Here is a 139968-nt window from a genome sequence, read left to right as displayed (position 1 = left end):
AGCTCTGGGTGCACTCACGGATGTCCCGATTCTCTATTGAGAATCGGGGCGTCCGGGGGTGCGCACGGGTGCCTAAACTTGTGAGAATTGTCCAGGAGTGTGTATCAAACGAGTGTGCAAGGTAAATTTATTTTATTTTATATATATATAGAGAGAGAGAGAGGACATTGATATGGTGCTCGATTGGCTGTTTGCGTCGTATTTCTGCGACTGAGAAGACTCATGACGTCTGGAATCACTCGGGGATTCTAGGCGCCTCTAATCATCTCAGTCATGGAAATACAGTGCGGATGATCAATCGGACATCATATCAGATCCGTACATATATATATAATGTTAAGGCATTCCTTCAGTCTCTTCCTCATTGAGATAAGTTGTATGACAGATTAGAGGGTGAACGGGAGGAAAGTGGTAAAACACTACATCCTTTCTTTGAGAAGGATTGTCGACCCTTGTTAGCTGTTGGCTAAGAGGTCATGGCACCTTTATTACGACAAAGATGCCTCTATGGTGTAGCCGTGTTTATATTCAGATGGTAGAATTATTTTATGTCACCATCATGCTTAAAGACTTAGAGTCTAGAGATCGCCAAGGAAATACAAATTCAACTTCTACTTCAAAGTGTGGAGGCTGTTAAATAAGAAATGACTCGGGTCATAAGTGAAAGGAACGATACTACATATCAACAAGTATAAATTGCAAAAACTATGAGTTTGTTAATTAAAAAGGATTTATTAATTGCTTAGAATGATACTCAGCTAAGACAGAGATCTAAATATTGCTAGCCATGAGAATACATTATCTCACGTTCAACAGAGATACAAATTGCAAGGGGTTGCTAATCAGTCCAGGAATGCGTCTACTCAGCCGGAAGAGAAGGGTGTTAAGGAGCATTCGGATCAGCGAGGTGTAGCTGATTTGCATGGTCTTGTCAAAGTCAAGGACATTGAAATATGTCATCCCTGAACCTCGCTGATGAATTTGATTAGATGAAGAATAAGATTATCAAAGTAATCTATGGAAAATACATGGATATTATTGTATTTATCACATACAGTATTAGAATACACTTACAAATGCAGAATTGTCATATAACATTATGGATGGTTTAAATGTAGCAAGTTTATGAATATTTTGGGCAAGACTTGTATTTTGAGATCGCTCAAACTATGCAAATGTTTGTAAAATCAAGGTGAGATCACTGTGCTTACATTGTGTTAATTATGTAGATACCTAAATATTAGTTTTTATATCTTGTACGCCTACCATGCAATTCAGAGGGTTATGATTTCTATTTATTGGTTAAGTCACACAAAACGCCCAGTTTAGTCAAACGATTCAATCCACCTTAACTTGTTTGCATTCTTCACAAATTTTTGATCGGAATGTATTCAATGATGGGGAATGCTTGATCATATATTTTATTATTTTGGGTGATAAATGGAAGCAGACTGGTCGGTAAGTCTATTCATCCATATTCTGTCCGAGTTTGATATGACATAATTATTTTTGTAGTTTGCTCTGGCGGTCTTATTTACATAGAAAATTTTTAGACTAATGCATGCATAGGCTTTTAATCAAACAATTAAATCTCATAGAAGAGAAGAGGAAATAAGATACATGTTTTGTCCAATAAATGGGAAGGAACGTCATTGACACCTATTTGTATTTGATTTGCAGATACGCGAGATGGTACACTATAATTCCCTTAAGAGGAGTAAAGTTTACCCCGACCAATTTTAAAAAAAAAATTGTAAGTGGGTTTGACTTGTAGCGTATAATATAGTTGTAACAACATTTATTTGTTAACATGATTTCTTATATTGGTTATAATGTTAATTCTTTAAGGAAATGGGCAAGTCATATTATGAAAATTTACACCCTGGACTAGGGGATATGGCAACAAAGCAAAAATTGAAGACTCATCTAGAACTACATAGTTATATAAGCATCTTCTGGTCGTCGTTGCACCTGATAAGTCTTACAGAAACTTGTACCTCATTTCTCGATGACCTATGAAGTCATCGCAACCTTTCCACCTCTTCAAAAGCTGTCTTTTGTCTTTAAAGAGCTTCCTCCAATCGACGGTGTAGACATTCCACCTTTTCAAATGTTGAGATGTCTCCTAGGATAGCTGCCTTCAAATCATCCACCATTTTCCATCGTTTCTCATTCAACACGTCGACCTAGGCTATGGCTACACAAAGCTAAAAATCGACCCCAGGTAACTTATTGATGTGTGAACAATGACCATGCTACTTGATGAATCAAGAAAAGTTAAATATTAAACTTCATATCTGGAACTTGATGGCATTATGTAACTTGATGAGATAGTTAAGAAATGTACTCTATATTTTGGATATAACTTCCGCATCTTGATCATATGCATTTCTTTACTTGGGCAAAATAGTGGTCACAGTTATTATGTTCTGAAGAGAAACTACGCGGAACATTAAATACTAGCGTTAGATAACAATCGCTCACTGCAGAAGGAAGTATGACCGGGTTCTCGTTGACGGAAGGAGGTAAAGGCCTCAATTGATTCGTCTGATATGACTATGTCGAAATTGTCTAATATAACTATTGCTGAATTAGGGGTCCTCGAAGGTACTCGGGCCCTAAATGACCTTGCTTATTGTTTTACTCGTTTACCTTTCGTTGTATACAAGGGATGACTCGAAACAGTAAGGGTTGAGGGTTTAGCCAATAGACTGTTATATTTGAGAGATATCTTAAGGCAGTCGTCTTAAATATTATATTATTTATTATATAAATAAATTCACTATTTGAGTGTACATTCTTTATGCATATATATTGATCTTAAACTCAATTAATGAAATTCACAATACAATGTATAACATAAAGAAAAATTATGATTGGATCACAATTAGTGGTTATCTTTTCATGTGTAATTATGTACATATTGAAATATGCTTTAGCCGATGAATTGATGAGATTGAACATCATTAATTCTATAAGATTGACATATGTTATGCTCCTTGATTTATCCAAGCAGTTGGTCCTTACTGGCTAAAAACATTGGTATGTTGAAAATTAACATATGTATGTTGATTAAGGGTAATTAGTTCATTGGATGTAACATGCCATGAGATTTTATGTAATTCTATACATGTCTATGAAGACTCATTATATCTCGAGTGTAAGTTTCCTTCGACCTGAGCTATTCAAATCATCTTGGTTATAGAGATTTATACTTTGACATCTTTAGCAAGCATTTTCTTGGAAGTGTGACCCGGGATGATTGGGTATAAGTCAAAGTGTCTAAAGGTGATTGGACAATACATAGAAGATTCACCACTCCTTTGATAAGGAGACATATACCCTATGATCCCTTGTTAGGATTATTACTCATAAATTTTTTGCCAAAGCATTACACGTCAAAAGATTGGTCTTCTTGCACATGATTAATTTGAATCTATAGGACAAGGAACTACTACTTGGATTAAGTGTGATGTAGTCAGTCTAGTGGGGACTGACACATAGATCACGTCCTGAATCAAGAGGGCATAAAATAAGTGAAAGAAACAGACGCATATGTAATCGTAGCTATTGAAGGATAATTGTTCTGAAATCAACTGTGATTTTTTGATTAATTGAGGATCATGATGTACTACTAGATACAACTCATGATCGATCCATAATTAATGATTAATCATAGAACGTCAACATAAATTGGAAACCTATTAGTCATATGTACTAAGAGTATATCCTAAAGACTTAAAATAAATTTAAGAATTAGATTCTCATATTGAGAAAGACTAAGCCTGGTAGGACAAGATAAGAAGTAAATATGAAAGATATTTGTTGGACAGAAGCGATGGTGGATTATGCATCTTGTAGGCCTGGTAGGACAAGATAAGAAGTAAATATGAAAGATATTTGTTGGACAGAAGCGATGGTGGACTATGCATCTTGTAGGCAAGGTTAGATTCATTATGGTTTAATAATAAACTAAATTAGTTTAGTTTAATTATGAATTAAAATTGGTTTGGTTATAAACCAAGATAGTTTGGTTTTGAACCTAACTTAATATTAATAGATCGGGTTGCTCTTGGATTTTGGATTTGAGAGATGATTTACTCCCCAAGTTATTGAGGAAAGGTATATATATGCCCCTCTATGAGGAGAAGAAAAATTATTATTGAATTGGATGAAAAGCCTAATTTGATTAGGCTTCTCTCCCTCTCTCTTGCGTCATCGACTAAAGGAGGCAGCCCCTCCTTGTATCACCACCACCAAGCCCAGCCGGAGTCACCTTGCTACCATCGGCTATCCAGGCACTTGTTGTCGGACCTCCTGCTGGCCAACCATGCACCAAACAGCAACACAGTTATTGTTGTGCCGCAAGACAATAAGAAGAACTTGATGCCTTCTTGCTTGTTGTTGCCTCAACTCCACCTCCAACAGCCCTTGTTGCTGCTGGACCTTCCGATAATCCACTAGTCATCATCCGTTGGTCTCCCAACCGGCAGATAGCGAACAAGGGGTTGCTGCTTCTTCATTGTGTGCAGCCGACCAAATTATTTGGTCGGACCTTGCTTGGTCGGATCACTTGTTGTGTGGAGTTGGTCCCTTACGTCACTTTATGTCGTCAAGTTGCCCTTATCGCTGGATACAAAGTCAAACTGAGGTTTTTCTCTCATGGATGGCTTCATCTCCATGCTTGGTTAATACCGACCAGAGACGAAAGACTTATAGCTTAGCGAAATTGTCTTGAAGGTATCTCAGGGTGCATACCGATAAAGGCTAGCCTTGTGAGGCTAAATGCTCTCTACAAAGTTTGATTACGAACTCAAAGATATAATTTCATTATAAAATTTAATTCTACGATTATGCCTACACATGTATTGTATCTTGTATGTGTGTGATGCACATATTGTAATAATTTAGGAAATTATTATGATTCCGTTACTTGTTTATGAAATAAATTTTTAAAACTCACATAGAGACATCCACAGTGGTATTAGAGTCACCGCGTGTTTCGACATAGATCATAGATATGTGTTTTCATGTGTAGATTGTCATAAATGTTATTTATGAAAATTTAGGAAATTTTGGATACATAAATGTTATTTATGTAAAATTTTTAATTTTAGAAATTATTTCTTAGTTTGTTAGGAAATTTAATTTTGGAGATTAATTTCCTAATTTATTAGAAAATCTAATCTTAAAATTTATTTCCTAATTTGTTAGAAAATATAATCTTGGAATTAATTTTCTAATTTGTTAGAAAATGTAATTTTAGAAATTATTTCATAATTTAATTAGGAACTTCAATTTTGGAAATTGCTTCCTAATAGAATATTGAATTAGAATTGAAATGATTTCCTAATCTAATTAAGGGATCTTGGTTTATGGAAACCAAATCCTTTATAATATTTAATTTTATAATTAATTTATGACAATTATATCATAATTGGTTTATGTCATAATTTACGCTATGATTATGCTAAGTAATTTTATATAGATAGTTTGCCAACTTTAAATGAAATAAATGAGACTTTTATAAATAAAAATAAAGCCCTTATAAAAATTTTAAATTTTAAAGCTTCAATTAATATGGTAAAAACTAGAGTTTAATTTCATGTTTAGGCTGTTGGACTCTTTTCAAGCCCAATTTGAAATTAGACATGTTCATACTATTAAGATATAATCTCACGATTAATGGGTTCAGTTTTAACTTGAAGTATTGATTTGTTTGACTCTCTCCAAGATTAATGTGGATAGGGGTGATGTTGGGTGATATGTATATGATGTATATATATTAATGAGATCACAACCCGATATTTATGCAAATATCAATCAGTTGATATCACAGTGTGATAGTTATATATATGCGATATATAATTGATATAGTTGATATCTATCACTAGAACTAAGAATGGTTTGTTGGACTCTCTTTAAGGTTGTTCTTATCTATATTGGATATCAACCCATTTGAAGAAAATCTATCATCCCCTAAATTCAAAGTAAGGGCTCTTGAATTCAATAAGCAAGTGAGACTTTCTTTCGTGTATGTAAATTGTTTGCATTACTCATTTAATTTAGCTCTCTTATATGCTCAATTTGTATCTCTAATATATTAGAATCAGAATGTTTTCTTTGAATTTACATTCAATTTTAGAAACAAACAAACTGACTGGCCAAATTTCTTGGATTGGCTTCGAAACCTAAGACTGTTCTTAGGGCTAAGAAAGAAGAATCTACTTCAAATGACCCATGTTACCATTATGATAAAATGGGTCATTGGAGAAGAAACTACAAGATTTATCTTGAATATATGAAGAAGAGAAAGACATCTGATGTACCATCTCCTTCAAGTAACTTCGTTATTGAATGTCATACTATTTCTTTAAACACTTGGGTATTGGATACCGAGTGTGTCTAACATATATGTAATGACATAAGTGAGGTAAAGAATAGTAGATGACTAGTCAAGGAAGATTCAAATTTATGAGTTGGCAATGGATCAAAAGTTACAGCCATAATCATAGGGACTGATCCGGCAGTAAGAATGAGGGACCCACTTCCTGAAGGGTCCCAGCCTGAGGACAGATGGAGGGCTGACTAAGCGGGTAAGGGCCGCGTCGGGCAGTTGAGCGGGTCCAAGCGAAGCCAGATATAACCCAGCCATCGGCTTGGGTTTTCGACGCCAAGGTGGGTGTCTGCCCGGCTGGAACCGAAGGGCCGAGCGGGTGTCTGCCCGGCTGGAACCGAAGGGCCGAACGGATAAACCTCCGAGCAGAAGACCGACAAGCCCCGTCGTTAAAAATCGAGAGCCGCGCCGACCGGCTATAAATATCCGCGCCGTCGAGCTCCGACGTTAAAGATCGAGAGACGAGCCGGCGTTTATAAATCTCCGAGCAGAAGACCGACGAGCCCCGTCGTTAAAAATCGAGAGCCGCGCCGACCGGCTATAAATATCCGCGCCGTCGAGCACCGACGTTAAAGATCGAGAGACGAGCCGGCGTCTATAAACCTCCGAGCAGAAGACCGACGAGCCCCGTCGTTAAAAATCGAGAGCCGCGCCGACCGGCTATAAATATCCGCGCCGTCGAGCTCCGACGTTAAAGATCGAGAGACGAGCCGGCGTCTATAAACCTCCGAGCAGAAGACCGACGAGCCCCGTCGTTAAAAATCGAGAGCCACGCCGACCGGCTATAAATATCCGCGCCGTCGAGCACCGACGTTAAAGATCGAGAGACGAGCCGGCGTCTATAAACCTCCGAGCAGAAGACCGACGAGCCCCGTCGTTAAAAATCGAGAGCCGCGCCGACCGGCTATAAATATCCGCGCCGTCGAGCACCGACGTTAAAGATCGAGAGACGAGCCGGCGTCTATAAACTTCCGAGCAGAAGACCGACGAGCCCCGTCGTTAAAAATCGAGAGCCGCGCCGACCGGCTATAAATATCCGCGCCGTCGAGCACCGACGTTAAAGATCGAGAGACGAGCCGGCGTCTATAAACCTCCGAGCAGAAGACCGACGAGCCTCGTCGTTAAAAATCGAGAGCCGCGCCGACCGGCTATAAATATCCGCGCCGTCGAGCTCCGACGTTAAAGATCGAGAGACGGTCCGACGTCTATAAACCCTCCGGCCGGGAAACCAGGAGACGAGCCGGTGTCTATAAACGTCCGAGCGGAAAGCCGTCGAGCACCGACGTTAAAGATCGAGAGACGAGCCGACGTCTATAAACCTCCGAGCAGAAGACCGACGAGCCCCGTTGTTAAAAATCGAGAGTCGCGCCTGTTGGAACCCCAAGGTTGTTTTGGTGTGATCAACAAGTTAAGTTAGGTCCTGTGTATTTAACCTTGTGTCTAAGTGTGCAGGAGCTTAGAAACACAGGTACTCGAGTGGAAGACGCAGCTAGCGAGAAGGACGGCACGCTGTACGTCCGAGGGACGAGGCGCTGCGGAAGAGTGCACCGGCGGACGAGAAGGAAGCGCGCGGTGGTTCCGAGGGACGAAAGCCGGAGCGGAAGATTGCTCGGGGAGCAAGAGACGCAGCTAGCGAGAAGGTCGACGACCGAGGGACGAAGACTGCGGATGAGTACGCTGGCGGACGAGAAGGAAACACGCGGCAATTCCGAGGGACGAGAAGCCGGAGGCAAGCCCGAGAAGACCGGAAGTTGGGTTCGGGTGAGCCCTTCCGGAAGGCGAGATCACCCAAACGAGCGGATCCGGAGCGGAAGAACCGGACCGAAGCGGACTGAACCGGAGCGGTCCCGGATGAAAAAGTCAACTATGTTGACTTTTCGGTCCGGGCGCCGGAATCGACCGGGCGCCCGGACCCATCCGCGCCGGAACCTTCCGGCGCCGGAACGATAATGTTGACCAGATCGAGAATTATCTCGATCTGAGCGTTGGGGATAAAATTTATCCCCAGGTGCCGAACCTTCAGGGCGCCACCAAGGCTATAAATACAGCCTTGGTCCAGAAGTTTTACATCAGTTCAGAAATTGTAAACAACACTTGTGTGCTTCCATTTCTTTGATTAGCTTCTTTCTTTTTGTGCCTACACTGCTGTAAACGAGGCTTCTCCGCCTGAAGGAGTTTTTAGTGCAACAATCTTCCTTGGATTAACAACCTCCCCGGTTGTAACCAAGTCAAAACCGGTGCCTCGTTTTTATGCTTTATTTTCTGCTTAATCTATTCTTTTTCAAGTGTTAGCTTAATTGTCCGAGAAAGGGTTGTGTTTTACTCAGGGCTATTCAACCCCCCCTTCTAGCCGGCCGCATCGGTCCTACAGCGCCGACCGGCTATAAATATCCGCGCCGTCGAGCTCCGACATTAAAGATCGAGAGACGGTCCGGCGTCTATAAACCCTCCGGCCGGGAAACCAGGAGACGAGCCGGCGTCTATAAACGTCCGAGCGGAAAGCCGTCGAGATCCGACGTTAAAGATCGAGAGTCAAACCCGCGACTGTGAGCTTACTGGACGAAACTAAGGACGCCAAATAACGAGCGTTCGTAAGTACTAAATTGATTAAGTCCGATCGGCCATCAGTTTGCCAATACTTCGCATTCACTGAATGCAAACAGCATAGCCAAGCGCTAAACGATTTCGAGGAAAACAAATCAACTGATTAACCCGATCGGTCGTCTAGTGGGGAACACGTCGAGCTTAACTGACTCTACGAATAAGCACCAAACAGACAAAAGACGGCAATGAAGGGCAAGCAAAAATAGAGGCAAAAGAAGACAATTACGCCGATCGGCTCATGCAAAAATTTTACATCAGCAGATGAAATACAGAAAGTACTGGGAAGAACTCGCTTCACTCCGGGTCCTCAAAATTAAAAAAGGCGTCCGGGATATCGTCAATCATAGCCGCCAGATCTGAAGAGGGAATGCTCAGGTCAGCAGGAAGGTGCCCCCCCTTCTTCAAGTACGCCATGGTGACCTTGACCGCCTCGGCGAAAGTGGAGGAGACGTTGCCACCGAACTTTTCGCCGAACCGCTCCGAGCGGAGGTATTCTTGGCGCGCTGCTGCTAGGCGACTCGGCTCCCCTTCCTTGTACTTTCTGAAAGCCGCTCAGGAGGCAATTAGCGAGTCCTGGAGAACTTTCTGATCCACCTCCGCTTTAGTGCGTTCAGCGGAGCGCCCATCCCGTTCGGCAGCTAGTTGGGCTTCCAGATTCTTAGATTGCTGATCTAGGGCTCGGACTTCAACTTTCATCTTGTCCAGATCAGGAATCGCCCGCTTCTTCCGGCTACTGGCGCGCTTCACGTCTGCGTCGCGTTTCTTCACCAGGCCTTCAAGTCGAGCCACCTCTGTAGCCAGGTCGGCGGCCTTCTTCTGTTCGACCTCACGGGCTTGTTTCTCCCGCTCGGCTGATGGACCCCCCGAGACTTGGAGTTTTTCCATGAGATCCTCCAGCTCGGCCAGCCGATGGCTAGTGGCGATTTGCTCGGCTCAATGCTGTAAGGGAAATAATAAAATCAGAAACCAAACAGTAGTAGGGCACGAGAAGAAAAATGAACCTACCTGAGTGGCCTGCTGCATGTGGTTATCACCAAGCTGCTTGGGCGTCATGAGGGCCACCCTAATCTGAGCGTCCTCAAAAAGCTTGGCGAGCGGACCCCTCAAGGTTATCTCATGAACGGGGCTTGAAGGCCGATCGGCAGACAATAAATATTCCTCCGATGGGAATCGAAGGGTAGTCTTGACGGTCGGGTGGCCGGCCGGCACTTCCTCAGCCTCAGTCGCCTGGCCCGAGGACTCCCCAATGGTTGAAGTTTCGCCCAACCGTCGTAAGCGACGACGAGTCAGTGGAGGAGAGCCAGAGGGCTGTGCGGTGGGCGAGGCCACTGAGGTCCCGATCTGCGAAGGCGTGCGATCTGGCGAGGCGACCTCGATCGGCGCCTGTGGTTCGCCTTCTTGGGTCGGCGGAAGGCTGGGGTCTCTTCGACGTTTCCGCCGAACTTCCCGTGGTGAATCCCCGGCCTGGGGGACTCCCAGCTCGGCTGGGGCAGAGGAAACAGGATCCGCCTCAACCTCTGTTGAAGCGGATGGAGTAACTTCTGTTTCAGGGGCGGACTGCGTCCCCCCCTCTCCTGTAGCTGCCGGGCGGCTGGGGATTAGACCCCGCTCGGCGAGTTCTTTTTTGGTAGCCGCCTCAATCTCCACGGCTTTCAATTTCAGATGATCAGTAGCCTTGGAGCGCCACATGACTTCAGCTGCAAGGGAAGAAATTAAAATCAGTTAGACAAAAAAGGCGAAGAGAGTAAAAGGTCCTTACCCATACGGTAGGGGAGATTGGCCCGAACGGGAGATAATCCAAAAATGTACAACACCCCCTTGAGAAGCAACTGGTCGATTTTGTACCGCTGACCGGACAACCAGTTTGCCGCATGAAGGTAGGCTAGCGGTCTGCCATTTAGTTTGGAATGCTGGCCGCTCAGGAAGTCGTATATAGAAGAAAAACTCCTTCCAGTGCTTGTTGGAGGTCGGCATATTATCAAAAAATTTGAAGCCTATTCTACTTTGGAAAATAAAGGTGCCCAATTCGGATTGTTTGGGGTAGAAGTAGAAGTGGAATATTTTGGGGTCAAGTGGAATTCTATGCAGCCTAAAGAGGACGACCACCCCACTCAACAGCCTAAAGGAATTCGGCACAAGTTGGCCGAGCGGGATGCGGAAATAATTACAAACTTCCAAAATAAATGGATGGGTAGGAAATCTAAGGCCGCCCTGGAATTTGTCTAGAAAGAAGCAAATGGTACCGATCGGCGGGTTATGGGGCCGATCGGTCGGGTCGGCTATAACTATTTCATGGTCGTCCGGGATCCCGTATGTCCGAACAAGACGCCGAGCGCCCTCCTCGTCAAATTTACTTTCCATACTCATATACCATGGACCGTGAACATGGGTAGCGGGTTTGGAAGAGCTCGCCATCTCGAAGAGACAAAAGGATAGCAGCGAAAGAGAGGTGAAATGATTAGGAAAGACCTAGTAAGCGAGGAAAGAAGGCTCACTAAGAAGGAGATGGGCGGAGAAGATCGCCGGTGAGATGGTAGCCGCCGAAAAACGGGAACTGGATCGCCGGAGGCCGCCGCAGCAGAGGAGTCAGGAGGACAAAGCACGAGCAAAGATGCGGCGGAGGAGGAGGACTAAGGCTTTATACGACCGAAGTCGATTGGCCTCCACCGTCCGATCCAGGTCACGGGAAACAAGGACGCCATCGGGCCGTCCATTTCAAAACAATCGGCGTCCCATCGTACGGATCATCACCGCCACGCGAGAAGAGCCACGTGGCGCTCTGTCACCAGGCGCAATTAATGCGCCCATGCCGCGCATGCTTCGACTTAATGAAAAGGATTTGCGTGATTTTCGAGAAGATTTAGATAAGCAAACATCTACGTTGAGCGCCAAGACATTTAAAACGAAGAGCCGAGCGGCTGAATTTGGCATAAGGGTCGAACGACTCAAGGGATATTATAAGCGACGGTAAGGCGACGACCGCCCGCTCGGACACATAGTCCAGTCAGTCGGACTCACTGCCTCCTTCGACTAGACTTGAAGGGGAGGCAAGTGATCCGGCAGTAAGAATGGGGGACCCACTTCCTGAAGGGTCCCAGCCTGAGGACAGATGGAGGGCTGACTAAGCGGGTAAGGGTCGCGTCGGGCAGTTGAGCGGGTCCAAGCGGAGCCAGATATAACCCAGCCATCGGCTTGGGTTTTCGACGCCAAGGTGGGTGTCTGCCCAGCTGGAACCGAAGGGCCGAGCGGGTGGTCCGTTCGGCCAGGATAAGGGCGAGGATACAAAGGTTAGCCGAACGGCCTATTCGTTCGTCTCGGGATATGGGATGTCAGCAAAGGCATATCTAATGATTATGCCGTACACAAGATTTCACGATAGAGGATCTTGCCGTCACATCATGGAGAGGTTGATACAGTAGTGGTATGGCCTTATGGATGCCCTTCTAACAGACTCATACCTGGGCATGGTCGAAAGCAAGTGATTGCTTTGATTGCCATGCCCAGGCTCCTTCGAGAGGTCTATATAAGGTCTCCATTTCTTCAGGGGAGGTACACGAGTCTTCTGTTTCTAAGCCACCTCTTTGTTATTCCTCGCCTGACTTGAGCGTCGGAGGGCCGTCGCCGGGACACCCCTCCCGGCTCGGTTTTGTTGCAGGTTCGCCGGAGCACTCGAGGATCTAGCAGGGAGCGCCACATCCCCAGCGTTCGTTGACCCCTGGTTCGGACAGGATTAGGAACTTATTTGTTGAAACTCTCTAGTGGACTAGTTTTAGAATTGGATAATTGTTATTATATTTCTTCATTAATAAAGAATATTGTTTCTTTCTATTCCTTGTTTAAATAGAAAATGTTCTCATCTAACTTTTAGTAACAATTATTATTACATAACTTTAAATGATGTTCTTTACATGACTGGAACGTTATATAATGGTATCTGTTAGTGTAAAGCACATCCGAATCAAATCTGAGTTTTGATGTTGTCAAAGGTTCAAGTTAAGTCATGTTGTTATCTAATGAGGTGACTAAGTGTACAAGTTGTTTACTCAACCGGGAAAGCCTTAGTCGTGGCTAGGCAGTAAAGTCCAAATAGGTCTGGAGGACCCAATGTTTGGTAGGTAAGTTAAAGTAAGCAACTGGAGTGTAGTGATGGGGAGGGCGTGTTCTAAAAGGGACAAACTTTAGGTCGCTAATCCAACTAAAGAAATTAACGGAGGTTTCTAAGTTGAGATCAAGACAGTCTTAACTATCATACTCATGCATATTTAATATATATTATCAACTATGTTTTACAGTATCAATATCTATTATCTAACTCTATATTGCAGGATCATATGATCCTTTGAACTTAAAAGGGGCATAACTTTTGACTCAGAACTTAGAATTAGGCTCTATCAGCGGCCACATGCCCATAACTTAGATATATTCATTTCATACGGGTTTGGTCGATTGAACAAGAGGTTCAATCGACCTATAAGTGCATTTTATCAGTCGATCAAATGGAGGTTCGGTCGACCGAACATGCAAAATTGGCAAAATAGATTAAGCTCGCAAACATGGTATCACAACGTGATTGGTCAACCAAAACTAAGGATCGATCGATCGAACAATAAAAGCATTAATGACAAAGAAGATTCGGATCAAAGCAAAGAAGGTAATTCGAGGGATCGATCGATCGAACAATTAATGCACTTAATGCAGTAAAGATTGGATCTTTACGTAGAAGGAAATCCAGGTGTTCAGTCGACTGATAGGGAGATCGGTCGATCAAAAAGATCAGTCAACCGAACATCTTTTCGATCGACCGAATGTGGCTTATAAAAGAATAGCTCGAGGTTTGAGCCATGTCAACTTTTCTAATCTACTCTTTGATCGTCATCTGTGCTACTGCTGCTCTACTACATTTCAACCTTGTGTGCAAGCTAAACACCAAAAAGCCCCCGATGATCTACACCTTCTATTCTTTGTCGTTATATTTTATTTTAGCTTGCATCATTATTATTATAAGAATATAATAGTGTGTTACTATCGTTCTTCCTCATTGTATGAATTACCTCTTTTCTAAAGGTTTAGGAAAGAGGAGTTTTAGTGGATTACCGAACGGTGCAATCAAGGATCGTGGGTCTTGGAGTAGGAGTCAACATAGGCTCCAAACCAAGTAAATAGCCGTGTCTCTTTTGTATTGCTTTTGTTTTATTATTTCTGCTGCTTACTATGATTCAATTTTACGATAAAGAAAAGATTTTTTAACTAACGAGATTCAATCCCCCCCTCTCTCATCTATTTTGATCCTTCAATTGGTATCAAAGCTGGGTTGCTATGAATTACCTTAACCATTTTTCGAGCACTTTAAAAATCTTTTATTTTCTTTTTGTTAAATTTTTTTTATTCTCTTTTCTTCTTTATCTCGCACTGCTAATCCCAAGACAAGAGCCTTAGATTTTTTTTTCTCAATTTTTGGTGCAAGAACAAATGACATAATATGAGGGATACTCTACCTTCTGTTCTCCTATATTCAATGAAAACAATTTTTCATACTGGAAAAAGAGGATGGAAGTTTTTCTCAAAATGGACATTGACCAATGGCTCATTATCCAATGCGGCTATACATCACCAGTCAACAACTCAGAGGAATGGACAGAAGAAATAAAGAAGAAAGTACAAATCAATTCAAAGGCACTCAACACTTTACAATGTGGATTATCAAAAGAAGAATTAAACCGAGTCGGTCTCTTTGACAATACAAAAGATTTGTGGGATAAGTTAGTCAGATTACATGAAGGGACAAATGACACAAAGGTAATAAAGTGTGATCTTTTATTAAATTCATTACTAAATATTAAAATACTAGATGGTGAGTCGGACAAGCCAACTACACATGAGGATTAAGGACATCCTCAATGGACTACATACCATCGGTCATCAACTTGAGAATCGTGATATCATCAGGTATACACTTAACTCATTCTCTCAAAACTTTTTATATTGTAGATGCCTATAAAGTTATGAAAGATCTTTCCATTATTAACTCAGATGAACTATTTTGCAAATTAACATTACATGAGCAAACTAACTTGAGTCAAACAAAGAAATGTTTAGCTTTGCATGCAGGACCAAACAAGGAAGCTAAGCCCCGATCAAAACCAGAACCAAGGCACTTGAGTCATATAGTATTTATGGCAAAGACTGAAGAGTCTGAAGATGAGTATGAGTCAGAGTCTGAGAGAAGCCTTGAATCTGCATCTATTTCTGAATGACCCAATAAGGTAACTTTCAATTCGAAGTCTGAAATATTGAAAGTAATTAAATATTTGTTTAAAAAGTTAACCAAATCCGAGGAATAAAATAACTTACTACTTAAGGAAATGGATCACTTTAAGAAACAAGTTAGCTTGAGTCATTAAACTGACCAAGTTCAGGTTGGAACTTCAACTCAAGTTGTAAAACTTAAGGAAGAAATTCCAACTTGAAATGTCAAGTGGAGTGATTTAAGACAATGTTGGAAATGTTCAAATTGGGATTCAAGTGTCTAAACATGGTACTTGGATTGCAACGAGCCGTGTATAATAGATCCAGACTCGGGTACAAACTAACAAATCATATCTATCTTTACTTAGTCAAAATGTTATAAAACAAGTCCAAGCATGGGTACCTAATGTTGGATCATGGCGGTTGGCTAGAAGGGGGGTTGAATAGCCTGAAAATAATAACAAGAAACCCTTCTCGACTTTTCTTAAACTAACACTTGCAAAATATAAAAATAGTAAATTAAAATAGAAAAGAAAAGGCACACAGGGATTTACTTGGTTACAACCGGGGAGGTTGTTAATCCAAGGAAGATGTCGCACTAGTATTTCCTTCAGGCGGAGAAGCCTCTTACAACGATGAAAGCGCAAAAAAAAAGAAGCTAAACTATAAAAGAAGCACACAAGTGTTGGAATTACAATTCTTGAGTTGTTGAAAAGCTTCTGGACCAAGGCTGTATTTATAGCCTTGGTCGGGTGCCCCGAAGTGTTCTGGGCACCCTGGGGGATAAAACTTTATCCCCAACGCATAGATCTCGGTTTGGTCGAGATCTGGATATATTTTCGATCCGGACGCCCGGAAGGGTTCCGGGCGCCTCGGACAGTTCTGGGCGCCCTGGGTGGGAAAGTCAACCTCATTGACTTTTTCAGCCCGGGTCTTCTGCTCCGGCTTTGTTCGCCTCAGTCCGAGTCTTCCGCTCGCTTGGGTGATATCTGCCATCCGGAATAGGGCTCACCCAAACCCAACTTTCGGTCTTCTCGAGCAGGCTTCCGCTCCGGCTTCTCATCCGTCGAAATCATCGCGTGCTTCCTTCTCGTCTACCAGCATACTCATCCGCAGTCTTCATCCCTCGGTCGCACACCGTGCCGACCTTCTCGCTAGCTGCGTCTCTTGCTCCCCGAGCAGTCTTCCGCTCCAGCTTCTCGTCCCTCGGAACCACCGCACGCTTCCTTTTTGTCCTGTACCCTTCCGCAGCGCCTCATCCCTCGGATGCACCGCGTGTTGTCCTTCTCGCTAGCTGTGTCTTCCCCTCGACTACCTGTGTTCCTAAGCTCCTGCACACTTAGACACAAGGTTAAAAATACACAGGACCTAACTTAACTTGTTGATCACACCAAAACAACCTTGGGGTTCCAACACCTAAGTCATGTTTAACTAAATTGATTGAATTGAATCAATATTTGGTTCCTAAGAGTCAGATCCATCTCTTAAATAGACCATATCTAAGTCATGACTTAGTGGCAGTAAATAGAAAAACTGTTTACCCTACTTGATTGATTATGCATGCTTGCTTAAACTTAGATTTGTTTTTATACTTAGATTAGGATGGTTAGAAATAAAAAGGTTTACCAAACCCTAACAACATAGCATCGGAATGGATTGGAATGATAGTACATCAAGGAACCTTTGTCGAAGGCATCTCTAGGTTGAATCATGTGTATTCTACCTGGTGCACTAGAACTAGTGGATCTGGCCGAAGCTACCCTAGTCAAACATGAACTAGTTAGACAAAAATCTAGTATTAAGTTCTTTGGACAGAACTATTTTGCAAAGTACTTAGAAAGTGGTGTGTTGTTGTTACACAAGAAGGTCATATGACTCGTCACTAACTGAAAACTTATCTTTAGGAAGCTTGCCTGATTAACCCAAAGCTAAGTTTAAATCTAACATGAGTTGAACAACTTTTTTCAAAATTCTTAATAAAATTTAAACCCAATTAAAATAATAATTAATTATAACTTAATTTAAAATTAATTAAAACTTAAATTAAAACTAATCATAATTAATATTCTTATCAAAACAAATTAATTTAACTATAAATTAATGAAAACTAAAATTATCAACTTAATCAAATGAAATTATTTTAATCAATTAAAAGTTAATTCAATCCAAGTTTAATATAATATTTAACTAAATCAATTATTAAATCAATAATCAAATTCTTAATTAAATTAAATTAAAAATATAAATCAATCCTTAACTCTAAGTAATCTTAATTAATTCAAAACTTAATTGATCAATTAATTACTTTAATTAAAATTGAATTTCCTAAATTTAAAGCCAAAATAACTCTAATCGTAAAATGATAATCACATTTTTATTGAATAAGCAATAACTAATCTAACAATTATAATAATATAAATCAAATCAATTTAATCCGAAACTAATTCAATTAATTAACTCTTAATTAATCAAATTATTTAAATATGAAATTAATAATTAAAGTTAAATTAAGTTAAGCAACTTAATAAATTAATCTAATTTAATCAATAAATAAATCAATTATTCTTAATTAATAAATTCTTAATTAATTACTAACCCTAAATTTATTAAGTTTAAGTTAATCCAAACTAATAAAATTGTTTTAGTTAATAATCAACTTTAAATTAATCCTTAATTAATTAATTCTAAATTAATTAATCTTAAATTATGCAATAAATTAGAAACTAAATAAATCAATAAACAATTTTAATCTCAAACCTAATTTATTTAATTAAATTATTCAACCAATAATTAAATCATTAATCCTTATTAAATTTAAAATTCATTAATTTAACTTTACAAATCTAATTACCCCAAAATTTAAACTAATCCAAGTTAATTATCAAATTAATCAACTTAATTAATTCAGAAATTATCTAATTAATTAAAGTTAACTCAATCCAAATACAAATGATCTTAATAATTTCATCTAATCTAATTTAATTCAAAATTAACATTAATCAACTGTTTATTACATTACTTTAATTAATCTGAAATTGTTCAGCAATTTAAACTAATCATCTTATTTTATTTTCAAATTAATCAATCAATTATTTTAATAAATTATTAATCTTAAATTAATTTATAAATCCAAATAATAATTATCTTAATCAATTTGAAACTAACCTTAATTAAGTTTAACTTAAATAATTTAATAATCAAATTTAACTTAATTTAGCAAATAATAATTAATTAACTAAATTAAACTTAATATTAAATTAATCCTTAATTAAATTAACTTTAAATTTTAACCATAAATTAAACTTTAATGATTAATCAAGTATTAATTTAACCTAATTACTAAAATACTTTGAATCATCTCACACAACTATATGTTTATTTGGTTTGATAATTTAGAAATGGTGAGATGAATTAAGTAAATTAAAAATTATTCCAAAACCTTGGTCTAACCTATATATTTCATATCCCACTTAGACTTTAGGTTATTATTTAATTAAGGGAGCATCAACAGCATTTTCTTAAATCTATTCTCAAAATCTATGCACATCATGCATGGACTTTAGGACAATATTAATTTCAGGAGGAGTAAATAATCCTGTTGCTATTCAAAACTTATTATCTAAACCTATCTTCCAAATAATTTTTTCTAAAATTTTCAATACTTAATTATTTCCAAATTTTAATTTCCTAAAACATATTTTAAAGCTAAAACTTAAAAATTAATTTGATTTCTAAACAATTTCTAACTCTTAATTATTTTTAAATTAATTCAAAACTTATGTTTCAAAACTTTTGTTTTCAAATTATTCTCAAAATCTAACCTATTTCTCTCTGAAATAATTGCTCTTCAAAATCAAACTTAAAATTGCTCTTCAAAAATTCATTTCTCAAAATATTTTCAAACTTTAACTCCTCAAGTTTACAAAACTACTTTTCCAAATGTTTTAAAAAAAAACTTATCGAATTTTCAACCTTTTCAAAATCAGTTGACCCCGACTTTATAACTTATTCAAAATTTATTACTTTTTTCAAACTTTTCTAAACATAATTTTCAAAATAAGTATCTAAGTTTTACTTAGAAAATTTTGAAGATGACACTCAACCTTATATTTTCCCCAAATTTATTAGGCTTTGTAATGCCCCTTATTTTTGTTTGTGTGTCAATGGGGGAGAGATATATTATTTAAAGGGAGAGTCATCGAACTCAAGGAAAGAGTTCAGGGATTATTTACTTAACTCTATAATATTTTAACTTAACTATGAACATTGGTTGTCAAACATCAAAATGGAAAAAATTGTTGGTACAAAGCGCACCAGAATCAAACCTGAGTTTTGATATTGTCAAAGGTTCAAGTCATGTTGTTATCTGATGAGATGACTAAGTGTACAAGCTGTTTACTCAATCGAGAACGTCTTAGTCGTGGCTTGGCAATAAAGTCCAAATAGGTCTGGAAGATCCAATGTTTGGTAGGTAAGTTGAGGTAAGCAATTGGAGTCTAACGACTGTGAGGTCGTGTTCTAAAAGGGGCAAACCTTAAGTCGCTGATCCAACTAAAGAAATTAACGGAGGTTTCTAAGTTGAGATCAATACAGTCCTAACTGTCATACTCATGCATATTTAATATATATTATCTAACTCTATTTTGCAGGATCAATATCTATTATCTAACTCTATGTTGCAGGATCATATGACCCTTTGAACTTAAAAGGGTCATAACTTTTGACTCAGAACTCAAATTAGGCTCTGTCAGTAGCCACACGTCCATAACTCAGAGATCTTTATTTTCACAAGTGTTTGGTCGACTGAACAGGAGGTTCAATTGGCCCATAAGAGCATTTTATTAGTCGATTGAACAAAGGTTCTGTTGACCAAACAGAGGCTTGGTCGATCGAACAGGTAAAATTGGAAAAATAGATTAGGCTTTCAAACATGGTATCACAGCATAATCGGTCGACCGAAAATGAAGATTGATCGACCAAACAATAAAAATATTAATGACAAAGAAGATTCGGATTGAAGCAAAGAAGACAATCAGTCGACCGAACATCTTTTTGGTCGACTAAACGTGGCTTATAAAAGAACAGCTCGAGGTCCGAGCCATGTCAACTTTTCTGATCTACTCTCTGCTCATCATTTGTGCTAATGTTGCTCTACTATACTTCAACCTTGTGTGCAAGCTAGACACCGAAAAGCCCCCGACGATCTACATCTTCTATTCTTTGTCGGTATATTTTATTTTAGTTTGCATCATTATTATTATAAGAAGATAGTAGTGTGTTACTATCGTTCTTCCTTATTGTATGAATTACCTCTTTTTTGAAGCGGTTCAGAAAGAAGAGTTTTAGTAAATAATCCAACGGCATGATCAAGGATCGTGGGTCTTGGAGTAGAAGTCGACATAGACTTCGAACCAAGTAAATAACTATGTCTCTTTTGTATTACTTTTGTTTTATTATTTTCGCTTCTTACTCTTATTCGATTTTATGATAAAGAAAAGATTTTTTAACGAACAAGATTCATCCCCCCCTCCCCCTCTCATCTATTTCGATCCTTCAGCATCTACGCTCTAGATATATCCAACGATATATTCATTATCAAAACAAGTAGCAAACATTCTAAACAAGATGATCAGTTAACTTCCTACACGTGACATTGTTGCTTTGGTTATATAAATACGAAACGTATGTCTAAATTATACAAGAATGGAATTCTAGAGTCATTTAAATTGGATTCATTTGATACATGTGTTTCATGCTTATAAGGCAAGATGACTAAGTTGCCTTTAAGGGAAAAGGTGAATGATAGTATGATGTATTGACTCTCATACATACCAATGCATGTAGACCTATGTCAATTCATGCATGAGGAGATTATAACTACTTCATTAACTTCATTGATGATCACTCATGATTTAGGTATGTGTATTTCTTAAGATACAAGTCTAAAACTTTTCAAAAGTTCAAAGAATATAAGCATGAAGTAGAGGAACAACTAGGTAAGAGTATTAAAATAGCTTGATCAGATAGAGGTGGCAAATACTTAAGCTAAGAGTTTCAAGATTATCTTAGAGACAATGGCATATTGTCTCAATGGACTCCATCATACACACCACAATACAATGGTGTGTCTAGAGGCAAAACTGAACCTTGTTGGACATGATTAGGTTGATGATGAATCATGCAAGTCTTCTCAAATCCTTTTGGGGTTACACACTCAAGACTGTTGTTTATATATTTGTTAAATAGAGTCCCGACTAAAGAAGTCTCTACTACTCCATATCAGATATGGAATGGTAAAAAATCTCATTTATTTTATTTAAAAATATGGGGTTGTCCTACTTATGTGAAGAAGACTATATCAGATAAGCTAGATGTTAAGTTTGATAAGTGTCTATTTATTGGTTACCTTAAGAAAATTAGGGGTTACCAATTCTATCATCCATTGGAACAAAAAATATTTTTTAATGTATGTTGTATTTCTAGAGAAAGAGTTTTTCTTACAGGAAAATAGTAGGAATAAGGTTAAACTAAGAGTAGTTCAAGAGACTCCAATAGACATAGAAGAGATGTCTAATCAAGAACCACAACTCATTGCTCATAGGGATGAGGTAATAGCTAAACCTGTTGATACACCACTTCTTCATAGACCTAGTAGGACACGTTTAATTTCCAAGAGATATAAGTGAATCGAGAGATGTCTTACTTATTTAGGATGAGGAGCCTACTAGTTATGAAGAAGTCTTGAATAGTTCAAAAAGAGATTCATGGTTAGGAGTTACGAAATTATAAATAGATTTCATGTATAAAAACTAAGTTTGGAATTTAGTAGACCCACTCGAAGGTATTACACATATCAGGTGCAAGTTGGTTTTTAAGAAGAAAACCTATAAAGTGAGATTGGTAGCAAAAGACTTTCATCAAAATATGATATTGATTATGATGAAACCTTCTCACCAGTCACCATGATTAAACTCATTTGGATACTCTAGTCATAGTTGTTCATCATTACTATTAGATATGACAAATGGATATAAAATAACTTTTCTTAATGAAAATCTATTCGAGAATGTGTATATGATATAATATGAAGGTTTCATATTTATTGACAAAAATAAAATATGCAAGCTTCAATGGTTCATTTATGTACTGAAGCAAACATCCAAGAATTGGAACATCTATTTTGATGAGGTAATCAAAGAGTTTGAATTCTTATAAAATGCAGAGGAACCTTACGTGTACATGAATGTTAATGGGAGTGTAGTCATTTTCCTTATGTTATATGCATAGGATTATAAGCATGTAAGAGGAGAGAGTAAATCATGTGATTTTAAAAATATTTCTTTTTCTTTTTTAAAAACTAAGTGTGCGGAAGAATAAAACTAAGTATGAAAGCGAAAAATAGAGCATGGTCGATTTACTTAGTTTAGAGTCTTTAACGACCCCTACTCTAAGACTTAGACTCTTTGGACCTTTTTAATTGATAATTCACTGTTAAATCACTTCTTACAAAAGATAGGTTGGTAACAAGACTACTAACCTTAGAATATAATATGCAGAAAGCAAGCAAGAGTAATATAAAATAATAATTACACGTTACCCAAGTCTAGACTCGTTTGAGTATGTAGCGACATCATATCATTCTTGCATCATTGAGGCTTGCATGCGGCAGAGTATCGTCATTTCATAAGCATAACGAAGCTTGAAGGGTAAAAGGAATGATTGTAAGAGCTTGTATATCAGTTATGTGTGAAGAGCTAGTAGAAGACCCTTTTATACACCATTAGAGGCGGCTTCAATGGTTCAAGGTGCCTCTAATGGTACTTATCAGATCTAAAGTCTTCGGCTCTTATCTGCTCTGAGCCACCTTCCATAAGCTCTGAGGTGCCTCCAATGCGCTCTAAGGCGCCTTTAGTCCGCTTTGAGGCGTCCCCTGCAACGAAACTCTATCTTCGAACTCTATCCACACGAGGGCGCCTCTGCCCTATCCAAGGCACCTTCATTTAGCTCTGAGGCACCTCTAGTCATCTCCAAGGTGCCTAGAGCACTATTTATCCGATGCTAACTTTTGCATTTTACCTCCTGCAAAATATTTTAGTCCAAATAACAGAGATACCTTGCGAAACAGAGTTAGCACATGAATAAAATAAATTTATGATTTAGATCCTATCTTCCCAAGACTAGGATCTAGTCATGGCCTCAATTTAGACTTCAAAAATAGATCTAAGTTGGATCATCACTTACAACCCCAATATGGTTCGTCCTCACTGGATCACTTTCCTTAGTTGTTTACCTAACCTTACCTGCCAAACATCTGGACTTTCTCTGGTCCTACTTAGTATCTGATCAACTAAAACTTTCCTATAATACCAAGTTAACACAATATATATGAAATAGGAAAGTAAGGTAGTGTTAATAGTTTCTAAGATTTACTGGTCCAGTTGACTACGCGTGGTCAACCGAAAACTATTCCACCACACATGCTTGGAGTTTACTCCTTCAGGACTTCCCATTAACTAGGGTTACCTCCCCTTAGGGTTTTTTCGATCCACTATCTAGCTATTAGGACTGGTTAAGGTAGAGGGGGGCTAAATAACTCGCTTTGATTTTCTTGATCTTCTTGATTGTGTAGCAAAAAATTAGAAGCAAAGAACTCTTCAATGCTAATACGAGGATTTACTTGGTATCCACCTCCTTTAGGTGAGTAATCCAAGGATCTGATCCTCTCTCATACATACACTATGAAAGAGCTCCTTCTCAGAAATAATCCAGATGCGGAGAAGCCTCGTACAAGCTCAAGAATAAGAATACAACTCAAAATAATGAAACAAATGTAAATACAAATCGAAACATGACTTAGCACTTTGAACCTTGATTTGCTTGAGTTTTTATTGTTTTGGAATGCCTCTTGAAGGTGAGAAATGTAGCAGCACTTGTCTCTCTCAAATCTCAAGAATCGACGTCGAAAGCTATCTCGAGAGCAATCACGAAAAACTCTTTTCTAGGATTACCCTGGGTGTCTTAATCGCTTAAGAATCTCCTAAGCAATTACCATGTTAGCAACCTACTCAGAACCTACATAACGACTATTTTTTTAACTTTAATTGGTTACTCTAATTTCTTAAGTCATACTGAATCGATTCAACATCATTCTGTGCTTTCATGAAGAACAGCTCTTAAGCGATCAACCTGATCACTTACCATGCCTAAGCAATTACCTTAATCGCTTAAGATTTACCGAATCGCTTAACCTAAGCGATTTGACACCTCACTATTCAGACTCTAGGCTCTTAAGCGATTAAGCATAATTCTTAATCACTTAAGCTTTGCCAAATCGATTGTCCTAATCAATTTGGCAACCTTAGCTCCTAAACTCAAGTCCTAGAGTTCCTTGTTTAATATCCGGTCAGCTGTGACCTGTTGGGACTTACATTACTTAGCATCCGATAACCCTTGACCTACTGGAACTTCTCCACCAAGTGTTCAGTCAATCTTTTGACTCACTTAGATTTTTCTCCTTGTGCCAAGTGTTGGATCGAGACGCATGTGAGAGAGAGAGTGAACCACGTGGGTTTTGAAAACTTTTCTTTACTTTTTAAAACTAAAAGCGAAGTACATAGCGGAGAAAGGAAGTCAGAAAGTGAAGTAAAGAACAAGCGAACAACAATGATCCGGATGTACGGACAGGGGACCCCCTTTGAGGGGAATCAACGCCACGTGGAGGGCAAAAGTCAAGGTCAGCATGAAGTTCGGCCGATCGGAGAAGGGTAGGTCAACCGGTCGGACGGGTCCAAGCGGAATCAAAGACAACCCGACGGGGAGTCGGGTTTCCAACGCTCATGGTGAACAGGGGTAGCCGGGTCGAGCGGGTGGCCCACTCGGTCAAGGCGTAAAGCATCAATGCTGTGAAGGAACAGTCTCAGCCGAGCACCCGGTCGGACCGATTCTTACATCCGGTCGGATCGATGTCTACCGAGCGGACAGATGCTCGGCTCAGGGAAAAAGGAGACAAGGACAAGAGGACATTGGGGAACATCATCTTCTGACAGCAGGCATATTCGACGATCAGGCCATACGCAGAATCGTACGACAGAAGATTCTGCTGTCCCATCAGAGAGGTGCTCGGACTGTAGCAGTATGGTGTCAGGCATGCTTCTCTAGCAAGACCATGCTGAGATATAGTATAGGACACGTGTATGCCTCGGTAGGTGTGCCCAAGCCTCTCCGCAGCTCTATATAAGAGCTCTCATACTTCATCGGAGGCACACACGCGCACTACACGCACTCTACGAAATCTACTCGCTCTCACATCTTCTGAGCCACTTCCTCATTTTCCTCTTGCCTGACTTGAGCGTCGGAGGGTCGTCGCCGGAAACCCCTTCCCGGCCCAACTTCTTTGCAGGTTCGCCGGAGATCCGTACGGCCGGTTAGAGATCCACGTCATCAGTTCGGAGAACACCACGTGCCCAGCGTCCATCGATTCAGCGTTCGAACAGGATCAAACAACACAAACACAGTCGATTTACTTGGTTCGGAGCCTACGACGACTCCTACTCCAAGGCTCAGGTCCCGTGAACCTATCAATGAGTAATCCATTAAAATACCTTTTCTAGTACCTCCGAAAAAGGGGATCGAGTACATAGAAAGACGGAACAAGTGCAACACCCTGCACTTGTCCTTTTGTAATTAGTAAAGTGCACAAATTACAAATTCATTATCTAACACCTTCGAAAATTGTCAACTTAGGCTCAGTGTCAGTCGGCTCCTTGGCAGTAGTCAAGCACAGCAGCATCGTAGCAGAGTCACAACAGAAAGCTGGAGCAGTCAGATCCTCAAATGGATGCGTAGAAGTTTGTATGGATGTTGTTATTGAAGCTTAGGTTGAAAATCCTTTATAAAGGTCGTGGAAGGCGCCTCCAACCCAACAAATTCGATCTTAAACAAGTTTGCCCTTATCCGTGACGAGGTCTAATTCTTATCTTGCGGAAGACACCTTCCATGAACTAAAGGCGCCTTCTATGAACAATGCCAAGGCATCTTCCACTACTTGAAGGCGCCTTCCATCCCCTGGAAGGCGCTCGGGTACTATTCACCTAAGGATTTTGTCAATTTTCTTGCTTTGCAAAGCATATTAGTCTAATAAACCAAATAATAACCTGTAAGACAAGTGTGCATAATAATATTGAGTAATAATTAAACTCTGTCTCTCCGAGACCAGGATTTAGTTAAGGTCTCAGTTTAATGATCCAAAATGGACTTAAACTGGACCAACGCCTACTATCCCTCAACCGGGATGCACCCTCACCGAGTCACTCTCCTCTAGTGACTTATTTTTACTTACCTGCCAAACATCTGATCTTTTAGACCTGTTTGGACTTTCTTTGGCCTTGCTTAGTATCTGATCAAGCTGATCTACTAAGACTTGCCTGCAACACTGAGTTAGCACCATAGATATAAAATGGTAAAGATAAAATAGTGTTAGTATTAGTAATAATTTGCTAGTCCGATTGACCACGTGCAGTTGACTGGAAACAAGTCGATCACATATTACCTAGGATTACCTTTTTCCCTAGGTGTGCCCATCTTCACTCACTAGAAGTTATATTGTCTGACTTCACTTACCAGGACTTCCACCACCTAGCTTCACTCACTAGGGTCCGGCTTCACTTACCAAGACTTCCATTACCTAACTTCACTCACCAGGACTTCCACTACCTAGCTTCACTCACTAGGGCTCGACTTCACTCACCAGGACTTCCACTATCTAACTTCACTCACTAGAGTCTAGCTTCACTCGTCAGGATTTTCCCTTGCCTAGCCTCCAGTTAGGACTTATCCTTGCTAGTCATTTAGTCTTAACTAAACTTTTCTCTTCCAAACATCAAGTTCTGTTTGGATCAATCCTTGGTCAAACTGATCATACTAAGATATATTATCAAATATTGATACCCCAGAGGTCGATTACACTAACACTAAGTGTTCGGTCCTCCATGTGTTAGGACTTTCGGGCCGTAAAAATCACTTTTTTCGTTGTGAAAATCCCAAAGTTCTTAGCCACTGGATCCGTGCGAAGATAAAAAATTTTCATGTACTTAGTTTTCTACTCTAGATCTACTTTAGATCTACATGTTAAGGAGTATACCTTTGAAGCGAAGCCCTTCACAAATCCCGCTCGTCCAAGGTTCTTTGGATCTCTTGTGTGTTCAAGTGGGCACACCTCTAGAAGTATCCACACGAACAAGAGATGGAGAGAACAACTAAGAGTGTGCTAGCACCCTTAGAGGTCATGACAAGGATGAGAGGGAGAGAAGAGAAAGAAGAGAGGAGGAAGAAGATGATGCCTTGAATGAAAATCAATTCATTCCATCACTAAAAGTTGTCGGCCACTTCAATGAGGTTTGTAACCTCCATGGAATCTCAAGAGTCAAGACTCTTGGTTTCCCTCATGAGGTGGCATACCATGAAGTTGCCTTGATGATATGGCACATCATCATTGGTCGGCCCTATGTCAAGTCACAATGATATGGCATTTGGTCAAGTCAAGGTCAAGTCAAACTTGACTCTTCATCTTCCTTCTCAAGTCAAGTCAAACTTAACTTAAATTCTCCTATGGTTCATCAAATCTAACCAGTGATTCAAGTCAATTTGATTAATGAATCTCTATTCATTAAACTAAATCGATTTAATGAGTCATAATCTAAATTAGACTCATTGAACACATGAATCAAATTGAGTCTAACTCAATTAGTTTAATTTGGATTACTCTTGATCCAATTTGGTTCATCACATGAACCTAATCCTCTTAGTTCATCATATGAACCTAATTTCCATCTAATTGACCTTTGTGTGTGACCCTATAGGTTCTTGTAACGTTGGCAATGCTCCTAAACCCATTTAGAAGCATAAGTAATGAGCGGTATCTAGCAACACATCATTATTACCCAAGTTACAAGAATGTTGAGATCCAACATCACCTTATGACTACTAATTGTGACCCTCACAATATATGATAATGTCCTTCTATCCTTGACATCTAGATTGATCAATTGAGGCATAGACCGTGTCATCCTCTAATTAATCTATATCTTGAACTCCAAGTAGACTCACTCTAATCAAATGAGCTCAATATCTCATATTAACTCATTTGGGCATGGTCATGCACTTAGTGGTCTCACTCTATCAAGAATGATGATATCACTCCCGTCATATAGGAGGGATAGATCTCATCTACATCACTCACATCCCTCCGCATAATTTGTTACATACCCAGTAATCGTCTTTATAGTCCACCCAGTTACGGGTGACATTTGACGAAACTAAAGTATGTAACTCCTTATGTAGGGAACCATGGTGACTTCAGGTCCAAGGACTGATAGTCATACTAATAGTCACATGAGAAAGTATATGACACTCATATAACGATCCATGATACTTTCTCATGGCAGGTCATTCAGTATACATTCTCCAATGCATACCCATGTGTCAACTTGATATCTCTATATCCATGACTTGTGACATCAAGTCATCGAGTTGACCTACATGCTAGTCTCGTCGTATTAACATTGTCCATGAATGTTAATACTTGACTAGGAATGATTAAGATTAGTGTTCTCTATATCATCTCACTATCGATTCAACCAATCGATTGATATAGATAAGAACCTTCTACTCAAGGATGTTATTATACTTAGTTATTTGACACCAATATAAGTAAGTATAATAACCATAAAGAAATATATTTATAAGTATATAGGAATATGATACATCGAGTCCATACAACAATAATCATATGATTGACTCTAGGGCTCTAACTAACACCATGACCTACTTGGACTTCTAAACACCAAGTGTCCGGTCAACCTTTGACCCATTTAGATTTTTCAATATCTGGCTTTACTCACTAGGACTTTTTACCACATAACTTCACTCATTAGGATTTTTCCACTATCCAACTTCACTCACTTGAGCTTTTCACCACCTAGTTTTACTTACTAGGATTTTTCCACTGTTCGATTTCACTCATCAGGACTTTCTAACTTCTTGGCTTCACTCACCAGAGCTTTCTCACTGCTCGACTTCACTCATTGGGACTTCTCATCACCTAGCTTCACTCACTACATCCAGTCCTATATCCGGCGGGGGTTTTTTTCGATTCAATTTAGGTTGGTATGAGCGGGTTGGTCAATTTGATGGGTTGACTGCTCACCCTTATTTCCATCTATTTGGCTTCACTCACTAAGACTTTTCTTACTGTCCGACTTTATTCACCAGGACTTTTTACACCAAGTGCTCGGTTAACATTGACCCAATTGGTTTTTCTTCTTTTGCCAACTATCTTGTTGGTTTTGCCCCTGTCTAACCTCCAGTTATGAGTTTCCTAGTCAAGTATTCGATCAACCTTAACCTACTTTACTATTCTTTCACTTTAAATTGGTCAACCTTTGACCAGAGGAGACTTACACCAATATTCTCCCTAATGGATAATTGTGTTGGGGTTGCAAGGTTGCAAACATAGTCTCATATTGAAAACACATGGAAAAGATCATGGGTTTATAAGAAAAAGATATCTCCATTGGCATGAGGCCTTTTGGGTAGAGCCCAAGAGCAAAACCATGAGGGCTTAGACCCAAAGTGGACAATATCATGTCATTGTGGAGATATCTAAATTCTTTTCGATCCTACAATTGGTATCAGAGCCCGGACTGCCAGAAGGTTTAACCACCGACTGTGCACAAGAGCTATGATCTGATTGAACCATGTGAGTACAATATTGACCTCGAACAAAGAAAGTAGGGGTTCCTATGTTCGGATCAAGAGGACCAGACACCAGGCAGGAAGTCCTAGTAGGTCGGGTGGACCGAGGGGCAGGAAGTCCTAGTTGCGGCTAGGCAAGGAAGTCCTAGTAGGTCGGGTAGACCGAGGGGCAGGAAGTCCTAGTAGGTCGGGTAGACCGAGGGGCAGGAAGTCCTAGTAGGTCGAGTAGACCGAGGGGCAGGAAGACCTGGTGGGTCGAGGATCGGACGTGGGAAGCCCATGGTTCTTTGTTTGAGGGGGGGATTGTTGGGGTTGCAAGGTTGCAAACATAGTCCCATATTGAAAACACATGGAAAAGATCATGGGTTTATAAGAAAAAGATATCTCCATTGGCATGAGGCCTTTTGGGTAGAGCCCAAGAGCAAAACCATGAGGGCTTAGGCCCAAAGTGGACAATATCATGTCATTGTGGAGATATCTAAATTCTTTTCGATCCTACAAATTGTCCCTCCAATCTCTATATATTATTAAATATCAAAACTCAAGCTTGAGCTAAATTGGTCAACTTTGACCCAAGGATAATTGCACCAACAATATCTCCCTTTTTTATGTTTGACAATACATTTAAGTTTGGCTCATCCAATAGCCCTAACTTCTTATTCATACCAAAGCATGAATGGGGATTTTCTACATTCTTCCCTTAATATGAGGGTTTCACATTCTCTCCCTTTAAATATAAAGAATTTCCTAACTTAAACCCTACATTCTCCCCTTTTAGCACACATTAAAAATCTTCTCCTAAGATTTATCTCATGTGTGGTTCACAACCTCGCTTATTCACAATATTACAATGAAGGTTTCATACCCTTCATTGTCCTTCAATACTTATCCTTGAGCATTTATCCATCATCCAGTGCTCATCTTAGAGCATTCGCTCTCAATTTTCTATTTATGTGTTTAAGAAGATCCTCCTCCTCAAAACATGCTCCAAACTTCTATTATTGTGTCAACAATAATTTAGAGTTTCTAAACCTTTAAAAAAATCTAAAATTCGGTGGTGTGAGATTAAAATTATAATTTTGAAAACTAAACCTCACCCTAAACGCCAACTTAGTCTCTGTTAACCATTTGTTACTTATTTTTAATAAGAAAAATATCCTTAAATGCTTCTCTAATCACTTTAGGAATGATTAATTTGACTAAATGTTGCTTAATTAACTGAAATAAACTTATTTCAATTTAAAATAAAACCATAATCGCTTAAGAAATGTTAGTTACTAGCTTCACTCATTATGACTTTCACCACCTAACTTCACTTATTAGGGTATGACTTCATTTAATAGGACTTCTACCACTTAGCTTCACTCACTAGGGTCTGGCTTAACTCACCAGGACTCTACTATCTAGCTTCACTCACTAGGTCCTGATTTCACTCACTAGGACTTTCCCTTGCCTAACCTCCAGTTAGGACTAGTCACTCAGTAGACTTCTCACCTGCCTAATCTCCAGTTAGGACTTACCCTTGCCTAACCTCTAGTTAGGACTAGTCACTTAGTAGACTTCTCACCTTCCTAACCTTTAGCTAAGACTTATCCTTGCTAGTCATCTAGTCCTGATTAGACTTCTCTCTTCTAAACATCAAGTCCTATTTAGATTGACCCTTAGTGAATTGGTATATTGTCAGATATTTAAACCTTAGAGGTTGATTGTACTAATAATATGTTGATGATATATTGCTCATAGGAAATGATGTGTCTTTTCTATAGTCAGTTAAATTTTGATTGTCCAAAATATTCTCCATGAAATATATAAGAGAAGCAACCTATATCCTTGGATAAAGATCTATAGAGATAGGTCAAGACGGTTGCTTGGTCTTTCGCAGTCTATATACATAGATAAAGTACTAAAATGGTTTAACATGAAAGAATCCAAGAAAAGTTTTCTTCCCATAAGACATGAGATTCACTTTTCAAAGTCTATGTGTTTGAAGACGCAAAACGAGAGGATACACATGAGTCAGATCTCATATGTGTCAGTTATAGGATCGATCATGTATATTATGTTATGTATTAGACATGATATATCATAAGTGTCACCAACAGATATCAGTCGGATCCAGGAATAGATCACTAGATGGTTGTCAAGGTAATTCGTAAGTACTTGAGAAGAACTAAGGATGTGTTCTTGTTATATAGAGATGGTGATATAGTTATACACGGGTATACTGATGTCAACTTTTAGATGGACAAGGATGACTCCAAGTCACAGACTGAATACATATTCACTTTAAATAGAGACACAATAAGTAGGAAAGGTTCTAAGCAAAAAATCATTGCTAATTCTACCACCAAGACGAAAAATTTTACAGCTTCTGAAGAGCAAAGGGAGTGATTTAGATCAAGAAATTTGAACTGAACTTAGTATGGTTCCAAGTATTGTTGAAGCATTATCAGTTTACTACGACAATAATAGGATCATTGCTCTAGCCAAGGAAGCTAGGTTTCATCAATGATCTAAACATGTGTTTCGTGCTATCACTTGATCAGGAAGATTATAAGTAGGAATGAAATGCAAATTGAGAAAATTCTCACCAAAAGGAACTTAGCAGATCCTTTAACAAAGGTTCTATCACAAAATAAGTTTAAGAGTCACGTCGAGTCCTCTTGTATATAATATTAAGACAATTGGTATTAGGTCAAGTGAGAGTATATTATAGTTGAGAGAAATCTTAAGGTATCATCTTAGGTATTGTATTATTTATTGGATAAATAAATTCACTATTTGAGTGTATATTCTCTATGTATATGACATTGATTTAAAACTTAATTAATGAAGTTCATAATACAATGTATAACATGAGAGAAAAATTATCATTGGATCACAATTAGTGAGTGTTTCTCCATGTGTAATTATGTATATATTGAAATATTCCCTAGTCGATAATTGATGAGATTGAACATCATCAATTCTGTAAGACTAGAAAATGTTATATTTCTTGATTTATCCAAGCAATTGGTTCTCACTTGCTAGAAACATTAGGATGTTGAGAATTAATATATAGATACTAGCTAAAGGTAACTAGTTCATTGGATGTAACCTGCCATGAGACTTCATGTGATTTTATACATCTCTATGAAGATCTCATTGTAGCTCGAGTGTAAGTATCTTTCGGCTTGAGGTATTCAAGTCATCTTGGTCATGAAAAATTATACTTTGACATCTTAAGCAAACATCTCCTTGGAAGTGTGACATCGGGATAATTGAGCATAAATCAAAGTGTCCAAAAGGTGATTAGATAACCCATAGAGGATTCACCACTCCTTTGATTAGAAGACGTATATCTTATAACTATTTGTCAGAATTATTACTTATAAGTTTTTAGCCAAAACATTATACGTCAAGAGGATAGTCTTTTTTGGATATGTCTTTGAGTAATTTGACCTCACACGATAAGGAACTATTACTTGGGTTATGTGTGACATAGTCAGCCTAGTGAGGACTGACACATAGAACATGTCCGAAATCAAACAGATATAAGATAAGTAAAAGAAATAAACACACATATAACTATAGTTACTCAAACGCATATACCATTGTAGCTATCACAATGCTAGATTATGATGCTAGACTTTAAAGAACATTACTGTAATATTATTTTCAAAGAACAATATCAGTAAGACAATGATGTTACACTTACAAAATCAGTACTATTTCGATGCTACATGAACCATAAAATCAGTATATTTGTAGTGCTGTTTCTTAAAAATTAATACTATAATTATGCTTGTTTTTGAAATGCAATACTAAAATAGTATTGTTTTGTTAAATTAAGTATGAGTATTGTTCTTTAAAATTAAATATTAATGATGTTGATTTTTTTTTTATATAATACACTAAGTAATAGGTAGGATTAAAAAAAAGTACATTCTTTTTGTAAATTCGAAAGTTAAATGCGTCTTTTTAAAATTTCGTAACTGCCTCTTAAACCACAAATCTAATTCAATTTTAAATTTTTGATAAAAAAAAGGTTTCTTTTTCCCATCACCAACTACATTTAAGTGTCGCCACAATAATTGCTTAGGGAAAAATAATTAATGCCCATTTGGCAATGCTCTGTCAGCAACGCAATAATTATTTAACAAAGACTTAAAACTCTGATCTGAATTTGTTTTTAGTTTCAATGTTTGTATTTGTATTTATTAAATAGTAAATGTTGTGCTAAATTTAATATTGATTTCATATATGTATAGAGCAGGAGGTAAAATTTAAAACGAGCTTTTTCTTATTAAATGTGATATATTTGCTTATATTACTCCGATTAATTTAAAAAAAAAAATAATGTGAAAACAAACTGAGACCTGAGCCAATCAAGAGATAATTTAAAATAAAACAATCACATCATAATAGTAAAGAGGTAAAGAGGACGCCGAGGGTAATGACGAGTACACCCTTTAATAGGTAATTAAATCTAAAAAATTTAAGATTTAAATTTTAATTATGATATATTATAAAAAAAATTTCTTTCTATTGAGATACAGATATAAAAATGTTGGTCAATATGATGAGTTTTTATGAACATTTTTAATTTATTTTGATAGTCAAAATTTTTATAGGATGGAATTAATTATCTTTAATATTAATACTTGGATTATTTAAAAAATAAAAACTTTACCTGGACAGTGAGGCAATGCACTTCTCAATTCTTTAGGCATTTAAGAATCGAATTTCACCATCCACAAATTAATACATAAATTTTATGGATGATGAACATAAAAACGTTGGATTACGAGTCACTCGTTTTATCCAAGTAATTGGTGAAAAATTTTCATAGAGCGATCAATCATCTTATAATTAATCGGTATAAATTTGATACCTAATATCAACTTTAAAAAAAGATTTTAAAAAATCAAATAAAAGGTAAAGACTTATTATTTTAAACTATAATACTAAATAAGAATTGAAATTAATAATAGCCACAAAATAATTATCATTACAATAGCACAATTAATAGATATAAATTATAAAATAAAATTTTATTTTATTTTTTTATTTAATTTATAATAAATAAAGCCCATTAGAGTTCTATTTTAGACACGGAATTTCAGATTTTTCCAAAAAAAAAAAATCTAAAATAAATAAATAAACATTTATTGAAAAGTTACTCTTAACTTTATATACAATAATGATATGATAGGACAAATGGAGTTGGCTCAAATTAGTCATTTAATTTAAAAGAAAAAAATATATGGCAAAGTGCAAATATTAAACGGCGTTTACATAATTGTCAAAAAGATATTTAAAAAAAAATAAAAATAAAACAGCATTTCATCGTATTTTTTATTATAAAGGATATTTTTATTTCAGCGCAATTATAATAATTATTCTATAGTTAGTCAAAATCACTATAACCACTTTTATATTTTAAAAATTATTAATTTTATTTAATTTTTTTAGAATTGATTAGAATCATTATAAAATAATTAAAATTACTTTGGAACTATTGTAACGATTATTAAATAGTGATAACAATAACAACTATTAAATAATTTTAATTAGCTTGATAAAAAAATTTATATAAAAGTAATTTCTATATATTATTTTGATTAACTTAAACTAAAAAAAATACTTTTAGCTGTAATAGCATTACAATGTGAAAAAAAAATTATATGAAAAATATAACAGCTGTAATTATTTTTCTGTAAAGAAAAACCTTTTGATAAAAATTTATAGTACCTTTTTTTATTTTTGCACATATACATTCTTTCGTTTAAAAACATAAAAATCTGAAAGGAAAAATAATATCTTACATTCAACCAGATTAGTTTGTTTAGAAAAATTAAAACTAAAAATCAAACTTATAAAATTGCACGTCTTTGAAACTGTTTTGTATATTTTATATTTTATATTTTATATGTAATAAGGACATCCACTTTGCTCCATGAGGTGTTATACATCCCCTTAGAGCATTAATAACACTAACCCATTATAATATTCATCACCTCATCAAAAAATATAATATCTATTGTCATATATTTACTATAACAACATATCTTTTTCACCAACATTTCTTTTAATACTAATACTTATTATTTATAAATCACACAATCAACTCAATCATCTTTAAATTAATATATATTTAATAAATATAATTTAAATAGATTTTAAAATATTAAAATTATTATTATTATTTTTAATAATAATCTTACTTTTTAACCCCACCCTACTCTTGAGCATGTTCAAGCGAAGGGTGTTATAATATCCCTTTAATATCCTTTTAACATCAAAGGGGTATTATAATACCCTTTTAATAAAGCATTGTGGTTGCTCTTAGAGCATCCATAGTCATTGGATCTTTCGGAGAGCTTCTTCGTTGTCATATCTGTGCCAAATTAAAAGTAAAAAAATCTCATATATCTCTTTACTATCAACAAATCTCTCAATAACTTTTTTATAGGTCCCATATTTTTTAAATTATACCGCTCTCCTAATTAAAAAAAACACCTTTAGTATTATATTTAAATTAAAAAACTTATATTAATTAAAAAAAATAAAAAGGTGAAGAAGTCATTGTTTTGTTTTTTAATAAGTTTTAAAAGAATATTTTAATATAACAAATAAAAAGGGTAGAAGTGGCTTTGTACACATAAAATGAAAAACCTCTCTCTATTATGAGAGGGAGGTTTTTTAAAATTACTAGCCCACAGTAGGAGTTCCGTGTAGATACTCTTAAAATCATTATCTCTTGAACATGTTTAAGATGACGTGGGGTGGGCTAGCCCTGGCTCACGTGTGAGTGTATTTTTTTAATTTAAATTATTTTAAAAAATTATAAAATTTAAAAATTAAAAATTAAATAAAATGGTTAAATAATAAAACATGAGTGTATTTTAATAAATGATATAATTTTAAGATAATTGAGTGGATTGTAGGACCTATAAATAATAAGTTTTAATGTTAAAAGGAATGTGAGTAAAAAAGATATATTGTTATTGATCCTGTCTGGAAGCTGAGAAAACGAACCTGCCGGTGTGACGTGTCTGGAATGTGGACCGCATCCTCACGACCCGGGGGTGAGCTGTCCGCTGCGTTGACCAGATCGTCAGAAGTCCTCCTCCGGTCAACTGTACCTGTATCCAGCGACCGGGTTCCCCCCGGTCTCTGGTACCTCGGTGCTCGAGGCGAATCCCACAGACGTATGATTATCCAGATAATAACAGAATAGTAGTAAAATAAACAGATATCGAGTACGAGAACGTACCCTGGCCCAGGGGGGCGCCCTCGGATGGATGAGTGAGCTGGTCGTGAAACTGACCGAGTCGTCGTGACCCGGAAGGGTGGATGCCTCTGAACCGACCGAAGAGGAGCTGGGTCCGGAGGTGACAACGCGGAGCCGAATGTGGCATGGGTCTGAAAGGTGACACACAATCGGAATACAACGGCGACACGGCCGACATTGACATCGGCATGTGACAATGGCGCGTGGGAACACTAGGCAAAGTCGGCACCAGAAGGTCGCCGGGAGGGGAGGGCGGCCGGGTCGGCGCCCGAGGTGCGAGGCCGCCGGCGACAGGTCGGCGAGGCCGCGATGGCGCGGCGAGGCCGCCGGCGAGGCCGGACGGGCGCACCGCATCGGTCCGGCCCGCCCGCAGCGCGATCGCCTCCGCGACGACGGCGAGGGGCTGCTGTGCAGGCGCGAGGCCGGCCTTGGCTGCTGGGCGCTGTCTTGTGAGGCTGCCGGCGAGGGGGGAGAGGAGGAGAAGAAGGGAGCGCCAGCGGCTTCGTCGGCGCCGGCGGAGAGCTGGAGAAGGAGAAAAAATCTCCTTGATGGTTGGCGGCGGCCCAAAATCACGAACCCCTCCTCCTCTTCTCTCTCTGTGAACAGTGCTTAAAAGCACTCCAAACCCTTAATGAGCCCAAAAGACCAAAACGCCCTTTGACCTCCCATTAATTCCTCCCATGCCATTCTCATATCCGGAACAATTATATTGAGTATGTGGTAGTAGACTCTATACTTTTTGATAAAATGATGGATGTTATAATGAGAGTATGTTGTAGATGCTCTAATAAATTTATTATTATGTGACTTTAAAAAAAATATTTTATATAAAAAAATATCATCTTAAAATTATTTTATATAATTGTTATTTTAGAATAATTTTTGTATAAAGTTAGCTTCAAGTAAAAGTTAGTCAAAATTCTTGAAAGATTTAAGATGAAATTGTCTAAGGGTAGTTTTAAAATTGGATCATAAATTATAATTAAACATATGAATATGAATAATTTAAAATTTGTTAGAGTAATGGTATCGTGAGATGATGTCTTTTAATTTTTCAGATATTTAAAAATTAAATTATAATTTCAATAAATTAATTAATAAATTTTACTTAATTAATAGTTGATCTAAAAATATTAAATTATAAATATTTCTTAATTTATCCAGTGGTGAATAAAAGTTTTCAAGAAAAAATACGAAGTCAACTAAGAAGTCAACCGCTTCAAAGGCATCCATCCTTTTGACATTTCCAATAAGAGGAGGGCATTTATCAAATTATGCCCCTTCGTCTCTTTGGTCTACTTCCTTCCTCTCGCTCTTTCCCTTTTCCCCTTTACTTGTTACCGCCACCGCTTTAGCAGCAGAAGGCGTGAAGGGCCTGAGGTTGATTTCTTCGTCTTTTCCTCCCAATTCTTCTCGTTCCCTCCACAATCTCGATTGAGTTTTTTTCCCACTTCGATGGATTTGATGTAGTTGTTCTCAGAATTTTAAGCTGCTGTTCTTTTTTTTTTTCCTACCAGATTGTAGTAGTGAAAAAAAGCATTCTTTGGCGACCACGGCATCGAGGAGGAGAATGTCTTCTTCCTTTTTTTGCTTTGGCTATTTGTTTATTGAGTTGGTTGTGCTCCTGGGGGTGCTGGTGCAGAGCCCTTTGGCCGGGGGTAACGGGGTCTTTAGGGTGCGTCACAAGTTCCTGGGTCGCAGCCATACCGTCGGCGATCTTCGAGCTCACGACCGGCGTCGTCACAGCCGGATCCTCGCCGCTGCCGATCTCCCCATTGGAGGCGTTGGTATCCCCACCGACACCGGGTTGCTCTCTCTCTGTATTTGATTTCTAGCTGCTCTTTCTAGAACCGAATTTGATCCTTGTTTTTTATTTTCTTCAAAAAATTATTTCCCCCCCTATTTTTGTGCGTTTTGGTGGGGTTTATAGACTCTATTTTGCTGAAATTGGAATCGGGAACCCGTCGAAAAATTACTACGTACAAGTCGACACAGGGAGCGATATCTTGTGGGTGAACTGCATCTCTTGCACCAGGTGTCCTCTTAAGAGCGACCTCGGGGTATGAAAAAAGAAGTGTTTTTGAGTTGTTGCTAACTTCCTTTGGCCTCTAATAAAAGTGAGTCTTGGACTTGGTTGCTGCAGCTTCAATTGACGTTGTATGATCCAAGGGCCTCGGCAAGTGGGGATTTGGTCTCATGCGATGAGAAGTTTTGTGTATCCACTTATGGAGACATTCCAGGCTGCGTAGCAAACTTGCCGTGCCAGTACAGTGTGCTGTATGGTGATGGGAGTTCCACTACTGGCTATTTTGTGACAGACACCATCCAGTATGACCAAGTCTCTGGCAACCACCAAACAAAACCGGTCAATGCAAGTGTTACATTTGGGTGCGTCTCTCCTATTATCTGCCAATTTGATATTTGATGCTTTTTACCAATATTTCTGCACTCAAGGATTGGGAATTACAGGCTTAAACCGGTCATCACATACATTTTCTTCTTGGCATGTTATGACAGGTGCTTAAACTTGGTGTTGCTCTTGCCTGAAGTAGTTTTAACCCTTTTCGTTCTACCTGGCAGTTCCCTCCTAACATTTTTGAATATAAGTAATATGATAGAAACATAAGGATTGAATGGGTTGGCCCCCTTGTGTCTGATAGTTTCCCATCAGTAAATGGTGTATTAGGTCCATCACTAGGAAAACCAATGGACACAATTGCAATTATTGGGCTTTTTCACACAGACTAGTATGGGCATTTCTGTTGATATACTGAAAACTTTGATTTCTGCTTGTCTGTCCTAGGACATCTAGCATTTGATGTTGCTAGGAAATTGGTAATTCTTAGATGCCAGTGGCTAAGAAAATGATGCTTTTTTTTTAAAGTTGTTGAAAACACAAAACTAACTACCTGAAAAGTGAGAAATACAAAAATGTATAGAAGAAAAAGATACAAAACAATGCAAAAAATAGATCAACAAGAGAACATCTCTTGTGGATTGACAAGACTTTGCATCATATTTTTGCTACATATTGTCGGATCAAGATAAGCGCCAAAGGGAGTTGGGTGAATAACGCTTATAAAAAATTTAAGCAGAAATGTAAGGAAAATAAATATTGATTTTTCGAAATCAAGATTAATTTTGAAATCAATTTATAGTTTAAGTTAGAAAATAAACAAAAAATAAGAGTGACATAGATAGATATTTAATGTGGTTCGGTAATCCCTAGGTTCCTATTCCATGGCCTAGTGATTCGTTATGTGAATTATTCCTCGTCAAAATCCCACTATATTTTCTCCTTTCTGAAAACCTTTTGACGGATAGATCTTTACAAGACTTGGTTAAATAATTAAATATAAAAAGCCAAAATATTGAACAATAACAAGTAATAATAATGATATCTTAAAGAAAAATATACCAAAAGTCAATATCAAATTGTTTGAATTGTGAGATCTTCGCTACCTATGGAGAGCTTCTAAATGCAAGAGAAGAGAGCTTGTATATGCCTTTTGGAGAGCTTTTGCTTCTTAGTTGATGCTCTTGATGAGTAGGAGAGTCCTCTATTTATAGTTGTAAAATGGTATGATCTGGTTGACCAACTTAACACTTTAGTTGATCAGGGTGACCCTAGTCGACCACTTTGCCATTCTGGTCGACTTAGCCCATCTGTTCAGTTGTCACATATATCACATCATTTGGATCAGCTACAAACTATGTCACCTAGTCGACTAAACATTTCATGTAGTCAACCAAAAAAAGGCAACTCGATGTACAATGGTCTTGCCAATGCAGGATCTCGAGGATGGTTTATTGTACGCAATCTTACTCTATATTGCAAGAGATTATTTCTACGACTCGAATATGTGATCACTGGTGACACGACAACTTTATTGTTGCGCCAATGCTCCCCTTCCAACCAACCCAAATAAATTTTATTTGATCCGAGTTCCTCCATTATCCTAATGCTGATTGCTAACACACCATGTGGTTCACCATTTCTATTCATCCAGTCAACCAACCCGAATAACTTTCGAGGCTGAATCTTATTAGTGATTGTTTTCCTTGGCTACGTCAATGGTTGACTAACTTATCATATATGTGTTTTGTTCATAAATGGTGCATAGGGTTTTTAGTTTAGTTGATTGTGCCAACGTTATCACATAATACTTTATGTTTATGTAACTTAGCCCAAAATCTTCTAAAGTATTCATCATTATAATAGTTGAGCTATAAACTTACCCATTGTAATGTACTCAGCTTTAGCAATCATTATAATTGATCCGGTGGTAAGGACGGGGGACCCTCGTTGGCGGGAGGTCAATGACACGTGGAGGTCAATGGTCAAGAGGGTCAACCCCAAGGTCGTGCCAAGCGGAAAGAGGTAAACACCGAGTGGAGTAGCGGGCTGACCGGACATCCGGCCGATCGAACATCCAACCAGGGGTCTCCACGGCCGGACGAAAGACAGCTCGACCAGGGGTCGGGTTTCCGATGCTCAAGGTAAAAGAGTCTCTGGGCCGAGCGGACAGGCCGCTCGGTCGAGCCACATGACAATAGGGCGCAATCCCATCCGAGCACATGAGCAGGGCTTCCCCGCCCGGTCCGAGGTACCGGAGCATTCCCGGAGACCATGAGCGCCGAGCGGCAGGTCCGATCGGCTCGGGAACAAGTAAGAACGCTAGGAGACAAAAAGGATAGCTGGTAACTTCATCCTCGAGACACCTGCCGTCGACAAACAGCATGGTCGGCGGCAGGAGCAGACAGAGTATCGTACGGTGGAAGTCTCCACCGTCACATCCGGGATATGCTCGGACGATTACGGAATGACGTCAGGCATGCTTTTCTGACACAACCCTACTGAGGTATGTTTGGGGAAGCGTGCACGCATCGAGAAGCGTGCCCGCGCCTCCCCGGGGTCCTATATAAGGACCCCCAGATTTCGACGGAGGGAGGCGATTCTCATCACTGTAGCCACAGTAACGTTACTCTGCTTCTTCGTTGCCTGACTTGAGCGTCGGAGGGTCGTCGCCGGGGAAACTCCTCCCGGCTCGGCTTCTTTGCAGGTTCGCCGGAGGTCCACCTCGACACCAAAGAACAACGGAGAGCGCCACGTCCCCAGCGTCCGTCGACTCAGAGCTCGGATAAGATCAATAATAGTTGAGCTATTCTCTCCATTTTTTTTTGTCCAACTTGTAGCCCGCATAGTAGAAGTCAAAGTACCCAAGTCAAAATTTTCTATCATAAGGTACTATGATCCAACATTAAGAATACCCTTGAAATATCTAAAGATTCTTTTAATGGTAGATAGGTGGGACACTTTGGCACACATATTGCAAACAATCAATATATCAGGTTGGCTAGCACTTACAATGGACTACCAATTGCTCTCCTGTAATACTTAAGGTCCACTAGTTTTTGTTCGGGTTCATGGTCTAGTTAGTTTAAAGCCATAAGCATGGCTATTTTCGTAGCATTTTCCATCCGAAATCTTTTAATTAGTTTTTTGCATACTTAGTTTGGTGGATCTATCTTTTTTAGTTTGTTTAATTTGGAGTCCAAAGTAAAAAAGTTAGATCACCTATCCAACTCATCTTAAATTCACTTTCCATTTTAAATTCGTTTAAGAACATAGCATTTGTTGAACTAAAGATTATGTCATCTATATATACTTGTGCAATAAAAATATTATTGTTGTAGGTTTTAATAAATAAGGTTGGGTCAATTTGTCCACACTTAAATCTTTAGAAACTAAGTATGTTGACAACCTTTCTCACTAAACCCTAGGTTTTTATTTTAGTTTATCTAAGGTCCTTTTTAAGTTTGAATACATGATTAAGGCAATCTAGATTTTCGAAACCTTGTGGTTATTTAACATAAATTTTTTCTTTTATGAACCCATTTAAGAATGCGGGTTTACCATCCATTTGATATAACTTAAATTCCTTATGGGTTGCATAAGCTAATAATATCCTAATAGACTCAAGGCTATAGGGGCATAAGTTTCATCATAGTTTAATTCCTCTACTTAACTAAAGCCAGAGACTACTAATCATGCCTTGTTTCCGATTACATTTTTGTTATTGTCTAACTTATTTCTAAAAACCTACTTAGCATCAACGATAGTTTTATTTTCAAGTTTTGGTAGTAAGTCCCAATTTTGATTTCTATCAAATTGTGCTAATTCTTCTGGAATGATTATCACCCAATCATGATCAGGCAATGTTTCATCTATAATCTTAGGTATACTTTAAAAAACTTTAGGCTACTTGACTTAAATTTCTATAGAATAACCTAGTTGTTACTCCTTGGTTTGTGTCATCTAAAATTTGTTCAGGTGGATGACTAGAACAAGAACATACTCTATGCACCCTACTGGATTGAGGTTCAACTTGATTTGTTTCTTCATTTTGTTGACTTTTAGGTTCAATTTTATTTTCATGTCTAATTTTGTTAGTCATCTTTTGCTCCTCTAGATTAGTGTTTCCTAGGATTAGTTTTTTAAAATCTAGTTCAACTTATTTACCTAAGTCTTGGTTTATTTGAGATTTTCTTGGGTAAGTTTTGGTGTGTTCATAAAAAATGACATTGGCGGCTGCTTTAACTTTTAAAGACTAAAGACTTCTTGATATAGATTCTCTGCTAGCGGTTGAGTATCCAATGCAAATTCGCTCATCAGACTTAGTAGAACATTTTCCTAAGTTGTCTTTAGTGTTTAAAATATAAACTTCGTATTCAAACACTCTCAAATGTTCCCGATCTTGTACATAATATGCAACATTAACTATCTTGGTCCAAAAGTAACCAAGAAAGGTGTATTCATTTAGCATGGTATTGGCTGCTTCTTGTAGGACTCAATTTTTCCATTCTACAATCCCATTTTGTTATGGAGTTCCAAGATAGGAAAATTCATGCTGATACCAGTTTTCTAGACAAAACTTGTTAAACTTATGGTTTTTGAATTCTCCTTCACGATCTCTTCTTATCTTCTTAATTTTAGTGTTTTTCTTATTTTTAACTATTTTAAAAAATTGGGTAAATCTATCTAAGGCTTCATCCTAATGTTTTAAAAATTGAACCCAAGTGAAATGTGAAAAGTCATCAATTATCATTAAGCAATATTTGCCTTGACTCCATGACTGTCAAATAAATCTATGTGTAGTAATTCTAGAGTGCAAGTGGTTTTGGTTTGATTAGTCAATTTATGTATTGATATGGTTTGCTTACCTTCTTGGCAAGCATTAGAGACCTTGTCATTAGTGTAAGTCAACTTATGTAAACCTCTTATTAAGCCATGTTTACCTACTTTTGAAAAATGTCTTAAGTAGATGTGAGTCAGTCTCCTATGTCCCAATCATGGTTCCTCTTGTTGTGTTATAAGACACTTGAGTGAGGAACTAGATAAGTTGATTGAGTACATGTTTTCTATTCTAACTCCTATCAAAGTAGCATCAATGTACCTAGTGTGCTTTACCACACACTTGGTGGAGTGGAACTCCACTTTATATCTAATATCACACAATTGATTAATACTCAGTAAATTAAACTTTAGAGTTCCAATAAACAAAACTTTTCAATATTAAATTCTGAGCATAGTTCGATGTTACTTGACTTGAGCACTTTTAACTCACCATTATTGCCAAAGGACACTGCTCCTATGCTCTTGAGCTTGAGGCTGGTAAACTTTCCTTTGTCTTCGGTCACGTGTCTACAACGCCCATTGTCTAGCAACCATTCCTCTATTTCTTGCTGATCCTGCATTCAAATAATCTATGTTATTTTGATATCCAATAGTTGTTAGTCTGCTTTTATTAACAATAACTTGCTTGGGGATCTAAGCTTTAACAATTCTAGAAATATAAATAGGCTTCCTGCTAGCAAGAGATATGTATGACTTTTATTGTGCATTTGACTGAAATCAAAGTCCAACATTATTATACACATGTTAAGACCCAAGTATGATGTTTATGTACTCGGAGTCTAATATGATGAACTTGTCTAAAGTTTTCTTCAAATATTCAACTTAAAGTTTTAAGGAAGAATTCTCTTCTTCAGTCTTTCTGAGTTGACATTCCTTCTTGAATCTTACCACTCTGTTTACTTGAAAGTACGGATTCAATCCTAGAAAATTTTCCTTCGTTTATTTCATGAAGAGGATGGGTTTTATATCCTTTCTGTTTACTAGTTATAAAATAATGGATGGATGAATTTATAAATCCATCCGCTGATCCATTTGTGAATATAATTTCATCCACCCAAAATCAGGCGGAACACATTTCCTTCCTTCCTCGATGCATCACAGCTCTCAAACACTGGCATTGTGCGGGCGCCGACCTCGCTCGACCGCTCGCACTATCGACCTCGCATGACAACCTCACTCGGGCGCTCCTGCCTTCGGTCCATAAAAGCTTCCGAGCTGTTGCTCCCCTTGATCAGTATAGAGGAGGAGAGGAAGTGGAAGCCAGATGGAAGTAAGAAGTAGAGGAGCAAGGTAGATTTGGATCGAAGAAAGAAGAGAAGAAGCTTCCCTAAAATACATAGAGCATTAAATCCACACTACTCCCGTCCGAAGGCATGGGACATGGTCGACGACGAAGGAACTCCTGCTATTGGTCTTTGTCTCGCTGGCGAAGGTCAACTATCTAGTAGGGGCAGCCTCACCCTCGCCATGAACAGCGAGGGCGGCCTTGCACGACTGTCTTGCACTCGCACCGAGCAGTAGGCAGCCTGCACAACCTCCTCGTGTGGTTATGAGCCACGGACAGCAGTACAATGGAACCCCCGCTGCTTGCGACGGGCGCAAGGCGGTGACCTTCCTTCATGTGACCTTCCTTATGTTTCTTTTGTTCCGTCTTCCATCTCTAGGGATTCTTTTCCTATCCTTTCTTTTCTGTCCTTTCTTTTCCCTTCTTGTAGTGATTTATTTACTTCCTTTCTTTCCTTCCACAATCCACACCTTTGAGTAAATAAAGCATACAAGTGGAAGAAGTTAAGGTGGTCTCCCCCTTAAGGTCTTTGACCTACTTAAGGAGTGACTTGATTCTATCCTTGAATTTAGTTGATGTATTTGTAAAGCATGCTATAGTTTGGTATAACTTTTCTGCTTCTGGATCACATACCTCATCAGCAAACTCTTTTGAGTCGCTAAGTAGCTCATCGTCTTCAAATGATCTTCTAGTAGAGACTCAAACTCATACTTTTGAGCTTCAACTTGAGCCATGAATTAATGCCATGTGTATGGTGGGATGATTTGGCTCATCCTCTTTTGACTCTTCAGAAGATCACTCGTCTCAAAGTGCCTTAGTGGCTTTAAGGGTCTTCTTTCTATATCTTTGAGTTGAGGACATTCAGATTTGTAATGTCCCTTTTTGTTACACCAAAAACATATAACACTTGACTTTGACTTAATGCTTTTGGTTTGAGTAAATTGTCTGGCATTATTCTTTATAATATTTACTTTTAATAAAATATATCAATTAAAAATTTAATCTAAATATTTAAAAATAAATAATAATAAATACAATTTTTTTAATATATATTAAATTAATAGGATAATTTTATTAGGCTTTAATTAAGTCTATTTAAATTATCCTAATCATAGCGGAGTTGTTTAAAATTATTAAACGAAAGTTATTTAATTAAACTCTAACTTGCTCGCATACCTTGTTTCGGCAGGGCAACGAGTCCGACGTGTCACTAGGACTATGAGGCGAGTTTAGACACGTTGTCGGGACTGCGCGATGTGCAACGCACGTCGCCGGGCCCTAGTGATTCCTCAGGGCCTAGATGACGCATCCGGGCTTGTTGCCAGGCGATGCATCCGGGCTTGCGTGACACGTCCGGACACATTGTCGGGCTTGGATGCGTTTCTGTGGCTAAATGGCGGCAGTGGCGATAGCTATTCTAGGCACAACAATGGCGGAAGGAGGTGAGTTCCCGCCTAAAGCACCGCCTCAAGCAAAGGCGGTAAGGCGGTGCGGTTGATGCCTGCTTCTTGCGTAGGTGGTCGCCATTTAGAACATTGGTATAAAAAATCATAAATAATAACCTTAAGGGTGCACCAGGATATACAAACATGAATATGTAATAATTTGTCCCCTCGGGGCGGTGTGGTGGTTAAGACATGGGGTGTTGTCACATGAAGTCTTGGAGTCGAAACTCGGCGTGTCCGAGCATGTCCTGCCCCAAGCCTTGGCCACTTGCACTAATGGTTAGTAGTCACCCGTGATTTACCTCCTCCGTGTTAGCCTAGGGACGGGTTGGCGGGGGCATTGGGGGCGAGCGAATTGCCTTTTTGCCACATGCATATGTAATAATTTATTAAATAATGTAAAAAATGTTAACATAATGTTCGTGTCGAAACAATGACTGCTATACCGATGATTCGATTAACAAACTAATCTCATGCTAATGAAATGAAAATACCAAATTACCAAAACGCATAACGTAACCCAAGAAAGAAAATAAATTGAATAGATTCTACGAAAGTGTCTCTAATACTATTATTAGGGCTATAAATAAGTCAAGCTTTGTGGTGTTCAAACTTGTTTGACAAGGTAACCGAACCAAGCCGAACCTAAAATAAACCAAGCCGCTAAAATGATTGTTCAAGCTTAGCTCGGTTTCTTTTTTATGAGCTTGAGCTTGATTCGTTTAGTTGTTATCGAACTCTCAATTTAAGTTTGTTTGATTGTTTGAAACTTTTAAATTTTAAGCTTGTTTGATTAGTTATTAAGCTTGATAATACAAATTTATTTGTTTATTTTGAATTTTTTTTAATTTATTTAGCAAGTTGATAAGAATTTTATTGATGAATATGGTTCACGAACGTTGTTCACGAACATTGTTCACGAATGTTAACTAGCTGAACATATATGTGTTCAAGCTTATTCATTTAGTTAAACGAGTTGTTCAAGCTTGTTCATTTAATTGATCTTATTCATGAATGTTATTCATGAACATTATTCGCGAACGTTAATGAGCTGAACAAATATTTGTTCAAGCTTGCTTGTGTAATTAAACGGGTTGTTCAAGCTTGTTTATTTTACTGATCTTGTGCTTATTGAACGAACATAAATAAGGTCTTACTAAGCCGAACACCAAATTTGTTCACGAACATTCGGTTCATTTACAGCCCTAATTATTATTGAGCATCTTTGAGCAACTATCCATATATTGACCAAACCTCAAAGATCACTTAAGTCTACGAATCTAGAGGTTAAAGGAAAAGGAGAGTGAGCACATAGTGTGAGGTGGGGATAGAAGAGAAGTGCATGAAAATAAAATCAAAGAGGGCAACAACAAAATTGATAGTCTATATTTTCATGTTGTTGAGCATCATTTGATTATTACTCCTTTCTTGTTATTTGTCTTTCATTCACCTTTTAATTAATTTCATTTCTTTTTAATTTCTCTTTTTCAACATTACACATATTATAGTCTTACTTTATCCCAAAACTCAACATAATTTATTAACTTAATAAATGACCTATAATCCATCCATTAAGGATAGGGGTTTTCGGTACAATATACCGAACCACAAACTAATATATTGTATCAAAAAATTCGGTATAAAAAAATCACCGATACTTTGCCAAAAATTTAGTATATTGAATTTTTGATATGGTATAAATTTCATACTGTTTATATTAAAATTTCATTTTCAGTACGGTATATGCGGTACACCAATACTTCATATTGATACCTAAAAATTTGGTACGATAAAAATATTGTGTCTAAATTTTCAATATACCGATAATATCAATATATTTTGATACGGTATGTGCAGTATATTGAATTTTCAGTATTTTTTTTCCACTCCTAATTATGGATGTGTCAAATGATTAAAGGTGAATGAATCGTAATCCACCAGATATGAAAGAACATCACATTTATTATTAGAAGATAAGGGTGAGCGACCCATAACTCACCTGAGAATGGTGCATCGTATATAAGAGTAAACAATCTGCAATCCTCTTGTAACGAAATGGATGAAGTGTATCCACATATACATACATATATGGGTGAACAACCTGCAATTCACTTCACAATAGAATGGGTGAACGATCCGCAATCTACTAAGTGAAGAAAATCATCTCATATAATTTGGCCAAAGCTAATGAATGTACAACAAGACCAAAGTGTCTTTTTAGTACGCAGAATTGCTTTATAATTTTCAAGATTTATTATATTCTTAATTTAGCATAAATAATCTCATAATTTTTCATAAATTATATAATCAAAATTCTATGGCATGACACAAAGGTTGCACTTGTTCCTTGTTAATTTAGTTGAGTAATTACATAACTTTTTACGAGCGCTAAGCTAAAACTCTCTTGTATTATTCAGTTGTATGTGACTATTTATTTACGCTATTTTTTCACTTAAAATTCTCATGTGAGTTTTAGTTTTCTTTAAGAGGATTACCCTAAGTTTTCCCATGTTACTTCTAAATTTCAAGTTGTCTAGTGTAAATCTCTTTAATAAATTATAATAGGGCAACAACAATTTAATAAACAATTAGAGTATAAAAGAACAAACAAACATAAAAGATATTTTGAAGCAATAGAGATAAATATGAGTTCGCAATTATTTTTCTTCTAACCAGGGTATAATCTACATTTTAAAGAATTTATCCCTAATGTTCTCCTAATACTAGGCTTAATTTAATTCTCAATGAAAATTCTTATTTATTCGCTATCATTGTGAACTAAATTAATTTATAAAGATTAACAAGAACATATATTAAAAATTTTAATTTACTTCCTATGGATCAAATAGTGTGTGTAAATGATTTCTCCCTTTTTCTTATAATATCTAATACCATTTATGTTGTATGTTCAATCATGCACAAGATAGTTCAAAAGAAATAAGTAGGAAATCCACTAAATTGTGGTTCAACCCACACCAATTTGGCTTAGGAAACTCTACCCTCCTCACCGGTGGATCAACATGTGTATTGGAATCGACTACCGAAGCCAATTTGCAATTGTCAAAACCAACAATTCAAGGTTTAGGACAACTGGTAATAGTAAGAGGGGAAACTTCTCAATGGTGGTGGAAGAAAAAAGTGGAAGGGAAGGGTAGGACAATTGCTACCTTATTGATGGAGGAAATTATGAACATGAAGCAAAATGGTTGCTGACAACAAAAGGGGCTTGCTTTTGTGGAGCATTGGTGATGACGATAGCAACGTCAAGGATGGCGGTGGTGTTGGCAACAATGACATGCGGCCTGCGGTTGGCGACGGAGAGAAGATTAGAGGTTTTTTTAGGAAGAAGATTAGGTTTTTAGGGAATAAAAAGGAATAAGACAAGGAAAAAGTCATAGGAAGGAGAAGTTGGGTTTGCTTTTTAATCACACTTTTGCAAAAAATCCAAGAAATTTTAAAAATTACAACTAAACCTTTCTCTTATATATATAACATCTGACACCCTTAAAAGAAATTTGGTTCTCCAAATTTAGTTGTTTACCTAAAGGAAAGAGGTGAGAAAATCATTCTCGCATGTCTTCCTCACACCCACTTCTTTCCAAGTTGGTGTTCTTTATGTTCTAAGATGCAGATGGGATGCTCTTCATAAGTAGCATCTGAATTAAGAGGTACTGTCAAACTCTCTAGCACATGGGACAGATCGGGAACATATTTCTGCAACATCAATTTATGAAACATATTATGAATTCTTGCCTGTGAAGATGATAGAGCAAGCATATAAGCCATTGCTAAGATGTACATATATATTAAAGGGTGTAGTTGTAATTTTTAAAACTTCGTGGATCTTTTTTCAAAGTGATACTAAAAAGCAAATCCCTGACTTCTCCTTCCCATGACTTCTTCATCCCCATCCACTTTATTCGTTTTTATTCTCTAAAGTCTAATTTCTTCCTTAAAAAGAAAAAAAAACATACTAATCTTCTGCTCTCCACTGTCGATCTCAAGCTACACGTTGTCGCTGCCAACGCAGTCGTCGGCGCCGCTGATGCTCCACAGCAGCAAGCTCCTCCCATTGTCACCAACCATTTTGCTTGTTTTTCATAATTTCCTCTAACAATAAGGTAATAATAGCCCTACCCTTCAACTTCTTTATTCCACCACTGTTGGGAAGTTTTCTATTGTTACCAGTTGCCTTGAATCCTGAATTGGTTTCAACAGTCACTAGTTGGCTTCAGTAGCCGACAACACACATGTTGATCCACTAGTTTACTAAGCCAAATTGGTGTGGGTTGAGCCACGATAAGGTGGATTTTTCTTGCTTGGTTCTTTTGAGTTGCCTCTGTGCGTGATTAAACATACAACATAAATGGTATAAGATATTAAAAAAAATGGGGAGAGATCATTCACACACTATAGATGTAACATAGGGAAACTTAGGGTAGTCCTCTTAAAGAAAACTCGAGCCCTCACAATTTTAAGTGAACAAATAACGTAAATAATTTTGTCGGAATAGTCACATACAACTAAATAATATGAGAGAGTTTTGGCTCAATGCCTACGAACTATTACATAAAACTCCCTTGTGCTATAAAATTTTAATTATATAATTTATGAAAAGTTGTGAGATTATTTATGCTAAATTAAGAATATAATGAATCTTGAAAATTATAGAGCAGTAGCTTCGCGTGTAAAAAGGACTCTTGAGTCTTTTTGCGTGCTCATAGGCTTCAACCAAATAATTATATGAGATGATTTTTCTCACTAGGTGGATTGTAGATCATTCACCATATTTTATCACGAGGTGCATTTCAGATGGATTGTGGGTCATTCACCTATATATGTATGTATATGTGCATATAGTTTATGCATTTCATTACGAGTGCATTACGGATTGTGCACTCTTATATATGATGCATCATTCTCGGATGGGTTGTAGGTTGTTCACCCTTGTCTTAGAATAATAAATGTGATGTATTTTTGTATCGGTGGATTGCATGTCATTTACTTTTACTTATATGACACATGATGGGTGGATTACGGGTTATTCATCCACTTAATATATTATGTTGAGTTTTTAGATAAGTAAGACTACAATGTGTGTAATATTGAAAAAGAGAAATTAAGAAGAATGGTTGAAATTATTTAAGTGAAGAAAAAATGAATAACGAGAAAAGAGGAATAATCAAATGGTGCTCAAAAAATAAAACATAAACTATCAATTTTGTTGGTGCACCCTTTGATTTTGTTTTATACACCCCGCTTTGTTATGTGCTCACTTTCTTTTTCCTTTGACCTCTAGATTCGTAAACTTGAAGCAATCTTTGAGGTTTGGTCAATATTACGGATGGTTGCTCAGAGATGCTCAACAATAGTATTGGAGGCATTCTGTAGAGTCCATTTAGTTTATTTTCTTTATTCCATAGATTGTTACTTTATGTATTTTGGTAATTTGGTATTTTTATTTCATTGTCTGCATGAGATTAGTTTGTCAATCGTGTCATGGGTATAGCAGTCATTATTTTGAGACAAATATCATGTTAACATTTTCTATATCATTTAATAAATTGTTGCATATTCATGTTTATATAGCGTGGTGCATCCTTAGGGTATTATTTATGGTTTTTGATGCAGTGATGAATATTGTCCGAGTAGGAAAGTTATCACTTATATAGGGATGGAGCCTTCAGGTGGGTGATTCGCATCATCTTCTTCTGATTCAAACTTAGGCTCAGGCTTGGACCTTGACTCATTTTTAGTTTTTATCTGTAATTTAAGCAATACCTTTCTCTTTTGTCTCAAGGTTAGCCTATCTGTGCAATTCAAATTTACAAAATAGTTCATCTAGTTAACTAAAGACAAGTCCCGAGAAACTTTATAAGCATTCACCATTCACCATAGATGCTTATAAAGTCGATCAGGGGAATGCTTTTAGAGTGCACCTCACTAGATGCAGTTTTCAACTCGCTTGTCCGATTGAGTGCAGGCCTTTCAAGATTTCCTTTAACCGTTGTGTAGCTGGCTTAATGTTATTGACTAGTAGATACTGCTTGCCTATTCTTGAACCATGGGTTCCTTCATGAATTTCAATCAACTTCTCCTAGACATTCTTTGCGTCGTTCTCTAAGCTCATCTTCAAGCATCTCAAAACCTTCATGAAGGACAAACCACATCTCAATATCGGTCATGAGATAATATTCCATCTTCCCTTTCTAGTATGCAAAATTGTTGCCATCAAAGAAGGGAGGACCAGATAGTGTTGTATCTTTCCTGTAGTGTCATCTTAGCTATAAGATTAAAAAAATATATTTCCAAGACTTTAAATTGAAGACTTTCAAGGTTCTTGGGTAAGAGTAGTACACAAAAAGAAAATTTAATGCAAAAAATTAGTGGTTAGGTTTTGGAAGATTCAAAACTATTTTAAACAGATCAATTAAAACTAATGATAAAAAAAACCAAGCACTTGACTCTAGTGTTTGGATAAGGATGGTTAGATCCTTACTGGTTCAAATTGGGAATTGATTCTTCCAATGTTGCATAATAAATGCACTAAATAAATTCCTAGGTGAGTGGTGAGTCACAACGGACTACTTAGGCAATCACTCTTGTATACAGAATTTTCCTAAACATGCAATATCACAAAACTTCCTTATCTGAACCAACCAAAACCTAGCTATCATAGCAAGACGAGTATTAGAAGGGGGTTGAGTAGTGCTTTTAAAAATTTTAAGTAATTTTAAAAGTTATTGGAAATGCAATGGAAATAAATATTGGTTTTTTGAAATCAAGATTAATTTTGAAATTAATTATAATTTAAGTTAGAAAAATAGAAATAAAAGTGACACAGATCTTTAACTTGGTTTGGTAACTTAGGTTCCTACTCCATGGCCTAGTGATTTGTTAGATTAATCACTCCTCGTCAAGATCCCACTCCTTCAGAGGCAAAGAAACCTTTATAAAACTTGGTTAAATAATTAAATACAAAAAGTCAAAATACTAAACAATAAAGCAGACAAGTAATAATAATGATAGCTTAAAGAAAAATATGCCAAAAGTGAATATCAAGTTGTCTGAATTGTGAGCTCTTCGCTACTTGTAGAGAGCTTTTGAATGTAAGGAAAGAGAGATTTTGTTAGACTTCCGGAGAGTTTTTGATTGTTAGTTGATGTTGTGGATGAGCAACAATCCTCTATTTATAGTTAAAAATGGTATGATCTGGTTGACCAACTTAACACTTTGGTCAACTAGACCAAGATAATTGATCGTTATCCGTTGCAATAGTTATCCGTATATTAGTCGACCACTTTGCCATTTTGATCAATCAATCCATATAATCGGCTGTCACATCTATTATGTCATGTGGATCAGACATTGATGTCATGATGTGGTCGATCAATTCAGATAAATTTTATTGATATGACTTTATCCTCTAACTTTTATATGGTCAACCATTATTATTCATCTGATTGACCAACCCGAATAACTTCTGAGGTTGGATCTTTTTGGCGACCATTTCCCTTGGTCACGTCAATTGTTGACTGTGCTATCCTATTCATGTGGCGTAACTTTAGCGGTTGTTGACTTGATTTTTGGTCGATCCGCCTATCATCATCCTATAATTTCTTCAACAAATATTATATATTTCAAAATAAAACAATTATGAAGATATATTTGAGGAATAATGAGGATCTATATGTATTTATTGTTGTTCAACCATGATTATGGCTTAAGAATTCAAATTTTGTTGAGCAACTCTTTACATTTCAGTTGATTCTAGTCAAGTGACAGTATGACTTTGACTTTAAAGCTTCTATTAGTTTCTCGATCAAGTCAATCGCCTAGGTTATAAGAGACTAGTATTTGTCAGAAGGTCTACCTCTTGGACTTCTTACCTTTGCCTAGTATTTGGTTTTCCTTTGCCAAGACTTCTTATATTTGCCAAATGTTCGATCTACCTTGACCCATTTGAACTTCTTGTCTTGTACATGTTTGGTCACCCATTTAGACTTCTCCTCACTTGTCAAATGTTCGATCCTCCTGATCTATTTGGACATTTCCTTGCCTGCCAAAGCCAAATGTTCAGTTCTCCTAATCCACTTAGACTTCTTCCGTTGCTCCTACAATGTCCCTGTCAAGTTTTCTGCACTAGCACATTTGACACATGTTAGATTACACAAAGACTAACTTTAAACTCTTTATCATACATCAAAACCTTGGTTTCATTTAGTGGTGTGCCTGCCGCAACACATACTAGACAAACAAACAACTAAATGGTTTTGCCTCCCATTTTATGGACCAACAACTTAGGTTTTACATGTACATTAGAATTGGATTCTGTAATTATTGAGCCACATGTCAAATGAGGACCATGCTGCAACTTCTAGAAGTGAGGTTGAGAGCACTAGCCCAGTTCGCCAATGCTTCAGAGTTAGCATTAGATTGGATTGGCTGAACACTTCTCATATTCAAATAACATTAAATTAGGTTAATTATACACATGATCATGTTGATTGAATGGCTAATAAAGTTGACTAATACAATACCAGGTTAATTGAACACCTGATGGGTCTGCACCTACTAGGTCGGCCAGTTCCAGATCAATAGGGATGACAAACCCCCTTGTACCTTCGTGTAATCTATCAGTTGGGTTCCATACCTTAAATAGGTTTAAGGTATAGACTTTATGTTGAACTTACTTTCTATTGTTGCTTATCTTTATAGTTGTATTATCTTCATTTTCCCTTCTGTAATCAACATTTATGCTGATTCTTTTTTGTAATAATTTTAATGCTACAGTTGTGGTGCTCAACAATCTGGTGATTTGGGTTCATCGAATGAAGCGCTTGATGGGATTCTTGGTTTTGGCCAGTCAAATTCGTCCATGCTTTCACAATTAGCTTCTGCAGGAAAAGTGAGCAAGATATTTGCTCATTGTTTAGATACTACAATTGGAGGAGGTATTTTCACCATAGGACATGTAGTGCAGCCGAAAGTGAAAACAACTCCCTTGGTACCTGGCCAGTAAGTAATTATTGACTCATGAACATTAGTGGTTAAGTTCCCTTTTTCTTCTGTTTTGTTATAAGCTGTTGAGGGATTGAGCTTGTTCATAATGGGATAATATAATGTCCAATTATTTCCAACAATTGATTCTGTTAAAAAGAGAAACCCGTGTCTTAAGACATCACAGAGTTATTGTCTTATATAGAGAAGAATATACAGCATAATTATAATAATACCTCTAGTTATGTTACAATATTCCAACACTTCTTCTCAAGCTGGAGAATATAGATCATATGCACCAAACTTATTACATATGTAGTCAATTCGGGACCTCTCAGTGACAGTGAATATATCTGCTAGTTGATCATGTGAGTTGACAAAACTAGTAGATATGACCTTCTTTCTAACAAAGTAATAATCAACTTCAATATGCTTTGTCCTCTCATGAAAAACTGGGTTCGAGGCAATATGCATGGCAGCCTGGTTGTCACATATAAGTGACATTGTGTAACCTCTCCAAACCTGAGTTCCTGAAACAACCGTTTTAGCCATATAAGCTCTTAACGAGTTATGGCCATAGCTCGATACTCTGCCTCTGCATTGGATCTTGCCACAACATTCTACTTTTTTACTTTTCCAAGAAACAAGGTTACCTCCAACAAATATACAAAACCTAGAAGTGGACCTTCTATCAGTGGGAGATCCTGCCCAATCTGCATCAGAGTATCCTACGACTTGAGTATGTCCTTTGTCTGCATACAAGAGACCCTTTCCTGGTGCGCCTCTGATATATCGAATAATGCGAGTCATAGCATCCCAATGTTCTTCGCATGGAGAGTTGAGAAACTGACTTACTACACTTACTGTAAATGAGATATCCAGACGAGTACCATTCAGGATCTGGAAGAGGCTTCCCTTGATTTGACATGAGCTTGACATTAGGATGCATAGGGTTGTCGACTATCTTTTGAGTTTAACATTTCTATTTCTTCCAAAATATTCATTGCATACTTCCTTTGGGATATGACAGTCCCGCTGTTTAAACTGTGCTACTTCTATCCTCAAGAAGTATTTGAGTTTGTCGAGATCCTTTGTCTGGAAATGTTTGAAAATATATTGTTTTACCTGTGAAATCCCAAGATGATCACTACCTGTGATGACAATATCATCAACATAAACCACTACGTAGATGCAACCAGTAGATGAGTGGCGATAAAAGACAGAATGGTCATCCTCGCTCCGAGTGATGCCAAACTATTGAATTACAGTTCTAAATCTACTGAACCATGCTATGGGTGATTGCTTGAGGCCATATAAAGATTTCCGCAGGCGACATACAAGACCAGAAGACTCTCCTTGAGCAACAAAACACGGAGGTTGCTCCATGTAGACTTCCTCGAGCAGATCACCATGTAAGAATGCATTTTTGATGTCTAACTGATAAAGAGACCAATGGAGAATCACAACAATTGACAGGAATAGGCGTACAGAAGACATCTTGGCAATAGGAGAAAAAGTATCCCCATAATCCAATTCGAAGATCTGAGTATAGTATTTAACGACGAGACGAGCCTTAAGTCTGCCAACCACATCGTCTAGACCAACTTTCACCGTATACACCCATTAACAACCAACAATCGACTTCCCAGGCGATAGAGAAACAAGGTCCCAAGTCCCACTACTCTGTAAAGCACAAATTTCATTAAGCATAGCTTGTTTCCATCCTGGATGGGCAAAGACATCACCTGAAGTCTTTGGAAGAGAAGCAGACAACAAGGATGAAAGACAAGAATAATAGGAAGGAGAAAGACGATGATAACTCAAAGAAACATAGTAAGGAGAAGGATTACGAGTGGAACGCATATCCTTTCGAAGTGCAATGGGAATATCAGAGTCAGGAGATGGGACCGGAGGAAACGGCGAAGGACTTGGCTCCAAAGATGTGCCCACGACAGTGTCAGTGCTGGGCGGCGGCAAAGAAAGACAAGGACGACGTTGATAAACCTGCAAAGGAGGAGACGAGGTTGGGGATGATAGAGGTGCCACCGGAGGACAGAAGATAGTCACTGGTGCCCAAAAAATGAAATAGAATCAAAGAATGTGACATCAGCAGAGCTAAAGTACCGACGAAGAGTAGGGGAATAACACTTGTACCCTTTCTGAGACCGTAGGTACTAAGGAAAACACACTTATGAGACCAGGGAGAGAGTTTATCAATGCCAGGATTAAGATCATGAGCAAAACATATAGAACCAAAGACCCGAGGTGGTAAAGGATGAAGAAGATGATGAGGTATTTTACCCTGGAGAGTGGAGGAAGACATGCGATTGATGCGATAACACGCAGTGAGTACGACATCACCCCAAAACTGATGAGGAACATGAGAATGGAGAAGAAGAGTCCGAGTGGTCTCAAGGAGATGATGATTTTTGCGTTCTGCAACCCCATTCTGTTGAGGAGTATGAGGGCAAGACGTGCGATGCAACACACCATGAGATGCCAAGAAGGAACGAAACTGAGTAGAAAGATACTTGCGTGCATTATCACTTTGCAAAGTTCGAAGAGAAATACCAAACTGAGTTTTGATTTCATGAAAAAAATATTGGAAAATAGAAAACAATTCCGAACGTTCCTTCATCAAATATAACCATGTTCAATGTGAAAAATCGTCTATAAAAGTAACAAAATATCGTGATCCCAATGTAGAAGAAACATGACTCGGACCCCAAACATCAGAATGAACCAAAGCAAAGGGGGTCGTAGCCCGACTCACAGTGCGAGGAAAAAAAGAACTATGAACATGCTTACCTAACTGACACGACTCACAAGACAGACTCTAAGTGAGAAAGACTAGGATGTAATTGTTTCAATTTATCAAGACCTGGATGTCTCAACTGAGCATGAATAAGAAGTGGAGATGCCACCGCTGAACCAACAAGAGAGAGTTGTTGAAGCCGATAAAGGCCATGAGACTCACATCTGAAGCCAATCATCCTCCCCGTACTCCAGTCCTATAAGGAAATAGACGTTTTAGTAAAAGAAATGACACAATCAAGAGACCGAGTAAGTTGACTTATTGACAATAAATTAAAAGGAGCTCAGGGAACATAAAGAACATTATAAATGGAAAGAGACGGAGAAGGATGAACAATACCAATACCCTTGGACTGAGTTTGGGAACCGTTGATCATGGTGACAATTGGTAAATAACCAAAAGTAGTGAGAGGAGAAAATAGGGATTTATTACCAGTAATATGATTGGTGGCCTTGGAACCCAAGGACCTGAAGAGTGAGATATGCCAACAAAGGAATTACCAGCGTGTGCAACAGTAGCAGTGGAATCAGAAGCCTGACGATCCTCAAACCATTTCAGAAAGTCATTATAGGAAGGTGGTGGAGTCGGATCCGGTGTTAACTGTGAAGTGGAAGCTGAAGAAGCAACAGAGCTTTGAACGATCTGAGCAGCGCGAGGAGGTCGACCATGCAGATCCAGCACTTATCAATCGTGTGGTTCGGGCGGTGGTAATGATCACTAGAGTCGTCATTTGGGTTGGGCCCGTCGGGTTGGGCCGCCCCGCCAAACAATTTAAGCGGGTTGGATTAGAATTTTATTAACCCAAGCCCGTCTTGGGCCGACCCGCCTAGGCCCGTGACCCGCGCGGGTCGGCTCGCGACAGGCTTGGGTTGGCCAGCGGGTTGAGAAACACATATAAACTAAGTTTTATGCCAATTTATTATCTTTCTTTGTTATAATTTTAAAATAAAAATAATACTTTTCATCCCACATAAGTACTTGTTTGTGTCCATTTATATTTAAAATACATGTTTATGGATACATTTGATTAATGAAATATTTCCGAAGTAAAATGTTGAAGATATGAAATATTTTTTAAAAAAAATTGATGGGCCCGCGGGTTAGCCTGCCAAACTCGCAACCCGCCTTGGATTGGAAATTTGCCAACCCGCCAAATTAACGGGTTGGCTTGCCCTGCCCTGCCAAATGGTTGGCCCGCCACGGGCCAACCCGCCCAGTCACGGGTTGGCCCGTCTGATAGCTCTAATGATCACACCAAGGGCGACCTTTGTCACCCTTGCGAGGCGGAGGTCTGTTGTTGTGTCCAGAGATCAAAGCTGACGAGTCAACAGGACAGAAGGAGGCATCGTCAAGATCTTGGCCGGGACACGGAGGAGAGTCGCTCAGGTTGTCCATGGTAGCTTTTGTGGGGCTGCCCAGGATCTGATCATGAACATGAGAATAATCTGTGGGCAGACCATATAAAGCTCGGGACATGAAAAATTTCTTCCGATTTTCAAGCTCTTCAACAGGACTGGCCGTAGGTGGTAGCAACTTATTGAAGTCACAAAGAAGGCTAGAGACCGAACCCAGGTAAGTTGACATTGAATCCTTAATCTGATGGGCACTGAGGATGGTCATGAGATCTTCACAAACTTGATAGAGTCGCGAGAGGTGTTTGTAAAGAGTTGTTGAGCCTGTGTCCAAACAGTTTTGTAGGTTTTGTGAGTACGGAAGACATTCCTAAGAGATGGATGGATGGTGGCTCGGATAATACAATACAACTGAGTGTCAACCTTCTTCTATAGAGGATGATCGACGACTTGAACATCTTCTTCAGTTTGAGTGAGATGTGTCTCATAACCTTGTCCAACAAGCTAAAGCTCAATGTGAGATGTCCAAGAGATGTAATTTTTACCATCCAACTGCTCGGAAGAGAGGGGTTAGTGATGTGGTTAGTAAAGATTGAGGTATCTGGCTTTGGAACTCCGGATGTAGCCATTGATTAGTTTGGAAAGTATTGTGAAGTAAAGCTCCTGACTACGGGAGAAAACATAGCTGAAGAAGACGAGGGTCGTAGTTGCACCCGAGTCTCCGGTGAACAGGGTAGCTGAAAAGCAGGAGAAGTTAATGGTGTACTCCTGATTTGGTAGTTGGAACAACCTAGCGAGCAACTATGGAAGGTGGCGTGAGGTTGGTGTCGCCGATCCTTGGTGACGGCGTGTCACGCCCCGGGGAAGTCCTTGTCCGAAGAAATTTCGGCAGCACCACCCTTGTACGGGTGACAATCTGAAACATTTTTACAGACACAATATACATCAGCCATAGGCGGCTGGAATATATACACAACCACGCAGTTTATATGCAGCCTACTCGGCTGATACAATAAAAACACCACCACGCAGTTATATGTAAAACTAAAAGCCCACTCGGTTGTACCAGAATCAAACACAACGGAAATACAACGGACACACATACAAACTAAAATAAAAGACTGCTAGCCGGTTAGGCTTACACCACACAACAAAACAATACTCCAGAAACATAACTGGAACACAAAGCGAAATACAGAAATTTCATATACCAAAATGCAAACAAATAAAAGCGGAGACAGGTCTTCTGATGTGATGTGGGGACCGACAGATAGGATACTCCAAGCGACTCCATAAATAACCTGGTACCTGAAAAAGATAGTGTCCACGGGGTGAGTTCAACAACTCAGCGGGTAACAACTGATATGCATAATAAAGAAAATAACAACCAGCACTAATCATGCGTACAGTCTCCTGATACAAGAAGGACAAATGCAACTGAATAAAGTAGGAGAAAACTGTACTAACCAGACTGTAGATAAGTACAACAGATCGATCGAGAGTGTCATAAACTCAGATGATGTCAATCATTGCATCTATATAAACGCAGCAAGTAAACGCAGAACACAGCAATAAATGCATCACGTATGATGCAAATGTCATGGTCACCCTCGCCAACCATCTCACACACAATGGTGAGACCGAGTGGGTAGGGCTGTGACAACCGTGCACACTGCCATCACTGAGTGGACGGGATGATGTCGGAGTACACCTATCCTCCTACACCAAATCATAAATGGGGAGCTCAATGCCTCATCTCCCAGACACGACGACGGGAGGAATCTCACGGCCACGTCACACACACTACTCACGGGCGGACCAACGGAGCAAACAAAGTCCAATCGTCACGGCTACCACGCTACTACACTAAACCTACGGAGCCAAACAGAGCAGAACCGTCAGCCGACAACCACGCTGAGTCACCATACCAACGGAGCCAAACAGCAGAACTGCCACACACCTGTCCGATATACCACTAACCCATGAGTGGTGGTGTGTACAGATACATGTAACCGGCGATGTGCTCGACAATAATGGAGCAGACTATCGCACAGCATGCAATCATGCGAGATGATGCATGACACTAAACATGACAATATCCTGAACAACATAGCAATATCCATATATAAATATAAAGTGTGTACCATAGGGCAATGAATCAAATCAAAGGTACACAGATCAGATAAGGTATCAAAAACCCTAGGTCCTGAACATAACATATAGCATGATTGTGTCACTACCCCTATAAGTATATATTATCAGATAAGTACTAACATGATGTGCATAACAAATAAACAAACAAGCATGTAACAGATCGGGTAGTGATCAACAGAAGCAGATAAGAAAACACAATTGTTGCTATTTGTTAAAGACATTACTATGCATATCAAATGATATAAAGTCAAAGTACCCGCCTCCAAAAAGGAAGAATCGTATCCGGTCCAAATCCGACGTCGAGATGCTCGTCTCGCGTCAAGATCCTGTGTCAAACGATATACTTTTATTTAGCTAAAAATCCAATTGTATAGCTAAATAAAATCCTTAAAAATAATTTAGGACAAAACCCTAAACTATAAACCTCAACCTACCTAAACAAAATCTAACAATAAATTAGGGTTAGTTACCTAATTCCCAATCCACTATTAGATCAATAATCCAAACTTAATTCCATTGCACATAAACAATTATAGGATCCAAACCCAAATAACCAAATAAATCTACACAACCTAATGATCAAATAATTACCAATTAATTATGTGTCAATTTATACCTCACTCACACATATATTCAATCACCTAATCCTTACCTTGTTACTGCTGGATTAAGATTTGTGGCCGAAATTGCTGTCGGCTGCTAGAAACAAAAGTGCTAACAGAATGAAAAGGCTGCCGACGATTTGAACCAAAGTAAGTGGCTGCGGAACACTCCTTCACTGCCTGGATTAAACAAGATCAGGAAGAAAAGATCAATCCACAACCAAGAACCTTCCTGCTGGAACTCACTGTGTCGTTCACCTATGAAGCAACCAGAAACAAATCCTTATACCGTGACTAGATCCGAAGCAAGGAAGAACATGAACTGGGATCAATAACCGAAATCATGCCACAACCCTAATTCCACACCACACATCGACTAGGGCTTAGGGCGATGGCTGACGCTAGAGTTCCTGTGGCCGGCGGCGGTGTTGGGTCGGTGTCGGCACGCAGAGGAAAAGAGAAGAAGGGCGGCGACAACGCGGAGAGGAGGGGGCGGCGTTGGTGGCCTCGGCATCGCAGGAGAGGAAGAAGGAGAAAGAGGTGCAAACCCTCGGCCACGGCTTAAATCGCAAGGAGACAGCAACCGCCGCATGAGAGGAGAAGAAGGAAGGCCGCGAGGAGGTTAGGGCACGACGTCGGGTTTGGCAGGGGGAGAAAGAGGGAAGCACGCGGGAGAAAAACAAGGGAAAAGAAAAATAAAAGAAAAAGGAAATAAACTTTTCCTCGTTAAAACAGGGTAGCCTAAACAGGCTTTCCCGGGGCCCAGTTTTATCCCCGTAAACTCGTCCATACGGTCTCCGAAAAATTCCCGAAAAATTTCTAAAAATTCCGGAAAATTTCCTTAAGGTGTTACGCCCATTTTCGGTATTTTACACGGCGGCTGTAGAATAGCGACGGTGTGTTTGCGCGCGAAGAATGTCGGAGGAGAAGGCGTAACCCTTCTTGGAGGAGAAAGGAAGAAGAAGTGGTGCAGGAGGCGTTCTTCTGTGCCCTAGCAGAAAATTGCGAGGAAGCCGCAATGCTGCGTTTTCCTGGTTGTAAGAGACACCCTGGTTGTACTTCTCGGTGAGTTGGGCAGCGGTGGGAAGGACGACGTTGGCCACCTGCGGGACAAGGGACTCACTAGAGAAGACGCGGATGATACGCTCCGTTGGTACAAGGGGAAGAAAATTAGGGCTTTGGCGAATGACACTGTGCGTGCGCGAGAGAGGAACGACGGTGCAGAAAATTAGGGTTTTGGCTGATACCATGTTAAAAAGAGAAACCTGTGTCTGAGTTATTGTTTTATATAGAGGAGAATATACAACATAATTACAATAATACCCCTAGTTATATTACAATATTCCAACATATTCTTTAGATTTATAGTAAAATCTGATATTTTACATAGAGCTGTAACACAAATTTATTTCTAGTTAGATATTTTTCTTTTGAAAAAAGTATTATGCATTGTCCTTGTGAGATTCAAAAATATCTGGTTCCTCATCCTTTATTTACTCTACCCTTTGGATTATATTCAAAGATAAAATGCTAAATCAACTGTTGGAAGCCAAATTGTCTAACTATAATTTCAAAAAAAGAAAAATCAAGTTGTAGAAAAGCATGAGCACCCATAGAATTTAGAATTAATCACTTTTAGATTTTAATTTATGTATATCCATGAGTAACAGATGCATGTAAATTGGCGTCCCCTTGGTAAGGATAGGTAGACAGAGTAAAAGCCTCTGATAATAACTCCAGTTGCTCCTCGACTGTAAATGCTTTAGCCTGGCTAGTGCAGGTATTCCACTTTTTGTACTTAAAGTTTCTTTCAGAGTTACAAACCCTGTTTTTTAGTTTAAGAATTACTATTTAAATCCTTTTTTTCTTCTTAGATTTACTGTTAAATCTTATATTTTTTCTTCTAAGATTTACTGTTAAACATTTATAATTAAAATAATATAATAGCGATTCTTCCTTTTAATACTGAGTTAATAACTAGTTATTACACCCTGAAGTTAAACTATAAGATGTGCTTATCTTGTCTTTCTTTCTTTTTTTTTGCACAATAATTCTTTTTTTTTTTTAATTTCTGTTAATAAGCCCTTTGTTTCAGGATGCATTACAATGTGAATTTGAAAGCAATTGAAGTTGGCGGATCATTTCTCCAGCTTCCTACTGATATATTTGACACTGGAGACAAGAAAGGCACAGTAATTGATAGTGGTACCACACTAGCTTATCTACCAGAAGTTGCCTACAATGCACTGATGAGTGCGGTTAGAAAATTTTTCTGACAATCATGCGAATTTGAATTCTTCTTGTATATTAGTTGTTGATTTTTCCCATTTGTAGATACTTTCTAATCATCAAGGATTGAGAATCTTCACCATTCAGGACTTTATGTGTTTCCAATATTCTGCAAAGTGAGTTAATTATGTTTCAGAATCTTCCAATTGCAACTATGTTATTTATGTTTCAGAATTTCGAAAGGTTAGTATGTAGTCAAATTCTTGTATGAATCTCTAGGAACACCATCCATTGTCACTGCTAGATTGTGTGAGCAACATTTTTTTTCCTGAAACATCTCTATCTGTGTGTTAAATGCTGCCTAATTGCAGTTGCTCACATTTAATTTTTTTTGTGGGTTTTGATTGATATCTAGGTTCTGAGCAATACTTTTAGGATCATATTTATAATCCATGTTCTCAATAGTTTAATGGATAAATCCAGCCTATTTTGTTGATAATGCTGATTATCATAGTGTGCTCCATGGTTTCAACTTCAATTTTTGAATGTAGATCAGTTCTGATCGACATGATTAAAATGTATCATTCAGATTCACAAATGATATGAAACCTTATTGGCACAGGGAAATGTCACTATCCTGCCCATGCAATTTAATTTCATTTGTATCAACCAAGACAAGACTTGTTGCGGCTGGTACCATTTTAAACTGGCTGTGAAAGGAAGATTCTCTTTGTATAACCTATCCTATAATTCTATTTATCAGATATAAAAGAGTGAGGAAGGGCGAGAAGAATCAACTAAAGTATAAGAGCAGCAAAGAGTAGTGATGTTGGAGTCGAACAAACCAAAAATATGCTTGTTCTCATGTCAATTGTGTCAATCCAAGTCTAAGTCTCAAGTCTCAATGGTTAACTGAGATATATTTATGAACATGTCGAAAAACCAAAGGATATCCTATGAGTATTATTTAACCCGAATCTTGAAGAATTATATGATTGATCTCACCAAGATGCTACAAGAGCCAATTCTCTCACACAGTGCATGATACTCATTTTGGTATCAGTAAAATCATTTATATATCTTTGTAAATTGTTTCTCTAACTTTTTAAATGCTATAAGCTTATATTTGAAGGTAAACAAGCTAAATGAAAGTGAATTCTCGGAGAAAACTATTCGAGTTGATCTCAGTATGCTTTGAAGCATAAAACATGACAAGTGCTAGCACAACAAATGGTACCAAAACTAGCCCAACAAATATACTCTGGCATAGAATGATCTTTAGACTTCAGTGTGTACATATTACATTCAGTTCTCTGTTCTCATGAGAATGACCCACTTTGACCTTGAAAAAAAAATATTTTCAAGATGCCTTGATATTTTAACATGCAACATTATTTCCATTTCTCTTCTGTTACTTGAGACACCATCTCTTTAATTAATTAATTTTTTTATTTTTGGCATAAGTTCTTTAAAAGTTAATGCTTTATTTCATATTTTCATCATATAGCATCTATGCTTTCATCATATAGTTCTTGTTTATTTAGTTTAATGAAATCAGAATTAATGAATAAGATCGAGTAGCCTAGTTCTGGACCATCATAGAGATTGTTTTACATGGTTAACCCAAGTGTGTGGTTGCCTGTCAAAATGATAATCCTTTTCCTTCTAGTCTGAGAACAAAACTTTTTCAGGAAGAATACTTACAAACCAATCAGAGTTGGTTTACCTATCATGACCATGATTCTATTATCTTGATACAAGTGATCTTCTAATTGTATTTAGGATATAAAACTGTATGTGGGAATTTGGATTCTAAGGTCTAAGCACTTTCTGAAAATTAGTGATCACTGTGCTTATATTCCTTGTTTCTTAGGCTACCTAATTATAGTTAGATGAACTATACCTTCATGATATTTTTGGTGCTTCACATCTTTTCATCATTCTTAGCTAATTTATATAGTTCAGTTGTATCTATTCAAAATTAACAAAGTTATTACCCATTTGTTCTAATCTAGATATCTATTTTCAATATAATTGTGAAGTTAGTTGGCTTACTTGTATGTGTCATATAATAATTGCAGTGTGGATGATGGATTTCCAGAAGTAGTTTTTCATTTTGAGAATTCCCTCTTGCTAAATGTATATCCTCATGATTACCTTTTCCAAAATACGGTAAGCTCATGTAGCTCTTATATTTAGTTAGTTATTTTCAAACTTGGCTGGAATTCTTGATTTCGTTCATATCTGCACTTTTATGCAATTGGGTTGCTTCTTGACATGATGCTATTAGTCTCCTTTTTATTCTTTGAGTTGCATTTGCAACCAAGTGTAGATACGGTTGGTTCTAACGCTGCTGTTATCATAGAGACATATTGTTGACCATCTTACAGTTGTATTTTCCAAAAGAATTTCCTTCTCTTTATTTGATCTAGTTTTTGAGCAATATTATGTCAGTTCAAGTGATCAACAATAGGTGAACAATCGATTGAGTCTGCATCAAGGTTGGGCATAGGCCCCCACAGGCATAGTTGAGTTGGTACTCGAGTGGTAGATTTGCATCACAGGAACAAGGTTTGAATCCTCTAGGTTCATTGCCTGAGGGAATTATATTTGCATCACAGGAGCAAATATGTACTGTCTATCAGGAATAAGTTTTCCCAAATTATAGGGAATTAAAGTCAAGTGGGAGTTAAAAAATTAGAATGGCATTGTCATCAAAATTGGGATGAAGGGGAGCCTTAGTACAACGGTAAAATTGTTGTCGTGTGACCTTGTGGTAACGGGTTCAAGTCACGGAAACAACCTCTTGTAGCGCAAGGTAAGGTCGCATATAATAGACTCAATATGGTCGAATTCTTCTCCAAGAGCCCGTATTGGCAGAAACTTCGTGCATTAGGTTGTACTTTTTTATTGTCATCGGAATTGGGATCGCTTGGAGGTGAATCATGGATTCACAATTTGCATCTTAACAAGAAGATACTGTTTAAAGTAAAACCTAGAATCTCGTGTCATTGGAACCCCCACGAGTTAGGCCTTTATATAGGAAAGTAGATATACACCAAAAGACACAAATACCCTTTTACTTATTCTAACACTCCCCCTCAAGCTTGAGAATATAGATCATATATACCAAGTTTGTTACATATGAAGTCAATCCGGGGACCTCTAAGTGATTTAGTAAATATATCTGCTAGCTGATCATTTGAGTTGACAAAACTAGTAGATATTTCTCCGGATATGACTTTCTCTCTGACAAAGTGACAGTCAACTTCAATATGCTTTGTTCTCTCATGGAAGACTGGATTTGAGGCAATATGCATAGCAGCTTGGTTGTCACATATGAGTGACATTTGTGTAACCTCTCCAAACCTTAGTTCCTGAAGCAACTGTTTTAACCATATAAGTTCTTGACTAGCAATAGTCATAGCTCGATATTCTGCCTCTGCACTGGATCTTGCCACAACATTTTGTTTTTTGCTTTTCCAAGAAATAAGGTTACCTCCGACAAATATACAAAATCCAGAAGTGGACCTTCTATCAGAGGGAGATCCTGCCCAATCTGCATCAGAATATCCTACGACTTTAGTATGTCCTTTGTCTTCATATAAAAGACCCTTTCCTGGTGCTCCCCTGATATATCGAACAATGCGAGTCACTGCATCCCAATGTTCTTTGCATGGAGAGCTAAGAAACTGACTTACTACACTCACTGCAAATGAGATATCCGGATGAGTAACAGTAAGGTAGCTTAGTTTCCCTACCAATCGCCTGTACCGTTCAGGATCTGAAAGAGGCTCCCCCTGATTTGGTAGGAGCTTGACATTTGGATCCATGGGATTGTCGACTGTCTTTGAGATTAATATTCCTGTTTCTTCCAGAATATCCATTGCATACTTCCTTTGGGATATAATGATCCCATCTTTAGACTGTGCCACTTCTATCCCTAGAAAGTATTTGAGTTTGCCAAGATCTTTTGTCTGGAAATGTTTAAAAAGATGTTGTTTTACTTGTGAAATTCCAAGATGATCATTACCTGTGATGACAATATCATCAACATAAACCACTACATAGATGCAACCAGTAGATGAGTGACGATAAAAAACAGAATGATCAGCCTCGCTTCGAGTCATGCCAAACTGTTGAATTATGGTACTAAATCTACTGAACCATGCTCTGGGTGACTGCTTGAGACCATATAAAGATTTCCGCAAGCGACATACAAGACCAGAAGACTCCCCCTGAGCAACAAAACACGGAGGTTGCTCCATGTAGACTTCCTCGAGCAGGTCACCATGTAAGAATGCATTTTTGATGTCCAACTGATGAAGGGGCCAATGGCGAATTGCAGCAATAGACAGAAAAAGACGCACAGAAGACATCTTGGCAACAGGAGAAAAGGTGTCGCCATAATCCAATCCAAATACCTGAGTATAGCCTTTAGCGACAAGACGAGCCTTAAGCCGATCAACCGTGCCGTCTACACCAACTTTCACCGTAAACACCCATCGACAACCAACCACTGACTTCCCAGGAGGTAGAGGAACGAGGTCCCAAGTCCCACTGCTCTGTAGGGCACTCATTTCATCAAGCATAGCCTGTTTCCATCCTGGATGGGCAAAGACATCACCTGCAGTCTTTGGAACAGAAACAGACGACAGGGAAGACAGACAATAATAATAGGATGGGGAAAGACGATGATAGCTTAAAGAAACATAGTGAGGAGAAGGATTACGAGTGGAACGCATACCCTTTCGAAGTGCAATAGGAACATCAGAGTCAGGAGATGGGACCGGAGGAAATGGCGAAGGACTCGGCTCCAAAGATGTGTCCACGGCAGTCTCATGATAGAGGCGCCTCTGGAGGACAAAAGATAGTCACTGGTGCATGTGGAGAGGGAGAAACCTCGGACTGGGAAGCGGGAGGCCCAAAAAATGAAACTGAATCAAAGAATGTGACGTCAGCAGAGATGAAGTACCGACGAAGAGTAGGGGAATAACACTTGTACCCTTTCTGAGACCGCGGGTGCCTAAGGAAGACACACTTATGAGACCGAGGAGATAGTTTGTTAATGCCGGGATCAAGAGCATGAACAAAACAAATAGAACCAAAGACCCGAGGTGGTAGAGGATGAAGGGACTGATGTGGATAAAGTACCTAATGAGGTATTTTACCCTAGAGAGTGGATGAAGGCATGCGATTGATGAGATAACACGCAGTAAGTACGACATCACCCCAAAACTGATGAGGGACATGAGAATGGAGAAGAAGAGTCCGAGTGGTTTCAAGGAGATGACGATTCTTGCGTTCTGCAGCCCCATTCTGTTGAGGGGTATGAGGGCAAGACGTGTGATGCAGCACACTATGAGATGTCAAGAAGGTACGAAACTGAGTAGACAAATACTCGTGTGCATTATCACTTTGCAAAGTTCGAAGGGAAGTACCAAATTGAGTTTTTATTTCAAGGAAAAAGGATTCAAAAATAGAAAACAACTCTGAACGATCCTTCATTAGATATAACCATGTACAACGGGAAAAATCGTCTATAAAAGTAACAAAATATCTTGACCCCATTGTAGAAGAAACACGACTCGGACCCCAAACATCAGAATGAACCAAAGAAAAGGGAGACATAGCTCGACTCTCAATACGAGGAGAAAAAGACTACGAACATGCTTACCTAATTGACACGACGCACAAGATAAAGACTCTAAGTGAGAAAGACTAGGATGTAACTGTTTCAACTTATTAAGACCTGGATGTCCCAACTGAGCATGAATAAGAAGTGGAGATGCCGCCGCCGAACCAACAAAAGAGGATTGGTGAAGTCGATATAGACCATGAGATTCACATCCGAAGCCAATCATCCTCCCCGTACTCCGGTCCTGTAGGGAAACGGACGTGTTAGTAAAAGAAATGACACAATCAAGAGATCGAGTAAGTTGACTTATTGACAATAAATTAAAAGGAGCGCCGGGAACATAAAGAACATTATGAACTGAAAGAGATGAAGAAGGATGAACAATACCAATACCCTGGGATTGAGTTTGGGAACCATTGGCCATGGTGACCATTGGTAAATTACCAGAAGTAGTGAGAGAGGAAAAAAGGGATTTATTACCAGTGATATGATCGGTGGCCCCAGAATCAAGAACCCAAGGACTCGAAGAACGAGATATGCCAGCAAAAGAAGTACCAGCGTCTGCAATGGTAGCAGTGGAGCCCGAAGCCTGTCGATCCTCAAACCATTTCAGAAAGTCAGTATAGGAAGGTGTTGAAGTCGAATCAGGTGTTAACTGTGAAGTGGAAGCTGAAGGAGCAACAGAACTCTGAACAATCTGAGCAGCACGAGGAGGACGACCATGTAGACTCCAGCATTTATCAATCGTGTGTCCCGGTCGGTGGCAATGATCACACCAAGGACGTCCTTTGCCACCCTTGCAAGGTGGAGGTCCTTTGTGTCGAGAGACCAAAGCTGACGAGTCAACAGGAACAGAAGAAGGCATCGTCAAGACTTTGGTCGGGACACGGAAAAGAGTCGCCCAAGTATTTTCCATGGTAGCTTCTGTGGGGCTGCCCAGGATCTGATCACGGACATGAGAATAATCTGTGGGCAGACCATATAAAGCCAAAGACATAAAAAAATTTCTTCCGATTTTCAAGCTCTTCAACAGGATCGGCCGCAGGTGGGAGCAGTTCATTGAAATCACAAAGAAGGCTAGAAACTGAACCCAGATAATTTGACATTGAATCCTTAATCTGATTAGCGCTGAGGATAGTCATGAGATCTTCACAAACTTGATAGAGTCGCCGAGAGGTGTTTGTAAAGAGTTGTTGAGCTTGTGTCCAAACAGCTTTGCAGGTTTTGTGAGTACGGAAGACATTCCTAAGAGATAAATGGATGGTGGCTCGGATAATACAACACAACTGAGCGTCAACCTTCTTCCACAGAGGACGATCGGCGTCTTGAACATCTTCTTCAGTTTGAGTGAGATGTGTTTCATATCCCTGTCCAACAAGCCAAAGTTCAATGTGAGATGCCCAGGAGATATAATTTTTACCATCCAACTGCTTGGAAGAAAGGGGTGCAGTAATATGGTTGGTAAAGATTGAGGTATCTAGCTTTGGGGCGCCAGATGTAGCCATGAATAGAACTGTGGACCGGACTGCGCTTGCTTCTTCTGCCCAATCGGATGAATCCGGGAACGAGAACAACCACTGGAAAACTCGCAGCAGGGTAACGTGAACAACCACTTGAAAACTCGCAGCAGGGTCGGATGAGATGCAGAAGCTTCTTCGGAGATGCCCTACTCCAGCAGGAACTCTTCGAAGCTTGCTGATTGATGGGAAGGAACTGGAATGCCACTGTGCCACCGATTCTTTCCCTGCCGACGAAGAGTTGAGCTTGAACAGGGAACGTCGCCGCTGTCACTTTCAGCCCACAGCACTCGTCGCCGTCCGTCGTCGCTGGAGAGAAGAAGAGGTGCCGCCGGCCGGAAAGAAGAAGAAGAAAGGAGAAAACGCTATGGGGGAGAGGGGAGCGCCGCTGTGCCCTAGCCGCGCGAGAAGAGGAAAACGCGAACCGAAGGGCGTCGGGCGTCGGGTGTCTGGCGTCCACGAAACAGCAGGCGGGCGTCGGGCGTCCACGAGGCGGAGCTCAGCGTCCACGAACTAGCAGGCGAAGCTCGATGCTGGAGAACTCGCGCGGTGCGGCGCTAGAGAAGAACTCGCGCGTCGCTGGAGAAGAATTCGCGCGTCGCTGGAGAAGAACTCGCGCGTCGCTGGAGAAGAACTCGCGTCGCTGGAGAAGAACTTGCGCGTCGCGACGAGGTTTGCGGTGAACAGAGCAAACCTGCGCGAGATACAGCAGCTTGCTCGGGCAACTGTGGCTACTTCCTGCTACGACGAGGCGACACTCAAGCCTTCACCTCGGGAACTCAACTTCTCCCTGCTGCGCCTCTTGCGGCTTACGACGGTTACGTCTTTTGTTACCCGATGTCCTTCGGCGAGTTCAGCGAGCAGTAGACTTCGCACACAGCTTCCTTGCAAGCAACAACAGCTAGCACGTTGTTGTTCTACACACCAGCCTCATCAAGACTCCTTTCAAGCTCTGATACCATAAGATTTTTAGGACCGACAAAGACTTCTCGAGCTCGGCTTAGGACGGAGCCATCACCTAGGCCCGAGAACAAACAGAGAAGATGTACTGGGAGAAAAACTCACAAAGGACCAACGGATTTTATTGAGGAGAACAAGAGGGAAGTAAGGGATCGAGGGACGCTCGTCTGCCTTGCAACCCATTACAAGAGGACTTATATAGAGATGGAAAGGGGACATCGTCACATGCCGGGTGCTCTTTGGGCCCCATCGTCACATGTAGAGATGCTTTCTTCTCCACTAAGTCATGACTAAGTGGCGGGACAGCGCCAAAACCTTGGGCTCAAAACCACGAGCCCGCCGTTGGTTTTACAAAACCAGGAATCCAAGTGGACCCCTGTTGAACAGTATGGCACATGGGCGGCCACCTTTGGGTGCTTTTCAGGCACACTGTTCGACATAACAAAAGTAAAAGATTCGTGGCTGACTCAGCCACGTTACAGGACACTGGCCAACAATGGCCGTTGCTGTCAAAGGAGCAGATGAATAACCTGGGTCCGCCACGCTCCATTATTGATGATAGTGTACAGCCTTTGGACAGCTGACTGTACGAAGCCGTCGCTGGTTCTTGCCTGACGGACCAGCAACTTCGTCACCAATCTTCACGGCGTTTTGTGCAGTCGCCTTCCGTATCCTCTTCTGCACAGTATTCCAACGGAAGCGTCGTCTACTCGGCCTTGCCTTCGTGGTCTTGCTCTGGGCCGGTTTTGATTTCTGGGTCGCGATTGGATTTGCAGCAGGAGCCGAGATGGCTTTCTGAACAGTACAAGGCCCTCGGGTCTGTTTCTGCTCGGCCTGCTTCTTCTTCGTCTCCTGGCGTCGCCCTACGCCGGAGTTCGTCATGTTCTTCCAGCGCCTGAAATACGGACTCGGCCGTCGTTGCGGTGGCGCTCGTGAAAGATGACCAGAAGGCGGTAGTGGCACTAGGCTACCACTTCCCCCACCACCTTCCGAAAAAGGATGGGACATCCTTTCTTTTGCCAGAGAACAGTCGGGATCTTCTGGCGGATCATCGTCCCATCTCAGATGATTATCAGCCGGGTTACAGCGTAGGCATGCTGTAGACGCTGCGGCTGCCTCACAGGAGCAGGTTGAGGCTGTCTCCCATGAAGATTCTGACTCTTCCGATGCGCCGCTAGCCGCCGAGCCGGTGCCATCGTCCGTTTCCCAGTCGGACGAGGTACGACTTTCCTTGGAATCAGGCTTCGGGGAAGTCCCGCCTGATCCATATGATGAAGCGTTCTGGCAGGAACAGTCGGGCTGTGACCGTTCTTCATCAGATGTCGTCGACGCTTCACTTATCCAACCCCAACACGGTTGGCGAGACGAGCCATCATAGGGATTTGTACCATAGTATACACCTTCTCCCTCATCGTAGTCTAGGTCGTTCCAGACCTCGACGTTTGTTGGTCCATAGGAGTCTCCAGTGTAATCGTAGAAATTATGTTGTTCTTCACCATCCGAGCAATAAAAATAGGATCCTTCCATTCCTACTAATGATTCTTAATTAGAGATGGTGTTGTGGCGGTGAACAGAGCAAACCTGCGCGAGATACAACAGCTTGCTCGGGCAACTGTGGCTACTTTCTGCTACGACGAGGCGACACTCAAGCCTTCACCTCGGGAACTCAACTTCTCCCTGCTGCGCCTCCTGCGGCTTACGACGGTTACGTCTTTTGTTACCCGATGTCCTTCGGCGAGTTCAGCGAGCAGTAGACTTCGCACACAGCTTCCTTGCAAGCAACAACAGCTAGCACGTTGTTGTTCTACACACCAGCCTCATCAAGACTCCTTTCAAGCTCTGATACCATAAGATTTTTAGGACCGACAAAGACTTCTCGAGCTCGGCTTAGGACGGAGCCATCACCTAGGGCCGAGAACAAACAGAGAAGATGTACTGGGAGAAAAACTCACAAAGGACCAACGGATTTTATTGAGGAGAACAAGAGGGAAGTAAGGGATCGAGGGACGCTCGTCTCCTTGCAACCCATTACAAGAGGACTTATATAGAGATGGAAAGGGGACATCGTCACATGCCGGGTGCTCTTTGGGCCCCATCGTCACATGTAGAGATGCTTTCTTCTCCACTAAGTCATGACTAAGTGGCGGGACAGCGCCTCTTTCTCAAAACCTTGGGCTCAAAACCACGAGCCCGCCGTTGGTTTTACAAAACCAGGAATCCAAGTGGACCCCTGTTGAACAGTATGGCACATGGGCAGCCACCTTTGGGTGCTTTTCAGGCACACTGTTCGACATAACAAAAGTAAAAGATTCGTGGCTGACTCAGCCACGTTACAGGACACTGGCCAACAATGGCCGTTGCTGTCAAAGGAGCAGACGAATAACCTGGGTCCGCCACGCTCCATTACGTCACCAATCTGCACGGCGTTTTGTGCAGTCGCCTTCCGTATCCTCTTCTGCACAGTATTCCAACGGAAGCGTCGTCTACTCGGCCTCGCCTTCGTGGGCTTGCTCTGGGCCGGTTTTGATTTCTGGGTCGCGATTGGATTTGCAGTAGGAGCCGAGATGGCTTTCTGAACAGTACAAGGCCCTCGGGTCTGTTTCTGCTCGGCCTGCTTCTTCTTCGTCTCCTGGCGTCGCCCTACGCCGGAGTTCGTCATGTTCTTCCAGCGCCTGAAATACGGACTCGGCCGTCGTTGCGGTGGCGCTCGTGAAAGATGACCAGAAGGCGGTAGTGGCACTAGGCTACCACTTCCCCCACCACCTTCCGAAAAAGGATGGGACATCCTTTCTTTTGCCAGAGAACAGTCGGGATCTTCTGGCGGATCATCGTCCCATCTCAGATGATTATCAGCCGGGTTACAGCGTAGGCATGCTGTAGACGCTGCGGCTGCCTCACAGGAGCAGGTTGAGGCTGTCTCCCATGAAGATTCTGACTCTTCCGATGATGCAGTTTCCCATGAGGATGTTGATGTTGCATATGCGGAGTTCCTGCATGAGTCAGTTTGGTCAGCGGAACTAGCACAAGTATTACCTGATGCGCCGCTAGCCGCCGAGCCGGTGCCATCGTCCGTTTCCCAGTCGGACGAGGTACGACTTTCCTTGGAATCAGGCTTCGGGGAAGTCCCGCCCGATCCGTATGATGAAGCGTTCTGGCAGGAACAGTCGGGCTGTGACCGTTCTTCATCAGATGTCGTCGACGCTTCACTTATCCAACCCCAACACGGTTGGCGAGACGAGCCGTCATAGGGATTTGTACCATAGTATACACCTTCTCCCTCATCGTAGTCTGGGTCGTTCCAGACCTCGACGTTTGTTGGTCCATAGGAGTCTCCAGTGTAATCGTAGAAATTATGTTGTTCTTCACCATCCGAGCAATAAAAATAGGATCCTTCCATTCCTACTAATGATTCTTAATTAGAGATGGTGTTGTGGCGGTGAACAGAGCAAACCTGCGCGAGATACAGCAGCTTGCTCGGGCAACTGTGGCTACTTTCTGCTACGACGAGGCGACACTCAAGCCTTCACCTCGGGAACTCAACTTCTCCCTGCTGCGCCTCCTGCGGCTTACGACGGTTACGTCTTTTGTTACCCGATGTCCTTCGGCGAGTTCAGCGAGCAGTAGACTTCGCACACAGCTTCCTTGCAAGCAACAACAGCTAGCACGTTGTTGTTCTACACACCAGCCTCATCAAGACTGGCATCGGGTGTCTGGCGTCCACGAAACAGCAGGCGGGCGTCGGGCGTCCACAAGGCGGAGCTCAGCGTCCACGAACTAGCAGGCGAAGCTCGATGCTGGAGAACTCGCGCGTCGCTGGAGAAGAACTCGCGTGTCGCTGGAGAAGAACTCGCGTCGCTGGAGAAGAACTTGCGCGTCGCGCGGTGCGGCGCTGGAGAACTCGCGCGGTGCGGCGCTGGAGAAGAACTCGCGCGTCGCTTGCGGAAGAGAAAGGCTTGGCAGAAAGAGACGGCGCGGATAGAGAAAAGAAATTAGGGTTTTAATTTGGCTCTGATACCATGTTTAAAGTAAAACCTAGAATCTCGTGTCATTGGAACCCCCACGAGTTAGGCCTTTATATAGGAAAGTAGATATACACCAAAAGACACAAATACCCTTTTACTTATTCTAACAGATACATTATAGATAAGTTGGCTTATCTTATTGAATTAAATATGTAGGTCAGTTTTAGCAAACTTATTACTTTGGCATTCTGGCTTGATGTCCAACATCTCACATTTTTGTTGTTTGAACTCATTTCTTCGATGTTCCTACTTGCTAACAATGTCAATTTTACTTTCTGTTGCGGCAACTATGACTTATACTTCACATATGAGGGTTTGTGATATGATAACTACATGTCTTTTTTTCTCCTTTTGGTGTTCTTTCAACTTCCATCTTGCACTGTTTTCTACTGATTATTAATGCTGCTTTACATTACATTTCCTTCAATCTCTTGTTTGTTGTTCGTCATACTTGTTTTAACTTGATATCTTAAATTTGATGGTCCTTCTCTTGGCATTTGAGCAAACAGAAAAATGTTTACTGTTTTGGCTGGCAAAATGGTGCAGTGCAATCCAAAGATGGGAAAGATATGTTTCTTTTAGGAGGTACAAATTTGGAGTTTTTGTTTTAGAATTATGGGGCATGACTTCCTTTATGTAAACTCAAATTTGTTTTGTCCATGGATATTAAACTTCCTTGAGAATGCAAACATAACTCGAATATTTCTCATTATTAACACCATCTTTATCAAGATGAGACATATAGTTTGAGAAATCAATTTAGCTTTGCATATGGAAGATCAACAATAGATATTATTTAATATCACAATTAATAGAAAAATATAGTGAAAAGTAGGGTTTGCATATGATTTTTTATTGAGCTAGAAAAAGTTTATGATAGTCTTTAGATAAATATTATGGTGGGTTTACAAGGAAAGGAATATCTAATAATTATATTGGTATGATAAGTATGATCAAGGGTTAATGATTTGTCTCAAGTTGAGATCTTAGTACAGAAATTACACCAATGCCATGTCGTGTGCCGATATGTGGTACCAATTCAATTAGGATTTGGAGGGAGGGACGGAGAAGATGAAGAGATGGCAACTTACGTTGTTGAAGTTGAGCTCTCGTGACTTCCAAAAGCCTTACCTTTGTTCTCATCGTAGAAGCTACTCCCTTACCTTTCATCATAGTCCATGGAAATCTTGTGCTTGCATCGTCTCATCTCTAATCTGGACCTCCCATTATAGAAGCCACACTTTTGCCTCCCATTGTGGAAGTATCACCTTCACATCCCATAGTGGCTTATGGAAGTCTTGCTCGTTACCACATTATTGTAGATTGATGTAATGCATCATTGAGCTGACTCAAAACTCACATAAGAATTAATATTAAAATCGACGCAACACGCAGGGATGATTATCTCATAAAAATTGATTTCACACAAAAATTAAAATAAATTTTCATTAAATGAAAGTGAATTTGTATGAGGATCTAAATGCCTTTATTAGTGGACTAAAAACCTTAGCCAATGATCTTAAGATAAGGCCAAACTTAACCTAACAAATATAACGAAATTTTAAAAGCTCAAGACAACATTTAAAACTCAAATTTTGAAAACTAATTCCAAAATTAAACTCTCAATTTGGAATCATATCATTCTCTCCAACCAAGGAGAATCTGACTCTGAGTAAGTGGTTAAAATTTTCTTTAGTAATAGTTTTCAAACGTAAATAGCAATTGCTTCACCAACTTTAATAAACACATTTTCTTTATTCTCACCTTGATTCACTCTTCTATGAGTGATAAAGTATTCAATTTCTTCTTAAGAAATTGTCCTGACTTTATTTTCTTTTTTTTGAGTGTTGGTATTACGTTAGTAATGTTACGAGTTGATGACAAATGGACTCATGGATCACTCACAAGGATTTCATGGACAGTGGATGAACTAGCGAATGAACTCACATATGGTTCCCAAACTTGTATAGGACATATAAACTTGGAGCCTTGTAGGTGACAACTAAAATCATGGACAAAATGTATATGGAGGATGAACTCATGGACGATGACCAAACTTGCATATGTCAAACAATCTCATGAATGATGGATGAAGGATGAGCTCATTGATTTCAGACTCTCTCATGTGTTGTTCGATGAGTGGAAATGAGAAGTTTCGCTTGTTTTGATCCATATAAAATGAAATTTGAAACATAAGGTCTAACTTTGTTCAACTCATCCATCAGAGGATGCTTAGAATTTCTTCTTGATATCTTCCAAAACAATACTATAAAACTTTTTTGAAATAGGGCAATATAGAAAAATCCCAACAGGTTGTCTTAGAAACAGTGTTCTAAAAATTGGCCTAGGCGGCCGGCGTTAGTGAGCCACACTAAAAACATACTAGTCGGCCAGCTTAGGTGGCCTTAACGCCTAGGCAGGATTAGGCGGCCCTAGACGCCGACTAATCGGTCAAATCGTCTAGGTGTCGCAGAAATAGTGCAAGGTTTTTATGATTTTTTTTAGTTTGAGCTTTTAAATTTAAAGCCCAATTAAAACAAACTGAAATATAACTTTTTTTTTTGTGTTGGGTGTAAGTTTTATAAGCCTTAAAATTTGGTCCAACAAGCAAATCGATTTGTTAGCTTTGCCCTAGTGGCTAGCACCGAACTTCATTTTCATCGTAATGAGTAACTAGAGTTGTAGAAATCAGAGCGAATGAAGAAGCCCACATTTTGGAGAAATCAGAGAATTAAAAGGATGGAGAAATCAATTTAAAGAAAAATTTCTGGTTTGATCTTTTCTCATGAGTGACTTGGAAGGGATTGAATTGAAGGTTGACCAAAGTCTCATCCTTTGGAAACGTTATTTCATCATACACTCGCACTATTTATTGAAGTTGAAAGGTAATTTGTTTTAATTTTGATACTTGCAAATTGAAAGATAATTTGCTTTAATTATTATGTTATTTATGTTGATACTGTGGAATCCGGTTAGCGGCGCCTAGTCCCCTCCTAGGCGGCCTAGACACTAGGCACTAGTCTGGCGCCTGACTAGCGCCTAGCGAATTTTAGAACCTTGCTTAGAAAGAATTAAAGGATCTTGCTCTTTAAAATTGCAATAAAGATTTCATAGAACCAGAGGAACTAAGCTCTTTAAGAAAAAATAACAAAGCGCATGAGAGAAAATCAAATCTCACTTTTCTCCCTAGAAAATTTAAATGAACATTAGGGAGAAAGCAAGACCACCACTTTAACATCTTGAAGCTTTGATGATTTCAGGATTTATGAGTTAATGTCATGAAGAAGATACCCTAAAGTTCCACAAAGCTTATATACCTTGGTTCAATGTTCACCTCAAAAAGTTGTATAACGTTTTCATTTGACTAGTTGACTTGATATTCAAAATTTGAACGTTGGAACCAATAATGTTGTTCATAGCCAACTGACTAGGTGTCTCTGGTTGATTTCCTAATGGTCTAGTTGATTCAAGTTTAAACAGAAATATTCTATATCATGAAATTTCAAAATCAGTATGTTGGAGGTTTACTCTTTTCGTAGACTAATCTAGTTGATTGGATGGTCACGCCCAATTGACTGACACAAGTTGGAAAATCCTCTTTGTCGGCTTACTATGCCGTAAGTTGTCCTAAGGTTGAGGACTTGAGCTACGGACAAAGAACAACTAGGGAAACACCCTCAATTGAACTAATAACCATACTATTGATTGAGTCGTAAAAGTTGAACTCCAACTACCTACAAGTGTTAGCAATTGGCAATACTTTGAAAGCCCACTCGAACTTAATCAACAACATCTGTAAGTTATAAGGCTTGTGCATTAGATAACCAAGCTCTTAACTAGACTATCATACATCTATACGAGCTCTACCCATTACAACAGTACATTACCTAGAACATTATATGGTTGGATGTTAGAGACTGTATCGTGCTCGATCTAGCCCGTGGGCTGTCATCCCTGCCCGACTCAACCCATGCAGTAAGCTGGCCCAGCACAGCACAACCAACATTTTATTAGATCGTTTGAGGATAGCCTAGACTAGGCCATCTTGCAGGTGGCTGACCCAATTGTTACCTCTATCTCACAATAATGATGGTGTTTTTTTTTTCCATCATGTCAATCTAAGATTCCTAGTAAGTACTAATGTTTATAAAACAAAAAGGCATAATAACTAGCTCAAAATGAAGGAAATATGATGGGGTTTTTTAATTATTAAACTAAATAAGCGATTGCTGATACAAATTTATAGTATTTTTATTTTCAACAACCTTGAATTTATAGTAATAGTTTTGAAGTGCACGTAAAAGCTAAAAAACTGAAAGGAGAAACGGGATGAAGAATTGTTGAAGTAGAATAATAGCAGAGAAGAGAGGAGGAAAAAAGAACTAGCAGAAAAGAAAAGAGAAATCAGAAGACCAAGCGGATGGAGATGCAACATGACTGTTTGCACTAAGTATCACACTCTGAATATGAGTTAATACTGTATATTTTTCCAATACCCCATGCGTATATGTGAAGCTTTAATTCTTTTCAGGGAATGAACTAACAAAATAACCATGTTGGGGACAAGGATCCATATAGGAGTTTGTATAATATCTGTCTTATTTGGAAAGATCTTTTCACCACCTAGTTTTTGTTTCGATGGGTAGTAGTGAGCTCTTCCTTCATGATTCTAATGTGGACGGAGATTTTTTTTATGCTTATACACACTACTCTTGCTCATATAGTGATTATATGAAAATAATAATAAAGTTGAATATCATAGGATAGATAATTTTTCCTCCATATAAGCAGTACCAAATGATGATTCAAAAGATTTGAAGTTATCATTTTGATAGTTAACAGTTCTTGGTAGCTTAAAGAATTGTAGTTGTTCTCAAGATAAGTGGGTTTTCATGATTTCATGTCAAGCGATACTTGAAATGCTTATAAGATATACAGGTTAACTATCATAGAAGCTTCACCTCACATTTTCTGCTTTTTCAACATTATTTGCAGATCTAGCACTTTCAAATAAGTTAGTTCTTTATGATCTTGAGAACCAAGTCATTGGATGGACAGAATACAACTGTAAGTGAAACTTAATTTACTATTTCTTGTTTTGCACATTAAACTTCCATTACACTACTTATTTATTATCCATGATTGATTTATTATGGGGTTGCTTTGGTATGAAATAAAGAGGAACTATTAGGGAGACAGAAAAATATATTAGACAAACTTTACTGTGCATTGTAGTTCGGAGAGGGTGAGTATGACAAGTAGGTTGGAACAGGACAGGAAGTTCAATTGGTTCGACAATCCATACCTCTTCGCTCATCCTTCAAGATTTAGTTCTCATCTACGACGGAACCCAAAATGGTGCAATGCCATTATGTAGTTATCAAAATACTATCCTATGATGTGTGCAACCATTTAAGAATGCCGTTATTACAATACTATTATATGTTGTATACAACCTTTTTCAGAATATTATCTGCAACCTCCTCCCATATGTACTGTGGTTCAATTGACTGTCGCTAACACTATATTCTTGATTTCAGGCTCCTCGAGTATCAGGGTCCAGGATGACAGGACGGGCGCAACTTACATCGTCGATGCTCATAACATTTCTCAAGGTAGAAGATCGTCACACCCAAGATCCATTTTCTTGTTGCTGCTAATGTTTGTGAGCCGTTTGATTTGTTGATATGAGACGGGCTAGTATATTGATTTACTTTAACGAGTTTGCCACATTCATATTCTTTTCTATAGAGGAAAAAGTGAAAAAACAAAAGACAAGAAAATATATTCTTATTTTAGTGAGTTTGTTTCCGACATTGTTTGTGATTTCTGAAAATTCTCAACAAAATTCTAACTTGGATTGAGCATTGTACATAATTCAACCTGTTGCAAGATACTTCTTGCTGCAAATGCTCACAAGCAATAGCTGTAACCATTGCTTCAGGTTTTCTTGAGCTGCTTTGTATCGAGTAGCTTCATGGATTGATTATTTCTTGAATGATATAACTTGAAGGTTGCACTTAACTTTTCAATGAATCCATCATGCGCTCTCAAAAACAATAAATCCATCAAGCATTTTAGTGAATGAAGAGTCTGAGAGCAAGAAAGGGAATTCTCAAACCCTCCAAATAAATCAAACACAAGCAAGCAAATTGATAGATTCAGTGGTCATAAGAACAATATAGACATTAGTATTTTCTCCCCTACTTATATTACTTTATTGCTTACGAATTCTTACAGCAAGAATCAAGCATTTCCATTATTCTTCGTAAAATGAATGAACATAGGACAGACAACCACAGACACAATAATGGAGCTAATCAAGCAGCAGAAGTTAAATATAACACATCCTAAACTATTAAAACTCATGTGTAGATTTCTGGCCTGACTTGGTGATTCTCTTCTTGATGGGAAAGGGGAGCTTATTCCATGTAACTGCTGCCTTCTTGGCTTTTCGCCACCCTTTCTTGCATGAGGATTTCGCCTTCTTCAGGCCTTTCTTTAGGTGATGCATTAACTCCCTGGCTTGATCCTTGAGCTCATCCATCTCCCCCGTTTTAGTTGTATATTTCTCTAGCTAGATAAATTATTAAGTATTATTCTTAGGATGAAGAATGAACAGAAGAAGAGATAAGTCACCCTCTTCTTTCTCCTGTTTCTTCGTCCGTTTTTCACTCTCATTTAGCCACGATTATGGAAGAAGGTAAAGAGCAGAATTGAATGGAAATAAATAAATGTACGAGGCATGATTCTCGTTATTTTAATTGAAAGGGTGGGTTCATACAAGTGCTTTTATCGTTCTTTCTTTCTTTCATTCTTTCTTTTGGAGATGCATGCTCTTTTTTATGGATGAACTTTATACAACACAATTCCATTTAGGAATTTTATGAATTTATTAAAGATTGAAAAACTAATTGGATAAAAATTGTATGTGTGTTAATCCATTTATGACCTATTCAAAAATTAGATAGATGTTTGATTATCAAAGTCTATAAATTATATATCTAATTATTTAAAATATTATGGTAAAAAACGCCGTTATTGTCAAAAGGAGCTAGAGGGACGCTTTATTGCCGTTATCATTAAAAAGACGGTCTTTATTATTATTCGTTTTATCAAAAGGACAGCCTTTATTTATTATTGTTATGTTGAAAGGGCAATCGAAATATTTCCTTTTATTAAGCCCAGCCGATAGAACTATAAGAAGTTGAATGGTCAACTTAACAAACTAAACTGATGCCTAAACTAGCTCATAAACAAAAGTTGACGATCCAATTTAGGTCAGTTTCACTATGCATTGTCTTTCTTCATTGATCATCTCCATTGGTTGTGGTCTCTTTGGCTATTTGTTTTTCTCTTTTGGCCTTCGCTGTTTCTTGCGAAAACTTCTTCAAAGGTATAGTTAATTGTCCAGGGTTTAGGATTTTAAATTGTACCAATGAACAAGTGAAGTTAGTGTAATAGTATAAGGTTCATGATATATGATTTAGACTAATTTAAGGTGAATTTTGAATATTCCATTGTGTTTAGGGAATTGTAAGTTGCAATTATTGGATCAATTTTACCTCATTCAACATTCAAAATCTATCCACTTCACTAGCCATTTTGGATTAAAACGGTTCCACGTTATAGTGGTGGTATAAAGGTGAAATCGTCACCTTAACAATTTTTTCAAAGCGGCCGTACACATTCTGAAAAGAGATAAGTCACATGGGATTATTCAGCCTTAGCAGAGCTACCTTCTTAGACAAGGGACATCAGATAACCCAAAGTAGTATTTATATTTTGTTGGTAATCAAACAATGTCTCATTTGTTGGTAATCAAATCACATCTCACTAACGGTAAGTCCTGTTTGATTATGAGCAAAGTTGTAACACAATTTGAATTCCAATATTATATTTAGAAATTATATATCTATGAGAATCATAAAGCATAACAATATTTGAATCATAGTTCATAGTAGCAACGATAACAATGTTGATCAACACATCTAGGAATTTTCTATTTGTGCAATAAGTATTTGAATATCTCCACCTTTTGATGAATCCATTATAACTATGTAGATGCTATGTGTTGTCTATTAAGACATTGGAGCTGAGCTCCTTATGTCGGCTAACACAATTCACATAGGAATATGACCATTTTGCTACACAGATGACATCGATTATTTTAGAAAAATGTAATAAAAAATTAATCACGGATATGTATTCATCTAATATTTCGTCAAACGTAAGTTTTAAATCCACATTGGCTCCGATACCAATTTGAATCTGATCAATCAGTTTGTCAATAAATTGATAACTTACATAAGATGTGAATTTTCTCTTTTATTTTCTCAATATACATTTTTTGGTTATCAAGAAATTCTATTTCTTTAATAATATAGACTATATTGTCATCATTCATTTAACACAACACAAGAAGAAAAAGAAGAAAGAAGAAATCTGCGCGTCTTTAATGAAGAAATATCTGTGAAGCCAAGTATACTTGATGTCTCCAGCTTTATTTCAAGAGGCCCCTCTCCTCCTTTCCTTAATCGCATTAGGTATGCAAGATGCCTCCAGTTCTATGAAACAAGTGCTCTTGTCACAGCCTCCAAGACCAATTAAAGAAATTAGCATTTTATTAAAGGTTTAAAATTTTAATTTTTAACTTAAATAATATTATTTAAGTACCGTGTCAATGCTCCAATGTATGATACCAATAGTAAATTGAAAGTGAAAAGTATGGTTTACACGAGCCAAGCCGGACTAAGATTTATGATGTTCAAATTTATTTAAAACCCTAACTAAGTCAACAGTGACTTTGTCAAAATAAACTAAGTTATGGAAATAATTTTTCAAATTTAATTTAGTTTCTTTTTAACAAACTTCAATTTAGTTAAAATTTGACTTGAAGTTAATTTGTTATATATTATTGAATTTACAATTCAACCTTATTTGATTATTTAAAATTTTATATATTTTAAATTTATTTGATTGATTGTTGTGCTTATTAATACAAGTATTTTAAAAATTTATTTATTTATTTAATAGGTCACAAGAAAAGGGTAATCCGGTGCACGAACCTCCCACCATACGGGGTCCCGGGGAAGGATCCATTGTACGTAGCCTTACCCTACTTTTTTACAAGAGGTTATTTCCAGAATTCGAACCTTTTGGTCACATGGCAACGACGTTAATAGGTCACAAGAATTTTATTAAAATTATATTTATAAATATTATTCGAATAATTTACAATCCCTATTCGATTCCGTGTGCTTTTAACATCTTACTAAGTCAACATTAAATTTACTCATGAAAACTTACTCATGAATATTCAATTCATTTATAATCCTAATGAAAACATCACAAGAAGAAAGTTTAGATTTTGTGTCACATCTACAATGCTATAATTTTAACATTATATTCTAACTCAAACTATCAATAATAATAAATATTATTTCAATCCATCTTAATTTTTATTGTAATATACAAATATAGGGTATCAAATATTGATATAATATAATATTCATCAATATGATCTACACAATGATACCATAGAGATCACCTACGTTGAATGATATTATTAAGTCCCGATAATGCCTCGGAATTATATGTTTTGACACTACGATATAAAATTTTAAACAATGCTCTACTTATTTCATAAGTGTGCTAACGGGCGCAGGATCCATGAGATTCTGTATCAAAACTTCGGACCCGAAATGTGACACTCATACTTAATACGATGTCAAACCAAAATTGCCCAACGACAAGCCATAAACACTCATGTTCAAGAATAAATATGATTAAAACATCATCTTTAATTTTATTGAAAAGCCATTCAACGCAAACATATTTATTGTTGAATGAATAACTCAAATCGTGTACGTAAGGTCATAAACGCAAACATCTATTCACTAGTACTTCTGTGCCTCAATACTAAAAATTCAAAAAAAAAAAAAATAATAGGATAATGCTAGCCAGACTAGTGCTTTGATTTTAATTAAGGATTAGTAACTATTAGACATACCGAGCAACCTAAACAATTTCCTGCAATCTGTTCACATCATAAAACAACAGAATATACGGGCAGTTTAGAAGATAAAAGTAAGAACTTATTTCAAGAAGATGAGGATGGACGGATGCTCTTAGCCTTCTTGCAAGGAAGCATCTTCCACAGGCTCTGCCAGCTTCTCATCAGTTGACTTATCATCGTTAAGTAGTTCATGAGATGGAACGAGCATTTGTTGCTGCGATGAAATTATACCTGCTATGGCTTTCATTGCAGCAGCTGTCTTGTCAGAGCTATCTGTCGGCTCTGTGCCTGGCTCAGGAGAATCAGGTTTCTCTGATGACTCACCTTCTTGCTTAGGTGGTGGCACGAAGAAGGGTATTTTACCTCTTTGCCAGTCATGCAGAATCATCTTTGAAACCGTCATTAAATCAGCTTCACCCCCCTGAAACCCGAGAGATGAGGCAACAAAATATTGACTTGGGAATTGTATTGATAAAAAATATAAGATTATGACAAACATGATCACAGCAACATTACACTTTTTTTCAAACCAGGGCAATAACACAGACAGACAAACGAAGGGGAATAAGAATAAAGAATTCTCTCGGGTTCCTATATGCTAAAAAAACAGAATGCAACAGGATGTACATAGCAAAATGATCTCCCTATTCAAGTTCATGGAACCATACACTGAAATAATCATGCGAAGAATCCTAATCCCAGTGATTGATTAGACCAAAAGAAAATACAGAAAAATACAACATACCTTCAAAAGTTTTCCTGTTGATTTGCTTAACTGGACAAGAAAGTCTTCCTCATCAGTCCTGAACAAAAGCAGTGTATTAAATCTGTCAGTTACTACAGAAAAATACAGCATACCTTCATCAGTTTCTTTTTTAAAAGGGGCTTTGGTTGACTTTAAAAGTTCAGGTCAGAAGCCAGAAAAGGATAGTCGCAAGTCAAAATAAAATATCAAAATAGATTTGTCGATTACTACACAACTCAGCATAAGCGGTGCATGAGATTTGCCCAATGTCTCATCTTAAGAATACTAAGCCCACTCCGAAAAACAAAACCCACCATGGTGAATAAACAGTTTCGTGATGAATTTCAGACCGACACTGTCATTTATATCAACATATAATTGAACATGTTCTTTTTCTCCATTCTACAATTGAAAAGGCTCCATAATAAATATTATTCTGAAATCCTATATTACACATGATTACTTTGTTAAAAGTAACCTGAAAATAGTAGTTTTAAGTTATTAAAAATCTTATGAAGCATCTTGTTAATGACCTCTCTGAGAGTCTTCTAGGAATGTTCCTTTTTTTAAACAAAGAGAAACTAGAAGATCTACTACAAACTGAAAAATCTATCTGTATCTCAAAGAGAAAGAGTGATATTATACCAATCATTAATTTTATATGCTCTCTGGAGATGTTCCTTTTTTACACGCTTCAGGACTTCTCCTATGTGCTCAGAGGCATCTTGCAAGTTTGTCACACGCACCTACCAACAGATGAAACCCAAATGTAAGAGCATTTCCAATGCCTATCACAACAGCTATATATTTGAGTATTTGATGAGAGGCCAAAACCAGCAGAAAAATGTTGGTGGCTAATTAACTAAAGCAAACAACTAAAATGTATCCAGAAGCAACACAAACTGTTGAACATAACCAAAATTCAAGAAAAAACTACAGTATGAACATACCACTCCCTTTAGAACAATGTCTGTTTCTGAATCCTTGTTCTGATAGACAACTCCAGGACAATCAATAAGGAAAATCCTTTTGGTCAACGTGATATATTGCCAAACCTTGGTCTCTCCCGGAATAGGAGCCACTTTACAAACCTGTGAAAATGAATGGATAAGCATCAATAAACAATATACAGCACAAGATGAAACACATTCCTTTTTCATGATAAACATACCAGGATAATGTCCTCAGGAGTGGAGAACAGTGAAAGTTTAAAACAAATAATGAGAGAACTATATGGTTCAAGTTTATTAGAACAGATAATGTCATTTCAGGGCAACACGACAAAAATTATGGACATGTTCAAATACAACCAACAGATTTCAGGTGCGAGAGGTAGAGGAAGACCACGAAAACTCTATCTAATGTAGTCAAAAGTAATTTAAACGATAAAGCCTCATGTAGTCCAACTGAGCGATCCATGTAGCCAAAACCAAGTTCCTAATTTAGAAAAGGTCTCTACAAAAGTAGATTGCCAAATAAAAAAGAAATCAGAAATGAATCCCTTTTTAGGAAAGGATGTTTTGAGAAGCCCTAGAGAATCAAAATTAAATACCTCCAGAGACAGTTATAGAGAATCAAAATTAAATACCTCCAGAGACAGTTATTTTTAGGATATCATTCTAACAAAAACATTCAGTTTTGTTATTTACTCAAATTAAAGAATCAAAAGAAAGGAAACAAGTTTTAGTTTCTCTACAATCCATACTATACTGGCAATCTTGAGTTCCGCACAAGGAGATTGAAAACAATAGTTTCCTGTTTTGCAACCAAAAAGAGCACAAAACTTTAAATGGGTGATTGTTGTTCACTATTCCATACCCCTTTTACACTAAAAATAACACTTTTCAGAAATAGATCAACTTTAAAGAGATTTTATACTTGAAATTTCCTAGTCATCATTATGAAGTAAAAGATCATTCTTTTTCTCACACTTGAATTAGTCAAGTGTTGATCAAAACCTAAACACACAATACAAATTCAAGATGTGGAGGTTACATTTTTCGTGCGTAGCGTGTTGATAACAGACGATTTTCCTACATTTGGATATCCAACAAATCCCACAGATATTGCTTGTTTGTCACTCTTCAAACGGGAGAACTGTCTAAGAACTGACAGAAGAGAACCCTGCTGGAAGACAAAGATGTCAAAGCTAGTTCACAAAAAAAAAAGAAGTTGAATATCTTCTCATAGTCATAACTGCAGGAATGGCATATTTGGATGCTTGCATGTAAGATAGTCTTTAGAAAGCAGACATCCTTTGTTGGGAAATGCAGGAACTAGAACAAACAAGCAAACAGAAACCACCCAATTTTTAGAATTTTTTTTTTTAAAGAATAAACAGAAAGACCATCATAAGATCCTTTGAGATTTAAACCTTGTTCAGCAAGAAAACCATGTGCTTATGCTTGCAGTGTTCCTTTAAGTGCTTCTCCAAGTGGTAGCATCTTGTACCTTGTGGGTCCCGTGCATCTAGCACCTATATAAAACAGTCATTGAACTACAACTTTAGGATAAATTCGGCCTCAATTGATAGTTGAATTTTGATTGCAAAGAGTTACTAAAAAATTAGCACTTAAACTATGCTGCTGTACATTAGAGGTTTAAACTTTAGGAAACTATAACTTAATCTCTTGGATCTTCTTCCCTTGAAAACCTTCATGAGTGAGTGTGATATGAGGATTAAGTTTAATATGCAGATCATCTAGGCAAATTCATTGACTCAAACATGTGAACACATTGGTAAAATAATTTTTAGCATCAAATTAGGGTATGATCTCTACTACAAGTCCACAGAAGATAATTAGCATGTAACCTCTATGATTTATGGAGTCTAACCTGGACTACCACATCAGATGAGTCCACAACTTTATACAGCTCACCCCATATCCGCTTGCTTTGGCCTTTTTCAAACATTGTATGTCTTACTAAGTCTCTTAAGCCATCTTCTTCATCTTCCTCCCTTGATGGAATATTAGCAGATTTCTGTTCATATGCATCTACAAGAATAGAATACAAATTGAAGGTCAAACAAATAAGAAAACACCCAAATACACTAATGAATAAGCACTTTATAGACACAATCAATTCAATCATTTTACATAACTGAGAGAACCTTGACCTGGACAACAAGGAAATCACAAGTTCCATCAGAAGCTAAGAATAGAAACCTGATAAAATTTCACCACTCCATACCTTGAGAAGTATCTGCTCTTTGAATCAATGATTCATAATCAAATGCCAAAAGTTTTGGGCGCTTTCTTTTCTTTTTTGGACCAAAAGCATCCGCAAAAGGCTCGGCATCAAGAAGATGTGCCTTGGCTTGCTGCATAAGACACAAATAAGGAAGTGGTTGGCCATAATTAGAGCAACAGGTCCTTGGTGATTTAAGTATCCTTTAAGTCAATTCACATGAAGTCTAAGGCCAGTCCAGTCACCAATATTAACTACAAATGATGGGGAGCATCAGTAATGTATAGATTGAACTTTGCCCTGACATCTTAAGTATTTATGAAAAATGGCCAGCAAGACAATTAAATATTTAACAGAGAAGTATCGAAAGAAAAAAAAAAAGATATAATTTTTGTCATAGATTAGGCTGATTTTATGATTCTTTCAATTAGGTTGGTTGCATCACAAAACAATGAATTGACTCAAGTCCATTGAGAATTTTTTAGCTAATTGAAGTCCTTCTCTGGACCCTTTTTCATATTTTGGCATTATATCATTCTCCAGTTTACACAATTGGATCGGCAATGTCACATTCTGAACCAATCTCCAAATTGTAATCAGCATAATCTAAAATTTTATGATGTAGAAAAGAATCAAAGAGAATGGAATTTTTTCAATCCTAGAAGAAATTATTTTTCTTTGATAGCACTACCTTTTGACAGAATACTAAAATAATTCATAAAATGCAAAGAAAACATTTCACACATATGGCAATGTCATAAATTGGATGCCTATCCACTAATTTAATGGCATTGGACTGTTATGCCATCCGAACCTACATCAACAGAGTTGCACAAGGAGCACCACATAGGAACGAGATCTATTTTCTTTTTCACTTTTTTTTTTTTGGAAAACTTCAGTTTCAAACTATTTTTCTGCAATTATTATCAGGAAAGAAGAATTCCATACCTTCTGATGATCCTGTAAAAGGGACATGGGAAGTTTCCTTCCCTTCAATATCACATTGTAGTTATTTGAGAGTCGGTTCTGCAGCTCCTCTCGGAAGAATTCAAGTTCTTTTTGATTCACAACTCGCGTGTTTCCTGAAATACAAATGCAATGACATCAAATAATCAACTACCCCAAATAAACTTGAACCATTCTTCGATAAACGCAAAAAAACAAGATCAGTCATATCATCTCAGTAGGAAAACAATAATTAAAACCGTAATCTCTTTCTAAACATAAATCTATTGGGCACAATTGAACTCCATGATTTGAAGACGAGAAGAAATCTTGCTTATTGGAAATTGTGCAACGCAAAAATTGCTCATTTTAGCAAAAGAAAAAAAAAACAATGAAAAAAAATAAAAGAACTAGGAGAACGAAAGCAACAATCGAAATTCAAACAAAATAGAGTTAGTAACGAACCGAACCATCGACGATCGGGCTCAATCCTGGTAGAAGGAAGCTCCTTGGACTGGAGCTCGTGTCTCAAAACCTTCCCCTTTCGGTCCCTCTTCGGCCTGCTGTTATACATCTTGAGCCGTCGCACCGTCGCGGCGGTCCGGGCGCCTTTGTCCACCCCGGCGCCATTGCTTCGATTGACATCGAGCGAGTGCCTGGGTTTTCCGGAGACGTTGACCTTCCTCTCCTTCTTCTTCGTCATCGTCGCCGACTGTGAGAACCGAGCGCACGAACAATGGAGAAGCCAAGCTGTTATTTCTAGGGAACGAAGGAAGTAGGGTTTTGTGATGGAGCGTTTACTTGAGGTAATGGGCCGGATCAAGTCTGTGTCTGTAGCTAGTCAACGTACAAATAGGCCCAAAGTCTTAGGTAGCAACATTCTTATGAAACACCTTTCAATTTCAAATATTACTTATAATAAGTCACAATAAAGCAAACTACTTAAATTATCCTAGAACCGCCTTTAACTTTTTAAAATTACTTCTCAAAGTCTCAAACTAAACTATTTTTTTTTTTGAGAAATTACTTACCAGTCTCAATAAACTATTTAAATTATTCTAGAAACACCTTTAAATTGTAATTATTACTTGTCGAAATTCAATAAAGCTATTTAAATGGATGCTATTCCAACTTATAAATTTGATGTTGTTAAATTTTTGAGTTCTACATATTGTACTCAATAGATCCAACTATGAACCTAGTGCCAAACAAACTTTATTCTAGGTTTTTTTTCTTAGTATAATTTACATGATAATAACTAGGGTTAAATTTCTTACCAGTGGGGAACATTTCAAAGTCCATAAGGTGCGCACTTATAGTTCAAGATCAACATAAAAGAGAATTTCCTCATTATAGAGAAGTTTTTTTTTTTTAAAGAATTTCTAGTTTTCTCAATTGGTATTAAGAGAAGAGTGTAGGTTAGACTAATTGAAAAAAAAATATTATATATGTTGTGTTTAATATATAATTTGTTTGGATTTTTATTGTAATTATCATGTCATATTTTATAGGCTTGGATTATGTTGGTAGACATAGGTTTAAAAACAAACTAAGTTACAGTGTTTTTTTATCATTCTTTGAATGTTATTGCTATTTACTAAGATAGATAATAGTCTATTATGTAGCCTTGTGACTAAATTATTCATCCTAGAAGCATTATATTTGGATCTAAAAGTGTGATCACAATTTTTTGCAAATGGTACAATGCATCTAATGGTTTCAGCGGCACTTGTGAATTGTGATCCCAACAAGTTGTATTCATGTCAATGTTATTAGATCTTAAGTGGAGTAATTTATAGAGTGGTAGATCAATTATCTAATAGTAGCAATGGCATTCGATGTTGGTGGATTTTTCTTTTATTAGTAGGTTTGATAGGAGACTAATTTATCTTTGTTGGGATCGAGAATATTAGATGTATTAATACAAGTGGGTTGATGAGCTAGTCTACTTTTCAATGAAAAGGAAAACCGTCATATTTCAAAGAGATCGACCAATTGAGAGATGTTAGCTAGAGGTAAAAATAATCATTATCGTTATAGTATGTCATGTGGATGTTGTCATTCTTATAGTAGCCAATGAGATTAGAGGTACTCTACATGTTGAGCATGGTGATTAACATGACACATATCAGGAGGTAGGTTATAGATCGATAACGAGGATTTGATGGATTATCTTAACACCTTTCAAGACCTTATGAATGAACTAGCCTAGGATGGGGAGAAGATCTCTTCTAATTGTGACTTGGTGCGTATATTTATTACTATGATATTTCATTTATTTGATCTTTTAATGAACATTCTTTGTTACTTGTTATTTATTTTAGTATTCCTTTTTAATATACATACCATAAGAGAACTAATATTGTATTTTTCACACATGGTGCATGAGAGTTATGAATATAGTGTGTTACATCCATCTTAGAGAGTGTTCTATGGGTATTAATGATTCGGGAGCATGATGATTAGAATTGTTGATGTCTAATTGTGTAGCATGTGACTTTGGGACTATTTTCGGAGTTTGGAGATTATTACGTTTGCTAATATCTAACTCGAGACTACTTAGGACTTAGAGATGTGAGTTTGTCATAGTTAGGGGCTACCTTGCATGACTAAGAATAACATGAGTTGATTGATATGTAAGTATTGTCAATGCATAACTATAAGGATTTTTTTTTTTTCACGCTAAATGTTGGATTTAATATCCTTTAAGGTGGACTCATATGTGATTTAAGACTTGCAATATTGAAATATGTTAAGTGATTAACTTAAAGTTATTGGATATCGTGTTATTAGATGTGAACCTCATATATGTAAAATTCATTATCCGCATCCATTATCATTTATAGGCTAATAATGAATGTGCACTATATAATAGATTGAACCTCAGAGGATTAGGGTAATCTTCACAGATTCCTTGTTCCCCATTGACGTGAGAGTTTTCGGCGCCATCAACCCTAATGCCTTTGGAAGACCAACCTCCTCCACCTTCTTTTTCTTCTTCTTCTTCTTCAGCGATTTCAGATTTGAAGACGACGCTTAAGACAATGACTCTTTCGCATTCAGGTTCCATTGTCTAATTTTAGTTCTTATTATTTTGATCTATGTCATGTTTAATTGATGAAACTAAATCTTCTTATTTTTGTATTTCCTATACATGTTCGTGTTATAGAATTCATGTGGCTTAGGTTTTTCAAGAATTAACATGTGATATTAGAGCTAAGACTATAACGCCCCACCCCTCCTGCTAAGGCGACGGGGGTTACTTGGACACATACATACTTACTTAACACAGCGGAAGTCTTACTTAAAGAAATTAAAAGCTTTTACTTTAAAATCACTATAGACATATAAAACCACATAGCATACTTATCATGATTTTTGAGTCATAATACCCAAAAACATAATTAAGGTCATGGAGTCAAAATGAAATAACATAACATGGCATATTTCTTTATTAACAAAAGCAGGTCTTTCCCTTTAGCCAAGCCACTACCACACACATCCTTCTAGCCCCTCCTGCTGCTCCCCTAGTACATCCATTCCTTACTTTTATCTGTGGTACAAGAAAGTAAGCTGTGAGCACTCATGGCTCAGTAAGTTCCTTTCCTACTCACAAAAACCGTATAGCATACCAAAATCACAAGTCCAAATGCATGGAAACAATTTATCATATCAAGCAGCATATCATGACATATCATAACATAATCATCATAAAGTATCATAGCATATTCTAACATGAACATCAAATGAATCCTGACATAGCATAACATCATCATAACTATCATGGCATAATCATAAAGTATATGCAAGGTGAATTCCTATACATACACCATGAAACATATGCAACATGTCTTTTGAAAACTTATAATATACATACTTAAACATAATCTCAACATGATTAGGGCCCCGGCTTGTACCACATACATAAATGCGTCCTATGTAGGTCCAAGGTAGCAAGTCTTGAACCCTACAAGGCATACATACTAGGCCCGTTTCTTAGTCCATCGACCTAGGGGCACTTAGGAGCCCATCCCTAACGAGGCCCGTTTCTTAGTCCATCGACCCCGGGGCGCTTATGGAGCCCACCCTTGGTACAAGTCATACATAAAGTAAAGTAGCATGTCATACATATCATAGTTCTTATCATTTCATGCATAACATATTTCTTAACATATCATAAAACATGCATATTTGGGCACACAACACATGCATGGATCATAAGCATACATAATGAACATGTCATTTATCACATCATAAGGCATGCATATTTGGGCACACAGCACATGCATGGATCATAAACGTACATAATGGACATGTCATTTATCATATCATAAAGCATGCATAATTGGGCACATAGCACATGCATGGGTCATAAGCATACATAATGAACATATCACTCATCATAGAAAGACATAATCATATATGGAATCATTTAAATAACATCTCTTAATTCATAGCATAGCATGTGAGGCACATCTAGGTCACTAAACCTCTTATGGCCGAAAGTCAAGAGTAGGGACATGAACTCTAGGCAACATACAAACATAAGAATCTCATGCTAATTTCACATCCTATCATAAGAAAGATCATAAGCATGTTAACCTAAATTTTTAAGCCCTCCTAGGTTTCTAATTATTTCATGGCCGAAACCTTCATGAAGAGCAATCAAGTTCTAAACAACATGTAAACATGAAAACCCTAACTCATATCACATCATATTTCATAAGGAACAACTTGAGCATGTTTAATTTGGGTTCTAAGTTCCATAAGCTTCTATCCTTATCATGGTCGAACCCTAGCAAGCCTTATTCTAGGTTACATGTAGCATGAAGGTGTTGAACCTTAAGCCAATATCCTACACATTTCATGAGGAACATCATAAACACATTTGGTTCAAGTTCCAAACTTCCTAAACCCATTAACCCAAGGTGGCCGAAACATATTAAGCATAGAAACTAGATTTCTAGTGGCATAAGAGCATGGAAAACACAACTACATTTCATAGCATTTATCACAAGAAACATCATGAGCATATCTAAGTTGGGTTCTAAATTTTCCTAGGCCTTTAGACTAATAGTGGCCGAAACATGTGAGCATGAAAACTAGGTTTCTAGGGCATAAAAGCATGGAAACAACAACTACATTTCATAGCATTTATCACAAGAAACATCATGAGCATATCTAAGTTGGGTTCTACATTTTCCTAGGCCTTTAGACCAATAGTGGCCGAAACATGTGAGCATGGAAACTAGGTTTCTAATGGTATAAGAGCATGGAAACCACAACTACATTTCATAGCATTTTTCAAAAGAAACATCATGAGCATATCCAAGTTGGGTTCTAAGTTTCCCTAGGCCTTTAAACCAATGGTGGCCGAAACATGTGAGCATGAAAACTAGGTTTCTAGTGGCATAAGAGTATAGAAACCACAAACACATTTCATAGCATTTATTACAAGAAACATTATGAGTAAACTTAGTTTAAAATCTAAGCATCCTAGCCCTAAAGCTTAGTGTGGCCGAAAGTTACATGTAACTAAATTTCTATGTAACAAGCAACCCTAAGAACATCAAACTAGTTTCATATCATTTCATCAAGAAGGTCATGAGCATCTTAGCCTTGGTTTAAACTTTTCTAGGCCTCAAATCACAACATGGACGAATCTTCATAAGCATGAAATAGACTTTCAAACCAACATACAATCAAGGCATAACATTTTAGCTTCATATCTTGTCTTAGGAAAAATCATAGCATGCTTAGTTTTAGGTTTAAAGCTCTCCTAGGCCTTTAGTTCTTCCATGGACGAATATTCATGAGCATAAGAAAATGGAGTTTCAATCAACATACAAGTAAGGGAAAAAGTTAACAACACCATTTTCATAGGGTACATAACACAAGAACAAGGGAGCATGTTTAGTTTGAGTCTTTAGCTTACCTAGTCCTCTTGTTCATGCTTGGCCGGGAGTCTAAGGTTCATGGATCTAAGTTCTAATTAATCATTCTAGCATAGAAACATTAGATTAACCTCCTATATAAGATACATGTCACAAGAAGAATAATAAGCATATCTAGTTTAAAATTTCTTAGACTCTTCCTTTTGTCTTGGCCGAAATTTCCATAAGCAACCCTAGTTTTTTTTTTTAGCAATCTATCTTCATGGAAAACCATATGAGCTATTGTACCACAGGTGAGGGGAAGCTTACCTAGTGTTCACTTGTTAATCCTTAAGGAAATGGTACCCTTGGTGGAGAGGAAGAATAGAGCTTCTTCTTTTAGCACTCCTTTTGATTTCTCTTGCTTGGAAGGGTACACCTTGAAGGCTCCTTCTTGTATCTTAGTTTTCTCTTAGGAAGAAGACCTAAACTCGGCTTGTGGTGATGAGGGAGAAGAGCTCTAGTTTCGGCAATGGTGAGGAAGAAGAAAGAAAATGAAATCCTTTTCTTTCTTTCCTTTTTATGCAAAGTGGGTGGAAGAAACAAATATGAATTTTGCTTCCCTTTCTCCTTAATTCATGTATATACTTTTCTAATGAGAATATGCCCTCATTCATCTCCCTTAACTCTTCTCATCCTCACTCTCTTAATCCCCACGAAAAATAGAGAAAAAAATAGAAAAGACAACTTGTCTTTTGCTTACTCATTTTCTTTACCAAGAGGTAAACAAGGGGAAGAAAACTACTTGATTTTCTCTTGTTCCCTCACTTAATTATATCTTCATTTTTAACTACAATTCTCATAATTTTCCATTCATATGTTATTCATTATCCTGGTGGTTATCATACATAATTTTATTTCTATCCTCTGTGAGAGGTTCAAGGTTCAAACCTTCACCTCTTCTTTTTATTTCTCTTATTTCTTTTTCTTTTGATTCTTCTTACTCTTATGCTCTAAAGTAAATAACACCCATATACTTATCTTATAGTTTTGTGGGTGTTACAGTACCCCATACCTCATAGAAAGTTCGTCCTCGAATTTAAAATAGCTCCGGATACTTTTGTTTTATATCATCTTCTCGTTCCCATGTGGCTTCTTCGTACTATTGATTTTGCCATAAGACCTTTACTAAGGGTACTTCTTTGTTCCTTAGTCTTTTGACGTCTCGATCCAATATCTGAATTGGTCGGCTTTCGTAGGTTAGGTCCTCTTGCACTTGTACTGTCTGGGGTTCGATCACTTGGCCCGTGTTCGGAATACATTTCTTTAGCATCGAAACGTGGAACACGTTGTGAATGGCTGACATCTCTTGAGGCAGCTCTATTTCATACGCTACCTTGCCGATTCTTTTCAGAACCTGGTATGGTCCCACATAGCGCGGGCTTAGCTTTCCCTTCTTACCGAACCTCATTACTCCCTTCATAGGAGCTACCTTGAGGAATACTGAGTCTCCGAAACTGAACTCCAATGGCCTTCGTCGCTTATCCGCATAATTCTTCTGTCGACTATGAGTAGTTTCTATTCTTTGGCGGATATTCTGTATAACACGGGTGGTGTTATTGATAAGCTCTGTTTGAAATCTCATCTCTTTCTTTTCCCCGCCTTCATACCAACATATAAGTGATCTGCATTTCCTACCATACAGAGCCTCGTAGGGTGCCATCCCAATAGTAGCCTGGTAGCTATTGTTGTAAGCGAATTCTGCTAAGCATAAATATCGGCACCAGCTTCCCTTGAAGTCCAAGGCACAAGCCCGTAGCATGTCTTCTAGCACTTGGTTCACCCTCTCTGTCTGTCTATCGGTTTGAGGGTGGAAAGTAGTACTGAATAATAGCTTTGTGCCAAGAGCCCTCTGAACACATTCCCAAAAATACGAGACAAAACGACCATCTCTGTAAGAGATGATGGTCTTAGGGATCCCATGTAGTCTAATAATTTCCTTGACATATAATTGAGCCAGTTGCTCAATTGAATGAGTCATCTTAATTGCCAGAAAGTGGGCGGATTTGGTTAGTCTATCTATGATTACCCATATAGCGTCATAGCCGTTTGCTGTCTTGGGTAATCCTGAAATAAAGTCCATAGAGATATCCTCCCATTTCCATTCCGGAATTTGGACAGGCTGCAGTAATCCTCCAGGCCTCTGGTGTTCTGCTTTAACCCTCTGACAGGTCAGGCAGGCACTGATGTACTGAGCCACATCTCTTTTCATACCGGACCACCAGAATTTCTTTTTCAAATCCTGGTACATTTTGGTGGATCCCGGATGCATTGCATAGGGCGTTGAATGAGCTTCTTCCAATATCTTCCTTCGCAACTCGGGGTCCTCGGGAATACATAATCGATCTCTGAGGTATAATATTCCGCTGTCCGCGGTACGAAATCCATCATTCTTTCCTTCTAAGATCTCTTGTTTAATCCTTTGGAGACTTTGGTCACTGGTTTGCTTCTCTAATATATTGTCGAATAGGGTGGGTGCTATGGTCAGGGTGGAGAGTCGCCCGGACATAGTCTCGACCCCATGACACGAAATGGTTCTCGGTTTTCCGATAGATTCGACCACTGGTTTTCCTTCAGTATTAAATAAAACTTTAGCATGTTGGCTAGAGATAGGCGGCTGACCTGTAACGACAGTAGAGGCGTTCGCCACGTCTTCACTTGTAATCGCGAAAACCCTGGCATTCGTCGTCGCTGGCGGGGCTTCCAATCTCCCTTGGCTGATCGAAGTCCCTTCTATAGTAGTTTGCATCTGGTGTAACTGTGAAGGGGCACTCTTGTTCTGGTTATTCTGCTGGAATGGTGCCTGAAACTGAGTAGGACAGTGTCTGGCCAAATGTCCTTCCTGTCCGCAATTATAGCATTTTCTTGTACCTTTGTGACATAATCCGGAATGCAGCTTCCCACAAATAGAACACTGGGGGTATCTCGATTGCTTATTCACTGACCCACTTTTTGTGTTGTGCCACTGCTTTCTTTTTCCGGTAGAAGTTCCTTTCCAGCCAGGTTTGGTACTCTGGGGTCTCTGTCCTTCGGCTCATGTCTGACCTTTATTCTCCTTCATTGCTTTCTGATAATGTTCCGTAATCAATGCACTGCTGACTAATTCCTCTGTAGTCTGTGGTCTATTAACTCCGCCGGCCGCGTTCAGTGCTATCTCGGGTCGAAGCATCTTCAGCATCAGTCTGACCCTTTCTCTTTCTGTACGCACTAATTCGGGACAAAAGCGTGCTAGACGGTTGAAGCGCTTTACTGCTTCGTTCACTGATAAATCACCTTGCCGGAACTCGGTGAACTCGTCGTAATGCCGGTTCGTCACTTGCGTATGGAAGAACTCTTCAAAGAACTCTGTCTCGAAGTCCGTCCAATTCATCAGATTAATTTGTCTCTTAGCTTTAACTCTTTCCCACCACATTCTCGCATCTCCGGAGAAGCAGAAAGATACGCATTTGATCTTCTCTGATTCGGGCCAGTCCAGTAGTTCCACTGTGCTCTCTACTGTCTTGAACCAGGCCTAGGCATCCCACGGCTCGCAAGTACCCGAGAAGTTCTCCGGCTTCAGCCTCAGCCACTGTATCAAGTAGGTCTCCTGTCGAACCACTGGGGCAGGGGCTACCGGTGGTACTGGTGCAACTATTGGCACGACGGACACTGCGTTCTAAATTACTGGCGGGGTGGTAGGAGTTCCTTGTTGACCCATCAAAGTCGTGATCAACTGTTGTTGTTTTGTGATCTGACGTTGGAAGTCGGTGACTACCTGAGTCAGACCTGGTGGAGTTACTGTCTCGTCTGCCCGGGTAGTGCGTCTCCTAGCCATGCTTATCTTCATTAAATAACAACAAATTATCGTTATTCCTATTCGACTGTCATAAGGTTATTCCTATCCTACCATCATGCATACCTAAACTAAATCAAAGAATAAGTAAACATGCATAATATTAAAGCATCGAAACAAAAATTAAATTAAGCATATAGAATCTTACTTGGAGCGGCAGGATGGAGGCTTGACATGTGTGTAATGGAAAGGCTAAACCTGGCTCTGATACCAAACTGTAACGCCCCGCCCCTCCTGCTAAGGCGACGGGGGTTACTTGGACACATACATACTTACTTAACACAGCGGAAGTCTTACTTAAAGAAATTAAAAGCTTTTACTTTAAAATCACTATAGACATATAAAACCACATAGCATACTTATCATGATTTTTGAGTCATAATACCCAAACACATAATTAAGGTCATGGAGTCAAAATGAAATAACATAACATGGCATATTTCTTTATTAACAAAAGTAGGTCTTTCCCTTTAGCCAAGCCACTACCACACACATCCTTCTAGCCCCTCCTGCTGCTCCCCTAATACATCCATTCCTTACCTTTATCCGTGGTACAAGAAAGTAAGCTGTGAGCACTCATGGCTCAGTAAGTTCCTTTCCTACTCACAAAAACCGTATAGCATACCAAAATCACAAGTCCAAATGCATGGAAACAATTTATCATATCAAGCAGCATATCATGACATATCATAACATAATCATCATAAAGTATCATAGCATATTCTAACATGAACATCAAATGAATCCTGACATAGCATAACATCATCATAACTATCATGGCATAATCATAAAGTATATGCAAGGTAAATTCCTATACATACACCATGAAACATATGCAACATGTCTTTTGAAAACTTATAATATACATACTTAAACATAATCTCAACATGATTAGGGCCCCGGCTTGTACCACATACATAAATGCGCGCGTCCTATGTAGGTCCAAGGTAGCAAGTCTTGAACCCTACAAGGCATACATACTAGGCCCGTTTCTTAGTCCATCGACCTAGGGGCACTTAGGAGCCCATCCCTAACGAGGCCCGTTTCTTAGTCCATCGACCCCGGGGCGCTTATGGAGCCCACCCTTGGTACAAGTCATACATAAAGTAAAGTAGCATGTCATACATATCATAGTTCTTATCATTTCATGCATAACATATTTCTTAACATATCATAAAACATGCATATTTGGGCACACAACACATGCATGGATCATAAGCATACATAATGAACATGTCATTTATCACATCATAAGGCATGCATATTTGGGCACACAGCACATGCATGGATCATAAACGTACATAATGGACATGTCATTTATCATATCATAAAGCATGCATAATTGGGCACATAACACATGCATGGGTCATAAGTGTTGGTGCAACATCCCTCAGGTCAAGGTTGACCTGGGTGACCAAGCTGAGTCTTGGTTTGAGTTTAGATGTTTGACAATAAGAAATTGATTGAAGAAGAGTCAAGTAGGTCAAGGTTGACCGGATACTTGACAGGGAAGTCCTGGTGAGTGAAGCCAGGCAGAAGGAAAATCCTAGTGAGTGAAGCTAGGTGAAAGTCCTGGTGAGTGAAACCAGGTGAAAACCCTAGTGAGTGAAGCTAGGTGAAAGTCCTGGTGAGTGAAGCCAAGCAGAAGGAAAACCCTAGTGAGTGAAGCTAGGTGAAAGTCCTAGTGAGTAAAGCCAGGTGAAAGCCCTAGTGAGTGAAGCTAGGCAGATGGAAAACCCTAGTGAGTGAAGCTAGGTGAAAGTCCTGGTGAGTGAAGCCAGGCAAGGGAAAATCCAGATGGATCAAGGATGATCGGACATCTGGTGTTGGGAAGTCCAAGTAGGTCAAAGGATTGACTGGATACTTGGCACGAGGAAATACAGATAGGTCAAAGGGATTGACCAGACATCTGATGGAAGTCCAAGTAGGTCAAAGGAGTGACCAGATACTTGGCATGAATAGAAAAGTCTAAGTGGGTCAAAGGGATTGACCAGACACTTGGTGGGAAGTCCTAGCAGGTCAAAGGAGTGACCAGATGCTAGGCATGATGTACCAACAGGTCAAGGTTGACCGGATGTTGGTTTGAGAGGCTTGGAACTTGGTTTTGGGCAAAAACCAAGTGTTGGATCGATCAGTGGATCGATCCAGGCTTCTCCTAAGCGAACAGAGAGCCTCTGGATCGATCCGTGGATCGATCCAGATGTTCCAATCGATCAGTGGATCGATTGGGACGCGGCTGCTTTGCGCGATAAGCGCTGGATCGATCCGTGGATCGATCTAGGCGTTTTTCCAGAGCACAGAGGCGCTCTGGATCGATCCGTGGATCGATCCAAAGCCTCCCCGATCGATTGGGAATATTCGAATCGATCGGGATCCGACCGTTGCGTCGTATTTGAGCTGCAGGCGTGCGTTGGCTGCGGCATCTCTTCACCGTTTCATCTCAGATCTTCGCGAGCTCCTCCACAGCACTCTCAAAGCTCGTGATCGCCAGTTCTTGAAGGTTCTTGGAAGCTCTCCGAGTCAAGAGGCGGATCAAAGGCAAGAAGAGAAGCTAGGGTTAGGGTTTTCTGCATTCATTGTAAGCTTTGCGCTTGTATTTTGTTTCCCTTTCCTTCTTCTTGTACCGAGAGTCTTGTAGGGCTTCTCCGCCCTTGGTAGTTACCGAAAAGGAGTGTTTCATAGTGGAGGGTGCGTGCGTGGTGTGGATCCTTGGATTAGTCACCTCCTTTGGAGGTGGATACCAAGTAAACCAACCGTGTTAGCGTTGTGTGATTGTTTCTTTGTATTTCCGCTGCACATCTTTGAAGGAACAAGCAACGCCGAGCAACGAGCGAACGCGACGAGCTATTCACCCCCCCTCTAGCTACTTTTGGTCCTAACAAGTGGTATCAGAGCAAGGTTGCTCTTCACCGGAATCACCGCCGGAAGGGGCAAACATATCAAGAAAAGCTAGAGGGTGAAGAAGTTGGAGCAAATTCTTCAAGTTCAAGACTTTATCAAGCTCAACTTCAAGATGCAATTCCAAGATGGGCTTGAATTTGACACAAGGGTGGCTCCACCATACACTTCTACGAGTTTCGATTCTTGGAAATCAAGAATCGAAAATTTTCTTATGATGGAGATAGAGCAATGGTTTGCTCTAATGGAAGGCTTCAAGGCTCCAAGAAATTCAAAGGGCAAAGTTCTAAAGAAAAGCAAATGGAGCCCGGAGCAAGTCCAAAGGTGCGAGGCAAATGACAAAGTGACCAAGCTTTTGGTCAATTTATTGCCAAGCACCATTCTTTGCAAAATTGGAGAATTTGAAGATGCAAAGGAATTATGGAGCAAATTGGCCAAGCTTCATGAAGAGATCCCCTCCACTGTACAAGAGCAAGAAGTATCCAGAGAGGATGACTCTTTGGAGCAAGACCAAGAGGAGGGCTCCGAGGTTGAGAGATGCTCAACCTCCGAAGAAGAAGAAATCCAAGAAGCTTCATCCTCAAGGGAATGCAACGAAGGGAACAAGGAGGGAGCATACTCCTTGTTTCATATTCAAGATGATGAAGCCTCCACCTCTAGGATTGAGGGGGAGCAATTCTTGGTGACACCGGATCAAGAAGAAGGAGAAGCTTCTACATCCGGGTTAAGAGAAGAAGGGGAGGAAGAAGCTTCTACCTCCACAAGTCAAGAAAAATCAAATGGAGGGGAATCAAGGTCCGATCAAGAGGAAGCTTCTACCTCCGGATCCAAAGGAAAAGATGTCACCCCTACAAGCAAAGGTATAAATATTTCAATTAAAAATAAAAAACATATTATATGCTTTGAGTGTAGGGAACATGGGCACTACAAGAGCAAGTGCCCTAAATTGGCCAAGAAGAAGGGCCAAGTGGCACAAAAGGGCAAGGCGAAGCCCAAGGAGACCATCCCGGAATAAAAGGAGCAAGGAGCACATTGTGTGCTTTTCTTGCAACCAAAAAGGGCATTACCGAAGTCAATGCCCCAAGGGGAAGAAGATGGTCAAGGCTCAAGGAGGCATTCGTCAAGGGGGAGCCTCCAAGGTAAAGAAGAAGGTAACATTTATTGAGCCTACCCCTTTACATTATGGTAAAAAGCATGATAGTTCTAACTTATATCATTTTAATGCTATTTACCATGAAAATAGAAAGCATGATAGCGTTAAAGAAAAACATATAGCTTTTCATGCTAAAACTACTACACCTAAGGCTAGGAATGTAAGTAAAAGTCTAGGCAAGAACTCTAAGGATTGTATCTACAAGCCTAGGCACAAAAATGCTCATGAACTTAATGGAAAACCAAAAACTAAGGACTTAGTGATGGAAAATCAAGTCTTGAGGTCAAAACTTGATAAAATGGAAAAGACCCTAAAAAGGATGGAAAATATCCTATTAGGGCAAAATGAGCATAACCTAGGTTTAGGGGTACAAAAGCCATCCAATGGCCATAGAGGTTTGAGATACAAACCAAAGGCTAAGAAGGATGTGCCCTCTTACCATAGAGTTCCATATAGTTATGGAACAAACCCTAGGTCTAGTGGTCAAGCCAAAAATACTAGGGAAGTCATCCCTAAGAGTATTTTTGCAATAAATGTGACTAAGACTTCTAAGAAGTCTAAGAAAGTCACAAACAAGGTCACAAGGGAGGTTATCCCTAGAGTTGACCTAGAAAATGTGACCAAGGCTTCTAAGAAGCCCAACAAGGTCACTAGGAAGGTATCTAGGGAAGTTATCCCTAGTGAGTACCTAGAGCATCCAAGGAGCACTAATAGGTGTTGGGTTCCTAGGAGCATCTTCTCTACCCCATAGATGGGTTAGAGAGTGTCAACTCCGATTAGAAGGGTAGTTAACCTAACTTTGAGGAAATTGACACTCAAGGAGCATTTTCAAGGTTTTAGTTAACCTTTGAAAATGAAATGGACCTATTGTTTACTCCTTGAAAGAGTAAAATGTGCCTAATGGTGGAAGAATTGATTTTAATCTAAAATGGCACAAATTGGGAAAACCTTGAGAAATACCAAGTTGGGATTTTGGTATTCTCTTGGAAATTTAAGGCAATCCGGGCCTTGATTTATGTAATCACTCTTGAGGAAAAATGGAATATGCCAACATTTGAGGACATGTTTACTTTCAATTGGCATACATCAAATCAAGAGAAACAGAAATGTCAATTTAGGTTTTGGCATTTCTTTGAAGCATTTAGGGCAATCTAGGTTTAACGTTTTAAGTTAAAACAAGTGGGATTAGCTAAGTGGGTAAGGATACTTAGAAAGGTAATTTAGGTATATTTTATTTATGCTGAATCTTGCCATGATTGTTTGCCCATTATATGTCATGACATCATGTTTATTTTTACACTCATACCTTATTATGAAAATACAAAAATACCATGTCATGTCATACATACATCATGTAATTATAGGAATCTTTCTTTTGAAAGTTAATTCATTTTGATGTATGCCATAGCATAATCATGCATTAAGTTTAATTCCTTGTAATTAAGGACAAATGGCATTTAACAACACTTATTAACAAGTGACATCCTGGGTGGATGTCTAATATCTCTAAAATGCCTAGATAGTTATGCATGATCCCTAAAATAGGGCAAAACCAAATTTTACATCTCACAGAGACCTATAAGATGACTTGTATGTGTTTTGTCCACAATAGATACAAGTGAGATGTTAGGATGATGAACAAAACTCAACATGTTGATTTAGTGCATTCTTTTGAGTTTTAGGTTCATCAAAACACATAGTTATGTGTTTTCCCATCATTGGGAAAGCTAATGTACAAGTCATGTGCATTAAGCCCAAGGAATGTGATGGGATATTGGTTTTGAAAATTATTTTAAAAGACTTTTGGAAAACCTTGGTGAAGGCTATCTTTTGATAGTAATCACCATTGAATAGTTAGACACGAACTTGAAGAAAACGCTAAAGTTTTAGCAAGTTTTCAAGCTTGTGTCAATCTTTGAAGATATGATATATTTTCACAAAAAACTATTTTTCCATGATAAAGTATGCCCTAAATAATGTCTACATGAAATTTCATGATTTTTGGATTTTTGTAGATTTTTCTAGGGGTTTCTGAAGTTGGCTGATTTTGAAATTCAGCTACTATCAGAGCTCCGATCGATCCATGGATCGATTGGAGTGCCTGAATCGATCCGTGGATCGATTCAGAAGGCAAGTCTCCCGCGAGCAGAAGCTCGCTGGATCGATCAGCCGATCGATCCAGGAAGTCTGAATCGATCAGTGGATCGATTCAGAAAGATTCAATCGATTGGAACCCAACTCCAATCGATCCAAGTTGCTGATTTTGGCTGGGAAAGCCTGATTTCAGCATCTTTAAACCTAATTTAGTCTAGATAACCTTTCCAAACCCCTAAAAATACATGTGTATACATAGAAAGGGTGTTTTCATGTGAAAATAAGGATGGATTGGTTAAGGAAGGCTAAGTTGAAGTTTAGGTTGAGGTTGTTTCAAATTTTGAATATTTGAACATCAAAACTTCTAAATTTGGGTTTCCTAAAGGTTTAGGAATTCCAAGTCATTGTTGGTGCAATGACAGAAGTTACCACCATGTCTTTAGGGGGAGGGACTCTTTAAAGACATGAAAAATTACTTTTCATGAACCTTGGAAGGTGGTTAACCTTCTTTAAAGAAAATGCTCATGTATGAGCTTTTGAACTTGAAATGGGGAGTGGATATCCTCATTATTTCAAGTGGGAACTCAAGTGGTTAGATAATGCTCAAGGTTGGGTATTTGTCTACATTGAGGGAGAAGTTAAGGATAAATGAAGGGTATGGGACCTTCATTATCGTGTTGATCACAACGAGTGATGTTGTGAACAATGATGAGTAACTCTTCAGGGGGAGAGTCGTCAACAAATGGATTTGTTGATGTGTACCCAAAATTGGGGCATGGGTTGATGTGTGCCCAAAGATGGGTTGATGTGTGCCAATAGGGGGAGAATGAAAGGACCTATGAATGGGTGTAAGTTAGGCTTTCATTACCTAGAGGGAGTGTGCCCTCATAGGGGGAGAATGAAGAGCTTAATTTATATGTTTCATTACCTTGTGGCATGAAGATTGAGGCTATAGGATTAGCCTAACTTACATGTGGTATTGTAAGTGTTATTGTGGTATTGTCAAACATCAAAAAGGGGGAGATTGTTGGTGCAACATCCCTCAGGTCAAGGTTGACCTGGGTGACCAAGCTGAGTCTTGGTTTGAGTTTAGATGTTTGACAATAAGAAATTGATTGAAGAAGAGTCAAGTAGGTCAGGGTTGACCGGATACTTGACAGGGAAGTCCTGGTGAGTGAAGCCAGGCAGAAGGAAAACCCTAGTGAGTGAAGCTAGGTGAAAGTCCTGGTGAGTGAAGCCAGGTGAAAGCCCTAGTGAGAGAAGCCAGGCAGAAGGAAAATCCTAGTGAGTGAAGCTAGGTGAAAGTCCTGGTGAGTGAAACCAGGTGAAAACCCTAGTGAGTGAAGCTAGGTGAAAGTCCTGGTGAGTGAAGCCAGGTGAAAGTCCTAGTGAGTGAAGCTAGGCAGAAGGAAATCCTGGTGAGTGAAGCCAGGTGAAAGCCCTAGTGAGTGAAGCTAGGCAGATGGAAAACCCTAGTGAGTGAAGCTAGGTGAAAGTCCTGGTGAGTGAAGCCAGGCAAGGGAAAATCCAGATGGATCAAGGATGATCGGACATCTGGTGTTGGGAAGTCCAAGTAGGTCAAAGGATTGACTGGATACTTGGCACGAGGAAATACAGATAGGTCAAAGGGATTGACCAGACATCTGATGGAAGTCCAAGTAGGTCAAGGGAGTGACCAGATACTTGGCATGAATAGAAAAGTCTAAGTGGGTCAAAGGGATTGACCAGACACTTGGTGGGAAGTCCTAGCAGGTCAAAGGAGTGACCAGATGCTAGGCATGATGTACCAACAGGTCAAGGTTGACCGGATGTTGGTTTGAGAGGCTTGGAACTTGGTTTTGGGCAAAAACCAAGTGTTGGATCGATCAGTGGATCGATCCAGGCTTCTCCTAAGCGAACAGAGAGCCTCTGGATCGATCCGTGGATCGATCCAGATGTTCCAATCGATCAGTGGATCGATTGGGACGCGGCTGCTTTGCGCGATAAGCGCTGGATCGATCCGTGGATCGATCTAGGCGTTTTTCCATAGCACAGAGGCGCTCTGGATCGATCCGTGGATCGATCCAAAGCCTCCCCGATCGATTGGGAATATTCGAATCGATCGGGATCCGACCGTTGCGTCGTATTTGAGCTGCAGGCGTGCGTTGGCTGCAGCATCTCTTCACCGTTTCATCTCAGATCTTCGCCAGCTCCTCCACAGCACTCTCAAAGCTCGTGATCGCCAGTTCTTGAAGGTTCTTGGAAGCTCTCCGAGTCAAGAGGCGGATCAAAGGCAAGAAGAGAAGCTAGGGTTAGGGTTTTCTGCATTCATTGTAAGCTTTGCGCTTGTATTTTGTTTCCCTTTCCTTCTTCTTGTACCGAGAGTCTTGTAGGGCTTCTCCGCCCTCGGTAGTTACCGAAAAGGAGTGTTTCATAGTGGAGGGTGCGTGCGTGGTGTGGATCCTTGGATTAGTCACCTCCTTTGGAGGTGGATACCAAGTAAACCAACCGTGTTAGCGTTGTGTGATTGTTTCTTTGTATTTCCGCTGCACATCTTTGAAGGAACAAGCAACGCCGAGCAACGAGCGAACGCGACGAGCTATTCACCCCCCCTCTAGCTACTTTTGGTCCTAACAAGTGGTATCAGAGCAAGGTTGCTCTTCACCGGAATCACCGCCGGAAGGGGCAAACATATCAAGAATAGCTAGAGGGTGAAAAAGTTGGAGCAAATTCTTCAAGTTCAAGACTTTATCAAGCTCAACTTCAAGATGCAATTCCAAGATGGGCTTGAATTTGACACAAGGGTGTTAGGATCTTTCGTACGGCTAGAGAGGGGGGTGTGAATAGCCGCCCCAAATTCTCGCGTTTCTTCCTACGATTAGGGTTAGCGCAGCGGAAAATACAATGTAGAAACGACAAAGAAAGAGATCAAACCTCAACGCATCGATGTAACGAGGTTCGGAGATGAAACTCCTACTCCTCGGCGTGTCCGTAAGGTGGACGAGCCCTATCAATCCGTCGGTGGATGAGTCCCCGGAAAACCGGCTAAATCAAACACTCCTTCTGGGTGGAGAAACCTCGCCACAAAGTCTCTTGCAACAGCAAGATAAGTGTACAAGAAATACAACAAGAAGCAAGAACAATAAGAATGTAAAAACACACACTATCTTGCCTTCGACTGGTTTCCGTTGATGAAGCAGCAACTTCACGGAACGATAGCAGCAGCTGACCAGCCGGGGAAGCTCACACGAAGCTTCACGAAGTAGAGAGCTCAGCAAAGCTCAAGCACAGCAAGAAGCAGGGGCAAAGAGAAGAAGAAGAAGAAGAAGTTCAACAGTAGCTTCTCAACCTCTTTTATAACCTGCGAAGAAGACAGAAGAAACTAGCCGTTGCGTCGCAACGGCTAGAACCCTGATCGGTCTGTGGACCGATCAGGGAAGAGGCCTTTGCTTCTGTTCCGTCCCTGATCGGTCTGGGGACCGATCAGGGAAGAAGCTTTGCTTCTGTTCCGTCCCTGATCGGTCCATGGACCGATCAGGGAACCTCCTGATCGGTCCATAGACCGATCAGGGAACTTCCTGATCGGTCTGGGGACCGATCAGGCTTTGTGCTGATCGGTCCCCTGACCGATCAGCCCCTCTCGCGCCTCGCTCCTGTTCGGCTTCTGATCGACTCCTGATCGGTCACCAGACCTATCAGTTATCACACAGTATGCTACTGATGTGTTACTGATCGGTCACCAGACCGATCAGAATATTCGCGGTATCACTGGATCGATCACCAGATCGATCCAGCTCATGGTTTTCGCCCAAACCAAGTTCAAACCAACATCCGGTCAATCTTGACCTGTTGGTACATCATGCTTAGCATCCGGTCAGTCCCTTGACCTGCTAAGACTCTCCACCAAGTGTCCGGTCAATCCCTTTGACCCACTTGGACTTTCCTCTTCGTGCCAAGTATCTGATCACTCCCTTGATCTACTTGGACTTCCCAACACCAGATGTCCGATCACCCTTGATCCATCTGGATTTTTCCTTGCCCGGCTTCACTCACCAGGACTTTCACCTAGTTTCACTCACTAGGGTTTTCACCTGGCTTCACTCACCAGGATTTCCAATCTGCCTGGCTTCACTCACCAGGACTTCCAAACTGCCTGGCTTCACTCACCAGGACTTTCCCGAATGCCTGGCTTCACTCACCAGGACTTCCACTTTCACCTAGCTTCACTCACTAGGATTTTCACCTGGCTTCACTCACCAGGATTTCCCGACTGCCTGGCTTCACTCACCAGGACTTCTCCGACTGCCTGGCTTCACTCACCGGGACTTTTCCCCGTGCCAAACTCCCTGTTTGGACTTTCCCCGTGCCAAGTCTCCATACATGGACTTTCCGCGTGCCAAGCTACCTGCTTGGACTTTTCCCAGGCTTCACTCACGGGACTTTCCCTTGCCTGGCTTCACTCACCAGGACTTTCCACACTGCCTAACATCCCAGTTAGGACTTTCCCACTGCCTGGCTTCACTCACCAGGACTTTCCCTCGTGCCAAGCTCCCTGCTTGGACTTCTCCGTGCCAAGTCTCCATACTTGGACTTTTCCAGTGCCAAGTCTCCATACTTGGACTTTTCGCATGCCAAGCTCCCTGCTTGGACCTTTCCAGTGCCAAGTCTCCATACTTGGACTTTTCCCGTGCCAAGTCTCCATACTTGGACTTTTCAGGTCAACCAGGTCAACCTTGACCTACGGTTACACCAATAATCTCCCAAACATCTATTCTTGTCCCATATCAAGAATAGAACTCCCTCACGAGTGTCAAACATCAACATGCAACTCAACTAGGTCAACCTTGACCTAAAGTTGCATCAACAATCTTCCCAAGTCAAACATCAAAATACAACTCGAGTCAAGTCAACTTGAGTCGGGTCAACCAGGTCAACCTTGACCTAAGGTTGCACCAACAATCTCCCCCTTTTTGATGTTTGACAAAATCATAATCAAGTTAGGTTAACCCGATAACCTAACTTAGGTTTTCAACCATCTTCCAATGTCCAATGTTCTTTCCTTGAACATTCTCTGGACATTCTCCCTTAGGTTAACCGATAACCTAACTTGGGTTCTCCAATAATTCTCCCCTTTTGACACACATCAAAAGAATTCCAATGTTCTTCCTCGAACATTCCTTGACATTCTTCCCTAGCTTAGGTTAAACCGATAACCTAACTTGGGTTCTCCAATAACTCTCCAATGAGCACTCTCCCTTTTATCAAAAAGAAAAGGAGAGTATCAAGGTCAAGAGTTTCTTCCTAATGAAAGTCCCATACCTTTCATTGAAACTCTTAATTTCCCCTTGATACTAAACTCAACAATCAACTTAGTGATAATCCCATATCACTAATCCTTAAAAATCTTAAGGAGTAAAACTCCCCTAAAAGCCAACTCCCCTTGACCATTGCACCAACAATGTCTTTGGGAGTTCCAAACCTTTAGAAATCTACAAAACCCAACTTCCGCTGAAATTTCGACCAACGGTGAAATCGAAGACGCTCGATCGGTCCCGGACCGATCGAAACCCATGGATCGGTCCCGGACCGATCAGCCTTCACCGATCGCACCTGCGTCTCGAGGTCTTGGATCGGTCTGCAGACCGATCCATGCTTCACTGGATCGGTCCCGATCAGACTTCCCTGGATCGGTCCCCGGACCGATCCAGACTCTGATAGCAGTTTCGAAATTTCCTTCCGAAATTCAGAAACTCCTAGAAAATTCCAGAAAATTCGAAAAAATGTGAAATTCGAGGATACATTCCTCATAACATATACTACCATGGAAAAATAGTTTTCTATGAAAGTAGTTTCCATTTTTCAATCTTGATACAAAGTTCAAAAACTTTGAAAAAGTTCAAGTTTAACTCAACTTTGTATCACAATGTTCAATGATGAATGCTATCACTAGGAAAGCTTCATCAAGGTTTTTCAAATCAATTTTAAAATGCTTTTAAAACCATTTGAATTTAGGACCATAATCTTAGGGCTATATGCACATAACTTGTACACAAGCTTTCCCTATGATCCTCCATATCTTGAATTAGGCTCATCTAGGTACAAGAACTATGCACCTTGATCCTAATTCATGATCCTAATATCTCACACACATCTAAAGTGTATCAAGCACATCCATGTCAATTTTGATGTGAGATATGGGTTTAGGTATCTTAGGCTAAGGTCTCATGCATTTTCTAAACACAAATTTGATCTCAATATCAAAATATGTTTTCATCCTTAAATCAATTCAATTGATTATTAATGCAAGAGATGATGACATGGCATAAAATGGTATCATAAATGAGAACATGTGCCAATGTCATGATGTCATGGCATAAAGTTTGAAACTAAACTAACACATGACATATAAACTAGCCTAAGTATTATCATGACATTTCAAATGATAATAAAATAAATATGATGTCATGGCATGGCATATGGCAACCAATCATGGCAAGTTAGCTCAAATAAAATACCTAAATCCGTATCTAAGTATCCTTAGCCTTAGCTAACTTAAAATCTAACCCTAGATTGCCCATATATCCCTAAGAAAACCAAAATCCCAATTATGGTATTTCTCTAGGTTTTCCTCAAATTGTGCCAATTAAAATCATTCTTTTCCATAATGGCACATTTTACTCTTTAAGGAGTAAATAATAATTCTTTTTCATTTCCAAAGGTTATCAAGACCTTGAAAATGCTCCTTGAGTGTCAATTTCCTCAAAGTTGGGTTAACTACCCTTCTAATTGAGTTGACACTCTCTAACCCATCTATGGGGTAGAGAAGATGCTCCTAGGAACCCAATACCTATTAGAGCTCATTGGGTTCACTAAATATTCACTAGGGATGACTTCCTAGCAACTCTCCTAATGACCCTCTTAGGCTTTAAAGCCTTGGTCATTTGGGACTCATCAAGATCAACTCTAGGGTGACTCCTTGTGACCTTGGTGGTGGTCTTCCTAGCCCTAGGTTTTGTTCCATAATTGAATGGAACATTATGATAAGTGGGCTTGACCACTTGGGACTTAGGTTTGTGACCCAAACCCTTTTTGTCCTTGGACATTGGTTTTTGACCCTTAAACCCTAGAGATGACTTCTCCAAGTTCTTAAGAGCCTTTTCCAAAGTATCAAGTCTTGACCTCAAGACTTGATTCTCCTTCTCTAATACCTCAATTTTTGATTTGTCATTTTTCTTTGAGGCATTCCTAGGCATGTGTCTAGTTGATTTGGGATTCCTACCTAGGTTCTCCTTAACCTTAGATGAGGTAATTCTAGGGTTGGCTTTCCTAGGGTTATCCTTATCTAGGCTCACATGTTTGGCACCTAAGCATGTGTATTGATTTCTAATGTTATCATGCTTATCATTATTGACTAGTGCAATAAAATTTCTAGCATGTATCTTACTAGTATTGCACGAATGAGACTTAAATGATACCTTAGGGTTTGCCTTAGCTCCCCTATAGAAGTGCTCGGTTTCTTGCCCTTGTGAGGTTGCCTCCCCCTCGGACAATGACTCCGATAATGTCCCCTTCGCTTGCATTGGAAGCACACCACGTGCTCCTTGCCCTTGCGTGTCGGGACTCCGGCTACCTTGACCTTTGGCGCCGGTGGAGTCTTCCTTACCCTCTTTGGACACTTACTCTTGTAGTGCCCAAATTCCCTACACTCAAAGCATATTATATGTAACTTATTTGAAATTGAAATGCTTGAGTTACCTAGGTTTGGGGATGGGTGTGAGCTCTCTTCCTCATCCCTTCCGGAGGTAGATGTCTCTTCTTCTTGCTCCGAACTTGAACAAGAGGAACTCTCCTCCTCTTCTTCCTTGGATGTTGAGTAGCCCTCAACTCCCAATTCGCTCCCTCCATGATGTGAGCTACTTGGCTCACTAGGCTCCTCTTCATGGCTTGAAGTGGAACTCTCCTCATGGTACTTGGCCAAGTTATCCCACAACTCCTTGGCATTGTTGTATTCACCTATCTTACGCAAAATATTAGTAGGTAATGAAAATTCAATTGTTTTAGTTACCTCATTGTTGATCGTGGATTGATGGACTTGTTCCTTTGTCCACTTGTTCTTCTCTAGAGGCTCTCCTTCTTTATCCATTGGAGGAGTAAACCCTTCTTGTACACAAAACCAGTTCCACATATTAGTCCTAAGAAAATACATCATCCTTACCTTCCAATATGCGAAGTTGTCATTGTAGAAGGGTGGAATGGTGATGTCTTCTCCGAATTGATCCATCTCTAGCTTTGCTCCCACGGGTGTTAATCCGATGAAGAGCGACCTCGCTCTGATACCACTTGTTAGGATCTTTCGTACGGCTAGAGAGGGGGGTGTGAATAGCCGCCCCAAATTCTCGCGTTTCTTCCTACGATTAGGGTTAGCGCAGCGGAAAATACAATGTAGAAACGACAAAGAAAGAGATCAAACCTCAACGCATCGATGTAACGAGGTTCGGAGATGAAACTCCTACTCCTCGGCGTGTCCGTAAGGTGGACGAGCCCTATCAATCCGTCGGTGGATGAGTCCCCGGAAAACCGGCTAAATCAAACACTCCTTCTGGGTGGAGAAACCTCGCCACAAAGTCTCTTGCAACAGCAAGATAAGTGTACAAGAAATACAACAAGAAGCAAGAACAATAAGAATGTAAAAACACACACTATCTTGCCTTCGACTGGTTTCCGTTGACGAAGCAGCAACTTCACGGAACGATAGCAGCAGCTGACCAGCCGGGGAAGCTCACACGAAGCTTCACGAAGTAGAGAGCTCAGCAAAGCTCAAGCACAGCAAGAAGCAGGGGCAAAGAGAAGAAGAAGAAGAAGTTCAACAGTAGCTTCTCAACCTCTTTTATAACCTGCGAAGAAGACAGAAGAAACTAGCCGTTGCGTCGCAACGGCTAGAACCCTGATCGGTCTGTGGACCGATCAGGGAAGCTTCTGTTCCGTCCCTGATTGGTCCACAGACCGATCAGGGAACTTCCTGATCGGTCTGGGGACCGATCAGGGAAGAAGCTTTGCTTCTGTTCCGTCCCTGATCGGTCCATGGACCGATCAGGGAACCTCCTGATCGGTCCATAGACCGATCAGGGAACTTCCTGATCGGTCTGGGGACCGATCAGCCTGATCGGTCCCCTGACCGATCAGCCCCTCTCGCGCCTCGCTCATGTTCGGCTTCTGATCGACTCCTGATCGGTCACCAGACCTATCGGTTATCACACAGTACTGATATGTTACTGATCGGTCACCAGACCGATCAGAATATTCGCGGTATCACTGGATCGATCACCAGATCGATCCAGCTCATGGTTTTCGCCCAAACCAAGTTCAAACCAACATCCGGTCAATCTTGACCTGTTGGTACATCATGCTTAGCATCCGGTCAGTCCCTTGACCTGCTAAGACTCTCCACCAAGTGTCCGGTCAATCCCTTTGACCCACTTGGACTTTCCTCTTCGTGCCAAGTATCTGATCACTCCCTTGATCTACTTGGACTTCCCAACACCAGATGTCCGATCACCCTTGATCCATCTGGATTTTCCCTTGCCTGGCTTCACTCACCAGGACTTTCACCTAGCTTCACTCACTAGGGTTTTCACCTGGCTTCACTCACCAGGATTTCCAATCTGCCTGGCTTCACTCACCAGGACTTCCAAACTGCCTGGCTTCACTCACCAGGACTTTCCCGAATGCCTGGCTTCACTCACCAGGACTTCCACTTTCACCTAGCTTCACTCACTAGGATTTTCACCTGGCTTCACTCACCAGGATTTCCCGACTGCCTGGCTTCACTCACCAGGACTTCTCCGACTGCCTGGCTTCACTCACCAGGACTTTCCCGACTGCCTGGCTTCACTCACCAGGACTTCTCCGACTGCCTGGCTTCACTCACCAGGACTTTCCACACTGCCTAACATCCCAGTTAGGACTTTCCCACTGCCTGGCTTCACTCACCAGGACTTCTCCGACTGCCTGGCTTCACTCACCAGGACTTTCCACACTGCCTAACATCCCAGTTAGGACTTTCCCACTGCCTGGCTTCACTCACCAGGACTTTCCCTCGTGCCAAGCTCCCTGCTTGGACTTCTCCGTGCCAAGTCTCCATACTTGGACTTTTCCAGTGCCAAGTCTCCATACTTGGACTTTTCCCGTGCCAAGTCTCCATACTTGGACTTTTCGCATGCCAAGCTCCCTGCTTGGACCTTTCCAGTGCCAAGTCTCCATACTTGGACTTTTCAGGTCAACCAGGTCAACCTTGACCTACGGTTACACCAATAATCTCCCAAACATCTATTCTTGTCCCATATCAAGAATAGAACTCCCTCACGAGTGTCAAACATCAACATGCAACTCAACTAGGTCAACCTTGACCTAAAGTTGCATCAACAATCTTCCCAAGTCAAACATCAAAATACAACTCGAGTCAAGTCAACTTGAGTCGGGTCAACCAGGTCAACCTTGACCTAAGGTTGCACCAACAAAGGGTGGCTCCACCATACACTTCTACGAGTTTCAATTCTTGGAAATCAAGAATTGAAAATTTTCTTATGATGGAGATAGAGCAATGGTTTGCTCTAATGGAAGGCTTCAAGGCTCCAAGAAATTCAAAGGGCAAAGTTCTAAAGAAAAGCAAATGGAGCCCGGAGCAAGTCCAAAGGTGCGAGGCAAATGACAAAGTGACCAAGCTTTTGGTCAATTTATTGCCAAGCACCATTCTTTGCAAAATTGGAGAATTTGAAGATGCAAAGGAATTATGGAGCAAATTGGCCAAGCTTCATGAAGAGATCCCCTCCACTGTACAAGAGCAAGAAGTATCCAGAGAGGATGACTCTTTGGAGCAAGACCAAGAGGAGGGCTCCGAGGTTGAGAGATGCTCAACCTCCGAAGAAGAAGAAATCCAAGAAGCTTCATCCTCAAGGGAATGCAACGAAGGGAACAAGGAGGGAGCATACTCCTTGTTTCATATTCAAGATGATGAAGCCTCCACCTCTAGGATTGAGGGGGAGCAATTCTTGGTGACACCGGATCAAGAAGAAGGAGAAGCTTCTACATCCGGGTTAAGAGAAGAAGGGGAGGAAGAAGCTTCTACCTCCACAAGTCAAGAAAAATCAAATGGAGGGGAATCAAGGTCCGATCAAGAGGAAGCTTCTACCTCCGGATCCAAAGGAAAAGATGTCACCCCTACAAGCAAAGGTATAAATATTTCAATTAAAAATAAAAAACATATTATATGCTTTGAGTGTAGGGAACATGGGCACTACAAGAGCAAGTGCCCTAAATTGGCCAAGAAGAAGGGCCAAGTGGCACAAAAGGGCAAGGCGAAGCCCAAGGAGACCATCCCCGGAATAAAAAGGAGCAAGGAGCACATTGTGTGCTTTTCTTGCAACCAAAAAGGGCATTACCGAAGTCAATGCCCCAAGGGGAAGAAGATGGTCAAGGCTCAAGGAGGCATTCGTCAAGGGGGAGCCTCCAAGGTAAAGAAGAAGGTAACATTTATTGAGCCTACCCCTTTACATTATGGTAAAAAGCATGATAGTTCTAACTTATATCATTTTAATGCTATTTACCATGAAAATAGAAAGCATGATAGCGTTAAAGAAAAACATATAGCTTTTCATGCTAAAACTACTACACCTAAGGCTAGGAATGTAAGTAAAAGTCTAGGCAAGAACTCTAAGGATTGTATCTACAAGCCTAGGCACAAAAATGCTCATGAACTTAATGGAAAACCAAAACTAAGGACTTAGTGATGGAAAATCAAGTCTTGAGGTCAAGACTTGATAAAATGGAAAAGACCCTAAAAAGGATGGAAAATATCCTATTAGGGCAAAATGAGCATAACCTAGGTTTAGGGGTACAAAAGCCATCCAATGGCCATAGAGGTTTGAGATACAAACCAAAGGCTAAGAAGGATGTGCCCTCTTACCATAGAGTTCCATATAGTTATGGAACAAACCCTAGGTCTAGTGGTCAAGCCAAAAATACTAGGGAAGTCATCCCTAAGAGTATTTTTGCAATAAATGTGACTAAGACTTCTAAGAAGTCTAAGAAAGTCACAAACAAGGTCACAAGGGAGGTTATCCCTAGAGTTGACCTAGAAAATGTGACCAAGGCTTCTAAGAAGCCCAACAAGGTCACTAGGAAGGTATCTAGGGAAGTTATCCCTAGTGAGTACCTAGAGCATCCAAGGAGCACTAATAGGTGTTGGGTTCCTAGGAGCATCTTCTCTACCCCATAGATGGGTTAGAGAGTGTCAACTCCGATTAGAAGGGTAGTTAACCTAACTTTGAGGAAATTGACACTCAAGGAGCATTTTCAAGGTTTTAGTTAACCTTTGAAAATGAAATGGACCTATTGTTTACTCCTTGAAAGAGTAAAATGTGCCTAATGGTGGAAGAATTGATTTTAATCTAAAATGGCACAAATTGGGAAAACCTTGAGAAATACCAAGTTGGGATTTTGGTATTCTCTTGGAAATTTAAGGCAATCCGGGCCTTGATTTATGTAATCACTCTTGAGGAAAAATGGAATATGCCAACATTTGAGGACATGTTTACTTTCAATTGGCATACATCAAATCAAGAGAAACAGAAATGTCAATTTAGGTTTTGGCATTTCTTTGAAGCATTTAGGGCAATCTAGGTTTAACGTTTTAAGTTAAAACAAGTGGGATTAGCTAAGTGGGTAAGGATACTTAGAAAGGTAATTTAGGTATATTTTATTTATGCTGAATCTTGCCATGATTGTTTGCCCATTATATGTCATGACATCATGTTTATTTTTACACTCATACCTTATTATGAAAATATAAAAATACCATGTCATGTCATACATACATCATGTAATTATAGGAATCTTTCTTTTGAAAGTTAATTCATTTTGATGTATGCCATAGCATAATCATGCATTAAGTTTAATTCCTTGTAATTAAGGACAAATGACATTTAACAACACTTATTAACAAGTGACATCCTGGGTGGATGTCTAATATCTCTAAAATGCCTAGATAGTTATGCATGATCCCTAAAATAGGGCAAAACCAAATTTTACATCTCACAGAGACCTATAAGATGACTTGTATGTGTTTTGTCCACAATAGATACAAGTGAGATGTTAGGATGATGAACAAAACTCAACATGTTGATTTAGTGCATTCTTTTGAGTTTTAGGTTCATCAAAACACATAGTTATGTGTTTTCCCATCATTGGGAAAGCTAATGTACAAGTCATGTGCATTAAGCCCAAGGAATGTGATGGGATATTGGTTTTGAAAATTATTTTAAAAGACTTTTGGAAAACCTTGGTGAAGGCTATCTTTTGATAGTAATCACCATTGAATAGTTAGACACGAACTTGAAGAAAACGCTAAAGTTTTAGCAAGTTTTCAAGCTTGTGTCAATCTTTGAAGATATGATATATTTTCACAAAAAACTATTTTTCCATGATAAAGTATGCCCTAAATAATGTCTACATGAAATTTCATGTTTTTTGAATTTTTGTAGATTTTTCTAGGGGTTTCTGAAGTTGGCTGATTTTGAAATTCAGCTACTATCAGAGCTCCGATCGATCCATGGATCGATTGGAGTGCCTGAATCGATCCGTGGATCGATTCAGAAGGCAAGTCTCCCGCGAGCAGAAGCTCGCTGGATCGATCAGCCGATCGATCCAGGAAGTCTGAATCGATCAGTGGATCGATTCAGAAAGGTTCAATCGATTGGAACCCAACTCCAATCGATCCAAGTTGCTGATTTTGGCTGGGAAAGCCTGATTTCAGCATCTTTAAACCTAATTTAGTCTAGATAACCTTTCCAAACCCCTAAAAATACATGTGTATACATAGAAAGGGTGTTTTCATGTGAAAATAAGGATGGATTGGTTAAGGAAGGCTAAGTTGAAGTTTAGGTTGAGGTTGTTTCAAATTTTGAATATTTGAACATCAAAACTTCTAAATTTGGGTTTCCTAAAGGTTTAGGAATTCCAAGTCATTGTTGGTGCAATGACAAAAGTTACCACCATGTCTTTAGGGGGAGGGACTCTTTAAAGACATGAAAAATTACTTTTCATGAACCTTGGAAGGTGGTTAACCTTCTTTAAAGAAAATGCTCATGTATGAGCTTTTGAACTTGAAATGGGGAGTGGATATCCTCATTATTTCAAGTGGGAACTCAAGTGGTTAGATAATGCTCAAGGTTGGGTATTTGTCTACATTGAGGGAGAAGTTAAGGATAAATGAAGGGTATGGGACCTTCATTATCGTGTTGATCACAACGAGTGATGTTGTGAACAATGATGAGTAACTCTTCAGGGGGAGAGTCGTCAACAAATGGATTTGTTGATGTGTACCCAAAATTGGGGCATGGGTTGATGTGTGCCCAAAGATGGGTTGATGTGTGCCAATAGGGGGAGAATGAAAGGACCTATGAATGAGTGTAAGTTAGGCTTTCATTACCTAGAGGGAGTGTGCCCTCGTAGGGGGAGAATGAAGAGCTTAATTTATATGTTTCATTACCTAGTGGCATGAAGATTGAGGCTATAGGATTAGCCTAACTTACATGTGGTATTGTAAGTGTTATTGTGGTATTGTCAAACATCAAAAAGGGGGAGATTGTTGGTGCAACATCCCTCAGGTCAAGGTTGACCTGGGTGACCAAGCTGAGTCTTGGTTTGAGTTTAGATGTTTGACAATAAGAAATTGATTGAAGAAGAGTCAAGTAGGTCAAGGTTGACCGGATACTTGACAGGGAAGTCCTGGTGAGTGAAGCCAGGCAGAAGGAAAACCCTAGTGAGTGAAGCTAGGTGAAAGTCCTGGTGAGTGAAGCCAGGTGAAAGCCCTAGTGAGAGAAGCCAGGCAGAAGGAAAATCCTAGTGAGTGAAGCTAGGTGAAAGTCCTGGTGAGTGAAACCAGGTGAAAACCCTAGTGAGTGAAGCTAGGTGAAAGTCCTGGTGAGTGAAGCCAGGCAGAAGGAAAACCCTAGTGAGTGAAGCTAGGTGAAAGTCCTGGTGAGTAAAGCCAGGTGAAAGCCCTAGTGAGTGAAGCTAGGCAGATGGAAAACCCTAGTGAGTGAAGCTAGGTGAAAGTCCTGGTGAGTGAAGCCGGCAAGGGAAAATCCAGATGGATCAAGGATGATCGGACATCTGGTGTTGGGAAGTCCAAGTAGGTCAAAGGATTGACTGGATACTTGGCACGAGGAAATACAGATAGGTCAAAGGGATTGACCAGACATCTGATGGAAGTCCAAGTAGGTCAAAGGAGTGACCAGATACTTGGCATGAATAGAAAAGTCTAAGTGGGTCAAAGGGATTGACCAGACACTTGGTGGGAAGTCCTAGCAGGTCAAAGGAGTGACAAGATGCTAGGCATGATGTACCAACAGGTCAAGGTTGACCGGATGTTGGTTTGAGAGGCTTGGAACTTGGTTTTGGGCAAAAACCAAGTGTTGGATCGATCAGTGGATCGATCCAAGCTTCTCCTAAGCGAACAGAGAGCCTCTGGATCGATCCGTGGATCGATCCAGATGTTCCAATCGATCAGTGGATCGATTGGGACGCGGCTGCTTTGCGCGATAAGCGCTGGATCGATCCGTGGATCGATCTAGGCGTTTTTCCAGAGCACAGAGGCGCTCTGGATCGATCCGTGGATCGATCCAAAGCCTCCCCGATCGATTGGGAATATTCGAATCGATCGGGATCCGACCGTTGCGTCGTATTTGAGCTGCAGGCGTGCGTTGGCTGCAGCATCTCTTCACCGTTTCATCTCAGATCTTCGCCAGCTCCTCCACAGCACTCTCAAAGCTCGTGATCGCCAGTTCTTGAAGGTTCTTGGAAGCTCTCCGAGTCAAGAGGCGGATCAAAGGCAAGAAGAGAAGCTAGGGTTAGGGTTTTCTGCATTCATTGTAAGCTTTGCGCTTGTATTTTGTTTCCCTTTCCTTCTTCTTGTACCGAGAGTCTTGTAGGGCTTCTCCGCCCTCGGTAGTTACCGAAAAGGAGTGTTTCATAGTGGAGGGTGCGTGCGTGGTGTGGATCCTTGGATTAGTCACCTCCTTTGGAGGTGGATACCAAGTAAACCAACCGTGTTAGCGTTGTGTGATTGTTTCTTTGTATTTCCGCTACACATCTTTGAAGGAACAAGCAACGCCGAGCAACGAGCGAACGCGACGAGCTATTCACCCCCCCTCTAGCTACTTTTGGTCCTAACAATAAGCAGACATAATGAACATATCACTCATCATAGAAAGACATAATCATATATGGAATCATTAAATAACATCTCTTAATTCATAGCATAGCATGTGAGGCACATCTAGGTCACTAAACCTCTTATGGCCGAAAGTCAAGAGTAGGGACATGAACTCTAGGAAACATACAAACATAAGAATCTCATGCTAACTTCACATCCTATCATAAGAAAGATCATAAGCATGTTAACCTAAATTTTTAAGCCCTCCTAGATTTCTAATTATTTCATGGCCGAAACCTTCATGAAGAGCAATCAAGTTCTAAACAACATGTAAACATGAAAACCCTAACTCATATCACATCATATTTCATAAGGAACAACTTGAGCATGTTTAATTTGGGTTCTAAGTTCCATAAGCTTCTATCCTTATCATGGCCGAACCCTAGCAAGCCTTATTCTAGGTTACATGTAGCATGAAGGTGTTGAACCTTAAGCCAATATCCTACACATTTCATGAGGAACATCATAAGCACATTTGGTTTAAGTTCCAAACTTCCTAAACCCATTAACCCAAGGTGGCCGAAACATATTAAGCATGGAAACTAGATTTCTAGTGGCATAAGAGCATGGAAAACACAACTACATTTCATAGCATTTATCACAAGAAACATCATGAGCATATCTAAGTTGGGTTCTAAATTTCCCTAGGCCTTTAGACCAATAGTGGCCGAAACATGTGAGCATGAAAACTAGGTTTCTAGGGCATAAAAGCATGGAAACCACAACTACATTTCATAGCATTTATCACAAGAAACATCATGAGCATATCTAAGTTGGGTTCTACATTTTCCTAGGCCTTTAGACCAATAGTGGCCGAAACATGTGAGCATGGAAACTAGGTTTCTAATGGTATAAGAGCATGGAAACCACAACTACATTTCATAGCATTTTTCAAAAGAAACATCATGAGCATATCCAAGTAGGGTTCTAAGTTTCCATAGGCCTTTAAACCAATGGTGGCCGAAACATGTGAGCATGAAAACTAGGTTTCTAGTGGCATAAGAGTATAGAAACCACAAACACATTTCATAGCATTTATTACAAGAAACATTATGAGTAAACTTAGTTTAAAATCTAAGCATCCTAGCCCTAAAGCTTAGTGTGGCCGAAAGTTACATGTAACTAAATTTCTATGTAACAAGCAACCCTAAGAACATCAAACTAGTTTCATATCATTTCATCAAGAAGGTCATGAGCATCTTAGCCTTGGTTTAAACTTTCCTAGGCCTCAAATCACAACATGGCCGAATCTTCATAAGCATGAAATAGACTTTCAAACCAACATACAATCAAGGCATAACATTTTAGCTTCATATCTTGTCTTAGGAAAAATCATAGCATGCTTAGTTTTAGGTTTAAAGCTCTCCTAGGCCTTTAGTTCTTCCATGGCCGAATATTCATGAGCATAAGAAAATGGAGTTTCAATCAACATACAAGTAAGAGAAAAAGTTAACAACACCATTTTCATAGGGTACATAACACAAGAACAAGGGAGCATGTTTAGTTTGAGTCTTTAGCTTACCTAGTCCTCTTGTTCATGCTTGGCCGAGAGTCTAAGGTTCATGGATCTAAGTTCTAATTAATCATTCTAGCATAGAAACATTAGATTAACCTCCTACATAAGATACATGTCACAAGAAGAATAATAAGCATATCTAGTTTAAAATTTCTTAGACTCTTCCTTTTGTCTTGGCCGAAATTTCCATAAGCAACCCTAGTTTTTTTTTTTTAGCAATCTATCTTCATGGAAAACCATATGAGCTATTGTACCACAGGTGAGGGGAAGCTTACCTAGTGTTCACTTGTTAATCCTTAAGGAAATGGTACCCTTGGTGGAGAGGAAGAATAGAGCTTCTTCTTTTAGTACTCCTTTTGATATCTCTTGCTTGGAAGGGTACACCTTGAAGGCTCCTTCTTGTATCTTAGTTTTCTCTTAGGAAGAAGACCTAAACTCGGCTTGTGGTGATGAGGGAGAAGAGCTCTAGTTTCGGCAATGGTGAGGAAGAAGAAAGAAAATGAAATCCTTTTCTTTCTTTCCTTTTTATGCAAAGTGGGTGGAAGAAACAAATATGAATTTTGCTTCCCTTTCTCCTTAATTCATGTATATACTTTTCTAATGAGAATATGTCCTCATTCATCTCCCTTAACTCTTCTCATCCTCACTCTCTTAATCCCCACGAAAAATAGAGAAAAAAATAGAAAAGACAACTTGTCTTTTGCTTACTCCTTTTCTTTACCAAGAGGTAAACAAGGGGAAGAAAACTACTTGATTTTCTCTTGTTCCCTCACTTAATTATATCTTCATTTTTAACTACAATTCTCATAATTTTCCATTCATATGTTATTCATTATCCTGGTGGTTATCATACATAATTTTATTTCTATCCTCTGTGAGAGGTTCAAGGTTCAAACCTTCACCTCTTCTTTTTATTTCTCTTATTTCTTTTTCTTTTGATTCTTCTTACTCTTATGCTCTAAAGAAAATAACACCCATATACTTATCTTATAGTTTTATGGGTGTTACAAAGACTATGTTTCATCATTTCCATGGCAATAAAGTTAGAGTTTTTTCTCTGATTTGTTGTGTTGATGCTAGATTAGGATTTACTAGTATATACCGTGTTTGATCGTTGAAAACTCTTGATATGAAAACCTAAGAAAGACTTGCTTTCCCATATTTTTCATAGTTCTTTGAAGAACACTAAGAATGACAGAAGAACCGCTTAACCTAATTTTTAGGTCAAATCTTGATGGCTCAATTGATTACCAAGTCTAAAATTATGAACAAAATTGAGCCGAATCATTTACCCAATCGATTCAGATGACATCAATCGATTAGTGAATTTTTCCAATTGATTAACTTGACTGAATCGAATATGGGTTCAATTTTAATCTATCAGATCAATCGATTTGATGCTACCAATCGATTGACAATTTTTATTAATCGATTAACAGCTTAAAATCACAACAGAAACAATTGGAATCGATCAGTCAATTGATTAAAATTATCTTGATCGATTGAGAATATTTTCTAATCGATTAACAGTCTTCAACTTCTGATAAAATGTTTCTAATTGATTAAACGTATTTAGTAATTGTTTATCAATCAATTCCATTGGTTGATTTGTTCAATCGATTAACACCTTTTCTTTACACTAAACAATGCAATACATGTATATGAATCGATTATTGTATTGCATGGTGGCAAAAGGTGAATACGCTCACCCCCAACGCCCCCGCCAACCTGTCCCAGGGCGAACACAGAGGAGGATGATTATTGTATTGCATGAATCGATTAATTGTTGCATGTGAATCGATTAAATGTATTGCATGACATTAATCAATTGCTTGAATCAATTAAATAATGATTCAATTATTGAACTTCAAGGAAGATTCAACATTTTAAGGGTGGGTTCGGTACATGATCATGTAGTCGTATATAGTAGATTTTTAAATTGATTGAGATAGTTGATTGTCATATAGTATTAATTGATTGATAAACCTAATTTTGAGTTATTAAGGCTAATTAAGTAATTATCTATTCGATTAAAGTTCCCAGTATTTTCTTGGGTTTATTTATACAAGGTGCTACTAAGTTAAACTATTGTGTCGGCCCAAAAAAAGACACCTTAAGTAGATTTAGTGAATTTTGTGTTGGTAGACATATATCTATGCTAAGAGTAATTAGCCCAAAGGAAGGCTACTTTTATACCAGATATATGCTCAAGGTAGCTAACAACTATGGAATAAAATTTTATTTTATTCAAATTATACACAAAATATGTCGGTCTAAAGAAGGCATATTATGTGGCTGATTAAGATTGTTATGATCTATGGACCAAAATATTGTTAGTATTAGCCCTAGTATCAATTATGAGATGATTGACAAGAACACTTTTTGTATCATATTTTACTAATTAATAAAAGATAAAATTGGTTATTATATTTACTTCAGTTCAGTGCCGAATGAATAAGTATAATAATATCCTAGAGTAGGAGGTTCTAGTTTACAACATATCAATTGGTTGAATTGATAGTGGATATTGTAGATGTATGGAACATTACTTTTAACTATTCTTAGTCAAGCATTAATATGCAAGGAAAATATTTATATGTTGAAACTAGCATGTAGGTCAATTGATAACTTAATCTCACAAGTCATGGATATGAGATATCATGTCGACACATGAGTATATAGTAGAGAATGTACTAAATTGACCTGCTATAAAATGTTTCATGGATCGTTATATGAGTGTCATAAGTATTCTCATAGTGACTATTAGTCTGAATAGTCCTTAGACCTGAAGTCACTACGGTTCCCTATATAAGAAGTTGTGTACTTTGCTATCGACAAACGTCACCTGTAACAGGGTAGACTACAAAGTCGATTACTGGGTATGCAATAAGTTATGTGGAGGGATGTGAGTGATGTAAATGGGATCTATCCCTTCTAAATGATGGAAGCGATATCTGTATGCCCCTTGATTAGAAGGACACAAGAATGCATGACCATGCTCAAATGAGTCAATATGCAATATTGAGCTTATTTGATTGAGTGTGTCTACTTAGAGATCAAGAAACACAAAGATTGATAAGAGGATGACATGGTCTATGCCTCATTGATCAATCTAGATATCAAGGATAAAAGACTAGGTTATACAAGATAATAATCACGGACAGGTTAGGTCGAATCTCGACATTCTCGTCACTTGAGTAGCAATGATGTCTTGCTAGATGCCACTCATTGTTTATGTATCTAAAATAGTTTTAGAGACATTACCAATATTACAAGAACCTATTGAGTCACACACAAAGGATAAGTTGATTTGGAGATGGGTTCATATGATAGATCATTGGATTAAGTCTAATCCGAATTAGACTCATTGAATTAGATTCAATTGGATCCAACTATTGAATTGAGTCCAATTGAATTAGACTCATGGATTCAATTCGGATCGATGAGGATCAATGAGTTGGACCCATTAGTGAACTCGAATTCACCAAGGAAGAGGAAAGATCAAGACTTAATTAGATTAATGGATGACTTAATTAATTAATGGAGAATTAATGCCAATTAAGACAATTAATATTAATTAAGATTTATTGGGTGAATGAATATAAAAGGAGGTTTTGATTCATTTGATGAGAGACTTGTGTTCTTCAACTTCTTCTTCTCTTTCCTTCCTCTTTAGCCGAAATCTTCCTTGTGGTTGCTAGCACAACCTTGGTTGACTTTTCCTTCTCCATTTTGTGAGTTCGTGAGAATGTGAGTTCGTGAGAATGACGAAAGACTTGTTCCTGTGGATACTAAAAGAGGTACGAACACGTGCTCATGCTGAGATCCTTACTGTCGGGAGCTCGTGTTTACGCAATAAAGGTATAACTCCCTTTTAATAAACATAGTATATGTTTTTCTCCTTCGCATAGATCTTCTGAAATGATCTAGTTAGTTTTTTTTTGTTGCGCTTTTCTGCGCTTAGATCCTTGATCCTTACATATATAATTCATATAAAGTATCATATTATACGCACAATGGGTCGGCCCAAAGAAAGATACATTGTGTGGTCAATTAAAGTTTGAGTTATGTTAGATAGCGTCGCTAACAAATTATATTTTACTCCACAGAGTAAAATGCAATGTTGTATTTGATATCTCATAAAAAACCCATTTATATACATTTAAAATTTATTTTATTTGTATAATTTTATTCATATTCTTGGCTTTAATTAAATCGTGAACCTATATAATCTACACTATTTTAATTTCAATGCAATGTGTAACTGCTAGTATTAATAACATCACAACATTAGTTGGTTCAAATTTTGTTGAATGGAAAGAATACGTGATTGTAATCTTAGGCTGCATGGACTTAGACTATGCATTAAAGAATGATCAATCCACACCTCTGACTAGTGCTAGCATTATAGAACAAAGGTTTGAATTTTAGTTGACAGAGAAATCAAATTGCATGAGTCTAAGCATCATGAGACTTTCCATATAAGCGCTCAATAATAGAGGGAGGAGATGCTAGGAGTTTTCTTAACCAACTGACAGACTGATTCATCTCAAATTAAAAGGTTGAGGCTACCAAACTTTTTACGAAGTTGGTAAACAAGTGATATAGTGGTAAAGAAAACATAAGTAAATAATGAAGATGTCCAATATAACGACAAGTCTGGAAACACTAAAACTCGATATGTCTCATAGTATGTTAGTGTATTTTATCTTGATGTCTCTACTCGTATGGTTCACTTCTTTTAAGATATCATAAATATCCAAAAGAAAATGTGGATATTCAATGTATGCAAGAGGAGGGGAGACTAAAAATTGAGACATCTGAGAGTGTTAATTTAGCATCTGACTCTCAAAGTGTGAGTAAGAAGTGAAAGATGAGCAATAATTGTTGGTGCAACCTTAGGTTAAGGTTGACCTGGTTGACCCGACTCGAGTTGACCTGACTCGAGTTGTATTTTGATGTTTGACAAGAACAGAAGAGTTGTATTTTGATGGGAGATTGTTGGTGCAACCTTAGGTCAAGGTTGACCTGATTGACCTGATTGACCTGACTCAAGTTGTATCTTAATGTTTGACAAGAACAGAAACTTGGGAGGTTGTGGGTGCAACCCTTGGTCAAGGTTGACCTGGTTGACCCGAGGTGAGTTGACTTGGCACGGGAAAAGTCCAAGCAGGGAGCTTGGCATGGGAAAAGTCCAAGTATGGAGACTTGGCACGGAGAAGTCCAAGTATGGGAACTTGGCAAGTGGAAGTCGGAGAGGGCTCGGTAGCTCGTTCTCCGGACTAGGTCAGAGAGGGCTCGGTAGCTCGTTCTCTGGACCGGATGGAAGTCGGAGAGGGCTCGGTAGCTCGTTCTCCGAACTGTGGTCAGAGAGGGCTCGGTAGCTCGTTCTCTGGACCGGATGTGGAAAGTCCTGGTGAGTGAAGCCAGGGAGACGTAAAAGTCCTAGTAAGTGAAGCTAGGTAGTTTGGAAGTCCTGGTGAGTGAAGCCGGGCAGATTGAAAATCCTGGTGAGTGAAGCCAGGTGAAAAACCCTAGTGAGTGAAGCTAGGTGAAAGTCCTGGTGAGTGAAGCCGGGCAAGGGAAAATCCAGATGGATCAAGGGTGATCGGACATCTGGTGTTGAGAAGGTCAAGTAGGTCAAGAGAGTGACTGGATACTTGACACGAAGAGAAAAGTCCAAGTGGGTCAAAGGGATTGACCGGACACTTGGTGGGGAGTCTTAGCAGGTCAACGGAGTGACCGGATGCTAAGCATGATGTACCAATAGGTCAAGGTTGACCGGGTATTGGTTTGGACTTGGTTTGGGCAAAAACCGAGCTCTGGATCGATCAGTGGATCGATCCAGTGATACACTGGGTTATCTAATCGGTCTGGTGACCGATCAGTAACCAAACAGTATGCTACTGTATGGTATCTGATCGGTCTACAGACCGATCTGAAAGCGAACAGAAGGCAAAGAACGGTCTGTGGACCGATCCACATGCACCCTGATCGGTCCACAGACCGATCAGGAGACGATCAGAGAACTTGGGCGAGTTCTCTGTGAAGAGTGCTGATCGGTCTGGGGACCGATCAGCACAGGTCCTGATCGGTCTGGGGACCGATCAGCACAGGTCCTGATCGGTCCCTAAGACCGATCAGAGAGGATCTGGACCGATCAGGCTTCAGCCTGATCGGTCCACGAACTAGCCGTTGCGACACAACGGCTAGATTCTGTGTCTTCTTTGTCTTCTTCACAGGTGCAGGTATAAGACCTCTACAGTAGACGAAGGAGAGGATAACTTCTTCCTCCTAACTGCGACTTGAGCTTTGCTGAGCTCTCGGTTTGCTGAAGCTTCGAGTGAGCTTCGCGCTGGTTTTCTAGCTGCTGGAGCCGTGAAGCTGCTGCTTCATCAACGGACTCCGACGAGAAGGCAAGCAAGTGTGTTTATAATTTCTATTGTTCTTGTTTGTTTCCTCTATTGTTGAACTCCTCTGTTTTGCTGTTGCAAAGACTTTGTGGTGAGGTTTCTCCACCCAGAAGGAGTTCATATTAGCCGGTTATCCGGGGTTTCATCCACCGACGGATTGATAGGCTTCGTCCACCTTACGGACACGCCGAGGAGTAGGAGTATCATCTCCGAACCTCGTTACATCATCGCGTTGAGGTTTGATTTTCTTGTCTTTATTTCTATTGTTTTATTTTCCGCTGCGCTAACCCTAATTTGTAGAAAGTAACGCGATTTTGGGGTCGGCTATTCACACCCCCCCTCTCTAGCCGCGACCATCGATCCTAACAAGTGGTATCAGAGCAAGGTTGCTCTTCGCCGGATTAACACCCGAGGGAGCACGAGCTAGAGAATGGATCTATTCGGAGAAGATGTCACGATTCCACCTTTCTACGATCGCGACGACTTCGCGTTTTGGAAGGTAAGAATGAAATATTTTCTTATGACTAACCTTGAAAATTGGAGTTGTGTTCAATTAGGGTTCAAGCCTCCGATGGACAAGAAAGGAGAAACCCTAGAGAAGAAGAAGTGGACCAAGGAACAAGTCCACCAATCCCTAGTTAACGACGAGGTAATGAAAATATTTGAATTCTCATTACCTAACGATATATTGTGTAAGATAGGTGGTTACAACAATGCCAAGGAATTGTGGAACAATTTGGCCAAGTTCCATGAGGGGAGCTCCACTTCAAGTCATGAAGAGGAGTCAAGTGAGCTAAGTAGCTCACTTCATGGAGATGTGGATTTAGAAGTTGAGGGCCACTCAACATCTAAAGAAGAAGAGGAGGAGAGTTCTTCTTCAAGTTCGGAGCAAGAAGAAGCTTCTACCTCCGGAAGGGATGAAGGAGAGAGCGTTCATCCATCCTCACCTCTAGGTAATTCAAGCCATTTAGTTTCTAGCAAATTACACATAATGTGCTTTGAGTGTAGGGAATTTGGGCACTACAAGAGTAAGTGTCCAAAGAGGATTAGAAAGACTCCATCGGCGCCAAAGGTCAAGAAAGTCGGAGTCCCGATACGCAAAGGCAAAGAGCACATGGTGTGCTTTCAATGCAATCAAAGGGGACACTATAGGAGTCAATGTCCGAGGGGGAGACAATCTTACAAGGACAAGAGACCAAGCACGTCTATAGGGGGAGCTAAGGTAAACCCTAAGGTAATCTCTAAGGCTTATTTTTGCAATTCAAATAGAACACATGCTAGTAGTTTGATTGCAATTGTTAACAATAATGATAAGCATGATAATTATAGAAATCGATACACATGCTTAGGTGCCAAACATGTGAGCCTAGATAAGGATAACACTAGGAAAGCCAACCCTAGGATCAACTCATCTAAGGTTAAGGATAACCTAGGTAGAAATTCCAAATCATCTAGACATATGCCTAGGAATACCTCAAAGACAAATGACAAGTTAAAACTTGAGGTATTAGAGAAGGAAAATCAAGTCTTGAGGTCAAGACTTGATACTTTGGAAAATGCTCTTAAGAACTTGGAGAAGTCATCTCTAGGGTTTAAGGGTCAAAAACCAAAGTCCAAGGACAAGAAAGGTTTGGGTCACAAACCTAAGTCCCAAATGGTCAAGCCCACTTATCACAATGTTCCATTCGATTATGGAACAAAATCTAGGGCTAGGAAGACCATCACCAAGGTCACAAGGGGAGTCACCCCTAGAGTTGATCTTGATGAGTCCCAAATGACCAAGACTTTAAAGTCTAGGAGGGTCATTAGGAGGGTTGCTAGGGAAGTCATCCCTAGTGAATATTTAGTGAACCCAATGAGCTCCAATAGGTATTGGGTTCCTAGGAGCGTGATTCCATCACGCTAGATAGATTAGAGTGTGTCAACCTTATTTGGATAGATAGTTAATCTATTCATAGCAAAAGGTGGCATTTGAGGAATTTTCAAGGGGTAATCAAGCCTTGAAAATGAAATTAACAATTATTCCTAAGGTGATTAGAATGTGCCAATCAAATTTGAGGAGTTTTCAAGAGTCAATCTAGTTGGCACGTAGTGATCTAAACATCTTTGGTATATGATTTGAGGTCTATCACACTTAGGAATATAGAATTTATGGCAAAATGATCAAAATTATCAAAAATGGCAACTAAGGCTAGAATTAGGTATTTTCTATACCTTTATGTGCTATTTACCATATATTGTTTTCCATATGCCATGTCATGACATCATATTTATTTTATGGTCATTTGAAATGTCATGATAATGCTTAGGTTAGTTATATGTCATGCTTTATTTAAGTTTCATACTTTATGCCATGACATCATGACATTGGCACATGTTTTCATTTATGATATCATTTTATGCCATGTCATCATTTCTTGCATTTATAATCAATGAAATTGATCTAAGGATAAACAACACAATTTGATATGGAGATCAAGTTGTTGTTTTAGAAAATGCATGAAAACTTAGCCTAAGATAACCTAAACCCATATCTCACATCAAAATTGACTTGGATGTGTTTGATACACCTTAGATGTGTGTGAGATATTAGGATGATGAGTTAGGATCAAGGTGCATAGTTCTTGTACCTAGATGAGCCTAATTCAAAAAATTGGGGATCATAGGGAAAGCTTATGTACAAGTCATGTACATATAGCCCAAAGATTGTGGTCCCAAATTAAAGGGTTTAAAATCATTTCAAAATTGATTTGAAAAACCTTGATGAAGTTTTTCTAGTGATAGCATTCATCATTGAACAAATTGATACAAAGTTGAGGTAAACTTGAACTATTTCAAAGTTTTTGAACTTTGTATCAAGATTTGAAAATGGAACTTATTTTCATAGAAAACTATTTTTCCATGATAGTATATGTTATGAGGAATGTATCCTCAAAATTTCACAATTTTTGGAATTTTCTGTGATTTTCTAGAGGTTTCTGAATTTCGGGAGAAGAAAAATTCAGAAATCAGAAATCAGAGGTCGTGGACCGATCAGGAGGTTGCCTGATCGGTCCAGGTCTGTGTGGATCGGTCACTGGACCGATCCAGAAGGAGTTTGATCAGGGCGTGCCAGTTTCGACTGTGCTGTCTGAAATTTCAGAAATTTCAGCAATGAAGTTGGTGTTTTGGATTTCTAAAGGTTTGAAACTCTCTAAGACATTGTTGGTGCAATGGTCAAGGGGGAGTTTTACCTATTAGTCAAGGGGGAGTTGACTTTTAGGGGAGTTTTTACTCCTAAAAGACTTAGGTGATATGAGATTATCACTAAGTTAATTGTTGACTCTAGTGTCAAGGGGGAAATTAAGAGTTTCAATGAAAGGTATGAGACTTTCATTAGGAAGAAACTCTTGACCTTGATTCACTCCTTTTGATGTGTGTCAAAAAGGAGAATGGAGGATGTCTAGAGAATGTTCAAGAAAGAATATTGGAGTTAGTGGGAGAGCTTGTTGATCACGACGAGCGAAGTTGTGAACAACGATAACTTACTCTTCAGGGGGAGAGTGTGTTGATGTGTGCCAATAGGGGGAGAATGAAGGGTTTAAGTTAGGCCTTCATTATCTAAGAAGGAGGTTGCCTTCTTAGAAGAATGTAAGGTTGTAACTTATGTTTCATTACCTAATGGCATGAGGACAATTGAGGCTATTGGATTAGCCTAACTTAAAGGTATTGTCAAACATCAAAAAGGGGGAGATTGTTGGTGCAACCTTAGGTCAAGGTTGACCTGGTTGACTCGACTCAAGTTGACCTGACTCGAGTTATATTTTGATGTTTGACAAGAACAGAAGAGTTGTATTTTGATGGGAGATTGTTGGTGCAACCTTAGGTCAAGGTTGACCTGACTCAAGTTGTATCTTAATGTTTGACAACAACAGAAACTTGGGAGGTTGTGGGTGCAACCCTTGGTCAAGGTTGACCTGGTTGACCCGAGGTGAGTTGACTTGGCACGGGAAAACTCCAAGCAGGGAGCTTGGCATGGGAAAAGTCCAAGTATGGAGACTTGGCACGGAGAAGTCCAAGTATGGGAACTTGACAAGTGGAAGTCGGAGAGGGCTCAGTAGCTCGTTCTCCGGACTAGGTCAGAGAGGGTTCGGTAGCTCGTTCTCCGAACTGTGGTCAGAGAGGGCTCGGTAGCTCGTTCTCTGGACCGGATGTGGAAAGTCCTGGTGAGTGAAGCCAGGGAGACGTAAAAGTCCTAGTAAGTGAAGCTAGGTAGTTTGGAAGTCCTGGTGAGTGAAGCCGGGCAGATTGAAAATCCCGGTGAGTGAAGCCAGGTGAAAAACCCTAGTGAGTGAAGCTAGGTGAAAGTCCTGGTGAGTGAAGCCGGGCAAGGGAAAATCCAGATGGATCAAGGGTGATCGGACATCTGGTGTTGAGAAGGTCAAGTAGGTCAAGAGAGTGACTGGATACTTGACACGAAGAGAAAAGTCCAAGTGGGTCAAAGGGATTGACCGGACACTTGGTGGGGAGTCTTAGCAGGTCAACGGAGTGACCGGATGCTAAGCATGATGTACCAACAGGTCAAGGTTGACCGAGTATTGGTTTGGACTTGGTTTGGGCAAAAACCGAGCTCTGGATCGATCAGTGGATCGATCTAGTGATACACTGGGTTATCTAATCGGTCTGGTGACCGATCAGTAACCAAACAGTATGCTACTGTATGGTATCTGATCGGTCTGCAGACCGATCAGAAAGCGAACAGAAGGCAAAGAAAAAAGGAGGGGACCGGTCTGTGGACCGATCCACATGCACCCTGATCGGTCCACAGACCGATCAGGAGACGATCAGAGAACTTGGGCGAGTTCTCTGTGAAGAGTGCTGATCGGTCCCCAAGACCGATCAGAGAGGATCTGGACCGATCAGGCTTCAGCCTGATCGGTCCACGAACTAGCCGTTGCGACACAACGGCTAGATTCTGTGTCTTCTTTGTCTTCTTCGCAGGTGCAGGTATAAGACCTCTACAGTAGACGAAGGAGAGGATAACTTCTTCCTCCTAACTGCGACTTAAGCTTTGCTGAGCTCTCGGTTTGCTGAAGCTTCGAGTGAGCTTCGTGCTGGTTTTCTAGCTGCTGGAGCCGTGAAGCTGCTGCTTCATCAACGGACTCCGACGAGAAGGCAAGCAAGTGTGTTTACAATTTCTATTGTTCTTGTTTGTTTCCTCTATTGTTGTACTCCTCTGTTTTGCTGTTGCAAAGACTTTGTGGTGAGGTTTCTCCACCCAGAAGGAGTTCATATTAGCCGGTTATCCGGGGTTTCATCCACCGACGGATTGATAGGCTTCGTCCACTTTACGGACACGCCGAGGAGTAGGAGTATCATCTCCGAACCTCGTTACATCATCGCGTTGAGGTTTGATCTTCTTGTCTTTGTTTCTATTGTTTTATTTTCCGCTGCGCTAACCCTAATTTGTAGAAAGAAACACGATTTTGGGGTCGGCTATTCACACCCCCCTCTCTAGCCGCGACCATCGATCCTAATAAGAATAAAGGAAAAGGAAAATAAATTATTGATTTTGGAGGCAATAGTCATAAGGAGTATAAGAAATAGAATAAGGAATCCATTTATTTCTTTGCAAGAAGAAAGATCATATGAAGAAAGACTGCCTTAAGTACGCCAACTAACATGTAAAGAAGGTAAACTGTTGAGACCTTTGTGCCCGTTAGAGGGGGGGTGAATAGTATTTCATCGCGCACTTGTGCTTGCTACGTCTTGATATGCAGCGGAAAATAAAATACAAACACACTACAACACTAACACACGGATTTACTTGGTATCCACCTCAAGATGAGGTGACTAATCCAAGGATCCACACACTACGCTATCTCCACTAATGAAACACTCCTTTTCGGTCGCATCCAGAGGTGGAGAAGCCTCGTACAAACTCATACAACAACACAAACAAAAATACAAGAAGAGAGTACAAGATACAAATGAAAACATTACTTTTTCTTGCTTACTTGTTGCTTGTTGTTGCCTCTTGAACCTTGAGAGAACACTCCCAAGAGTCTTCAAGAACTGGCGGTGAAGATCGGAGAAAGTCGTTGAATATCGCTGTAAGCTCACAGGAAAGAAATCGCAAAGATCTAGCGAAGAAAACACTCCGCCCAGGCTTTAAACAGTGCTCCCAATCGATCGAATTCATCCCTAATCGATTGCCACGTCAACACTGCTCCATCGCATCCATCCATCACCTGTATCCTGTGCAACAGTCACTTCCCAATCGATTGACTGATCGATTGGGACTGCCTGAATTGATCACATGATCGATTCAGCACCTTTCTGTGCTCTCACATCCGTGTGAGAGCTTCTGCTACCCAATCGATCGACCAATCGATTGACAGCTCCCAATCAATCGCCCGATCGATTGGGAAAGCCTTTGTGCTCGCGATTCCATATTCCAATCGATCGATCGATTGATTGGGCCTTCCCACAATTGCAGCACACTCCAATCAATCGACTGATCGATTGGACTCTGGTTCAATCAATCGCCCGATCGATTGACCAGCCTAGACTTGACTCAAACTCGAGTCCAAAATCTCCAACTCAACTCCTGGTCAACTGTGACCTATTGGGTCTCCATGCCTTGCATTTGGCCACACCCGACCAACCTCGAACTAGCCTTCTAGTCTCCTCCATCAGCCTTGCGTCCCTCGGATATCTCCCATCCTTCACGCCTTGCCTTCAGGAGCTTCCTTTGGCCTCATCCTAGTTGTCGGATTATACCACCACACTCGACCAACCTCGAACTAGCCTTCTAGCCTCCTCCATCAGCCTTGCGTCCCTCGGATATCTCCCCATCCTTCATGCCTTGCCTTCAAGAGCTCCCTTCGGCCTCATCCTAGTTATTGAGTTCTCCTTGCCAAGTCACACTAGGACTTACCTTGTCAATACCACATGCTTGGACTTACAATCTTTGCCAAAATCACACTTGGACTTTCCACTTGCCTGGCTCTTCACCAGGACTTTCTCCTTTGCCAAGATCACACTTAGATTTTCCAATTGCCTGGCTCCTCACTAGGACTTTCTCCTGCCTAGCTCCTCACTAGGACTTTCCCGTTGCCTGGCTCCTCACCAGGACTTTCTCCTGCCTAGCTCCTCACTAGGACTTTCCAAATGCCTAACCTCCAGTTAGGACTTTCCCAGTCAAGTCTCCTGTCAACCTTGACCTACTTGACTTGTGCTCTCGTCAACCTGGTCAACCCTTTGACCATCTCCACAACCTTGACCTACTTGACTTGTGCTCTCGTCAACTTGGTCAACCCTTTGACCATCTTCACAACTGGACGATTGCTCCAGCAATCTCCTTATATTATCAAACATCAAAAACTCAAATCTCGACTGAAGCTTGACTCAACTCAAGCTTAGTCAAACTGGTCAAACTTGACCTAGGGAAATTGCCCCAACAATCTCCCCCTTTTTGATGTTTGACAATACCTCTAAGTTAGGCTAA

General features: G+C 39.5%; 2 protein-coding genes across 4 annotated transcripts; one reads left to right on the top strand and one right to left on the bottom strand.

The window, feature by feature from the left end:
• Positions 1-38542: 38542 nt before the first annotated feature.
• On the top strand, positions 38543-83302 carry LOC122026806 (aspartic proteinase 36-like). 3 transcript variants are annotated; one of them, XM_042585522.1, is made up of 11 exons: positions 38543-38654; positions 38792-39080; positions 39205-39334; positions 39418-39662; positions 55996-56220; positions 65221-65383; positions 65460-65530; positions 67436-67526; positions 78001-78076; positions 82487-82558; positions 83032-83302. In XM_042585522.1, exons 2-11 carry the CDS (start codon positions 38845-38847, stop codon positions 83175-83177), a joined length of 1455 nt encoding a protein of 484 aa, XP_042441456.1. In that variant the 5' UTR covers positions 38543-38654; positions 38792-38844; the 3' UTR covers positions 83178-83302. The 3 variants fall into 3 exon arrangements, 2 of the variants coding, with proteins under 2 accessions (XP_042441456.1, XP_042441463.1); XR_006124174.1 differs by adding an exon at positions 66487-66587 and having other exon boundaries at positions 38634-38654; positions 38792-39334; XM_042585529.1 differs by lacking the exon at positions 55996-56220.
• A 4134-nt stretch (positions 83303-87436) lies between these two features.
• On the bottom strand, positions 87437-93158 carry LOC122026796 (nuclear/nucleolar GTPase 2-like). The gene is made up of 11 exons (XM_042585514.1): positions 92854-93158; positions 92392-92525; positions 91447-91576; positions 91090-91250; positions 90628-90730; positions 90476-90539; positions 90250-90403; positions 89205-89345; positions 88900-89000; positions 88255-88312; positions 87437-87930 (listed from the first exon to the last, which is right to left on the bottom strand). The coding sequence occupies exons 1-11, from the start codon at positions 93089-93091 to the stop codon at positions 87622-87624; spliced, it is 1593 nt and encodes a 530-aa protein (XP_042441448.1). The 5' UTR covers positions 93092-93158; the 3' UTR covers positions 87437-87621.
• Between the last annotated feature and the right edge of the window lie 46810 nt (positions 93159-139968).

The sequence above is a fragment of the Zingiber officinale genome, chromosome 1A, assembly GCF_018446385.1.
Source record: "Zingiber officinale cultivar Zhangliang chromosome 1A, Zo_v1.1, whole genome shotgun sequence".
Lineage (NCBI taxonomy): Eukaryota > Viridiplantae > Streptophyta > Magnoliopsida > Zingiberales > Zingiberaceae > Zingiber > Zingiber officinale.
Note: the sequence above shows the minus strand (reverse complement) of the source record. Positions and strands in the feature narration are given on the sequence as shown.

Coding starts and splice junctions, on each gene's coding strand:
- LOC122026806 (XM_042585522.1), top strand. CDS start 38,845: ATGTCTTCTTCCTTTTTTTGCTTTGGCTATTTGTTTATTGAGTTGGTT. Junction 39,335..39,417: donor CTCTTAAGAGCGACCTCGGG/GTATGAAAAAAG, acceptor TGGTTGCTGCAG/CTTCAATTGACGTTGTATGA. Junction 39,663..55,995: donor AATGCAAGTGTTACATTTGG/GTGCGTCTCTCC, acceptor TTAATGCTACAG/TTGTGGTGCTCAACAATCTG.
- LOC122026796 (XM_042585514.1), bottom strand. CDS start 93,091: ATGACGAAGAAGAAGGAGAGGAAGGTCAACGTCTCCGGAAAACCCAGG. Junction 89,346..90,249: donor ACACGCTACGCACGAAAAAT/GTAACCTCCACA, acceptor TCATTTTCACAG/GTTTGTAAAGTGGCTCCTAT. Junction 89,001..89,204: donor ACATTGTTCTAAAGGGAGTG/GTATGTTCATAC, acceptor ATCTGTTGGTAG/GTGCGTGTGACAAACTTGCA.